The 144,179-nt window shown below is 38.6% G+C and overlaps 3 protein-coding genes across 12 annotated transcripts; 2 read left to right on the top strand and 1 right to left on the bottom strand.

Annotated features, from left to right (window-relative positions):
* The first annotated feature begins 26,592 nt into the window (after positions 1-26,592).
* LOC135450730 (glutamate carboxypeptidase 2-like) lies at positions 26,593-56,296 on the top strand. Of its 4 annotated transcripts, none has more exons than XM_064719160.1 (19): positions 26,593-26,755; positions 28,067-28,175; positions 31,080-31,266; positions 32,056-32,157; positions 33,692-33,817; positions 35,682-35,868; positions 37,017-37,110; positions 38,438-38,536; positions 40,208-40,293; positions 41,294-41,413; positions 42,821-42,903; positions 43,179-43,242; positions 43,763-43,830; positions 45,779-45,870; positions 46,693-46,783; positions 47,558-47,822; positions 48,658-48,739; positions 50,007-50,099; positions 50,798-56,296. In XM_064719160.1, exons 1-19 carry the CDS (start codon positions 26,638-26,640, stop codon positions 50,985-50,987), a joined length of 2,256 nt encoding a protein of 751 aa, XP_064575230.1. In that variant the 5' UTR covers positions 26,593-26,637; the 3' UTR covers positions 50,988-56,296. The 4 variants fall into 4 exon arrangements, 3 of the variants coding, with proteins under 3 accessions (XP_064575230.1, XP_064575231.1, XP_064575238.1); XM_064719161.1 differs by lacking the exon at positions 50,798-56,296 and adding an exon at positions 50,418-50,564; XR_010441142.1 differs by lacking the exon at positions 50,798-56,296 and having other exon boundaries at positions 47,558-47,668.
* An 84-nt stretch (positions 56,297-56,380) lies between these two features.
* Positions 56,381-88,830, top strand: NAALAD2 (N-acetylated alpha-linked acidic dipeptidase 2). Of its 7 annotated transcripts, none has more exons than XM_064719106.1 (19): positions 56,381-56,693; positions 58,158-58,269; positions 61,201-61,387; positions 62,969-63,070; positions 63,872-63,997; positions 64,667-64,853; positions 65,897-65,990; positions 66,320-66,418; positions 68,092-68,177; positions 68,832-68,951; positions 69,361-69,443; positions 72,275-72,338; positions 74,271-74,338; positions 77,314-77,405; positions 78,826-78,916; positions 79,577-79,841; positions 83,050-83,131; positions 84,341-84,433; positions 85,983-88,830. In XM_064719106.1, the coding sequence occupies exons 1-19, from the start codon at positions 56,444-56,446 to the stop codon at positions 86,170-86,172; spliced, it is 2,391 nt and encodes a 796-aa protein (XP_064575176.1). In that variant the 5' UTR covers positions 56,381-56,443; the 3' UTR covers positions 86,173-88,830. The 7 variants fall into 7 exon arrangements, with proteins under 7 accessions (XP_064575176.1, XP_064575197.1, XP_064575187.1 ...); XM_064719127.1 differs by lacking the exons at positions 56,381-56,693; positions 58,158-58,269 and adding exons at positions 60,171-60,258; positions 60,943-61,028; XM_064719117.1 differs by lacking the exons at positions 56,381-56,693; positions 58,158-58,269 and adding exons at positions 60,505-60,586; positions 60,943-61,028.
* An 8,155-nt stretch (positions 88,831-96,985) lies between these two features.
* Positions 96,986-110,152, bottom strand: CHORDC1 (cysteine and histidine rich domain containing 1). Its single transcript, XM_064719093.1, has 11 exons — positions 109,955-110,152; positions 106,532-106,581; positions 104,460-104,516; positions 103,816-103,976; positions 103,147-103,247; positions 102,163-102,221; positions 101,078-101,148; positions 100,696-100,801; positions 99,512-99,631; positions 98,826-98,888; positions 96,986-98,301 (listed from the first exon to the last, which is right to left on the bottom strand). Exons 1-11 carry the CDS (start codon positions 110,016-110,018, stop codon positions 98,158-98,160), a joined length of 996 nt encoding a protein of 331 aa, XP_064575163.1. The 5' UTR covers positions 110,019-110,152; the 3' UTR covers positions 96,986-98,157.
* Between the last annotated feature and the right edge of the window lie 34,027 nt (positions 110,153-144,179).

Raw genomic sequence — 144,179 nt, 5'->3', positions numbered from 1 at the left:
CTCCAGGAATTCATCACTCTGGTTCAATTTCCCTCTCAAAGGAATTTAGACTTTCAATGCTGCAAGTAATTTATATTCCTTCATCAAGACTTGCCCCCCAAATTAACAGCACTTGCACTGACTAACAAGAAAATGCTTTTAAAACACAGGTAGCCCGGAACAGAAACAGTGGGCACAGACCTCAAACCTGAAAATGCTACATAACATGATGTCAGTTGCTGCTGTGATTTGCCTAGTCCACGTGCCGAAGGAAAAACAATAAAGCTGCCAAAAAACCCTCAACCCCCAAAACAACCATGAAAATAGCTAAATGTCCTTGAAAGGAGAGTTGTGGAATTCCAATATTGTAAGCTTATGGAAAGCTGTACACCATGCACCCTTAAAGCTCTTTGTTACCAAAAGTGTCTTCCTTCTTCCTCCTAGCTCCGGACCTAATTGTATTTTTTTGGATTTTTTTGGTTTTTTTTTTTTTTTTTTTTTTTTTTTTTTGTTTTTTTTGTTTTTTTTCCTGTTGTTCCCTGTTCCCAAAAGTCTGACACTTCTAGGATAAATGTCTTGGAGAGCATGGCACATGGATTAGCCTTTCCACTTTTGCTAGTGAAGTACCAGCTTCAGTGATCTCTGCTGGGTTGAGTCAAAGGGCATAAGGGCATTCTACTGTCTTCTGAAGGGCTAGCCATAAAATTGTGAATGCACAGGAGATTAAGTCAGACCTGCCAGTGTTGGTAGATCTGGAAGAGGCCAACATCCCACTGCAGGGTGATCCTACTAAACCTCAGCTGTGACAGGAGTACAGCTCCAAACTGATCCTGAGATTGCTGTTACAACAATTGTCCCATGAATTTGACAATTTCTTATATTTCCTCATGTTCAGTTTTAGCAGTGATGGTCAGACACCAAAATCTGCTACATCTCTCAGGGTATAATCTATTTTTACTGTCAAGAGGTGTTTAAAATTACTTCATTTAATTGTCAGTAGAGTCTGGTTCTTCTCTCCTTTTTTCTTTAACCAGATCTATTGACATTATTGCCAATTTCCTTCATGTTTGAATAGTTCAATAATGGTATGACCTGGGATAAAATCTACTCTTCCCTGGACATAATGCTATTCATGGATCATACATGGATCAGCTTTTACTTTCTGTCCTTCTCATGTTTAGCACCATAGTAAATGATGCCATAGAGTAACAGACTGAGTGAAGTTGGAAGGGACCTCTGGAGATCATCTGGTCCAAGAGATCTGGATACAAACTAAAATATAGGAGGTTCCCTCTGAACATCAGGAACCACAGTTTTACTTTGAGGGGGTCTCAGCACTGAAACAGGTTGCCCACTGAGGTTATGGAGTCTCCTTGGAGGCATTCAAAAACTCTTTGGTCTCAGTCCTGGGTAACCAGGTCTATGTGACCCTGCCAGTTCACTGTCTAGGTGAACTGAGCTAGTCCACTTTCTACTGCATCCCAGGACTTGCATAATTTCTAGACCATTTCTAGACCAATCTAAGAGCAATTTCTTCAGCTTTATTAGGCTTGGATGACTTTCTTTGGTCATTAATATATGCCTTCACACCTTGTCATTTATTTGTGCTACAATTATGAACTAAGAAAATAAGCTGTCCTTATGCATTTTCATGTAAATTGGGATGTTCTGACATCTGGCCAAATGAAAATCTATCTAAGCTTTCTTAATATTACAGAAAATACTTTTGTAGTTGTCCAGGTTTAGAGCAAATTTGGGGAAGAATCCCCCCAAAGGAGCTCCGGTGGGAAAAGCAGATCCAATCGGCCCCTCCCCCCAACTGGTCCGGGAGGAAAGAAAAATACCTCCTTGAAGAAAGGTGGAAAAAAAAACCCTGTTTATTAAACAATAAGACCAAAACAGTATCAAAACAATGAGACCCCTTGCCACTCTAAAAGAGATGACAAACTGAGAAAACCCCGGGTTCAAGCAGCAGCTCACTCAGTCTCTGATCAGTCTCTCAGTGCTGGAATTGTCGCAGGCCAGGGCCGGCCCAGTGGGCCACAGCTGCAGCTGCCGGTGCTCTCCTGGGTGTTCAGTCCAGAGCAGTTCCAAGAGGTCCAAAGAAAAGGGAAAAAAAACAGTCCAGGGAACTTCTTTGCCCCAGCTAGCTAACACTAACTAAAAAGCAAAAGAAGAGCTCTCTGTCCCGCTGTCTGTCCGCAGACAACACAGTCAGGAGCAGGAATGTGGAGGAGTGAGTGCAGTGTCTGAAAACAAACTGCGCGCTTCTTCTCTCTCCCCCTTCACTCTCTGTAACACTCTTAAAGGTACAAAACTTATTATTATTCAACATAAACAGAATGAGACGATTGGGGATAAAAGCATCATATAGTCAACCCAGGACAGTAGTACTGTGTTTCAGCCTGCCCAGACCTTTTGCATTTATTGTTCTAACAAAATAATTCAACTATATGCCATTTCTTTTTACTTCTCTTTATGGTAATAAAAAATACAAGAATATTTGGATTGTATGAAGCTCTTCCACTATTTGTTCTGCATTATAATGGATGGGTACTGGCTCACAGTTTATCTTCTTGATTTTTCACGTTACTATTCTGATCAGAAAGAAAAGCTAAATTGCCTTTTAAAAATCACATAGAATGAAATTTCGAAGAAGCTAGGAGAAAGTATATGTTTGATGCTGCTGATTGTTCATGAGCATCCAAATTACACTAAACATTAGAGAAGAAGACGGCTTCCTGGCCTACAGCAAGCCTCTTTCCAGCAGTCTTCTAACTCGTTCTCCATATTTCTAAATTTAGACTAATTCTATCTTCCAGCCTCAGCTGCAATCTGTCCTTTTCACACACACCAAATATAATTCACAATGATTATGCTAACTACTGAATGCCATTACACCTCCTACTCTTTTGGGCAAAGTATATGGCCAACTTTCTTCCATAGTAATTTTATATGAAAAGCAATTATTTAGTAATGTGTGTCTTAGTCTTATTATCTTATGCACTTCATTGTTCATACAGCAAAACACTAATGCAGAAAATTTAACAGACACAGTCCTAATTCCTTTGTCTTTTCAAATAAGCATTGTTTATTGATTGAATGATATTTCTCAAGCACAAAATATATTATAATCTGAAATCCTTTTTTACCCCATAAACTTACAAGCAAAATGCCAGGTGTTCCCAGGAGGTATCAAATGAAGCTTTCACTTCTCAGCAGAAGCCTATGCCGTTGAAGGAAATCGGTGCTGTACTTCACACAAAATATCAAATATGAGAGAAGAAATGACTGTAAGGAACCCAGTGATAAAATTGGCACATTATCAGTCATTCCACCTAGGGTGTTTGTCTGTTAGAATGACTACTTCAATGAAGCAGCCCAAAGTGCAATAATCCAGTTGATTGATGCTAACAGCCTGCTCAAAAGAAATGACACCTACTTCACACTTCATACCTTCTAAAGCACAGAAGTCTCAGCTTCACAAGGGTGTGGTGCAGCAGAACCTGACTCTGAATAGATTGAATTCATAGTGAGATTGATATATCATCTGAGAGTGTCTGTCAGCTTTATCTGGAGCTTCAGATTTTGATGAAGTTCAGTGACAGTTGGTTTGACTGAGCAAGCTCAGCTTCACCTCTGCCTGCATTTCAGCTTTTCATATGCATGAATCTGGGAACATTCCATTCTTGGAATAAAACCTATCGTCTATCCTCTGTATCTCTTGGAATATACCTCTTTATATATCTGGTATGTATAGTCACTGAATTTTTCACAGGGCAGTCTAGAAGGGATGTGGATTAGATGGAGAAGGTCAGAGAACAGGGCTAGTAAAAGACAATCAACATTTACTAGAAGAAAGAAAAGGATGGAATTGTTTTCTTTAGAGAATGACGACTAGTGAGAAGTTTATTGCTCTTTTCAAATATTTAAGAGGTAGCCATGTGATGATGAAGGAGATAAACACCTTCTGTGCCTATCATGAGTAACAACAATATTAGTGTTTTCAATTATAGCAGTAGAGCTTTGTTACTTCTACTAAGAACATTGTCCAGCATTGGAAAAGAAAAGCTTTCTTGTAACAAGAACAAGGAAGAACAGAAGTGTTGTCAAACAAAGTCAGAACCTTCATCTAAGATTTTAAGCATTTATTGATAGGTACCTTTCAGTAATGAAATCCATTTCATGTACACCTACTTTATGTTTTCATGTACGTATTCATGTATACTGTCCTTGATCTGCGTTCTCTTGCACCATATTTTCTATGATCAAACACTCCCTGTAAGTCAGGTTCTGAGAATTTTTTTCAGGCAGCCCAGTCTACTCCAGAAGGCACTTAGATGTCTGTCTATGACTTTTGATGCACTTCCAACTTTAAAATTTTCAGATAATGCAAAAAAGCATTTCAGTTGAAGATTCATTGTTTGATGTTTAAGTTATGGATTTTTCTATGGCTCTGAAATGCAATTGCTGCCTCTTCAATATATGCCATTTATTCTCTCTCGACATTTCCATTGATTGTGTAGAAAAAGATAGCTTTGGAGTTGCATCTAATGACTCTATTTTGCTACATAGATACAAAATCTAGGAGGGATTATGTGATAAGTGGATTTTAGCACTCTTTCTTGGTATCAGGCCACAGAGTTTTGATTATGCCTGTTTTATTTCTTATCTTCCTTGCCAGATTTTTTGCTGCACAAGATTCAAATATATCTCTACTGAAAGTCTTATGAGAGAGAATACTGATAGAAAATTAAATAACAGTTCATGGACTTTTCTGATATGAAAATCCCAAGCTGCCAAGATTCATTTGAATCAGTTCTGGGAAAAGGGCAAGGCTGCAATAATATAATATTTTTCTAGTTCACTTGATGATTTATCTCATTAACAAAACAATTTGCTCTAGACCCTGGAATGATGATTGCAAAGTACAATCAGCCACTGTCATGGTTTAACACCAGTCAGCAGCTAAGTCCCACTCTGCTCCTTCACCTGCCCCAAGTGAGATGGAGGAGAAAATCCAGAGACACAAAGTGAAAAGACTTATGGGTTGCGATAAAGACAGTTTAACAGGTGAAATAAAAGCACACAAAAGCAAAGCAAAACAAGGATTCATTCCCCACTCCCCACAGGCAGGAGTGTTCAGCCATCTCCAGGACATCAGGGCTCCATCACAGTAACAGTGACTTGGGAAGACAAACACCATCAATCCAAGCATCCCCCTCTTCCTTCTTCTCTCCCCAGCTTTATCTGTGAGCATGACACCTTCTGGTATGGAACATCCATTGGATTAGTTGGAGTCACCTGTCCCAGCTGGCTCCTTGTGCACATCATGTGGGGTGGGCTGAGGAGCAGAAAAGACTTTAAAGTGCTGCTCAGCAAACTAAAACTAAAACACTCTGGTCTCATCAATGCTGTTTGCAGCACAAATCCAAAACACAAGCTCCATACCAACTACTATGAAGAAAATCAACCCTATTCCAAAATCAGCACCAACAGCCAAAATCAGCACAACCACCAGCTCTGTCTCTCTTCACTAATTTAAGTTAAACTGTAATTTTGCTGAAGGGCAGAAGAATGCTCCATTTCAGAAGAGAAAGTTTTCTGCAGCACCTTACATAACTTTTTTAAATCTTTCAGTCTATATACCTTTCAAATTTTTTTCTTATGCTTAGCCTCTTTTTTTACCACCAGAAGCCATGCACAGTTCTCTGCTCTTCATGGAATGGTGGAAGAACAGAGAAATTTTAACCTACTTAACCTCAATTCTTTTCCCACCTCTTCAGAATATTTCAGAAACTTAGAAGACATAAGAAAAGGGCATTAGCACAATTTTTAACACTAAACAGTGAACTTGGAATAGGCATCTAAGACTCCCACATGATAATAAACCCCACACGATACCCAGCTCCAAGTACATAACATTATATGCAAGTAATTTAAGAGTTACATTCTTCTGCTAAAAGAATGCTTAGATTAGCCAAGGATTGATTTTCCAGGGCAAGCAGCTCTACAGGACAGGTTTTCTGAATGTTCAATATATTATTGCTTATTCATTAGGTGATGAACCTTGACTGCTTCATAGAGCATTATCTTCCCTGCTTCCTAATACAGAGAAGGGCCATGAGCAGTGGATATTTGTGACCCAAATGCAATCCGCTGTGGCAATTCCATTATCATATTCTCCCTGGTGGCTGGAATATTCCTGTATGTCACTATCACAAGGGACCGAAAAGATACTTCAGGATATGCTCTTTACTAAGAGCACTCTCTTCTCCCCTTTTCCTTTCACATTTCCCTGACTTCTGACATTGCAATCATGAAGCAGAACTGAAGGGAAAGCTCATGTCTCTACCTAGTAATTTTCTTTCCGCTCAGAAGCTGCATAAAGTTAGGTTGGCTGCCCTTAAAAGCCCACAAAGACGGAGATGATGCTTAGACTGTGAGGAGTCTATTCCTGTTTTTCATGCAAGAGTGAACTAATTAGGATAAGAACAACTATTTTAGGTCAACTCAAAGGTCCTTTTAGTCCAGAATTTTATCTCCAACATCTATAAACACTAGAGTGTAATAACAAGGCAAACACATTGTAGTACTGAAGTACTTCTTTAGACTACACTCACTGGCTGTAAAGAATTTTGGCTCAGGAAATCACTGAGCCAGAGCTGCTTAATGGTTTCGAGGTTTTTTTTGGTAATATACAACCTAAGATTCAGTTGCATGAGTGTAGATTCTGTGCAGAAAACCAAAAGTCTACTGAAGTTATCGAAACAGCCTCAGAGCTAATTCAAGATTCAGTGTTGCAGTTTATATTGTAATGATTATCACTTGAAATGCTTCAAAGGTGTTCAATTAAGGTACAGATTTTGTATCCCATTGCACCTGTTTCCACTACTATCACTTTGCTGCTGTGGCTCTTAATAAACTTTAGTATGCTGTGAATTCAGCTCAGGAAAACATTCAAGTTGTAACTTTTGGGAATTGCTGCCAGGAGTAAATCAAAGATTAATTAAGAGTATTTTAGAGTAGGATTTCCTTCCTTCCACTATTTAAAAAAGCATGCATTCTTCTCTTTTCTAAAATGCTTATCTAAAATTGGTGACTTTGCTTTAGGTACGTTTTCATTTTCAATTGGACAAAAACTATTTTGTAAAAAAAATAAAAATTGGAAAATCATTATTTGAAAAAACAAACTCTTGCAAAAATTATGTGTTCTTTTTCAATCTCTTGGAAGAAAAGCATTTTAAAACATTTTCTTCTTCCTGTCCAGATTTCTTTCACATATATTGCTTTCTAATTCAAACAATATGCAAAGATAAAAAGCCAACATTGTTTTCCATATGTAAGATGACAAGAATTGTTTAGGAAATAATTATACACAAATATAACAGGTGTTAAAAGTAAGAAAAAACATATTATACTTTTTAAAATTACTGCTTGTCTGCTTCTAAAAAATCATTCTTTAATTAAAATTGACCTAACCCCTTCATTTTGCAGATGCATATTTGCCATTTCCTTCTTTATTCTGATTTGCCTGATTAGTCTCTGCCTCATGTAAAAATTAACCACATTAGATGGCTGTGTTCTGCCATGAATAAGAAGCTAGGAATATATCCAATGGATTAGATGATGCAGCAGACTAATACTTTCTGTACCTTCAATATAAAGATTTTGGAGCATCTCTACACTATATTCTGAAGATGTTAAAATGATATCACAGAGTTTTGCTTGTTAGCTACTGGATAGACAGCTGAAGCAACTTAGGGGACATTATCACGGAATAATCTATCTAGTACAATTGGCCTGTTGTTAATGTATTTGACGTATTTCCTTGATGGAAAAAATTTTAGATGCAGTGGAGATAACATCGATATTCATTCATTTTCAGTTATGGATTTAGGATGTCTGAAGACCTCTGAAGGGAGACAATGTTCAGAGAGGTCATTGCATAAATTACCAGTTTACTTAGACTGTCAAAAGACAAATTAAAAAAAAAAAAAAAAGTACTAAAGTTGCCCACTTTGTAAAATATCCAAGTGAATAGAGAACCTGAGTAAATTTTGAAATGCTCTGGGCTGAGAGCTGGTAACCAAGCCAAGCTATGAGGCAGTTTCAGCAGTTATTCTGTGTCTTCTGTTTCTTCCTCTCCTAGCATGGCTTCCCTTGGATGGCTTCAGTTAACAAGCTGTGATTTTAGACTTTCAGGAAAAAAAGATAAAATATCAAAGAATAAGGAAATTTTAATTTTAGTTGCTTGAAAAGGACTGAGATACTATGTTTACCTAGAGCTATAAGGAGCAGCTTTAGAATGCAAATCTTCTTCATTTTGCAGTCCTGGAATACCCAAGAACTTATTTAACTTTAAGGTGGTATGTCAAGAGGAAAAAAAATGTACATTTTTAGGGCACCAGAGAGGAAATAAAAGTCACACGTCTTTGCAAAGCTTCAGCTGTTTTGATTAGAGGAAGGTTTCTTTCTAAGGAAGCTATTAACTACAGGAGTTTAACATTCTATTTTAAGATACAGAAATAAAGCAGTTGCACCTCAGTGAGCTTTGGCACATGGTTTCTGGCTGCTTTTAAAGGGGTGCAGAGGGGTTAATTGGCTTTCTGCAAAGATGCAGAAGGATATGCTGACAAATCCAAGATTTATTTTGAAAACCAGATAAGGAAATACACAGTTTGAACACACACAGTTTGTGGAAGCACTGTCAGCTAAACCAACAAGCATTTAAGTTGTGCATTCACAAGATGCCTAAAACCCTGTGAAAACACCATACAAACCTTAGAGGAGAAAAACACAGTCTAATGACAGTGGTGTGCTCATTTTACGGGTACACTGAGGGGAAAACTGGGATCCTCCTCCAAAGAAAGCTTGGAAGAATATGAAAGGTTTCTAAGAGATTCTAAGAGAAATGTAAATAGAAAAACATCTACTTCATGCATTTTTTACAAGTTTGCCATTTTGCAGCAGATACCTGGGATGAGAACCTGCAAGCCTCAGAGACTGTGGAGCTGTTTGAAGGCTTTGGGTGCAAGAGTGAGGAAATTTGTCAGTGCGGTTTTCAGTTAGGAATCATGTCAGTCCTAGACCAATCATGCAGATGGGGTCCAGTATGAAATAGCCCTAACAGCAGTTGTGAAAATACTTCTGAGGGGACAGTGAATATGCAGCAAGTCTGATGACTTTCTGTGCATGCAAGATTTCTGCACCAGGCTCCAAAAGCACCACTATCCTCCCTGACACTGTTGGCCCCACCACCAGTTTGTCATTGCAGAGGTAGATTCATCCACATATATATGCGCTAAGGATATGATATCTGCTACTTTTGCCACATTGAGAGAAAAAAAGGGACTATGTCAATGGTGGCTTACGTCTCCCCCAAGAAGGTACTGAGACAGCATCCTTGGCATTCCAGCAACAGAAAGAGCACACATGTATCACTCTGACACTCAAGTCCAATAAGCATATCTTTCTGCAGTTTATCTAAGTTCATCACCTGTTCTGCTCTCTGCACTTCTATGAGCTCATCACTTCGTACTGGCACTGTTTTTCTATCCACTCTGTCTGATGCCATCCATCAAACGGACAACAGAGACAAGTCTTTCCTTTACACTCATTTTAAACCCAGCAAGGGACGGCCAGGCCTCAGGATTCTGCTTCAAATTATACAGTTTACTTCAAATAAGCTGGCAGTAAAGTTCTGAACATGCCCTTCAGCGACAGACATTGCTGCAGAAAGGACTGCGCCCATTTCAAACTGTGAGTGAAAACAGATTTCAGATGCTTGGTCTCTCATGAACAAAATCATCATCATTTATAGTCCCCTGGCACAGCTGAGTCAATGTGCATAGCTGAGTGCTAGAGATGCACAAGGACAGATTATGACACTTCATCAGGGTTAGAGAAATGTTACCCAACCATCTAATACCAAGGCAGGCTTAAAAAAGTTGTAACCAGAAAATAATACATTTAATTAGACCACTCAGAATGAAAACCTACAGAGGGAAGATACTGGTGGAAATTCCTAAGATTAAAACACTGAGTCAACACTTCATTTCTATTTAATTTTTATGGAAATTTTGCTGAATGGTGAAATTACTTCAAAGAGGCATATAAAGAAAGGAAAATTACAGAAGAAAGCAGAAATACAGACAACAAGTAAATCCAAAGTCTGGCCCTCTTAGGGAATCTCATGGATATTTTTCACCCTTCTTTTGGCAAGAAAACGTTTCTCTCATTATGCAGAGCAACACTGGCACTCCACTGTCCCTAATTTCTTACCAGTTAGTGTGCCTGACTGCCCAGAGAAGAACACATGTTAATTAAAAAAATTAAGTCAGGGCAATAACAACTTCTTTCTGCTTCTGCTACCCTTTGTAAAGAGAAGGATATACCACATTTTGCAAATTTCACAAAGAACTGGTATCACTACTGTTATTAATTTCAGACAGCTACTATAATGACAAGTACAAATGTCCTGTGAGAAAAGGATGGCATCCCGAATTATTATATTTTAAAATCTTTTTGAAGTTGACCCGGCTTTCAGTTAGTGACAGCTTTAATCATAATGGAGGCTTTGTGACAGGGTCTTCAAACTTTAACTGCTCATGAGACACACACATTAATCCTGGAGAATAAAGGCTATTAGTCCTGCTCTTCAAAAAAGCTTTCAAATTTGACCAAACTCTTATCTATCTTAGAAAAAAGCATCCTAGTGAACCCTAACAATGGGAAGGATAACTCAGACCATGATTTACAAGAAAATGTGAATTTCCTAATGTAGAGTTCTAATCCCACAAAAAATTTCCAGTTTCTCTGTCAAGAGCAGTGATTTCACTCCTATTATGCAATTCTATATTTGAAGCAATATTGCTGTTACAAATGAATTGCTTATTTCTTCCTTAGTGGTTTCACCTTTTGGCCCTCATCCTAACACAGAATTGCAATTTGCAAGTTACATAAAATGCTGTGGGAAGTTTAAATTCTAAATGAAATAATCCACTTTTACTTAAAACTTGTCCAAGAAAATGTATGCATGTCATATACATAACAAAATTTAAAACCTGAATAAACCATCTTAAAATTTCTTCATATCATCTAAGGGATCTTGCAGTTACCTTAAAATAAGTCCTAAACAAAGAGAAGTAGCTTTACCTTCAATACAGTCTGAGATTTGTCAATGACTTTAATAAAAGCAGGACTCAAATCTATAAACAGTATTCAAATATGAGAGAAGGCAGACATCTAACCATGCAGCTGACTCATCTCAAATAAATGGCATATGATTTAGAAAGTAATCATCATCTGTCTTCACACCCTTTCTTGAAAATAATGCAGTTTGAAGGAGTTTTATCCAAATATCACTACTCTAGATATCATAATGAAAAATATTCTGAAAGCATGACATCAGAATACATGTCTGAAAGTCCATAGAAATTTTCTCTGGAAGATACACTGAGCAGCAGGTTTAAGGATAGGCTTAACATTTAATAGCTATTAAACATAAAGGAATACAGACCAGAATGCTAGCAAAATTCCCCAAAATGAAAAAAAAATAATGCAACAATACTACAATATTACTACACATTAACAAGGCAGTGTGCAAAGAATGATTAAATTCATCATTAAATTCAGCAATTGATTTGCAATAGTATTGTGGCCCTGATGGTTCAGTGGGTAGGATACAAAACTGGAAATTCCTGCATGGAGAGAAAATGGAGTTTTGTTGACTCACAAAGGAGTTCACACTATCAGGACAAGGCACGTGAATATACAGAGAATTAAAACCCAAATGTTGTTGAGATTTTTCCTGAATAATTTGAAAAATGAATAAGAATTTTCAAAGCTTTCATAAGTTTTATGACACATATTTTGGCCAGGAAGGAAGTAATTTCTCATCTCCTGATACAGTTTTATGGCAGTGACTTTTACAGGAGCACAGAGCAATCAAAAGCAATTGTCACAACCTAGGCAGATCTGCTGACCTAAAATAGAAAGGGATGTCATTTACAAAATAAAGTGCTGTCTGAGTAGCTGTCAGCAATGTGCAGAGACAACTAAGTCACACTGCTGTGTGTTGCTGAATGATGGCTAGAAGGAGAATAAATAGGGTATAGGTAGGGGGAAGCTTTGTTGCCTGAGGCAGGGATGGAGATGGGATATGGTGGCCCATGGTGCACTAGAAGGAAAAGATGCAATGCCCCAGCATAACAGATGATATTCTGGTTTGGGAACTCTTTGCTTTCCACTTAATTCTCTTTTATTTCATACACAGAGGAATATCTGGGTCATAGTACCCTAGGGTATGTTCAAAAACCCTATAATGTGTAAGTGAGAAGACACATATTCACAACAGCACGACATCCCTAAAGCACTGATCTTTATCTTCATAGTCCCATTCACGCCCTTCAGAGCACTGGTCTGTTTAAGGTTTCTGAGCATCATGAGTATTTAGGTCCATGCCAGGTACTCAACAGGGACATACAGAACGGCACAGAGTCGATTGGTCTGAAACACTGCAATGCTTTGAGTAATCACACAGAGAAAATACTGCAGTCTTTTAACAAAAATACCTTCCGAAGTAATTTGGGGAGAAATTCAAGGCAGTGAATCTGACTACCTAACCTCATGTTGATCTAGGCTGTTCAACAGCTTTCAATTCTTTCAGCTATGCCCATCTCATTTTCTGCCTCTTCCCTTTGTTCTAAGCAGTCTGTTTTTTCCAGCTTGATCACTTTCTCTCTTTGCTTTACTGTCTCCTACATAATAATAGGAGTACAAATGAAGGAAAAACAAGACCTGTTTCACTGGAATATTTTTCATTTAAGGACTGCTTTATATGTTTATGTGAATGAAACTGAAATCTGAATAAGATTGAGTGTGTTCTGTTTATCTTATAGAAAATAAAAATAACAGAAGGGATCATTTTCCAGTTGACATAGCAAGTCAGAGCCAGACATCTCAGGCTCTCAGATGTGAACCTTCACACACCTCAGAAAAAATGATTTTTCAAAAGTAGACTCCAATGCCTGTCTGCAAAATCAAATGAACAACAGCAAGGTAAAGTGATTTGATTTCCCTCAAATTAAAATATTTCAATAAATGGGCATTTTCAAAAGTCTTAACATAGATTTCTATTGCAGTTGTTAAATAACACTCTTCCCCAACATGAATTCCTGTGTGGCATATAAGAAACAGGCAAGGACAAGGGCATATATTGTAATGGATACAGTGGATGGGGCTGAAAAGACACAGGTATTTTCATCCCATCTCAGGAGCAGTACCAACATTGCTCACTGCAATATAAACAGACAACTTCTGTAATAATAATAAAATTTCAAGATGTTTCTATTCTAAAAAAAACAAATATGCAAGATGGAATTTCCTCATGTGTAACATCTGTTAGAAATGATCACCCAGCTCTTCTGTAGCCATGCAGCATGAACTTGTCAAAAAGGTCCAAGAGCTGAGTCTCCTGCACAACCAGTTCCTGAAGCAGCAGGATCAAGACAAGGGCCAACAATCAAACTGAGCTCCACAAACATTTTTGCTGTTAAAAGTGACTGGCTGGAAAAGCACCATAGCATAATTCTTTACTGATGACTCCATTTACAAATGGAGGAAGTATCCCAACATCACAGTAAAATACAGATAAAGAGGTTTGTAAGGGTACTTTATCTAACAAAACAAAACAAAACAAAACAAAACAAAATCTTCCACCCCCAGCCAAAGCAGTTGGCAGCTTCAAGGATTTTTATAATATAAGTATTCCACAGTATTCCATAATTTCAAATATATTTTAAAAAATAACATTAGTCTGGTTTTGCAGCACGAGGACTTACTGGCAAGTAATTTAAAGTTTCTGCAGTGCTCTACAGTCTGTGTTGTTCTTAAGTAATAGGAATATAATGTGTTTGGTTTTTTTCTGTGTATCTGTGTTCTGAAAGTGAAGAAATCTGTAATATAGCAGCTATTAGATATCTATAAATTATACAATATATATTCTAGGATGACAGATTTTGCCATTACTCTAGTCCAATATTAAGTTAAATAAAACCAGTTTTTAATTAAGAATAATTATATTGTTTCACAGCAACAAGTATAAGTTTTATACTTTTAGCGTAATGAAATTGATTTTGTGTTTGTTTGTTGATTTCTTTTTTTTTAAAGGAAGTCTCAAAAGCTCTAAGAGAAATGTACAGTAGCTTAGCTATGCAAGACCCATTACCTGACTTCCAAGACTGGAAACAAAAAGGCACCAACAGGTTGGGGTGTCCCTGCTGGTCTCAAAACACCCTGAAGACAGATGTGTCATCTTTTGTTTTAGTGAAGAACCGGCAGTTAATATCCGAAACAAAAGCTCTAAAAGGCATGTTCTTTCACATCACCTAAACTGAAGGCAAATGATGACCTTGCCTTAGGGCATGAGTAACATTCTTTTTTCCTAAGATGAAAATAAAAATAGTATTACCAGCTTTACTTTCCAGAAGTGGATGATCAGTAGCTGCTGAAAACCTTCCCGGTCTACACATGTGAAATAAAGTAGGTCAGGAAGTAGTCAATGGCAAAGCCTTTCAGAAAAGCTACCAGCAAATGATATGTGTGGGAAGGAAAGAAGGGGGCTTGTGATTTCTCATCCGTTCAGCCTTTCAAATGTGTAGGCTGCCGTTTAACATAGCTATGTTCCTTTTGAAGACCAGGTCTCAGATCAAAACCAAGGATGAGAAAACTGGAATAGCTGCAGTGGCCCTCACTTTGTGCTCCCTCCCAGATACATCAAGGTGTGGCATCACATCTTCCTTCCTGCTCATGGACTGAATGTGTTGGCTGCAGCTGGCTGGCCTGAGCCGCATCCCACCGCCGTGCTGCTCCTCTCTATCAGGTCAACAGAGCAAGAGAAGAGCCTGTGGCATTGCACTTCACCCACAGATTTACAGGCCAACAGGATCCTGTTAAAAAGCACACTGGCCTACTATGAGACATTTTGATCTCAATATTCTAATACACTTTTCTGTTTGAGCTTGTACATGCTTGATTTCCATCAGCCTGGAGTGGCACTAGAGCCTGCTAGGAGCTAGGACCTTGCTGGGGACCAGGATGTGATGCTGGAGAGTGATTAGGTTTTTCTGTGAAAAAGTAATTCTGCAAAAGGGAGGAAGCCTTCCCTTAATTCATCCACATTACTTGGGGACTGAAGAAGCAAAAATTATTTTACTTGGCATCTTACTTCCTCAGCCTACACAAGTACAAGATTCTCCAGTTATTATCACATCCCAACCATGCAAAAAGTTTCATTTTTTTCTTTTCCATAGATATAAGACATACACCTCCCACCCTGCACCATTCTTGATTAAAAGGCAATTTTGGGAAAGTTCTAACATTATTTATTGTCATCCACTCAGCTATGAAATTTTTCCTTTTGGATTTAAGCTTCGTTTGAGGGTTGGCTTCTTTTTTTCTTTTAAGGATAAAAGGTGTTCAAAGATAAATAAAAATACAAAAATCCTCTTAGAAAACAACTGTCAAGGCTGGCCAAAGTCCAATTAGATAGAGAGCCATTTACTGCCCTTCCTTGAATCCAGAGAAACTATACTAATATAGAGAGATTTTCTCTGGAAAGACACACACGTCATTTAGTCACCAGGCCTCATTTTATTTAGTACTCATCTCTGTTCTGTATGATCCCTCCCTGGCTGCTCACTTAAATTATCCAGTGTAGCAGCTTATCCAGTGGAGCAGGAAGAGTATTAAAATTCTGGGGTTTTCTATGTCCCACAAGCCCTGCCAGCTTAGAAAACCTCTCTGCACACAGGCAAAATAAAAACCAAATACAAAGCACGCATCTGTCAGCTCTCAGGAAAAATTAGTTTCCCCTGTTGCTATTCTTGTGTCCTTCTTGGACAGTAGTTTCTAATTAAGTAGCCACTACATAAAATTAAAAACAATTCTAAGAGCTATGGAAAACAATAGGCTTAAGAGATATTGCTCATAGAGAAAATGCTCTAGTGCCAGGGACCCAGAATACCTGGGATCTCTCTGACTAGATCAGCTCTGTGAGCTTGTCTACATGTCCCTACTCATTCTGGTGATAGCTCTTCCACACTATTTAGCCAGCAATCCTTCTAACAAAGTCCCATCCCATGACAAGTTTGCAAAGGGTCCAGTCCAGCAGAGTTACATCTCTGCAAAATGCTGGCAATCATCTCTGAAAAAATTAGACATCTGCTTTCAAAGCACCTAAGTCAGACTTCAACTATTTTGCTCCTGATGATGTGGGAGTGGGAGAACTAAGGTATTTTTTAACAGTGGTATAAAAGAGTGGAAGACTGGGCTGAAACAAGATGAGATCCTAGCAGGTTCCTCACAGGAGGAATACTCCAAGCAAGCTCCAGTGTACTGCCATATCTCCCACACAGCAGGCATGGCAGGGAATGGAAGAAGGCATAAAAAGCAGGAAAGAATGCATGAGTATCAAAAAGTCTGATCAGAGCCTCTCACATTGAATGCATGAGTTTTATCAAGTGTCAGTGCAGTCAGTAGGCTGCATGTCACCAGATGCTGTCAAACTGGGGCTACTGTTTCATGAGCTTAGGCCAGTGTAAATAGATTGAATGTGTATCATTGTCTCTCTTCACAAGCTGAGGACCTGACCTGACCTGACCAAACCAGAAAAACAGCCGTAAAGAGAATGTAACCCTCAAAGAATGAATTTATTCCGTTGATTCAAATGTATTACATAGGCACACTTTTGCACACATGTAAGGCCAGAATCCTCACTTTCCCAAATGGTAAATGCTGTAGCTGCAATTATATAAAGCAAGCATAACTGGAAATCAGAAGAATTCAACTGCTCAATTTAGAGTTGTATTTATTTTTGCTGACTTCCTTGAAAGCAAAGAAGCTCTTGTCAGACTATGGTCTCGGGTCAGTGATGTTACATGAACAGGAGGCAAGTACGCACCAAACAGTGGGCAGTCTGTGGCTGCCATCTGGTGGGTAAATGTAAAAATTACATAAGGAAAATTTAATACTTCCATCTCTCGATCATGCTTTTAAAGAATTTTTCAAGAATATGTGTGTATTATCAGTTTCTTTTATTTAGGGGTTAGTAACATTTAGGGCTTTGTACGAGATTCTCCAAGAGTCATTATTTACATATGCAAGTTGTTAGTACGAGATGCTCCAAGAGTCATTATTTACATATGCAAGTTGTCAGTATTATTATACCTATTATACCCAGGCTTATTATTCTATTACACCTTTTGCTTCCATAAATCATCAATTATTGAGTTCTCCCTCCCTATCCCTTATGTAGCTTAGGCTCTGAAGTCTAGCTCTAAAAAGACTTGCTATAAAATGCCCTAAAATGTAGTTGCATATAGAAGAGCAAGAGATTCTCCTATGGTCTTCATCCTTTGTCTAGCAGAACACCAGCTCACATCCCTAGATACTATAGAATCTAAACAGTATTGCCAGACAATAACAGAAGATGTTGATTGGTTGTGATGCCCAGGAGGCTCAAATTGAGGAGACCAAGAGCACCAGAAGAGGGGAAGACATGCACATTGTGAGGAATGACTGAGGTTTAATATAGGATGCAATTCTGTAAAACTCAGTATGAAATTCTATAAAACTTACGTAGGATAGATTGCTGGCTTTCACTTCCCCATCAAAACCCTTTCAATTTAGGGTTGTTCCATTTATGTTTTCAAAATAGCCTTCATTCTCCCCAGCTTCCCTATTTCTGTGCTGTCTTTTCAATAACTTTGGCTTGTTCCAACAGAAGAATAAGTTGCTATTGGAAACATTTCTTCTTAACCCCCTTCTGTAGGACTGTCTGAAGGATTCACCCTGGGATTCAGCTGTAGAACACAATTTCTCCAAAGAATCAGTGAAATATTGTAAGTCTGATTGTCTTTATTTAAACTCTTCAGGTGAGGGAGAAATGCGTACACATTTTAATAAAACACTTATGTAAAGCCTTCAGTGAAATATGTATGGTTACAGTGCCATATTTCACAGGCATCCCTACATACACATAGCACTGGTCCCTGACGATGCAGGTGTGCCCCTATAACACAAATTAATAACACAGCACATTTCATGTGTTTCATATGTTCCACATAGGAAAACTAATGCAATTTTATTCCAATGATCACATTTATAGAATGGGATGGTAAATGTAGCGAACCTTCACAGCTCCTGCTCAGCATCCAGAAATATTCATTAAGCTCTCATCAACTTGCCATTCACACAGAAAGAAACAAAAAGATAGACATGGCAGGTCTCCACAGAGTCACTGTTTTCATTTACCTCATACTTGCAGGTTTAGAGGTAGATCTAATTTTAACTGAACCACAAAGGTGTAGGAATTATTATGTTATCTCTTAACAGGACAAGAAGAAAAGGTATTTACAACTGAAGTAAGTAATCTTGTAGTGAGTGAGGGATGGAGTGGACCCCATAGAAGCAATTTCATTCACCCTGAATGCTGCCAGAATCTCATTTCAGTCAATTTAGTTTAATGCTTGTTTCAAGCTCTACTGGATGCATTTTCAACATAAGAAGGCTGAGCAGAAGAGGGTTTTCCTTACACTGCTGTGTAGGACTGCCAATCTGACTGAATTCTTAAAGTGAATTTCTTTCTTCAAACAATAACAAATTCACTGACTGAACATGGAAAAACAGATGTTAGCACTTCCTTTTCACATAGAGTTTCAGAGAACTGATGACTTCTCTTTAGAGGTCAGGGCAGGAGAATGCATTTTTCCCCTTACACTGCAGGACTTTCACAAGAGGTTTTTTAAAGAGTTGTTTATTTCTTGCCTTGCATTTCTTCAGCTTCTGTCTTTAATCTGAACTCTGTCCTTTGCTCACATTTTTTTCTAGCTGCATATCCTTTTATTGCTCTCCCAATTGCTTTTTTTATCAGGAGGTTGAGTGCACTTCAATTTGTCCTTTGCATGGTGATCACAAAAAGTTCAGGAGTCTCACTTACTTGAGTATCATTCCAATTTCATGTCAGTGCAGTTTCTTTTTAAAAATACCAGTAAGTAAAACTGCTGTGGTTCATGCCAACACTACAGATTTGTATGCAGTACTGAAAATCATTCAAGTATCTAGGTGTCTGTTTGGGGTACAGTTCCCAGGCCACTGGGATATTCCTCAAGGAAAGACATTGCTTGAAATATGCAGACAAATGGAGGGGAGGAAAGTCCTCCCCAATTTTTACTGACAGTGGAAATTATGATGCAGTAAGTGGAATTTTCTCTGGTAGCATTTAATTTTTCAACATGCACACAGTGAATGACTATCTTTGTCAAAACAATTTGCCTTTGCAATAGCAGCAGTTGCCCATACAAAGAATTAGTTAACTCATCATCTGAAAGAAGAATGTAGACATTAGGAATACTACAGTCTGGATTTGGAATATTTCAGTCTTGTGGCCAGGACACAAGGCTGAGAAATCAGAGAACTTTGTATCTACTACAATGACTTCAGATAAGTCAGAAGACTCTGCACTTCAGGCTCTGTAAGGATTAAAAGAAGTATTGTGCATAAAGTTTTTCAAACAATCCAGGAAAAATGGTACTAAGGCAAAGAATCCTAATTTCTCTGTATAATAAAAGGAATAAAAAGAAATAAAGGAGCATGAAACCTTAAACCACAGAATTATCCCAAATAGGACAAAAATTGAAATAGACTCTGTAAACTTCTTGAGCAAGTACTTATTTCTTACATCTGGCCACAAAAATCCCACTGAGAATTATTAGCCTCTCATTTCTGAGAAAATAAAATTCACAACAGGAAACTGTTAAAAAAATAAGCTTCATATTTTGCATTACGATGTAATCACACAACAAACACAAATGTCCATAACAGCAGTGCCTATTTTTAACTTGTTTTTAAAAGTTGAAGTCACCATGACTTGTTCACCAACAAAACTGAAATGGTTTCCTGCTTCTGTCTACATATAGTAAATCTCTTCCAGCTGCAATAGAAAATCTTAAAGAATAAGCAGCTAGAAGCAGACAGCCAAAATGCATACAACAGTTATTATGACAGCAACAAAACTATTCTGTAAAATTCCAAAAATACATGCTGGCTAATCATGGCTCACCATAAGTAAGGAGGGTTATTTAATAGGCACTACAATTTAAATCTGTGCAAATAAGCAGAAAAAAAAAAAAAAGCAACAGTAAAAAGCCCTCTTTTCTTTTGCTCCTGTATCATGAAAAAGCTGGAGTCTTTGTAGGCTTCAGAGCATCCCAGTGAAGTTTTGAGGAAAGTAAAAATGGTCAGGATGCTTATCCTAAGGCAGCTGCAACATGACTAAACTGCAGTTTATTGATTTCTCAGAGAGGTACATATTTTGATTTTAACTATGCTCTAAGAGAATTTCCATACATACATTATTCTGCTTCATCCTCCTTGTTTTCCACATTGGCACCCCAGTCTTCAGCACAAGAACAACAAGAAAATGTACTTGCCATTCTTCCAATATGGGAAAGATCAGTGTCCTGGGAAGGCAAAAACTGAACACAGACACAGAATTTCTGTATATTTCTGTAAAAACTTGTTCTGCATCTGTAAAATGATTCAAGGCAATTCAGCCATGGTGGAGTCAACTCTGCAGTAACAACAGGCCATTTCTGTTCTCTTTATGCCATTAACACAGGGCTCCTTGAGCTGATTTAACATTCTGATGCCAGAAAAGGGGCAGATACTCCCTGCTTCACATTTGGTCACACATGAAAGTTGTCTGACAACAGCAAAATCCAGCAGTAAAGTGAAGTTGATAGCAATAAATATTCTTCTGTGCCATAGTGTTGAAACCTAAAGAATTCATTCCAAAGCAGTCTAGTGAGTACAACAATTGGAAGAGAACTGAGTTGTGAAGCCAAGAGCAGTAGTAACAGCAAAAGCTCTCCATTCGATATGAAAAGCTTTTAAATCAGCACAGCACCTTCCCTTAGCTTTATATCCCTGCATCTTGCAGCACTGGGGTTCTTCTTACAACTGGTTACAATTGTGAATTTCCTCCTCTCTTTCCATGCATGGCACAGATCCTTATGGGCCTTTACTCTAGCTCACAGTACCTTCGTCATCCTCCTTTTACAGTGTTCTACCTCAAAATGTTGTACTATTTGAAAAAACAGACTCCCTTCGGGATATTCATTTCTATGACCTCTGTAGAATTTAGTATTCCAGCATTTCATTAGGAAGCCCCAGAAGATGGAGCACAATTATTTCAGACACGGTAACAAGTATCACCATTCAAGACAGAAGGGAGTCAATAAAAGAGTGCACCTGGACGGGTAGTTACTATGTCGAATTCATTACCATTTCCCTTAGGTTGTACAAACTGATTCCCTTGGAGACCTTTAGGAGTTGGGAGAGGAGGAAAAAGGATACAAAAGGAATCCAGAAGAGGAAAGGAGGACAAAATCAGTGTGCCATTACAGCAGAAAAGCAGCCCTGCTCTGCTGCTTTTTTTGACAATCACCAGAGTGACTGCAGAAGGAATCTTATCACAGTAAATACTCCACAGATCTCCAAGCTCATGGCATAGGGTCAAGGTACAAATCCAACACATCAGGTAATAAAGGTGACTACTACTACTTGAATTCAAAACAAGGAGTTGAGAGAAATAAGGACAGACTTTTTAGTAGGGTCTGTTTTGATAGGACAAAAGGAAATTATTTTAAACTAAATGAGGGAAGATTCAGACTAGATATAAGGAAGAATTTCCTTATGATGAGGATGGTAAAACAGTGGAAGAGGTTGCTTAAGAAACATTGTGGATCTCCCATGCCTGAATAGATAAAAGACAGGTTGGAAAGTGCTCTGAGCAACCTGGTCCAGTTGAAGATGTCACTGCCCATGGCAGAGGGGGGTTGGATGAGGTGGACTTCAAAGGTCTCCTCCAGTCCAAGTACCTATGTACCTATGTACATATGTACATAGTACATATATATATAATATATATATATACATATATATATATAAAATATATATAGATATACAATACATACTGTGGTACATATGTACCTATGATTCTAGGATTACTTCGTGCTTTAAGTAGGCACAGAAGCAGCATTCTGACCTCTTTATACAAGGACCTGTAGGGAGAAAAATACTACACAAGCTTACATTTTCTTTCTAGTACATAGCCATATGTGGCACCTTGCAGAATGGGATGTTTCAGAAGCACTGTAGTGACTTGTGAAAATCAAAAGCAGCATGGTTTCTAGGGACCTTCAAAGTTTTATCTATGTACTTTCTAATGCAACTACAATGAGAAGAGTATATAGTATTGGAAAGGAAAACATGAGTTATAAACCTACTTATTATTTGCATGCCCTATGTGAATAAAAAGTGTGAAACTAATATTTCGAATTGTTTGAAAATATGAAGCTAGAATAAAGTTTAAGAAAAGGTTTCTATGTGAAAAGTCTTCTAGGTTTCATTTCAGCTCTTCTATTGACATTTTAGAACAATATATGCAATTTATTTCACTCATGAAATATGTAACAATAACTTCTATCCAAACCACTTGAAATTTAATTATTGATTGTTCCTATAGAGACTTGAAACTCATTAATTCATGCTTTTTGCTTTTCTTTCTTTTTTTTTTTAAGGAAATTATTTAATCCTATAGAACCCCTGCGAAAGAGGCAAGTGTTTTACTATCTGTTCCTCAAATTTTTAACAGAGAAACAAACAGAGGAACACAGAATTTAACATTTACAAAGCAGACCACATATTAATTTACAAGCAACTCTCTATTAGAATTACAGAGTCATAGGAAAATATTAGAAGGGACCCCAGAAGGTCAATTCAGACCAACTCCTGGTCAAAACAGAGCTATGATCCAAGTTAGATCAGGTGGCACAGGGCTTTGTTCAGGTGTTTGGAGAAGTTCCAAGATTTTTTCATGCCACATTTTTGGGCAGCCTGTTTGAGAGCTCCCATGCTGAAGGCCCTGTAATCATGAAAATTCTTCTAGCTGTTTAAAAAAGGCTTGACCCATTTCTCAGCTTTACAGAGCAGTCAGTAGCAGGTGACCCCCATAACGTCTCCTTGCTGGCCTCCTCTTGAGCCCCAACATAATTCCACAGAAGTACTCCATGCATTTAAGCATCTTCTTCTCATCCACTCTCTCACAGTTAAAACTGTAACAATGACTGGCAGCTACAAGAAAACACACCTTTATTTGGCAAGTTATAAAGGCTGGCCTCAGACACCATGGTAGTGTTACCACCACACTAAACTGGCTCTTTCTTCAGTGGGTTGTAAATGACACTGCCACTTCCACCTTTTTTGTTTTCTGCCCTAAACAAAAGAATTCGGAACCTCCTAACTCAATCATCTGTCAAAATATTTTTGTGACTCAAAGTAATGAAAGGCTACTGCAAAAACCATCACTGGGACAACTTGTCCCCACCCTTTCCTATGTCCCAAATCTGAGTAAATTCAGAGCATATATTTAGTAGGTGTATGAAGAACCCTCCCCACAAATATTTCCAAGTGTTTTGTGCAGTAAATTACTGTGACAACATTTTCACATGCTGAAGGGCTAGCAAAGAACAGTTATTTGGTAGGAATATAAAAGGAGAGTAACACAAAAGTTGAACTTACTGTATCTGTGTTTGAACAACACCTCTCATTCAAGTAGGCTCCTCAACACCTTCAAGTAAAGATTCTACCACTGGTTGCAACTGGTCCTAAAGAAAACTGTGTCAATATAAAAAGGTGGATAATTCTAGCCAAAACATTGCTTAAAATTTGCATCACAAAACCCAGTTTGTTTCTTTGGGCAGATGTATTGAAACACAAAAATTTTCACACATTCCTTGAATCTCAGAGATAAGAAAAATTATTTCTAGTACTTTCATTAGTATAAGATTTTTCACAGAAACAGAAGAAACATTAACTTTTCCTAATTTTGGTTTAGTGAAATCTCTTTGCCTAAAAAGGGACCTATATGATCTTATAGAACAAGTATAAGATTTATCACAATTGCCATTTACTCTTGAATAATTTTTTCTATGACCTTTGGCTGCTGCTATTGTCTATTCAAAGTCCATAATGTGCTGCCCAAGCTGCAGGCACACTGAAAAGACTATATATAAAACATGTCAAAGCAGTAATTCAGAACTTCTAAGTGGTGTGGGCAGGTCAGTTATTTTCAAAGTACTAAACAACACCAAACTTTCAACAATATTCTCATGTCAAATTTCCTCACTGCTTCTTTCCATCTTGTTTCACTTGAAAAAGTGTGGCCATAAACCACTGGGATTGATCAAATCCCTCTAGAATATTAATCAAGAGTTAAGGTATGTTTTTGTTCAGTGCCTAGTCCCATGGTGCTTCATTAACCTAATTTTCAAGTGCTTCAAAAACCAATTAACTGATCCAAGGGCTCTCCCAAACATGCCTTATGCCCAAAGGTGCCTTGGCCAAATTAATCTTTCTAAGAATACCAGAAGACATGTTCATTCTTCAGCCTAATTAACACTGCCTTGGTTTCATCATCCACAGGTGACCGGTGGAGGAGTAACAAATACAGGCACAATGCACAGGTCCAGGATGAGGAAGGGAAGTAAATTGCAGGGCAGAAGTAAAACCTCCCACCCTGAGCAATTCCAAATTTATGTTCCCTATATACTATAGAGGAAAACTGGGGATTCCAGAATGGTTTATACAACTGTCACTAAGCTGATGGCAACTTGTCGTAAATCTGAGTTTGACTTGACAATGCGATGAAGTCACAATGCTCAGAGTATCATAAGCAGGGCTTCTGCACAGCAGGGTCAGACTGCATACAGTAATATAAAGTAGGAGACAGGACAAATATCACAAATACAGGCTTTTTAATTTTTTTGTCTTCTGGCTGGTAATTTTCAGGGTTTTTTTGTATCTTAGAAAGTGTCAAAGTTGTATTATTGGTGTATTGCTTTTTGAAGGCAACACTTCTCCTTTCCACACTAGCCCTCTAGTGTTCTTGTATCAAGATTTCCTGGCAGGATAGGTTCTACAGATGAGGCAAGAGAAAGTTCAAAGTCTGGAATTCATCCTAGGTTCAGGTTTTAGCTGCATCAGCAAGTAGCATGGCTCAATAGGAGCAGTCCTGTTGAATGCACAGTCCTTGTGCTGCTGCTGAGTACAGACTGCTTGAACTGTATGTGGACATGGGTGCAACACAACTTCAGACTTCTTGTGTTAAACATCAGCTGTGTCCCCAGCAGGCACACGAGTAAGGGTGCTGAGGATGAAAATCCATGCAGAGCTGGTGAGGTCACCTCTGCAGGCAAAGTTCTACTCTGTTCACAGCCCTAAATGTACAGTCTGATCCCAAATGTGATGACTGAACTGAATAAAGAGGTTTTTCCAAAATCATACCGTGGTAATTTTAAGAGGTGAAAGAAAAGACACCAGCAAAATCAAAAGTAGACAAAGTTTCAGCCCTGTCCTCAAAGTGGCAGCTGGGTGCACCCACTCTCTTTGGGGCTGTGCCTCACTAAAATGGAAGGAAACATAGGGCGTGGAGATACATGGTAATCAACCCACCTTCACAGGGGCACGCATCTCTCTGAAGAGTCTTTATAGCCTGTCAGAGTGTGTTAGGTATTGGAGTAAAATGTTTCTTAAAGTGTATCTTTTAAAACATTGGCTTTTACATTTCTTCCCCCTCAGCTTTGCCCTGCTGGTGTTGCCAGCTCTGGTGTGTGGGTTGTGGAGGATGGCATGGCATGGCACAGTGTGAGAAATCCATGGCAAACTGAGTGTGGAAGCCATTGCTCTGTGTTCTCACTGCCCTTTGTAGTATATTAAAAGAACTGTGTGTCCAGGTGGCTAAAAAAACCAATGGCATCCTGGCCTGCATCAGTAATAGCGTGGCCAGCAGGAAAGGGAAGTGATCACCTCTCTGTACTCAAACCTTGAATCCTGTGTCCACTTCTGTGCCACTCAATACAAGAAGGACATTCCAGTATCCAGAGCAGGGCAATGAAGTTGGTGAAGGCTCTGGAGTGCATGTCCTATGAGGAACAGCTGAGGGAGCTGGGTGTTCAGCCTGGAGAAAAGGAGGCTCAGGGGTGACCTTATCACTCTCTACAACTCCCTGAAAGGAGGCTGAAGCCAGGTGGGGATCAGTATCTTCTCCCAGGCTACCAAGAACAGAACAAGAGGACATAACTTCAAGCTGTGTCTGAGGAGATTCAGTGAGGACATTTAAAAAAAGGTTCTTTACACAAAGGGTGATTAGACACTGGAATGATTCCAAGGAGGTGGTGCAGTCACCGTCCTTGGAGGTGTTAAAGGAAGGACTGGATGCGGCACTTGGTGCCATGGTCTTGTTGATGTGTTGGTCTTTGATGGTAGGTTGGACTCGATGACCTCAGAGGTGTTTTCCAGCCTATTTGATTCTGTGGTTCTGTGATACACGGGGCGGCAGGATGCCCGGCAGAGGGGCGGTGGGCAGCCCGGAGCTGCCGCCAGCGCTCAGGCACAGCTCACCCAGCGGGCCGGGCCTGCCGGCGGGAGGGCCTCACCCCGGGCGGGACGGGGCGGAACGGGGCGGGGAGAGCGGGGCCGGGCCGGCCGGGCTCCGGCCTGGGCACTGCGGGCGGCGAGGCGGCCGGGCCGGCAGCCATGTGGACGTCGCTCGGTGCCCGCTCGGAGTCGGCCGGCCCCAGGGCAGCCAGCGGCCGCTTCTGGGCCGTCGTCCTGGGAGCCGCGGCGGGTTTCTTCCTCCTCGGGTTCCTCATCGGTACAGTGCGGACTAACCCTCCTTCGCATCGGGGGCTCGTCCAGCCGGCGAACGCGGCTCGGAGCCGGGGTGGGGGGGGGAGCGGGCGGGAGTTTGTGCCGAGGGTGGCCGAGGTGAGTCCGTGCTCAGCCGGGCGATGCCACCTGCCCTTCACAGCGGGCCGGTGCTGTCACTGAGCCTCTCTGGGATGTCCAGCCTCTCCGCAGGAGAAGGGAGTTTGTGTCTTTGGCTTGTTTTTCTATTCACTTTTTGTTCAAGTAAATAGGAGTAAAATAGTGGGCAAGAAAAAGGGGCGCTGGGTTTGTGAGGAGGGGACAAAAGACGCACCCCTCGACCCTGCTGCTTTGAAACAGCACCAGCTGCAGGCAGAGAGGCAGGAAGGTAAACAGGGGTCTGGAGGGGCACGGATAGGAAGGGAAAAATAGTCTCAGTGTCTCACCTGCTCCTGGTCCCAAGCAGGCAGGACTGAGGGTTGCTGCTGCAAGAGATTCCCCATCCCTACCTTGCTTTTGGTTCACATCTGAATCATGATGAGCTTACAAAAGGAAAGAAAACAAAGGGGCCACTTGTATTTTGCAATGCCATTTGGTATGTACTTGGGATTGCTGCCATTGGGAAGCCCCGACTGAATTCCTCTCTCATGTGGAGCCCTTCACTGTGCCAGTAACCAGTGCCTCACTGGTGCCAGCTTGTTACCCTCTTGAACCCACAGGTTTGTCATTCACAGTACCCGTGTGCTGCTGCTGCACATATACTGAATGTGTCCAGTATGACTTTAAAACAGATGTCAGGAACACTTTCTAGCCAGCTGTTCCTCTCATCACTTACTCTGGTAGTGCTTGCTCAGAAAAGGAAGGATTCCAGAAAGAAGCCAGACAGACCAGAGAGTGAGAAAGGAGTTACAAGACATCTGTTCCTTACAAAGTATGCCTGTGTTTTTGTGCATTTTATGTAAAGCTGCTGCCTTATTATTGAGGTAACTGTATGACTGACAGCATGACGTTCTGGTGCTCAAGGATGATAGATAAATCTCCTTAGCATCTACAGGAGAATAACTGATGAATAAATGTAAGGTAGTATTTTATATCACTCAACATCTACCCAGATAAATCTTCTCTTACCATTTATGGGACTAACACCACCATCACTTTGCAGCCTGCATTAGGTTGTAGCTACTTGTATGTGCTGAAAGGAAAACAGTTCTGAAATGTAAAACAGTGAAAATCTTGTGGTGACACCAAAGAGAAGCGGTGTGTGTCATGAGAATATTGCTCTGATGTTTTTACTTTGGTATTTTCATGTGTTGTACAGGCTGGTTTGCAAAACCTACAGATCAGAAGACATCTCTGAGTAATCATGAGGACATGAGGACAGCATTTATGGCTGAAATGAAAGCGGAAAACATCAAGCAGTTTCTTTAGTAAGCAGTGTGTAGACTAATCAGTTCAGACAAGAAAAAAAAAATTAAGTGGGAGCCAGCCCAGTGACTACAGAATCATAGAATTGGTTGGAAGGGACATTAAAGCTCCTCTGGTTCTAAACACCTTTCACTAGACCAGGTTGCTCAGAGCTCTGTCCAACCTGGCATTGAGCACTTCCAGGGATGGGGCATCCACAGCTTCTCTGGACAACCTGTGTCAGTGCCTCATCACTCTCAAAGTAAAGAATTACTTTCTAATATCCAATCTTAAGCTGACCTCTTTCAGTTTAAAGCCATTGTCCTTTCTTATGTCACTACATGCCCTTGAAAAAGGTCCTTCTCCAGCCTTCTTGTAAGCCCCCCTTCAGATACTGGAAAATGCTATAGGGTCTCAGAACCTGCTCCAGGCTGAATGGCCCTAAATCTCAGCATTTCTTCTCAGGAGAGATGCTCCAGCCCTCTGATCATTTTCATGGCCTCCTCTGGGACTTATTCCATCAAGTTCTTGTCCTTCATGTGTTGAGTCTCAGAGCTGAGAACAGCACTGCAGCTGGGGTCTCATGAAGCAGAGTAGAGGGACAGAATCACCTCTCTGACTTGTTGGTCATGCTTAAAACAATTCAAAAAATGGAACATTACAATATCGATACTTTAAAGTTACTAAAATTTAATCTATGTAATAAATATTTCTGTTTTAGTAACTTAGAAGCTTTAACTAATGGATTATTTTTCTCTTTGGAGTGTAGTGTTTTTTAAAATTTTATATTTATTCCAGTCAATAATAGGCCACAAGTCATAGTTTATTGATGGGAATTTACTTTCAGTGTAAAGAAAGAGCATCAGCTATTGTAGGAATAATCAACAAATTTGGATTTGCCTCATACTCCCAGTCTGATTACATAACATGGAGTTGTGCAAAACTAAATTACTAAAACACTATTTTCAGTTTATAGGATTGTAGCAATCCCACTGCTTCCATTTTAGGTGTATTTGCCATGAACAAATAATTGTACATAAATTAGCTCAAAAGTATGGCCTCTACTAGCTCATGTACTGGGATATAATATACACATTCAAAACCAAAGGTTTAGGAGTTTTTAGAGTCTTAACCTGTGTTTTGGCGTTTGCAAAGTCAGCTGTTGTTAAACAGCTCTGTGAAAGGACCTTCCTGCCCTTTGAACTACCTGTCTCCATGTAAGCAGAAAGCATTGTACCTCATTTGCTGTCATGTGGCCAGTCCTGCAGTGAAATACAGCAGATGCTTAGTCACTGCTCAGAACTACCAGTACAGGCAGTCAGCTGAGAAGAGAAAAATGAAGAAAATCACAATGTTCAGTTAAATGGGAGTGTAATACAGGAAAATGTTATTGCATAAATCAACTTCTAATGAAAATGTGATACTTAAACACTTGTAACTCCTTTAGAAAACAACCATTCTCACAAATAGCATGTAAGTGTGCTCTTGGTTCAGTATATGTCATCCAGAAGATGATAGTGTCACTGTAACAGTGACTTTTAGTACAGTATTAGATTTAAGCATGATCAGAGGAACATGGTTTTATCCACCAGCATTTGGCTGCTAAGGATTTTGTCTAGTTTGGAGAAAAGGAGGTTGAGGGGCAGCCTCATTGCTTCCTACAGCTTCCTAAGGAGGGGACGTGGCAAAAGAGGTGAGCATATTTTCTCCCTAGTATCCAGTGATAGGATGCATAGGAATAGTTCAAAGCTGCACCAGAGAAAGTTCAGACTGGACATGATGAAGAATTTTTTTACCAAGAGGATGTTCAGACTTGAAACAGACATTCTAGAGAGGTGGTCAGTGACCCAAGTTTGTCAGTGTTCAAGAGACATTTGGACAATGCCCTTAATAACATGCTTTAACTTGGTCAGCCCTGAATTGGTCAGGCAGTGGGGCTAGATGATTGTTGTACATCCCTTACAAGAAAACATTTCTATTTCTATTTCTGTTTCTGTTTCTATTCTATATATATAGTTCTTTCAAAGTAGATTTCTTTGTTGGATTTGGTCTTATTTGAACTCCGGAATTTAAGTTTTTCCTAATCTCACACCCCTTCATAATCAAAGATACAATTTCCTTCATTAACATCAGCTGGTGCCACACATGTTTCTTTGGCACGTTAATGGCATGGTCATATGATAGAATGAGGACATCATGATGACAGCCTCATTCAACTGAGGGTTTTTTCAGCTGGCTTCACAACTGGGCTTTCACAATGGTCTGGACTGGAGAATTTTTTTTTTTTCCCAGACAATGGGCTGTTCATTTTTTATGCTCTCTTTCACTGTTTGTTATTCATGCTGGCATGACTTTTAAGTCACAAATTGTTGAATTTTTCTGTTCCTTGTTTATACAGTACTCAAAACTCACTTTTACTTGCCAACAAGACACACTAGGAGTGAACTTTCAGATAAACCAGTATTCGTGCCGAAATTAATTAAAATTGTGTGATTCAAGGAGAACATCTAGTTAATTACAAGTAAGGACCAGAGAAATTATGCATGTTTCTAAATTGAATACACAAAAATAATTGTACTCAGTTCTTTTATCACTTCACAATGATAAAGTCTTACTGTGCATAGGAGTGCATGGACCTACCATAGCTTAGAAGACAAGGATTAAAGAAAGGACAAGACCCCATAGCTGGTGTCATCACACCATTCTTGCAAAGCCATGCTGCAAGCTGTGCTAAATCAGGACAGGCTGAAACCCTTAATCTCAGTTATGTGTACAACATAACAATACATAGACGCAGAGAAGTCTTGGTCCTAATTTAGCCTGAGTATATCTGATTATCCCTATGAGGCTGATTTCCAGCTAGGCTAAGAGGAGTTCCGATTATGACCTTCAGTGCCTGACCCTGCTTATTTCTCCCTTTTCTCTAGCAATTTTACACGGCTTCCTCACCTAGCAGGAACAAAGGAAAATATGCATCTGGCACAGCAAATCCAAGCTGAGTGGAAGAAATTTGGTTTGGATTCGGTTCAGTTGGTTCATTATGATGTCTTACTCTCTTACCCCGATGACACTAAGCCCAACTACATCTCAATAATTGATGAGCACGGCAATGAGGTACCTGAACAACCAGTTTTTCCAACCAGGGAACAAAATCACTTTCATACACCTGGGAAGGCTTTGAGGGAAAACTGTCCTCTGTACTTAATGGTACTGGGCCTGGTAGCCCATGGAAAGTAGGGATTCCAGTTTGCTTTTATATTTTGCATCTTTGTTTCATAATAAGTGAATTTCATGTGTTAGGAATACTAATATTTCCCCTGATTCATACAGCATCCTGACATATGGATTAAAAAACAATTAGGTAAGAGAATTACTTGATGTTAGTCAGTAGTTTGAAAATTACTGTATTATTTAAAAAGAGGAAAGAAATCCTGGTCAGCACCATTCTTTGCATTGATTCATTATATAGTACCAATGATTCAGCTAAATTCAGTTTCTAGAAGATTAGAATTTAGGTCTCAAGATGTGCTATCACAAAAGAAATGTGTTCATTCTCTGTGTGATAGCACATAGAAGCTTCAGAGATGATCAGAATGCAAGCATTTTTACCACTGTGATCTAACCTGTTCTCATCTGCTGTACCCAGACCACTTCAGGGAACCCTGTATTCATTTATGCCGGATTCTCTGTGAAGAGTGGAGATGGGATTTGTAAATTCACACCTTGAGCATGCCTACTTTAAAGGATGCCGAGTGCCTGCTAAAATTTTGGCCACTTCTTAGGTAGAATTCTGAAACCAGAGTCTTCTAGATTGCAGATGCTTGTGAAATGTTCTTGTGAATAGAAAGTATTCCTTTTTCACATTGCCTTGTTTACCTTATTCCTTTTTTCTTTTCCTATTAGGTTTTCAACACATCATTGTCTGAGCCTCCTCCTCCGGGATATGAGGCTGTTGCAGATGTGGTGCCACCCTACAATGCCTTTTCAGCCCAAGGAGTGCCTGAGGTAAGATAGTCGAATGCTACATAGTAAAAGAAATAGAGGTCGGAACAGAAGCAGAGACAGAAATAGAAATAATAGAAATTGAAAAGATGGAATACCACAGTGTACTGTACCATAGCAGAGAATATCAGAGAGCAATACAGAATAATTTGAACTTCCTTAGACTTTAGTTCAAAACCCACTTTATCACTAGTAGGAAAGATGACCTAGCTCCAATGTTCTTGGGATCATTGTAATGAAGCAGCGTTCAAATTGAGCAGTCATATATGTGTTTAATATTTTCCTCTAGTTTGTCTGAGCTGGATTTTTTTTTCTTTTCCTTAAAAACTGTGGTAATAAATCTTTAACATCAGCTGCTGCTGTAAACCCCCCCAGACATTTCTGTAACTATGCACCGTTGTTTCCCATCTTGGTGAACAAATAGACTGTTACATTTACCCGGCCAAATGAACAATCTCACTTTTGAAAATGCTGCTTGTCCAAGGCTCACACTGACAGGTATAGCTGCACACTGTTGAGTATGCTTGAAAAGCTTTTACTGACATTTCTAGCTGGTGATAGAGGTGTTGCTGTGATCTGAATTTAACAGTAATTCTTCCTGTCTTGTTATACAGATGGTATCAGCTGATGGGCTTTCTTTGATAAAGCTGGCCTGTGTAGCCGGAGTTTTCTGTTCTGTGATCATTAGGGTTTCAGTTAATAGTTTGTAAGATTAGAATTTCTTGGTGTTGTTCTCAATATTTTTCTTTTCTATATGTAGAATAATTTAGGTTGACAGAACCCTGGTCCAGGGTGTGCTTTAAAGTTCCATCTAGAAAGATGCTAATGCTTTTACTCACACAGCTCAGTATTATATCAGTCAGGTACTTTGTGATGTTTGTTAATAAGCTGTTCAAATCCAGAAAACAAAAGGAATACTGTGTGTATTTGCCTCAGACACTCAAAGAAAGCTGGAGAACCAGGCAGATAATCTGTACCCTAGGACATAAGAGCTTTGAGTGTTCCAAGAATTGCAGTGGGAATTTTGGAACATAGTGTAAGATAAAATTAATGGGTTTTGACCTTTTATCATAGCATATCACCCAAGAAAGATAGAACATCACTGCTTTGTTTGGTTTGATGAGATGTGAAGAAATGATGAAATGTTTAAAAAGCTTCTTCTTCCTTCTTTAGGAAATTGTTTTATTTTAATTAAATATAAAAACTTTGTTTCCAATGAAAACAATACCTAAAGACAAGATTGTCATTTCAAAATCTGATGCTTATTTTCACCTTATAACATAAGAGTTTGACAACACCTCTAGTGCTTTTAGCAGTAGCATTCTCCAGCGAGCTGTCTGCATCAGTACTGCAAAAAGCCCAGGAAGGAAGTGTGTATAAATCTCCTCAGTGGGAATACTCAGTAGGGCCAAAGCTCTTCTGAGTTCTTGATGGCCAAGAATTCTATGTTAAAAGCCATTATTATCTTATTAGATCACATACTCCTTTCAGCGTGCTCTTTGACATTATTGTTTCAAATCCTGCCTCTTTCTCTCAGGGTGAGTTGGTGTATGTGAATTATGGCCGCACCGAGGACTTCTTTACATTAGAACGTGACATGGGAATTAACTGCACAGGAAAGATTGTTATTGCCAGATATGGGAAGATCTTCAGAGGAAATAAGGTAATCCCTGTGAATAAAAGCATTGCTGCCCTTCTCAGTGTTACTCCTACTTCAACTCTTCTGCTCTTCAGTATTTTCAAGAGACTGAAACACTTCCCCAAGGTGTTCTGGAGATTTATAGTAACAGAGTTTCCATAGACCTGTGCTCAAAGATGAATCTTTAGTATTTCTAGGATAAAAGTAAATCAGTTGGAAAATGTTCCATATTTTAATAAATTGTTCCAAAATATCACTAATAGAGTGTCATGCACTCTAATTCTGAACTAGATTGTTCTTCCCTGTTGGATCAGTTGTTCTTTACTATGTGTATATTGTGTTTCTTTTTAATGGTTTCTGTACACCAGAGAGAGTCTATAGCTATATGAAAGTTATTTTAAATTCTGTATTTGGTTATTCAACATCTCTGTCATATCTATCATTTAAATTTATATTTAAACTACAGTTTTCACAGGCTTCCACAACATAACAAGAAAGGACATAATCCTGTACATACTTCAGGCATACACTCAAGTTATTTTCTTAAAAGAGATGTAAGAGCATTTGGTTCTTGTTCAACAACTATTTTGACCCTAATCTGAGCAGGACTATAATTTGTATTTGTCAGTTTCCTAAGGGTGTTAGGCACTGAATTCACTGGATGCCAGTTTTTATTATATGCTGTTGATTAATCTTGTGTGAAGCTTTTAAATAGATAACTCACTGGTTTACATACATATAATATTCACCAGTGAGAAGTGGTATATAACTTATATTCTGGGTCAGACAATATTTTCACTAAATTGTTTACCGCTCCTCAAGATACTATCTGAATGGAAAAAACTTAAAAATTGAAGAAAGTATTACTGTCTGTGGATCTTTCCTTAGAATGAAACACAAATATCTTAGAGCTACTAATATCTAGAGAGGCAGTTTTCCTGTGGTTTGGAAATTATATGCCCTCCCCTCATTTACACAAAGGGATATGCTCAGTCTTGCAATATTATTTCTAATGACTGCTTACATACTGAAGAATTTGGTAGCCTATATAAAATCTGGAGAACTGTACTGAAACTTTTTAAACTTCCTAATGGTGTGCAAAAATAGGGTAGAAGATGAAGGGAGGTACTGTAGTTCCTAAAAAAAAAAAAAAGAAATGGAAAAAAAAGCTATGATATTTCTGAGTTAAAATGCCCAAATTTGAAACTGTTGAGGATTAGTTGTCACTCTGTCACTATCCATCACTGTCATATCTAGTAGCAAACCAGATTGGGATGTCAGAATGATATATATTATGCAATAATAAAGTCACACAAGAACACTTTTAAAACAGCATGCGGGTCAGTCCTTCTGCCGTAATGAGCCTAAAATGTGGGCTCCCTGGAGTTAGTGTTGTTCACAGCCAAAGGCAGTTTCAAGCTCTCCAATTATAATTTTCCTGTATAGACCAGACCCTGAGATCCATTCAGAGATCATTTAGGTAAATAAGGTAAGTACAGGACTACCTGAAAGATACTGTTGCATTAATGTGATACAGTTTTTCTGTTCATGCTATGTACATTTCAATAGTCAGCTGATTGTTCTGATCTGGATGACAGAATGAAAACTCAGGTTATGTAGCAGTAATGTAGAGAATGTTTTCCATGTTACTGGTGTTATCTGCTAACAAAAAGTCCAAGCAAGAGCAAACTTTTTACTTGCATATAAAACCTGATATCTGTATATATATGTTTCAGAAAATTAGGAGACAGTTATGGGCCCTTGACTTATCCCAAGCACTGTAAAGGATCCTGAGGAAAAATCGCTGTAATTTATACTTTGTTTTGCCCCTTGAACTCTGGAGTCAAGCTATAAAGGACTGGATAGGGACTGGAGATGTGCTTTACAGGTGAAGAATGCTGAATTGGCGGGTGCCAAGGGAATTATTCTGTACTCTGACCCTGCTGACTACTGTGCACCTGGAGTAGATCCTTATCCAAACGGCTGGGACCTTCCAGGTGGAGGAGCCCAGCGTGGGAATGTATTAAACCTGAATGGAGCAGGGGATCCTCTGACTCCAGGTTATCCTGCAAAAGGTGAGTGACTCTAGAGAAGGCATTCTCTGAGGGTCTGGTACCAAGAAAGGGCAGAGGATGTTTTCTCCCTTATAACAGCACACTTCCTTTCTTAGTCTTTGTTGCTAAAAGGCAGCTTTGGGTTTCACTGCAGTAGGCCATTTGTGTAAATGGCGCATGAGAGAAAGTGAGAGGATATTAGGGGAGCCCTAGAGTACTGATGTGTATTAATCACCTTCACCTTATGCTTCTTCAGCTGCTTGAGTTGTGCCTGTTTCATTTAGCACTAAACCAGATCATTTTGATGGAAACTCATTAAGAATTATTTATGCCAGCACTTGGGCCAGCATATCTGAGAGAGGTAATCACCTCAAGAAAGGCAGTCCCTAAGTGATGGGCAGTGTTGTCTCTAGGCAGCAGAACTTGAGCTGGAAGGGGATACATGTTCAAAACAGCAGCATGGCAGAGCAGACCAGGAAGAAAATTTCTGGTTCCTCATGCCTAGAGTCAGTGATCACACAGATGAATCCCTGGCTCCCTCAATCACAAAGGGTTCCTGTGAATATTGTATTAAGGAGGAAACTATTGCGTATATGCTTTTGTCCATGAAGATTAAGATTTGCACAAAAAAAAAATATTTGTATTTGAGCTTTGTCAGAACAAAACCTGGAGTTTGATTTGTACACATAAACAGCAATCCAGAATATTCAATAGTCCAGTGTATAAGCTTTTATCTGCATCTCTTTATCAACTGGCAAAGTTTTTTAGTTCCCAGCTGAATGTTCCAAGCATGACACTGTGGGCTCCTTCTTTGCTGTTGTTCTTCATGTGTAGCTTAGTCTGAACTTCTTTCCCATGAAGAGAAATATTTCTATGTAAAAGTATTTCAACTCAAAAAAAGTTAAAAAAAAAAAGAACAAATAATTTTAAAATTTCCAGCCATCTTCGTATGCATGCCTGCAGACACTATGGGGGGAACCTTGATTAGTGTCTCTGAAAGTATGTTGGTAAAACACAAAGAATGAAATTACTGGGAATATGTCAGCTCAGCTTCTGGGAAAGTGAAATGATTATTCCTGACTCCAGTGTTAAGACTATGCTAAGAATTGTACAGCTTCATTCTGAGACTTGTAAATATGAAAATATCTGTGTCTGTCTTTTGCTTTCAGAATACATGTACCGATTAGACAAAAGCAGTGGTGTAGGTCTCCCAAAAATTCCAGTTCATCCTATTGGCTATCATGATGCAGAATCATTACTGCGGTAAGTGCATGGGAGACATGAGGTATTTTTAGCAGATTGTTTTTTGGAAGTTATGAGAGCATTTGAAAAGAGAGTCAAATGACTTTTGCACTCTGCTTCTCCTGTAGCTGTTGAATTAATATGTTTGTTTCTTATTAGGACCTCTGTAGGAGGTAAGTGTGGTATCTGTTTTTACATATGAGGTATGTGCAGAGTTGTCTGGAAATGGTCATTTGTAATATGGACTAATATGTCTCCAGGTTTTCTTTTCTTTTAAACTTTATAGTTATCTCTGTTATCAGAATTACTGCTCATAATTATAAAAATATAGATAAAAAAAACTCTTTTATCCACTGCCAACTAGTAGTGATAGAGCAGATTACTGTGTATAAATTTGATGTAGCCAGATATTTCTGTTCAATAAGTATTAAATAATACTAGAACTTGGTTTTGATAATTATGAATAAAACCTAAATCCTTTAAAAATACTGGGTCCTTGTTTTCACTTTTGTCTTGAGAAGTCATAGCATCTAGTTATTCCTGCTATCATATTTTTATATGATTTACAATTTACTCAGCGCCCGAACACGTGTTGAAGTTGTTCTGTGGACTGAAGTATGTATTTACAGTAAAAGACATGCTTGCATTTACAAGAAATATATTTTGCTCCCCAAGAACCAGAACATTCGGCATACTTTCTTTGTATCTCAGAAGTTCATGTCAAAAATAAAAGTCCTTCAAGGGAATCAGTCTGGGTGATTGTGATCCACTGAATTACTGTATTTCCAGTTGTGTTAAGAGGAGAAGCATGACACTTCTGACAATGGAACAAGAATGGGTGACTTGGACTGATCATATTTCTCTACTTTAGCCATCTTTGACATGCATCAACTGCCTATGCTATAAGATTAAGCAGTGTGCAGGGACATGCACCATAAAACTACTGCCTGTGCAGTTAAGGAATGGCCCAAGTTGCATTTTGCTAATTCAAATGCAAATGCAGTTCAAGGTATGAGAATGTTCCAGGGACTATTTACAAGAGGCAGTTTATATGCAAAGCCTTTTGGCCAACACTTCCTTCCAGGATAGCTGTAGACCATTCCAAGCTGATCTCTATGCTGAGGACTATTGTTCTATATTAATTTACTAGTATTAGTGTAGCTGTAGCTAAAACTCCAGATTGTTCTCCTGCCAAAGCTTGTGGTATAAATTGTCCAAAACAATGACCAACACTGGCTTACATGCATACGGGACCTAGCATAGTGTGGTTTCTGGGTCCTCATTTGTTTGGTGCTGTTGTAAGAGCTCTGTAACTGATAATGATTTTTTTTTTTTTTTTCCATAACAGTAATATGGGAGGACCTGCACCACCTCACAGTAGCTGGAAAGGAAATTTGAATGTATCTTACAACGTTGGTCCTGGATTTACAGAAGATCATTCTTCAAGGTCAGTTTTGTTTCCTAAGGAGAGTGTTCTTGGGATCAGGGGAAAAAAACAGGTAGAGCAATAGAGTTTGACCAAAGATAGAGTAGCTGGGTTTATTTATATAATTCCTTTGATTTTGGCTGTTTCCATGGCTGAAATGTGCTCAGTGCAAAGCATTAGTACATTATGTCTTGATTGGATGGATATGACTACCTTGCTTTAGTTTCCAGCTAGTCCTGAACCAGTTTCATTTGAAAAGCATCTAGTCTTTGATAAACTATTTGTTGAGAGGTTTTGGGTTTTTTTTTTGGAGGTTTTTTTTTGTTTTTTTTTTTTCCCCGAGTACTTTTGTTTCCTTTTAAGTTCCTGTGAGTCCAGCTTCTGGTCTTAGCTTTTTACTTATATAAAGCAGTAATTAACTGCTTCTTATAAGCAGTTTTTCTACTCAGCTTTTCCAGAAAAACTCTCATATCAATCAATTTTATTACTTCAGATGGTTTTTAGCTGAATTAGTAATTACAGTTTAGGACTTAAGTCTATGTGCTTTAATGTTGTCAGAGTACAATGTATTGACTTCATATGAGCTGTTTAACATGGGGCTGAGTTGTTGCACCTTCAGCTGTGGTACAGATAAACAACTCTTGATGTTATAGAAAAAAAATCTCTTGATGCAACTCAGGTTGTCTTGTTTTCTGCAGCCTGAGATGCTGCAGTAATATGGACTGTGCTGGAATGTTCTTGTTTTGGCTAGGGTAGAGTTCATTTTCTTCACAGTGGCTGGTATGAGGCTGTTTTTCATTTCTCATGAACACAGGGTCGATAATATAGAGATGTTTTTGTTATTGCTGAGCAGGGCTCACACAGAGCCAAGGCCTTTTCTGCTTTTCATGCTGCCACACTGGTGAGAGAGTGGGGGATACATGGGAGGCTGGGAGGAGGCACAACCAGGACAGGTGAGCCCAGCTGAGCGAAGGGGTGCTCCAGACCATGTGGCATCAAGTTCAGTACATAAAGGGGGGGATGAAGGAGAAAAAGGGAGACATCTGGAGTGATGGTGTTTGTTTTCCTAAGTCACCATTACTTGTGATAGGGCTCTGCTCTTTTGGAGATGGTTGAACAGTTTTGCTTTGCTTGTTTCCATGGATTTTGCTTTGTGTATAAAATTTTCTTTATCTCAGCCCATGAGTTTTCTACCTTTCACCCTATAGATTCTCTCGCTGCTAGTGGGGGAATGAGTGAGTGGCTGTGTGGGGCATGGTTGCTGGCTGGGATTAAACTGTGATGTGGAGTCAGTTCTGATTTGTACCAAACTGCAGAACATTAGAACTATTTACCTTTTGAACATTAGATGCTTTCTATTTTTCTTTCAATATTTCAAATTAAAAAACTAGCTGCTAGCAATAGGTCTTTGGAGTTCTGATCCCACTATCTGTATAAATCTTATTGACATCAGAAATATTACATAGTTGTCAAGGGCTAAATGCTGTTCTCATTTGTGCAAGTATGAATCCAGAAAAAAATACACTGTAATATTTTCAGATTTACTTTGGTTTAATAGGAGATAAATTTGATCAAAATTCTTTTTCTGTCATTTATATTTATATTTATATTGTACACTTTTGAAAGGTGTCAAGATGTTTGGTTATCTAATCGGGTGGATTTTCTCTTTGTGTTTTCTTCCTAAAACACAAGAAAGGTGAAAATGCACATTCATAGCAACAATGAAGTAAGAAGGATTTACAATGTAATTGGTACCATCAGAGGCACAGTGGAACCAGGTAAAATCATTGTCTTCAGCAGAATCTGAAAGAGCAGTGACCTCTACATGTACTTGATGGTTACAAGGGGGAGATGAGGAATATACTTTTCTCTGAAATATTGTATTGCATTATCTTTGAAATGGTGTTTGCACTGGTTTTCATATGGTTCAGGGTATGTCAGCACTTTCACTGTAAATGCTGATTTTCAAGGGGGAGTCATAACCAGGATGGAAATACTTGTCTTCAGGCAAGTAACTTTGCAATTGAAAGAATATTTTGAAGTGGATATTCTCCCCTAAGAAACATGGGAATGGATTTTGCGTTCCATTGGAAGACACTATATCAACCATTATTGACTTTTTGTCTATCCTAGAGTCTCTTGTAACCAGCGTGGTTTAATAATCTAAAAAAAACAGATATATAGACATTCCTAGAATGATGATAACATAATTTATCTTCTGACTGCAGCGCTTTCCTCTTGCCTAAAACACAACTGTTAACCATATTATAGTAGCACAGAGACCTAGTCTGAATTTTATCTCAGTAATCATATCTCTGTCATGATTTGGACAACCCTTTTTATGATTAATTATATATATCCAGAAAAATGCTGCATTCAGCACAGGAATTCACAATGCTGTGAATTTCTGTGCTCTACAGATAAAACTGTACAGCATCTTCACCATGAAGCACACTATTGTGAAGTATGGAAAAACGCTTCTATCTTTAGAGGAAACCTGTAGTATATTCAGTAATAAAACTAATAACATGAAGTTTGAAGTTTTTAAGTCTTGTGGATCCAGTTACTGGGTTTGACAAATTCTTCAAGACTGACTGAAAATACAGAAAAATGTCTTCAGAAATTTAAAACACTTTTTTCCTTTCTATCATGTATATTATAAACTATTAATCTCTATTGCTTGATACGTACGTGGAAAATTAGAAATTACTTCAAGTTAATGTCTCTATGTCAGGAAGAAAATATTCCTAAGTAAACCTCCAAAATTAATTTCTCTAGACAGATATGTCATCCTGGGAGGCCACCGTGACTCATGGGTGTTTGGTGGCATTGATCCTCAGAGTGGGGCAGCTGTGGTTCACGAGATTGTGAGGAGCTTTGGAAAATTGAGAAATGAAGGTAAATGTAATAAAAGAATAAGGCACATCAAAGTAGCTACTCTCAGCAGTGCCCATTGATTTCGGTGAGATTTAAACATATGCTTGAAATTAAAAACCTGTATCTCTGATGCAAGAGATGTTGATTCAAGATGTTTATTCAAGACTGATGTCTTGAATAAACACGCTGTTGTTGAATAAACACCTTGGTGTATGTGAAGTACTCTGCTCAAGAGAAAGTACACCTAGAGGGAAACAAAACAAAATGGGGGATGGTGAAATAAACACAACATTTAGGTACAATTGACTACTCTGTATTTGAGGTAGGTCAGACTGGATATATCAGTGGTGTTATAATACTGACACAGTGCTGAACTCATAAAGGCTTCTTCAGGGCCACACTGAGAGCCCTCTCAGCACTTGACTGTGTCCTGGAGGCATATTCAAGAATAAGTGAAGGATGTCAGTGTAATGCTGAGAATGAGCTGTGCAAGCATAGTAGGAGGTAATGGTTAAAAATACCTCATGCCTACTTGCATTAGAATAGGAACAAATGTCAGCTGCACCAGGTTTCTGTTGCTGTCAGAGCAAATGCTGTCTCCCTGTCTGACATCCCATGGAGAGAAGCTGTGACATAAATACCGTGCTAGAGAAGTGTTCTTTGCCTGCTATTACACATAAAACCTATTGACATTTAGTTTTATTTCCATTTCTTCCCAGTAACTGAATATCAGGGGAAGCTGTCTCTGGAATGCGAATGGGGAAAAATTAAGTTAAAAAAAAAAAGGGAGTAAAAGATGAAAAGGTTCCAGTAGCTTCACAGAAAACTTTGAACTGAGGTACAGCATCAGAGCAATAGATCCTGCTCTATTTAGCATGCTTTTAAATTGAATGGAGCACTTCAAGTGAAAGATTTTTCTTTTGAAGGTGATTTGTCAAAGTTACAGGGAATTGCTTAAGTTTTGAAATCTTTCCAATGATTTCAAAGGTCAAAGAAGTTCTGTAATAGATATGAAAATATGTCTCTTTTCTGTCAGGGTAGACACTGATATACAATGTATACTAGACTGAACAGAGCAAGAGGATTAGAAAAGCTTTCTTGCTTTCTTGCTTTCTTTCAAGACTTTGTGCACAGCACATTTATTTCCTTAATCAGAGTTTTAGATTCTAGAAAATTTTCTTGCATTTAAAGGTGAGAGACGAAATACATTATTTGGCCCGATATTGAAGTAGAGGACAGACTGCTACAATAGCAAATCATTATTAGATAAGGTTACCGAAATTGGTGTTAAAGTTCCTTATGGATATCTCTTTCCCCACAGATCATGGTAAAAGATCAGCCCCCAAAAAAATGCCATATGTTTTCACATTAGTCATGTAACAACCAGCTTTTATTTTTGTAATAAATTTTCATTGTCTTTCATTTTAGGATGGAGACCAAGGAGAACAGTGATATTTGCAAGCTGGGATGCAGAGGAATTTGGCTTGTTAGGATCAACAGAGTGGGCTGAGGTAAACTAAGAGTGTTCAAAAAGAGATTTGCATGGTGGCTGCTCTTTGAGAAATCTGCACTAGAAAGAAGCACTTCTTCCCTCCCCCCGCTCTTTTTCTTACACACACAATCTCTCTCTCCCTTGAGTTTCCTTTTGAACTACCAAGAATCTCTAGCTCCTTGCATTTTATGATATCCTTCTATGAAACAGCTGTTTCTTTTGTGAATGGGAAGATAGTTCTGAGGGACAAAAAGTTTATCAGTATTTTGTTCCTTTTTTTTTTCTTTCTCAAAGGAAAATGCCAAAGTATTGCAAGCACGGGGAGTGGCTTATATCAATGCAGATTCTTCTGTTGAAGGTACATGGATATGACTTGTGTTTTGCAGGAATAGTGGTGGTATGACTGAGAGGGATTTTGTCTTGATGATCCATGAGACCTTCAATGTGATAATTTTTGTTGTATTAATTCAGAAATCAATATGGGGAGAAACTGTGGCTTAGAATCATAAAGTATCCTTCAGATATTCATGCTTTTTCAGGGAAAAAGTCCTTTACAGTAGTGACCCACTGTTTAGGAGGTCATAAGAGAGACAAGAAGTGTTGTGCCCTGCATTCTGTGGCAACTCTTTAGAGTCAGCTTCTTCTTATAATGTGCATATTAATCATGGGGGCATAAGAGAAGCTTTTAAGACTTGCTTCAAGAGCTGGGCTCTAATTCAACCTAACCAATAAAGTGCACTGGGAAAATCATAGGAAAACTCTTCTCAGCTTGCTCCTCTTAAAGAGTGTAGCTCCCTAGTCTCTTTCCTAATAAGTAACAGCATGAAATTTCAACTGAGGGAACTTCCTTCTTTAAATAGTTTGTCATGTTTTTTCAGGAAACTACACACTGCGAGTGGATTGCACACCGCTGATGTACAGCCTGGTTTACAGTCTGACTAAAAAGGTAATACCACTTGAAATTTTTAGCTGGTATGTTCAGTGCTCACTTACTTGATGGGGCTCTGTAAAAATATGGTGTCATATCTTTCTTTTCTGATTGCAGTACCCCTTCTAGGTCAATAGCTAAGGAACTGGAGTTTTTCCCAGGACAGATAAGGGGATTCCAAGCTCATACCATTAAATTAGTAACTATTTGGAATTAGGAGATTTTTTTCCACTCCTCCTGTGAAAGTATTCCTTCTAAGAACAAAAGCATAAAATCATGCTGTGAACCAGAGGACAGAAACAAGCATATGCTTGGCTGCGCAGATCAACTTCTAGAATGCCCATGGTAGTAGGAGACTCTGATCCCTCTAGGCAGGGGTAGAAATTAGGGTGGCTACCATGTTTTTTTGTGTGATGTGACAGGTTTGGTCAATGTGCTCAGCTTCTGTGTACCCTGTTAGTTATTCTTTGTCTCTGACCATGATGCTGTCACACATTTGTGTGGCACACAAAACTGAGAGATAGGGACCTTTCTCAGGAAATAGCCACACCATCTTGAATGTAAGATGTTCCTTGCTTTGGGAAGTGGTCTCTCTGTGAACATCTAATCTGTGAACATCTAATTAGTTTTTGTATATATTTTAGATGCTGATCTGATATACATTCAACTACTGTGTATATTCTGTGAATTTACTTTATCTGCCTTTATCTGCTTTATGTATTCAGTCATTTGATAGTTTATTATCTCTTGGAAGCTGGCATCAGACTGGTGCAAAAGTAAAGGAAAAGTAGTAAATCAGTATAATAATTTTCTGGCAATTAAAAGACAGCAAATAAAATGTAGCTCTGTTAAAAGTGGGTACCCAGATAAAGAGACTTCTGTCCCAAATTCAGGAAGGGTTGATCACCTGCAGTTCCCATGGTAACTTGTGCTAAGTGAAAGTGTTCAGAACTGTCAGGAAATCAGGTCAGCAGAGTCTCAGTTTGGACACCAAGAGCCATCATTAAAATCTTGACCTAAATACCAGTAAAAATACTTGTGTAACTGTTCCTCAAGTTCAGAAGCAAAGGCTGATGAATGCATGTAACCACGGCTTGTTGGTAGCTGATGTCTGAAGAGAATGCTGATGAGGATGCATGTCCCATGTGATCCCATCCGTAGTTAATCTGTGGTAAAAAGTTTCCATGCTGATAGTTCTGTTCTATGGGCAATTTCCTTCACAGACAAAACCCCAAATAAATTAGTTTTAATTTGATTCCTGTTGTGGAGTAATTCTTATAGATAGAAGATAGTTAGATTAATAATAGAATATATATTAATAATCTTTAATGGATTCAAAATTATAAAACCTCAGCAGTCCACCAATATAAAGGAAAGATGAAGAAACATCCACAGTGTTTAAGCTGCTCAGGTACCTTCAAATTAGTCAGTAGTAGGAGTGAACTTTAGAATGATTGTAATTTGTATCCCTCTCTAGCAGCTATGATCACATAAGCACCAGGTACTGTTCACTTTTCCCTTCTAAGGTTTCTTCTGCATCCATAAACATATTTTTTGTGAACTGAAAGAAGGTAGAAACAGTTTTAAATTAAACTAAGAAGAAATTTAAATTTTCTGCCAAAGTAAAGCGAAATATATTGGTTTTGTGAGGGATTTATCTTTTGAATATTTAAATTAAATGGCTGAAAATTTCATAAAGAAATATCATAATTAAAATATTGGCTTGAAGTGTTTTGCTTTCTTTGTTTTTTCTTCCATCTAAATTTAACTACTTTTTTGCAAATAAACTATTATTCTGGAAAATGCTATGCATTTGAAGTGTTAAAATGGAAATGCAAAAAAGTTGAGGGACTTAAGATGACTCACTCATAACCCTAAGCCATAGGCTTGGTGTGATGACAGGTTGTTGACTTGTTGTTTGGTAACATTTAAACATTTAAAATTGTACCCTTTGTCTTTTTTCTAGATACCAAGTCCTGATGAGGGGTTCGAAGGAAAATCTCTTTATGAGAGCTGGTATAAAAAAAATCCATCAAGTGAATATAAAGAGGTCCCCAGGTCAGTGACAAAAGAAAGTTAATTATATACCAAACATTACATCACAAACACAAACTTGTAGAGAGTGGGTTTTAAAGAAATACTCATGAAAAGCTGAGTCCTGAAGAGAAATGGTATGATTCGCAGCTGATATAAATTCCAGAATTTTAATGATTGCAGCTGAAGCACTACTGTGCAACAGGTTTGTGAACCTGTCTTTGTAGATAAGCAATATATTAAACATGTTCTTTTAGCTTATAGAGGTTTAGGCAAATAAGGATAGTGGTAAGCCAGTGGTAATTAGACAAGATGTTAACTCAACAGCTTTCCCTTGGATTTTTTCCAGTCTTTTGGAAGCCCCTGAGTTTGGGTGGCTGCAGAGCACACCAGGAAGGATTTTACAACATTGTCCTACTGGGGGATTTCTACAGGATCTCAAAAACTGATTTTATTCCATGAAGCCATGTACTTCATGTACTACTGTGATTTCTTCTCTGAGTTGAGAGCTTGGGGTAGTGGAAGTTCATTGGAAGGAGTAAGGTCCCTGGTTCTTGTCAGTGATAAAAAGACAGTGAGGTACATTGTCTTCTTGAGAACTGGATACCTCTCACCCTAAAAAGGGTGACTTTGATCCTCAGAGAATGGAATTTATGAGGTGCAGGTAATTCAGGGGTCAGAGGCAGTTCATGGTATGTTGACAAAGAGCACACTGGGGAAAGACTATGTGGTGTGTAGTGACTGACTGCTGAATAAATAAATACCTGCCATGGTATACTTGGAAGCAAACTAAAATTATACCTTAAGTATTGTCACTCAAGGCATTTCCCTCTTTCTTGTTTAAAGAATAAATAAACTGGGTTCTGGCAATGACTTTGAAGCATTTTTTCAACGTCTTGGCATTGCTTCAGGCAGAGCACGTTACAGTAAAAATTGGGTAAGTCTATTTAGTTTGGTCTTGCTTGTAAGTGCCTGAATAACATCATGTATAAAGGAGCCATTTAGACTTCCAGCTTTTTAGAATAGTACAGTTCAATCTGTCAGAGTGGTGTCTAATTCCTACAGCTCTATGTGCTCCCTCAAAACAAATACGTAATAAATAAGAATTATCAACTTGTCACTTAGACAGAAGGACTTTTGCTCAGGGTAAATGGATGTGCTCAAAATTACCTATGGCTGATGAGGGCTTCTGAGTAGCTTATGGTGACTTTCAAATTATTTTTAACACTTTATGAAGCTTTGAATTCAAAATGGTTTGTGTTTTATTGAAAGTATGGATTGGGCTCTGGAGTATACTGTGAGAGAAGATGAACTGAGAAATGTTCAAGGAGCAAACTATTCAATGTGGTCATTTCCTCTGAAAAGGAAGGAATATCCAAGGACACAAACAAATGATTATTGTATCCAAGCAAGAGAAGAAGTCCAATCTCACCTGGATTTAGCCAACTGAAAGTTATGTGTCTGTGCTTAGGTACCTTCTTTGGGCTGTGTACATGGTCAGTGGAGAGAGATTTCTCCAAATGACCATTCATCTCAGCATAGGTTAAGGGCTCTCTTTAAGAGAGCCACTACTGACCAGTTCTTCTCCTTAGACTGTGTATAGTGGCTGCATAGGATTAGTATGACCCGAACACTTTAACTTTACCAAGCCACGCCGATATAGACATTGCTGAATAATGCTTTTGTTTTGGATTGGTTTCCTTTGTTTCAGAATGTGGAAAAATACAGCAGCTATCCAGTTTACCACAGTGTCTATGAAACCTATGAAATTGTGGAACAGTTTTATGATCCCACTTTCAAGAATCATCTGACAGTAGCTCAGGTACGGGGAGGGCTGGTGTTCGAGTTGGCCAACTCTGTTGTGCTTCCCTTTGACTGTAGAGATTATGCATCAGCTGTGAGCAACTATGCTCACATCATCTATAATTTGTCAAGGAATCATGAAGAGGAGCTGGCAACATACAGTGTATCCTTTGGTACGTACAGTCTTCACATTCCTCCTCTGTTAATGCTAACAGTGCCTTAGATTAATGGATGTCTTAGTCATGAGCTGGTATCTACCTTGTGCTGTATGAACAGTACATAAAACAAGAGCAATGCCCTCCTTTATTTGAAATGGGAATATTTTGTCCCTAGCATGCTTGTGTGGGGACTACGCCACTTCCAAATAGAGTTAACACTTACAGTTGCATTGCTTTGACCTGTGTATGATTCACCAGTATTGACAACAATGTATCATTGTCTTGTTTCCTTAAAAAAAATCACATGGTTTTGCAGCTTACTGTGTTGGATAATGCTGTGCCTCAGAAACTTTTTTTAATTAGCAACATTATAGAATATTCAGTTTAGGATTTGGCTTTTAATGGCCAGTATCAGGTACACATGTATGTGTGTACACACACAGACACACACACACACACACACACAGACATTGTCAGTCTTTCTCAAAACTCTGTGTGGAGTGACATAACAGTAAAATGCAGGTTGCTGGGATTTATAAAATCTCAGACATACCTGAACAGTCTGATTCTGGTTCCATGATCCAGTTTTTGATATTTCTGTACATTCTTCAAGCAACAAATACTAAACAATATTCACAACAATACTTACTGCTATTGTGTCTAAGAGAGGTTTGCACACAGAATTACATACTTTTTAATGTAGGAATATGGGGTCATCTTCCTTCTGTGAGACTTTTAACAATTCAGGATCATGATCACAGTGGAAGATAAAGCTTTAATTGAAGAATTTGATTTGGTAAATGACATCTGCAGAATTTGAAGTTAAATAATTTGCTCCTGCTCCCTCCAGATGCTCTGTTTTCAGCTGTGAAGAATTTTACAGAAGTTGCTGCTAGCTTTCATGAGAGACTGCAACAAATAGATCTCAATAAGTAAGTTCAACACTTTTTTACTTCCTGTCCAAGTACTCCATGTAGTCCTCTGAGCTCAAGAGGACTTAGTCTTCATTTGCTACCACTTAATGGAAAAAAGTAAATAAATAAGATGTATTTGTGGTGTGATTTATGAAGAACTTTCAAGAAATTCTATGCACCACCTATGCCAAAAGGCCTAGGTTGCACTTGACTTAATTCTTAATTTATTCTTTGTAGGCCATGCCCAGAATGACAAGCCAAACTTTGTTTTGTATATACATGTATGTATGTTCCATTTCTTGGGAAGAATCTAATTTAGCCATATGCTTACCCTTATGGAACACTAACTGAGAATAAAAGCCATATTTTTAATGGCAGCAAATTTCAGATAAAGGAGCTAACAGTAATCTCTTATGCAAAAGATGACATTTATGACATATGACATGTATGTGACATTTTCTAAATGGCTTTATTGATGGATGGCCCAAATCTATGCTTTATCTCAACTAACCAGTTTCAGTTTCTGTTTACAAAACTGTAAAATTGAAAAAAAAATTCCTTAACGGTAGTAGAGTTACTCCAGTTTTACTGTGATATAAATTTTAACATTTTTATTGGTGAATTGCCTTTGAAGGTCTACAAGTTACTTTGGATGTAAACCACCAAACCCTCATATATTCTGTATAACCTCATCACAGTTCTTTTATTTATTAAGCATCAATAGTATGTGCAGGGCTATTAAAAGCACACAGACACAGATGGTCTCTGCTGTAGGGAATTAAAAATCTACCATCAGAAATTCTCAGAAGGCTTAAAAGAGGATTTTAACATCACAGGGTTCCTTTTTCTGATATGTTGTGATTTTACATAAAAACAAATGCAATTTTATCAAAGTAATTTGTCTGCTTTCTGGAAAAGAGGGTCCTTAGAAAACCTTTGTACAAAAAAAGAAAATGGTCTAAGCATCCTCATGAAAAGGAAATACAGGAATGAGAGAAAATGTGAGAGAAAGCACCTGAAACACTGTATTTTGATGTTATCATTTGGACTTTAAAAACAGCTTTAAGAGACTTTCCAGTTATGAACCAGACTCTGTCACAGCACAGATCAGCATAATTCTGTTATGCAGGTTAGCTGATAGCACGGGCTATCTTTTGTGTCCTACACTTAAACTTCAACATCCCAGATTTACTGCCCTTTATAAATCCAGATTTGTGCTGAGTTAAAAGTAGGTCAAATACACTGCTAACATATTTAACATATTCCCTTTTTGTTTTTTCTTTAGTCTGCTTGCTGTCAGATCACTAAATGATCAGCTTATGTTTCTAGAAAGGGCTTTCATCGACCCTCTTGGATTACCTGGCAGGCCATTCTATAGGTGAGAAAGGCTTACTTTTCACTTTCCTCATGGAGTACCTATGAAAATTCCTTTAAGATTTACAAGTCTCTAAATGGAGTTATAATGATTTTATTCAACACAGCAAAAGTACTTGGGACAGGAAGAATAAGATTAAAAGGAGAAACGACATTGGGGAAAACTTCAGTGTGATACACTATACAGAATGAGGAAGATTCTTGTTGGAAGCCTAAGATTCTTGTTGGAAGCCTATTCAGATAATTTCTCTTGGTTTGATTTGGCTTCTAAACAGATGTAAAAGTTTAGCCCTGGAGTAATTTTAAATAATTTTAATTGTAGGAAATTCAGGAAGCTGTTCCTATTAGTGGAAAGTGAAATAGTGTGAAGAACCTACAATTTGATCGATTTTAAGAGCACAGCCATGCAGGCAAATGTAGTGTGGAGGGCAGTACTGAAACAGCAGGGACGGAATTCAGTGGTCCTCTCATGCAGGTAAAGAAGTAAATCTTACTTAAGAGGCAGTGAATCAAGTCTAGTCTAGTTTTATAATGTAGCTTATGTTATTTTCTTGCTTCATGGACTTTGGCTACTATTGCTGCAATATTCTTATTTATTTACATCTTCAATGTCAAGTGATTACAACTGGTCTATAAAACACAAAAAGTATGTTTTATTTTCCTAATGAGTAATAGTTATTTTTTCCCTCAACTTCCCTACAGACATGTTATCTTTGCTCCAAGCAGCCACAACAAATATGCAGGAGAATCCTTCCCAGGAATCTATGATGCCATGTTTGATATTGAAAGCAAAGCTGATCAACAAGAAGCCTGGGAAGAAGTGAAGAGGCAGATTTCCATTGCAGCCTTCACTGTGCAGGCAGCAGCAGACACACTGAAGGAAGTAGCATAAATATGAGCAATACAGTCGTCAGTAAAGACTAAACGTGACAGTTTGCAGAATCCTTAAAAATGGAGCACTTGAAAACACTAGGACAATTATGATAAAGAACAAAAAATCAAAAAAAATCTTGGTCTTTGCAAATAATATAACCAAGTTGAATGCATTTAGTAATGTTAACAAGATAATGTACTCTATTCCGAGAGGTCAGGATTTAGATGTCTTCTGAACTGAGACTGATAATGTTTCAGGTTTTCTCCCAGCTTTGTATTGTAAGAATTGCTAACCACTCGATTTATTTTCAGAGTTTTGAATTTTTCTAGCTTGATTATTATAGTGATCTCCATAGTTCTTCAGGAAAACAGAATTCATTTCATGTTTCTATCAGTTACTAATTTTGTTGTTGCCTTTTTGTTACTTACTCTGGGATTGCATAATTATACCTCAAGACAGACCTCTCAGCCCTCCTTTTCCACAAAGATTGAGATGGACATGGAGATGGGAAAGCTGTCACATACCATGTGCAGGATCTATAATAATCATAAGAAGTTTTGGGCAGCCAGCCCAGAATACTCATCCATGACATTCTTTTCCTCACATGCTGAACCTTGCAGCTGTTTGCAAATAAATTTAAGCAAGAAGATTTTAGTTACTTGAATAAAAACAAGGCAGTACATCTTGTCAGACATGTAGTCATTTCACAAAATGTCTTTCAAGATGAAAACCCTATTGTTATTCTTTTAACCAAAATCTACCCTTGCTATGCCTTGTCTCCATAGAGGTGTTTTTAATATGAAGACAGAATCAAAGAAAACTCATCATGTCCTTAGTTTGAAAGGATACCAAATTATTACCATTTTTGTAGAGTCTGTATATCTGATGATCATGTGCTGCTTACTCTTATGACAGACCACGAGATGACCACGATCAGACAGAGAAGACTCAGAAAATCAGATCCCTTCATCTGAAATTTTGCCACTGGACTTTTACTAACCTCTTACACAGCTAATACTTTGTGTGATTTATGTGTCATATTAGCTGAGACCTCTACCATGTCTAAAACTACTGGCCTGTGATCTGATGGTTTTCAGTACTATGGCGTATTGATTTCTTTTCCATGAGGCTTCATTTAATCATAAATATTTCTGCACTTCACATTAAAACTTTTTAGACAATTTACTGTAATTAAGTCATTATTTTGCTTAACTGTTGGTCTTTCTGATAAAATAATCTCGTTTATCAGATAATGGGAAATGCTCTTATACCCATAGTTATTGCCCAGTTATTTTCACATTTTTTATGAAACTGATTGGAATAAAATGATGAACATGTCTTCCCACAATCAGTGCTGATGGGAGACATTGCTGACTCTGTTTTTTTCACTTCTGGCTGCTCCACTGCCCCACTTTTACCAGTGGAGAATTCATTATGACTGTCTATAATCCACCTCTGAAAAAAATTAGCCAGGTTAGTTTAGTTATCTTACCCTAGATGATTTTGTCTGCAGCAGTCAGGACAATGATAAGCCAAATCCACCATGTAGAGAGGAGCAGGAATAAACAGCTCCTGTTGACCAGGTGATGCAGTAACAGTATTTTTCTATTGCAGAGGAGGATGAAGTGCCAAACTCCAAAATTGTGGAGATCTTTCCCCATGTGACCTGTATGCTGCTTCAGCAACTTCTTCTTTCAGTCCAGAAGACATAATTTTTTCATCTCTGGCCATAGCATTATTTCATTTAAGTTTAATTACAGCCCTTTTTAGAAATAGTTAGCAAATAATATATAATGTCCTGGCCCCGTATCACACAAAATACAGAAGTAGTTACACTCTTTAACTACAGCAACATCCATTAAAAAAAAATCTGTTGCCTGTTCTCTAATCACTGCAGGGAACAGGATACAGGAAAAAAAAATTTCTCTCTCCTAATGACTAGAAGCTGAAGACATAGGCTTCTGTGATGAAGTTCAACGGGGCTGAGTGCCAGGTGCTGCCCCCGGGTCAGGGAAATTGCAAGCACAAATCCAGGCTGGGCAGAGAATAGATGGAGACTAGCCCTAAGGAGAAAGACTTGGAGGTGTTTGTGGATGAGAAGCTCATTGTGACCTGGCAAAGAGCACTTGTGGTCCAGAAAGCCAGCTGCATCCTGGCTTCAGCAAGAGAAGTGTGGCCATCAGGTTGAGGGAGGGGATTCTGGTCTGCCCCACCTGCAGTGTTGTGTCCAGCTCTGGGCCCCAGTGTAAGGAAGGCCTCTGTAAGGAATCTAGAGAAGGACAACTAAATCCAGGCCTGGAGCACCTCTGCTGTGGAGACAGGCTGAGAGAGCTAGGGCTGTTCAGCCTGGAGAAAAGAAAGCTCCATGGAGACTTCACAGCACCTTCCAGTACCTAAAGGACCTAAAGAAGGCTGGAGGGGGACTTCTTATAAAGACATGTGCAACAGGACAAGGAGGAATGGCCTTAAGGAGAAGTGTACAGTCCTTGTGTTCAGTGCACAATCCTTTACACTCTCAGCTTCACTGGGTACATTCTGTTGTGGAAGAAAGGGTCAAAGTTTGCAAGCTGCACTTGTCAGCTGCCAGAAATGCAAGCTTTTATTTGGAATCTGATAATGGTCCCCTGAAGCTCCAGATAAGAAAGACTCAGACTCAAAGAATCAACATCTACTATGGTTGTAATCTGACAGAAAGACTGCAGAGGCCGTGAGAGAGTTCAGGGGACTGTGCAACTGGCAGAGTCAGAAGGAAACTACTGATGTGAAGTTTCAGTTGAGCATTCCCCTGTTGCCATTTTTCCTGCCAGAGCTGCCTTTCCCACAGATCAGGGTCCCTCGATCTCTCAAGCCACAAGTTCAACCTTTAGCCAGGCAGTAGGTCAAACAAAACAACAGCAGTGTATCTTTGTTGCTGCAGATACTAACCTTTAGAGCCCAGTTACTGAGCAGCTACAACTTACAGTTTACAAGCCTTGGCATTCATTCTGTGTTTCATGTACCATGACTGGCTTTACTAATTGGCTGAATAGCAGAATTATGCATTCAATATACAAATGCGTGCTAGTTTTGCATTTGGCATGTGTGTACTTGCCAAATATTTTTGAGCTTTTTTGTTTACCAGGGATTTATGTGTTTTAAGTGAGTGGAGTCTGTGTAGCTACCTGCAAGTGGTCCTAGCTTCAGCTGAACCTCACTCTTGTTTTCACTGTCAGAATGAGCAATTCTCACTACTCCTGAACTCAGCATGAGGCATATGCAGTAACTAATAATTTTCATGATAATTCTAAAAGTGATACTAATAAAAGAAGTACTGTGTGTTCAGGAGTTTATGGTTTGGACCCTTTTCCTCACTTGCGCTAAGAAAATTAGTTCTTTTACCTTGTAATCTTTTCACAGTTTGTTTTGCATAATTTCTCTGACTACTTTGGGTTGGTCTTATCTCCTTTTAGCCTCAAACTTTTGATTAAACTTAGACTGAAGTGGGTGTTTTCAAATCAGCTATTATCAGCAATGCACTTGTAGAGGTATCTCACACTAGTAATATCTTAGTTCTAGCTGGAGAAGCCCCATGTAAAATAACAGGGTGATGAATGTGGCTTTGATATTGCCAGGAAAGGACTCAAAGGAAGATGAGTATTTTGGGCTGCTGATCATCTCAAGAGCTCTAGGGTCTCTCCTTGGGTATGAAATGAGATGATCAGTAACAAGTAAGAGTGAGGTGGTTGCAATGTGGGAGGTATTTTAAGTTTTGGCTTTGTTTTTCACTAGCCAAGTCTCTTTTAATTTGTAATACATTTCTTTTCCCTGAGTGGAATGTGTTTTGGTAATGATGTTAATCAGCAAGTGATTTGCGTTCATTTCAACCCATGAGCTTTTTAATCTTATTTCCTGCCTCAGTCTTGTTGAGGAGGGCATGTGATTGAAGGCAGATTTACACTGGATGTTATGCTTGCATTTAGTTGTAACATAATATACTCCACCTGTGGCTAATCCATGGCATGTAAGAACATGTCACAACTAATAACTAATAGCAATGGGGCTGTATTTTAAGTGGTAGAAGCCATTTGGCTGCTGCTTGTTGTTCAACCTCAGCATTGCTAATGCCCTTGTCACTTTAAAAAGACGCTCACATAGAAATAAATGCATTTCATACATTCTCACTGTTGCTATTCTTGCCTTCTTCCTCCACTGATGTTATTATCATGTGAGGTCTAATTTTGATGGCAATCTCCAAAAGCCCTTGTCACTTTACTGTCTATTATGTGCCAGTCCTACACCTGTGGTGCTATATAAATGCTAATAATACATCAATACGCTCATTCTTTGTGAGTTCTGTAGGTGGAGTTCCATCTGGTTTGTATATGTCAATTCAGATGCTGGTGTGAAATGTCATTGCTGTTCAGAATTTGTGATGGTTTATGAGCAGTTGGGAAATGACAGGAAAAAAGTCACAGGACTGGACCTCCTTATGATTGGAAGACATCCAGCCCTGTGCTTAAGACAGTGGCTGTGACTGGTGTGGAATACCCAAGTGGAGTAATTTTCCTCTGAAAAGCCCTAGTTTAAGTAATTGGGACATTAACCAGCCTTTCCTGCGTTTTCTGAATATTTTCAGCTCATCATAATGTATTTACGAAAGTTTTGGTACTCAGAGTACTGACATTTCTTTCACAAACAGTACTTACTTTGGGTTTTGGGAGTGTGTGGTAGGAATTTGGAGCATGCCCAGGCTCCCAAAAAAGCTTTCCTGCCTTCAGCCATACAACTGGTCTCAAATGGGCAGGTCCTCAGCTCCAGAAAGATCAGTCTTAGCTTCCATGTAGCCATGAAGGAACTCGGCAGCAGGGAGTGATGCAAGGTCAGAGTAAGTTTATGCAAAATGTGATGATTCTGTGAACATCTTTTGACTATTCCCTGGGCTGCAGTTGTTTCCTTCCCCATGAGATACTGATGGATTTGACTAAATTAGATGAGGAAAACTTGATCTTAAGAACTTTGTAATCTTAAGTGCAAGTAGCTGGAGAATAGAGGAAAGAAATTTGCGACCTTTCCTAGTTGCAAATCGAATGATGTCTGGCCAATCTAAATTATATTCTCAGGTGCTCTAAGTATACATTTCTTGCTAAGGATTTATGTTACCATGGATTAAAAAGGGAAGCAATTCAACGTTTTGTTGGTAAAGAGGAAATAAGTTTTCCCTTAATTTCATCTCTTGGCCACTTCCACTGGAACAGGTTGTGAACAAACAAAAATCAGGAACTTTCAAAACCAGAAAGTCCTGATAATTAGTAGAAATTAGGATCTTAAATACTGCATTGCTTGGCGCACAGCCGGGATACATATTTGTTACAGAGATACACACCCAGCTGCACCGGAGCTGTCTGGTGGGGTGAGACTAAGAAATGGAAGAGTTTACTTGCATTTGGAAAACCATTTCATCGCCATCACCCAGGGATTAAGGCTGCTTAGGCTGCATGAGAACAGAGAAGCAAAGAAGGCAGGGACAGCCCTGGGGCTGCGGGTGGAAGGAAGAGGAGGAGGAGAGGAGAAGGAGGAGGAGGAGGAGAGGAGGAGGAGGAGGAAGGCAGCTGCTTGCCAGCCCCCAGAGCCTGCCAAGTGCCGGCCAGTGTGACAGCATGGCCGGGAGCCGGAGCAAGGCCTCCCTCCGTGTGTGGCTGGTGTGCCCTGCGCTGCTCGGCTGTTTTCTGCTGGGCCTTCTTACAGGTGAGTGCAGAGAGCCGGGGCTGAGCCCCAGCTTCCCTCCCCTGCAGCCCCGGTGTGATTAACTCACCGGCAGGGAGCTTACGCTGCTCTTCAGAGGCGTGATAAAGTATTTGTCCCACTGCTTTTCTAAGTTTTTCTGTCCAGCAGTTTCAGTTTTCAGGGAGTGAGGAACAGAACAACTCTGTGCTTCAGCTCAGGACAAGCCCTGGTGAGCTGACAGCTTCCCAAAAGAGGCAGCCAGGCATTCAAAGAGAAGAAATTAGTACAAGAGTTTGAGACTTCAGCGATTGCAAAATCCCCCAAATTTTTTTTAATTTTTATTTCCTGTTTTTTACTGAAGATATTTTAAATGCTCCTATTCCGTTGCTGTTTTAGAAATTAAGAGTGGAATGTAGGGGAGGAGTTTGACTGACAGCCAAGTTACTGAAGTTTTCATTATGCACAATGAACTTTACTAGAGATTCTTCTCTGAAGTCACTTGCAGCATTGGATTTCAAATTAAAATTGCATGGCCTTTTTAAACTTGTGTTGTAACACAAACCTAACTCTAAAGCATGAAAGAAAAATCCATGAGGGCTATTAAATATATAAAATATTATTTTAATTTTGGAGATCCCTGAGCTGCTAATTTCTGGCACTTGTGCAATGCTTATACATTTCCCTGAACAACATCTTTTGCCCCAGCTCCAAAACTGGATACTGGGCAAGGTGGACTTTTAGTCTGATCAAGCATCACTGTTCAGTTCAGAGTATTACTACAATTGTATTTAAGTGTAACAGGTCGCATATACTGTGCATGTGACAGCACATATATTTATCTTCCTTATGAAAATTTTTCCACTTCGGGGTTGTCTACCTGCAATAATAAAATTATATTTTTTGTTGTTGTTGTTTTTTTTCTTAAGACAAACTCATACATTTATATACCTCTCCTCCTACTATTTATGGCTACTGAATAAACATTTTAAAACTGGCTTGGGTGACAATTAACTTTATTCTTTCAATTATTAAATGGAATAACCCAAGTCTGTAACTATTACAATGCTGGCAGGGTGGCTGTTGAGTTCTAGACCTTCACTTTAAATATACTTACACATCTATTTCAACATACATGCATAAACTAAATAAAGTAATTTCATCATGAGTATCAGGAGTTCGAACCTCACACTACAAACAGTTAACTGAGAATTTCAACTATATTTTAAAATTAATGAGAGATGAGTCTACCTTGAAAAGGGGATTTACCAGGGATTTAGGGTTTGCTCTTTTCATTATGTCACTTTTAGGTATTTCAGTCAATGAAATATATTTTACTTTTCTGCTTGAGCCCTCAGACACTGGCAGAGGGTGCTCTAAGCCCTGTTCATCCTTGTTGTTTTAACTGATTCATACCACAGGTTGCACCTGTGCTCAAACATGTGAGGAAATTCTTGCTAAGTGGGAAACTTTTCAAATGTGTTTCAGGATGGTTTACAAAACTGACTGAGAAAAACCCCAACTCTTCAGATGTGCATCAAAATGTGAGACACAAACTTGTGGCTGAAATGAAAGCAGAGAACATCAGGAAATTTCTTCGGTAAGCCTTGTGCATTGTTTTTTGAACAATTTTATCAGTCAAAAATGCCAGAAAGTGATAACATCAGCTCCAAGGAAGGGCATCTGAAAGCAGAGCTTTTAAGATGTTTTAGAATTGTTTAGTTTATACAAAATGTCTGAGGGAAGAAGGAAAAGGCTTACAGATCTTCTGTTCCCCCCTCCCCATTTTTGAAGTTGCCTTTTTGAAGTGGTTGAGCAGTCAAGTGTCCTTCCCTCAGCTGCATTACTGCCAGTGCTTACCAGTCTTCATGATTTTCTATCTTTGTGATTTAATGAAGCCTTTTTTTTCCTTCACAAGTATCTGAAGCCCTAACCTCAGATAACTGTTTTCTTTCAGACAGAGATGATTTTACTCTGTTTGGGATAAAATGATTGACATGAATTACATCTGACTGATCATCTGTTCAGTGTCTCTTTAAACTTTCAGTTTGAGTAGCTAGTCTAAGTAAAAAAATTAATCTATTAAAAACTAATTCTTCAAATTTGCATGGCACTGAGTTGCATGTATACTCACAATTTATAATTCCTTTAGTGTGGCCATACTGGATAATGTGCTGTTAATTGGGAGCTCTGACATCCCATTATACCCTCTCTTCTGTTTCAGAGATAAAGGGCTCTGTCCATGGTCAGTTGCATTGATGGTTTGTTAAGGCTTGCATGATGTTAGCAAATACACTTTTTTGCATTGTAGTGCATCCATGAAGTTCTTTAAAAACATCTAAAGTACTGGGGATATAAAAATACCCTTTTTTTTTCTTCATTCCACAAAAATTTTAAAAACCCACATTATTTGATATATTTGTATTTTCTGTAGAGGAACTAATATATTCACGTGAAATATAAATAAATACTCACTCTGGCTAGTAAAATGTTTGTATTCAGCGTGTAAGTCAGCAGCTGCATCAAGAATATCAAAGAATTACAAGCAAATTTGATTTCTAAATTTCTAAACCCAAAAGGTTTTTACCTAACATCAATAAGCTTTTCAAGTCTACAGGCCCAATCTTATTCTGTATTCCTTGCTTTCAGTAGATTGGAGAGTTCCTTAAAATTATTTTTGAGTGAGAATCTAGGCAACATAGCATGGCATAGCTCTATATTATGCCAAAGTCTCTTGGCTGTGGGGTATTAATGGTTTCTCATTTGTCTGCTTGCTTTGGTGATGGGCCAAATGCTTCATGCTGGTTGGGGATTTTTTTTTTTTTTGCCTGAATTCAAATAAAAATCAGGAAATGCAGAGAAGTTGTATTAATAAACTATCCAAAAAGTTTGTCAAAAACATAAGAAAATATGAACTTGAGAATTTTGATCCATATTCTTCATTTTTCAGACTACTATATCTGCTTTTATCACCTGGGGAAAAAAAACTATGAGACTCAGAAAATGCAGATGCTTGGGTCTTAGCATTGTATCAGAGCTCTGGAAAGGATTAAACTGTTTAGAATTTGAAAAAAAAAATCATGTGTTTTTCCTGATGGCATATATTTAGTACACTTAAAGAATTAAAAGTACTTAAAATACTAGTGGGAATTAAAGTGCAAGAAGCAAACAAGCAACAGGGTTTGGCAAAGGTTGCTGCCAGACTTTGGTACATACCTTCACAGTTTAAAGAGAGGGACTGACAACAGCAGAGAGCAAAAGGTTGTGGTCTACTTAAAGAATCTGGATGCATTCCAATCCTGGGGCCAGGTGGGTCTCCTGTGAAAGACCTTTATGTTATGATTGCAGTGTTGCTGTAGATGAGAAATTCTGATGATTGCAAGAGGCCTCAGGTGGCTGAAAAAGGCTGATAATGTGCCCATCTTAATAAGGACAACGTGGAGGACTCTGAGCTGGTCAGCTTCAGGTCTGGAGGGGTGACAAAACGTCCTTCTGCAATCTGTTTTCAAACACATGAAGGACAGAAATACAGTTTGGAGGAGTCAGCATTTATTTACTATTTGTTTGTATGGTCAGCATACTGCCTCCTGTAAGGAAATGACTGGCTACATGCATGAGGGGAGACATTATAGTGGCTGTAACAACCTTGACTTTAAAAAGGCTTTGGACATCATTCTCCTTTGGAAGCTGAGGGAGTGCACACTGCAGAACAAGGGTTGAAAACAGTCTGAAGTGACAGGCTGAAGTGATATTAATCATGGTATTTGCTACCACTAATTAATGGTAAATGCTGATATCTGCCATCTGTGGGGCAGCCATTGATAAGTAGCCTGCTGGGAATTGGAAGCTGATGCAAAGTACCTGGCTGACTGATGAGCTTTCACCATTCCTTACTTGTTCACTGGGCCAAACAAATTGTACACAGATTGCTGTAGGGCGGCCCAGAGGGATTGATTCTGTTTGTTTGTGACTATTTATCAACGTTGTGTGTTGTAACTGACATGGAAGTAAATGTTGTTAAGAAGGTTTTGTTACTCAGACCTTTGATATGGAAAAAAAAGCAAGCCTGTGCAGATAATTTAATGTAATGATTTTCAATTTAAACTTATTAGGACACGCTGTGACAGCAGTACAAATCCATGATCAGATACCAGAATTATCTGGAAGACTCCTTTCTGAATACATAGCTTTCCCATATTTATTCCTGCTTTTTGCATACTGCTAATATTCTTTTGCTGAATCTTTGACATTGATTTTCATTGCTTGTGTGTAGATGTGGCTATTCCTGTTATGCAAAGAAGAAATTCAGTTGACTTATCTTAAGGCCTCAAGAAAGATCGTCTGCTCTGAGTATATTTTGTACGTGTCCTGATGCAGACTCTGATAAGCAATCATGTTTTACAGCTCACACTTTAAAACCTTACTGTCCATGCAATATGTCTTGAAGATTAGCTTTATAAATACTGATCCTATTTCACTTTTGTGTATCTCTGCATTTGCTGCTTACCAGTGGTTTTCTGTTTTGTTCTAGTTCATTTACCAAGTTGCCTCACCTCGCAGGAACTGAACAGAATCTTCTTCTTGCCAAAAAAATTCAAGGCCGGTGGAAGGAATTTGGATTGGATTCAGCAGAACTTGTTAATTATGATGTGCTTCTTTCATACCCAAATGAAGACCAGCCAAACTACATTTCACTAATTGATGATCAAGGGAATGAGGTGATCTTTTCAATGACAAAACTTTGTTAATGTAAAACCTAAAAAACCTCCAGTGATTTCCTGTTAAAAAAGTGTCATCCTCTGCATTCTCACATACTCAGCTCAGCATGTGCTTCATATTATTAAAAAATAATCCAGTGCAAAGGGAGTTCATATTTAGAAATGGTTTTCCAGGCTATGCAGAAAACACAGCAAGGGGCCTGAGATCTCAGTGCCTCACATGGAAGAGTGAGGATGTGTGGAGAAGCTGCAGTTAACACCTGTAGACCATAAGGTGTTAGAAGGGTTCAGCTTGAGGATACATCTAGGCTAATATCCTGTTTCCATAAACAGCTTTAAGTGGATGCACAGGGATGTTTAAGAACAAAGAAATGTATTTCAGGCATGCAGTGCTTCCAGTGTCTAGCTGTTTTCAGCTCAGGGCTTCTCCAAATGTGCTGAAATTAGTCTCTTGAAAAATTCTCATTAGACCTTTTCCAAGTATTTATCCAGTCAGTGACCCTCATTACATCTCTCTCCCAAGTACCTATCCAAACCCTGCTTGAACATCTGTGCAATATTTGCTTCCACTGCATGCTGAGGTAAGGAATTGTGGAGATACTATCAATTTTATGTAATATTGCCTTGTTTCCTTTGCTCTGAACCTGATCTCACTGGCTTCCTGTGGTGTCTCCTAAGTTAGTGTTGGAAGTCCTAATGAACTAGTCAGCCTAGAGACATCTCTCTTTTGAAAACCTGGGGAAACGAAGAAGTATATGTAAATTCTGACAAGGATCCTGAGCAAGGAGAGAAGGTGGGACTGCTAGAGAAGCATCATAGCACATAAATAGGGATGAAGAGCCAGGGTAGAAAGTAAGGAATGCGTGCTCAGGGATAACATGAGCTTAGAGGTGAAAGAAGGAAGAAGTTCTTCCAGAAACCCTGTAACAGTGTCTCAGCTACAGTCTCACAAGGTGACAGAAGGTGGAGGTGCACCTTAAAGCAACATGAGTGTTACAATGCGTAGTGATGAAAGGCAGCCCTGGAGTTTAACTGGAGCATCACTAGATAAGAGATAAAGAGAACAATAATGCAGGTGGGAGAAACCACAGAAAGACACCTGGGATGGCATGGATGAACCAGATGTTTTCCTGTCAACACCTCTTGGCAATTTTAAGCTACTTCTTTCCTTAAGTTCAGGGAGTGGCTGATGAGCATCTTCTGATCCATGATCTGTCTCTTTGTATTCATATCTGCATTCTGTTACAAAATTTCTCCTCTGGATCCCTGCCTGTGTTTTTGTTTGAACTTATGTGTACTAGTTAGAACTGTATTTTTTGCTATCAATTCATGGAAACTATAATTTAAACTGCTGACAAAGCTAACTAACTTGGCAAAAGCCAGGGCTTTTGATACTTTTCATCCGTAGGACTGCAGTATTTTGAAATAGTAATTATTTGACAAGGAGCCTGTTGCACAGAAACTGAATAACTGTCTTCTGACTTTATAGTTTATAGTTTAAACTATAATTAATTTTTTTTTTAGTGTGTGAATTTGTGCCTAGAATGTTTGACCAAAAACTATTGTCATTTTATTTTATAGGTTTTCAATACATCATTGTTTGAACCACCTCCACAGGGGTATGAAAATGTTACTGATATACTACCACCATATAATGCTTTTTCAGCACAAGGAGTGCCAGAGGTAAGAAAAGAAATTATGTTATGGTACTATTACCTATGTTTTGAAACAGCTTTTGGGACAGATTGCTCCAACTTCTCAAAATATTTGTTGCAGTAGTTTTAGTTACCATTTGTCTTAATTAAAGAACACTTAGGCACAGATAGACATATTATACAAAGGTTGAGCTTTCTCAAATTGTTCAAACTCTGAATCACATAATAAGTGAAAAATTTTTGTCTTGATGGAAAATTTTGGATACATCTCAGATTGTTCCATATTATTCAGTCATATGTAGAGGACTTGCTTAAGGCACAGGTAGAAGTAGCATTTAGTAGAATAACACTAGAATATTTATATCAAGTTGGAAGACATTTTAGATTAAATGAATGCCTTCAAAGGCCACAAAAGGTCCTCACTTAATCTGCTAATTTATTATGGAACAGGTCAGGGACAACATTGCATTGCATAAATGAATCAAATTTTATAATAGTGAGTGTTTGTGTATGTAACTCATACCACTGCTTTGTCACAGTCAGAGAAGTTTGTCAGTTTACCAAAGTACTCTGGTTTATTTTCCAGCCTGTTTTTAAGTCTGTTAAGTGCAGGATAATAGCCAATCAGAATTTTGAGCCAAAACTTCCTATAGGATATTGTGGATATCTTTTGCTATTGTTTTTATGGGCCCTGGATCTCAGTTGTAGAAATGAAAAAATAGTTAAAAATTATCTGTCATACATAGTGAATGAAACTTTATTTCTGATAATGAGTATTTTGTTTGTTGACTGACCAGTGGCCACAGCACTGCTTTTCTTTTCTGCCCAGGCAGATCTGGTGTATGTGAATTATGGCCGTACAGAAGATTTTTTTAAGCTGGAGCGTGAAATGGGAATTAACTGTACAGGAAAGATTGTCATTGCGAGATATGGGAAGATCTTCAGAGGAAACAAAGTAAGGGTTGAGTTTTAATTTTGCTTCTGTGGGTCAGACACTGTTGATGGTAGAGCTTGAGGGAATTAATAAGGGCTGTTCATTGGAACATACAAGCAGAAGGAAGCCTGCAATGTATCCATTGTGACTGCAGTCTAAGAAAAACTTCCAAAACAATAAAACCAGATGAATGTATTAAAGTCCTGAGACAGAGATGACTGCAAACTCCCCAGGCAGTTCTTGCAAGAGAATAATTCAGGGAACTGAGTAGTTTGTAGAGCCAAGTCTATTGATACATGCCATCCGTAGAACTGCAGTACTTTGAAATAATAGCACTTTGACAAGGAGTCTGATGCACAGAAACTGAGTAACTATCTCTTCTGGTTTTAGACAAGAAATCTGGCAAAACTGGTGATAGTGGGGCAGTGGGCATGGTAGTCAGGTTTTGTGCCTCATTTTTATGTCCTGTTCTTCATTTCATAGCCTTGAGCAATGAAAAAAGGTTCGACACAAATAATGAACATACTGCGTTTCACTATGCTTGGTTCTTATTCTAAATCTGGGGTAATTTTCAACTCTTTCACATACTTGTCTTCTAAAAACATGCCTGCATGGAAGCAAATCTCAACGTTCAGATTTATTGCTGCATAAAAAAAAAAAGCTGCATCTTAAAGCCAAATAATTTCACAGGTTAAAAATGCCATATTGGCAGGAGCCCAAGGGATCATACTTTACTCAGACCCCGCTGACTACTGTGCACCTGGAGTAGATCCTTATCCAAATGGATGGAACCTGCCAGGTGGAGGAGTCCAGCGTGGGAATGTTTTAAATCTGAATGGAGCAGGAGATCCTCTAACACCAGGTTATCCTGCAAAAGGTGAGTGCAAGTTCTGTAGCATGGACCATCAAGTGCTTCATAAACTGCTGCTGAATGTGTGGCACTATAAGTTAATTAATTTTCAGTACAGATGCACAGAAGAAAGCTGCTTGAAATTCTTATTGACAATAGTTAATCTTCTATTGCACACTAAATTCTGTCTCTGTGATTCTGACTGCTTTCAGTTAGGCAGTGGAATAAAGTTTCTAGGAAACTCTTTATATGGTCCCACCCTTGTGACACTTAAAAAAGCAGGATGTGTAAGTTTACAGACTGAAGCAGCAGAAAGTGACTGAGAATTTATAGCCATTTTAAAATATCTGTGTTTCTCAAGAGGACCACTTTAGGTTATACTTTGCCATCAAAGAGGAGTAATAGCTTTACTTGGAGGTATGTTTCCTTGCTAATCATAAGTTCCAGGAAAAAAACGGTTTAAAATCCTTTTTAAGGGGAATAAAATTTCCTGTAGCAAAAATAAGAGCAGTCTGGAGTCTTTCAACAGTTGGCACCATGTGCTTCACTTGTCCTTGTTGGCATCCTAAACTTGGTCTGAGCTAAGATGCCTGCCAGTGCTGGGTGCTGGTGGCATGGCTGTACAGGGATGCTTCTGGAAAGCTCATGGGCTTGTGTGGCCCCTGCTGGGGACATGGGACAACCTAAACCAGGAGAGGTTGTGTGTGCCAGGCCCAGCAGACTCATCTGGGGCTGTCTTCGACCCAGGTAAATGCATCTGTGCGTGTCCTCTGCAGCTTGTCAAGCAGCTGTACAGGTGCCATTTTCACCTCACATGCCAGCTTGGAGGAAATGTTATAACATGGTTGGACAGCAAATCTAGCCTTGCATCAAGCATGGGGACATCTTTTGCACTGCTGTGCAGATGGTTCTGTCATTACAGTTTGGTTTTCTAGAAGCAGTGTGTGAGAAATGATGTAAGAATTAAAAAGAATCATGCACGCTGGTGGCTGCTCCGCTCAAAAGTGTTTCCAGTTTGGTTAAAGTTGCTAAGAATGCCATAAACTTTACATTTTCTTCTGTTTTCTCAGAGTACACTTTCAGGTACAAGGTTAATGAAGGTGTAGGGATTCCCAAAATCCCAGTCCATCCTATTGGATATCATGATGCAGAAGTGTTACTGCGGTGAGTATACATCAGCCCTCCTCTCCAGAAGTCAGGGTTGACAAATGTGCAGGCAAATTTTTCATATTAAGATGGCAAAGTCTATGTTGTTACTTGCATTTGCTACTCTTTTGTAGTAATGGAAGTAATTCAGAAGTAATAATGTAGTAATTAATGTAGTAGTAATGTAGTTATTCCAGAAAATGTGGAAAATTCAAAGCATTCTGTTTTTGCAATAATGCTTTTAAGAATTTTGTAAAACCACCTAGGTTTTGCTGCAATAATAAGTAAGAGAATTTAAGGTTTCAGCCTAATGGTCAACTGCATTTTTCTTGCTTTTCACTTCGCAGTGCAATGGGAGGACCTGCAGCTCCAGACAGCAGCTGGAGAGGAAGTCTCAATGTGCCTTATAATATAGGGCCAGGATTCACAGGCAACTCTTCCGCAAGGTCTGTTTTAATACTTTTCTGTTCATACAATTTTGCAAAAAAAAAAAAAAAGAAATCTCTCTGAGGAAAAGGCTCTGAATCAACACATCTAAAGATACTCTGGAGATATTTACTTCCTTCTGCTAGGGAACATTTGGAGATAATTATTAGAATTTGAAAATAAATTCCATTACAAAAAGATAATAAATTAGCAGATCAAGCCACATGACATTTGTCAATAAATTGCAATAAAGCTAAAGCTCACTTTTCTCTGACTTTTCCACATAAATATAGTTTCAGTTTACAGAAGGTATTATTCAATGAGGACTGTTAGTGGACAGTGTGTAAAAATGGTGTATCATTATCACTACTCTGTCTCCTGGATAACAAGAGTATGTCTGAATATATATAGATATAATTTTACAAAGACTTCATTTATCATTATTCTTTTCTGCTCTGCTTTAACACTAGCTAGCTGAAAATGAATAAAGTAGGAATAACTACATAAGAAAGCATATTTGACATAATTACAGTACAGTTTGGAGTATCTGGAAGAGCAGCAGTGAGAAAACAATATGATTCATCCACAAAAGTTGTATTTTTGAGTAGAATTTTCAACATCTTCCTACTTGATAGAGTAACATTTTTGTTGTAAATACGGATTAATTCTACACATCTTTCTCAGAGCAGTTCCATATCAAAATGAACCTTTTGATTCTAGGTAGAAAGTCACTTGCACATGGGAAGTGTGCACATACATGCACGTTCAAGGCCCTGGTGTCTGTTACTTTCTGGGCAAAGATCCAGTGGCTGTCCTGAAGTAAGTTTTGATTTTGACAGCTATGCAGATTTGCTGCTGAAAAGATAACTTCAAATGTGGATCTCCTGAGGTTTTGCCAGACACACAACCCCCCATTGTTTGGTGCTTTGTTTCTTCCACAGCTTAAGGGGGCCGAACATGTGTTAGTTTTATCTCTCCAAATACCTGGATTCCCTTGGCTGTTATAAAATTTCATAAGTGAATTTTACTGGTGGGGGACAGGGAAGAAAAAACTGTGCTTCTAGCAGAAGGTTTTGTGTCTCTAATGGAGGATTCCCTGCCCATGACAGGGAGGTTGGAACTGGATGACCTTTAAGGTCACTGTCAACCCAAGCCATTATGTGATTCTGTTACTGACAAATCTTAATCACTTAGATCCACTGTCATAAACACACATTTCAGTTTATTCCTGGATGAATATTCCTAATCATCGGTTCTTCAAGTTCTGTATTGTTGTATGGGCCTATGCTGGGAAACCAAAGTGTATTCCTTATAAACATCTGCATATCCACAATTATAATTTTAGTCAAAATGTAGATTTTTTTTTATTACTGCGCATGTTTTTCAGTTTATTCGTCTAGTACACAATTATCTGATTGGTTCCCATTAAAAAAAGTTCTATAAATTCTATAAATCTTTGCAAATGTATAGACTAGCCCAGCACATAGGCTTTTTTCTAAGGCATCAGCAGCAGGCTTAACTGAAATAAAAAATGGGTCTCTGAGACAGCATGACAGTGCTGAACACACATTGGATCAGTGCTGAAAACTCAAAGCAGGACAGAAGCACAAACTCTCTGGTTAATATGTTATTAGCATTGGCTTTTTATTGTCTAATATCAGAAATGGTTACTCCACACTCCCTTTCATTTCAGAAAAGTCAGAATGCATGTTCATACAAGCAATAAAATCACACGAATTTACAACGTTGTTGGCATCCTCAGAGGAGCTCTGGAACCGGGTGAGCATCAGATGCTTGATGATTTTAATTCCTTCTTTTGTATTTGTGTTGTACTTGTTTTGTATTTCTATTGTACTTGTGTTGTAAGAAAATTAAAGTGTTTTAGATAACCATACAATACAGAGTCTTAAGAAATTCTTAGTAGTAGTAGTTTTTCTGTCCTTCCCATCACACTATTTGTCATTGGCATTCCCAAGAGTAGCTTTCCCTTTAAAATAGAGTGATAGACATCAGAGAATGTTTTTTTATTATGCCTATCACTTTACAGTAGGCTTCACCTTACATCAGTCATACATTTTGCCTTTGCAAAAATTAACATAATTCAAATTACAGAAACCTAGTGATGATTTGGAACATTAACATTATACTATTGATACTATTGATATAATATATATTGATACATTATACTATTGTAGCAGGTCATACAGAACAAAGACTTTTAGATGGAAAAATATTTATTAAATATTTATGGTCTTTAGTTGCAGACCTTAGTAGAATAAGTGAATGATTGCCGATTCCCTTAAGAAATAAACTTGTAGCACTGGTATTGAACTTCATATTTGATTTCATACAAGTAATGATACAATCAAAGGAAATCACAGGTAATCCTAGTGCATTTTTAATTATTAATTGATACTGTATGTTTGTTTCCAGACAGATATATTATTTTAGGTGGTCATAGAGACTCTTGGGTGTTTGGTGGTATTGATCCAACCACTGGTGCTGCAGTTCTGCAAGAAATTGTACGGAGTTTTGGTAAAATGAAGATGGAAGGTAACTTACTTACTGCAGATGTAAAATGATGGATATGGAAAACAGCGGCTTTGAGGATCAGTGCTTCCATAAGCTGTTGTATTGATTTAACTTTTCACCTCTACAGAAGGTGTTATTTCTCATTATGAAAGTTGTAGATTAATTGAAGAGATACATATGTGGCATTGCCTGGTAGTTGGCTGAATTTATCCCCTCGTGAGTGTAATGGTACCCTCTTAGCTATCAGAGTGAAAATATTGCATTAAGAAGAAATGCCTCTGCAGTAATATGTTCCTCTAAGGATTTTAGAGAGGAATATTTTTTACTGTTATATCAGTTAAGTGCTGTTTTTAAAGCAATTGCAATTAACTGTGGTCAGTAGACTTTTAAAGTATAAGTTGAAAATTCAAGTTTAATGATGTAATTGCAGGTTGGAGACCTAGACGAACTATTATTTTTGCTAGCTGGGATGCAGAAGAATTTGGATTATTGGGTTCCACAGAGTGGGCTGAGGTAAATAAAAAAACCTGTGTAAAGTAAAGCAAAACTTGAAAGTGTGTTGCAGGTGACTGCAGTACCCAGGATCTATTCCTAAACTGCAATCAAAAACTCTGTGGTAAAATTGGAGTACAACAGACTCCTTCAGGTGTTGTGGGGCACTCATGGTATTTATATAAATTACCTACCTACCTAGCTTCTTACAACATAAGTGCACTAACTCTTCTAAGATTCAAAAATCTACTTTGATTCAAAGCTAATATCCCACAGTGGTCTCTAGTGGAAATCTATCTCATAATTTAACAGAATTATAACATTTTATTTAATCCAGATTGGTCTAACTTTCTATTTGAGAAATTCCTTAGTTTCTATAAATTCAAGTCCAGATCCTGAACCTCTGATCTGTAAGCATGCCAAGCCTTTGGTACAAAAATCAATCCTACTGTGCAAATGAAAGAATAGATAATTTATGAGTGAATAGAGTCAAAATTCCTGTGAATTCCATCATTGTAGAGTCTCGGGGGCAGGACGGTCAATTAATTCTATAGGAGGATCTCTGACTATATACCTGCCAAGAAGAATGTTGGCAAATTCAGAAATGAGGTTCTGGGTATTTTTATCTTCCTTTTCCTATTGGACATGCTATTTTTATCTTCCTTTTCCTGCCTGCGGGAGGAATGTTGGGAAATTCAGAAGTGAGGTTCTGAATACTTATATCTTCCTTTTCCTATTGGGCATATTCAGTTCTTATTAGATTTGTTCAACCCCAATAAGAAATATAGGTCTTACAAGAGTTTTCATTGCTTTTTCTGTAAAATCCAAATTAGAAATAGAGCAGGAAGAAAACTGCCTGATAAAACACATTTCTGCTGAACTATGTCAATTTATTAGTACTGAATAGTTTAACAGAAATGTGTTGTCTTATTCTTCTATTAGAATTTTATTTACAAGTTAATATTTAGCTGTGTGTATAGAGCTTTCAGAACCTATAAAATAAAAAATCTTTTAGTTTAGATTATTGGCATGTATTTCAGCAAATCACAAAATTACATAGCAAAATGGCACATGTCAGAGGAGATAACAAACCCAGAAAAATGCTTCCAAACACCAAGGGGATTCCATCACTCTTCTGTTAACAAAGCTGAGATTTCTATTCCTTCAGATTTGCATTATTTTTTTCACTCATAAACTGTTAGGCTTCCAGCTTTAACAATGTCTTCATCTTACTGCTGGTTTATGAAACATGAAGAAAAAGTAATTTAAATTATTTTAAATAATTTACTGAGATATTTTAAATAGTTGGCATTAAATTTTCATCCCACCTGAGCTCCTGAACTCCACTGGTGGCAAAAATATCTGTATGTAAAACTTTATTTGTGATTTCTTTGTCTGTGTACCATTGCATACATATAGGTGCTGTCAAGAAAAAAGCCACACAATTGTTTTCATTATGAGGAATATGAAACAATGATGCTTAAGAAACCAATTTCTCTTGAACAAGGCATTAATAAATTAGGGAGTTTTCTCATGTTCTATTTGTTAAATATAGCTACTCCTGTTCTGTAATGGGTTTTGTGTAATAATTTGGTATCTAGTAATCATTAATTATTTCATGAAATAGCAGCTGTAAAAGGTTAGAAAACTGTAGGCACAGTTCATATTTGAATGTGTCTTTTAATTTTATTTTTCCTTACTTCATCTTGGTGGTGTGCATTACTACTTTTTTAGACCTAAATTAGATTCAGTTTCTCTAGAGACATTCCTCACAGCTTACATTCCTCTTCTCTGCAGCTGTCACGTATTAAATCTCGAGGAAAATTAACCCATGATGTTCACCATCTTCTGTGTAACAGAAAGAATTCAGCTGTGGCAACACTCTTTTCATACACAGATGATCTCCATAGCTTATAAACAAAGATACTTATTTATACTGCAAATATGATTTTGCATATATGCAAGGCCCCATATAGGCAAGCACAGTCTTGCTCCCTCCCATCACATTCTTTTTATGATCTCCTCTCCTTGTTTTTCTTTTTTTTCTTTTTTTTTTAACATTATGTAGTTATTAATTAACAATTAAATTTTTAGTTCATGTGACTTACGAATTATTAGTTGGATTATAAATTGAATTACTCAAGTAACAATTGCTAACCTAATTAAAATATCTGTCACAAAGCCAAAATCTCATGAAATACCACTTGTTAATTAGAATATAAATTTCAAACATAATAAGAGTTTGAAAAAAAAATAAACAAGATGTCGGTATATATTTAGCATGAAAGCAATGCTTAGTGAACTCAAAATAGTCAGTCAACTGCATTTAAGAAGAAAATTTCAGTGCTTTGACTTTCCCTTTTGAAAAGGAAGATTGTAGATGTGTCAGGAGTGCTTGGTTTATCAGTGTTAAAACTGAGTTCAGTGCTGGGAGCACATATGGAAAATGATGGGATGAAAAGCATGGAGGAATTCTGGCTGAGCTCACAGTCACATGTTGCATGTTCAGAAAGTCCAGAAGTGCAGAGCTAAAATGCATGTAATAACCTAATTTTACTGTGCTACAATTCTATCCAGTAATTTTTCTGCTCCATTTTGCTCTTGTGTGATGCAGCAGGCAGCACCTACACTTTGTGGATGTTTTCCACAACAAATTAAGTCCCAGAAAGGAGTAATGAATTTCATATGCCCAGAACATTTACCCATCGTCAAACAATATAATTAGTAAGGTACACAGTAGGAATTATCCTGACTGAGATCTGAATGGTAATGCTCTAAAAAGCAATGCACTTGACCTGCTCTTGACTAAATGCCACTAATTGGAAGTAAGAATTATACATTTACAACCCTAGGAAAATGCCAAAGTCCTTCAGGAACGGGCAGTCGCTTACATCAACGCAGATTCTTCTATAGAAGGTGGGTCTTTTCTTTTGAACTTTACCTGCCTTTACAGCTGTAATTTTTATTAGTTCTCTGTCAGTTATTTACTGCATGAGATAGCTATTGTGGTGTGCAGAATAAGTGTAGCAAATATGGAGTTAAGAGGAGAGAGAGGACAATTTAGGTTTTCACATTGCTTTCTTTTGCAAGTAGTGTCATCCATGAGCTGCAGTCCACGTTTCTGAGCCCAGAATATCTCCTCTGGAGGAGTTTATTATTCTGTGCTGATGAACTGAGAATTCTGTATGTTAAACTGTCTCTTAGCTGCATTAACTTTAATTTACAATTGCAGTTTTAATATATGACAATCTGCTCCTTGTTCTGGTCACAGCTCCAGCTCCTTTCCCTCTGGAATTATAATATTTTGAGACAATAAATTATTATGATGGTAAGACCTCAGGCTTACACTTTGTGGGGGTGGAAGATGCTTTGGTGCTTTGAGCCAGTGCACTAACTTTTGTTGATTACCAGGAGCAGGGGGTTATATATTTATTACAGCAGGACTTTTTTTAAAAAATAGACCCTGAAAACTGTTTCACAAATAAAACCTTATCCACCATTATCCAATTTACTGTGTCCCTCAGATTATGAGAAGAATATGCCATTCAGGAATGCTGCTTAGAAACTGGGCTTTGTTTTTTTGAGAGGGCCCAACACTATGATCTATATTGTAAAAGCCTTCTGAAATTGTGCTGGACTTTATTACAGAAAGACCTTTTTTACTGTTTTCTGTGCTGAAATAATAGTCAGAAGGGTCCTGTGAAGCTGCTCTGCATCATAACATCTGTTACTTAGGGCATTACTCTTCCCATGTCAAATCCAACTTATTTGGGCTTCCTGTGTGTGAATAAAATTGATATCTACAGGCATATTTAGGAACTCTTTTTATTCCTGTCAGCTAAAAATTTTGTCTATCACAAGAGGATTGGAAAGAAAGAAAAGCCAAACCCAGTTTCTAAATGCTCAGTTGGAGCTGGGAAATAAGGAGGGTTAGAGCTGTTCCTTCATTTATGCAGCCTAGATGCTGTGTTAAAAGTAGACCAGAATTTCACACCTAGGAAATCTCACAAATGAAATAATAGTTTACAACTGCTTCATATTCTCACCATGGATTGTAACGCATATTTTTTAGCTGGTTTGCAGCCAACATGCTGCTGCCTTAACAATTTTCTTCTAAATCTTGATTGTTCAAACATGTCTCTTGCTTTATGCATTAAAGGAAATGCGAAAGCAAAACAACTGGAAAAGAAGTGTGTAATAAGGAAAAGAACACCATGTTCAGTGCACTCGCTTAAATACCTTGGGCATCTCTCACCTGAGCAGTAAAATCCCCTGTGGACTCATAGCACTAATATACTCTGAAAATTATTTTGTTTATCATCATATGTTGTCCACAACACTTCTTATACCACTTTTTGGACAGTGAATTATTTCTATTTATTGTCCTATAGCAATAAAAAGAAGCAAAGCGAGTCATTGTTTTAAGCACTTTTGTGGCTTGAATTTCCAGTTTTCACATACAGACTCTCCTTGGAAACATCAATAACATTATCTGGTATTTTTTCCATCATCTCACTGTCTGCCTTCTGTTCAACAAAAGCTTTGGGAAGTGTATGAGTGACAAGGGCTTGTAGCTAATGAGGGATAATTAGGCATACTTTAGAGCTGTGGGAAGGTTTAATTACATTACTGTGGATGTACTATAACCAATACTTTATTGCCTTGTAGTGGCAGTAGCTTACAAAGTGAGACCATGCAGTCTATTGCTGTATATATCTGAGGCAAGATCGAAATTTTTGCCTTAGTCAAAAAGTTTTTCTAAGAAAGGACTGCAGGGTTTAGTCCATTAAGAAGATAAAGCCACTAGTACATGAAGGGAAAATTTCCATGTTTTTGTTTCATTTTCAGGTAACTACACATTAAGAGTTGACTGTACCCCTCTTCTCTACAAACTGGTGTATAATCTGACAAAAGAGGTATAGAATCAATCTACTTTTCTGCCTTTTTAACAATAAGTAAGACTCTAAGTTTATTTGATAAAATTGGACTATCATACCAGAGTCTTTTTATTGCTGTGCTAGAAGAGTCCACCAAAATCAATAGCAAAACATCCCATCAGCAGTACACAGTCCATGCTCACAGTTCCTCAGTATTCTTAAAAGGATGGAAATGTGTCACTGACATAAGTGGAATCTTATTTGCAGTATACAGTAAAAATAATAATAATAAAAGCAAAATGCTTGAGCAAGACCAATTCTGTAAAGTTATAAACATTGAAGGGAAATATTTTTGACATTGGCTGGCTACCATTTTCTCTCTGTCTATTCCCCTGAATCTCCTCCATATCTCACTCAGCCTCTGAAATATGTGATAAATATTGAAGGATTAAGAAGGTGTTTTAGCAGGTCTGATGTGTGGATTTGCTTTGTTTTAAGTGGTCAAACCATGACTCCTTTACTTTCACCTCTCGGGATATGTTATCATAATGCTGAAAGGTTGTGATTCATTAAAGCGTGGAATTTTATTTTCCATATGAGTTAACCAGATTAGACTTCTGAGCTATTGCCACGACCCTCAGATGTGGATTCATCTCAGCTAACAAAAGACAGAACAACAGCAACACAGGCTCCCTGTAAAGGCATTGGGTAGAAATTGGTGCCTTTAGGATGAGATTTGTTTGACCAAATGTGGTTGCCTACCTTTGTATGCACTGAACTCAAACTATTCCCCCCCTAATCTTAAGGGAGCTCAGGTCACTTGGTCCAGTGTTAAAATCTGCCCTGCAATGGCACTTAGTAGGATGACTCCAGCTACCAATCTCCCATCGTGCTAGATGCATTCATCCCAAGTTATTTTCAAACACAGCACACTTCTACCACCTGAAATGCCATGGTTCAGATCTGGGAAAGTTTATCTGTGCTATTCCCATGATTTTCTTTTCTTTTCTATGTTTTATTTTCCTGTCAATTCTGTCTTAATCTTTCATCCTTGCAGAGGGAAGAAGCTGTGCTGTTCAAATATTAGCTCTGACACTTGGCACACTGAAGAGCATTCTCTTTTGTCTAAAAAAATTTTCGTGTCCTTAGTGCTGCAGGGCCCTTGATAAAATAATTTACTTTCTGTCTGCACTAAGCCACTAACTCAGGAAGACATTTCACTGTAAAAGATAAACAAAGTTATAAAAAAGTGCTCAATGCTAAAATTAGCACCTAGATCTAATCTTAAGTCAACTATTCAGCTATTGCTGGTTTGAGTAGAAAACTTCCATTAAAGTACCATGCAAAGTACTTCAGACTGACTTGTAAAAATAAATGTCACATTCGCTGTTATTTTAGCTTTTAACAGTAGAAGTATGATGTTAACAATAGAAAACCTGGAAGCCTGATTGTGCTTGTCCAAAGAAAAGTTATTTCTGTTCATATTAAGGTGTCCAACATCCAGTTATCCAACATCCAATGATCTCTTTGCTCTTCTTGTTTTTTTTTTCTCACCAGAAAGAAGTCTAGTGTACACATGAAGTGTTTTCTTTCAGGGAGTTCTGCATTTAATTGTGGTCTAGCTACAGATGGGACATTGAGCTGTTGACTGTCTTCTGGGCCCTGCTTTACTGCCAGGGTTTAGACATTTGGTCACCACCAAATGGTGTCTGCAGTAGTTCAGCTCCAATCCTCCTGTGATTATCACTGCTTCTTTTGAATTTATACTTAGAGAACTCTTCATCTTCTCTTGAGTTAGCAGGAAGCTTATGCTGATCCTAGATTTGGATCTAAGTCAGGGCAAATATGTTTTACTGTGCTCTCAGTGTTGTATGAAAAAGCTGACTGATGTTTTTACATGACCAAAGCTGTTAGAATAACATCTTTGCCAGAGCATAGAGTGCTTTTCCTCCCACATGTCAGAGTTCAGCTTGCTCTTATTAATGTGCAGTTTTCACTTTAGCCCTAGGACTTGACCAGAATACCCAGAAAATGACAGCAGCCAAGCAGTTATTTCACAAAGTTTTATTTTCCTGCTAGCTGCTGACAGAATCTCAGAGGTCAGAACTCTTTGCTATTTCAATTTGGAGTCTGAATGTTTTTCAAGGTTGAATTTAAGTCTCAACAACATGGTGGGACCATGTAAGTGTCCATGAACATTTATGCTTTGTATTTTGGAAAAAAAAATTCCAATCCTCTGCACATAATAGCCAATCTTACACTTAAAGGACCATGTCTATTAAAGGTTGTTTAAGTGTAGGTGGAGACCAGGGTTGGAGTCTTGACTTATTTCTACTCTGCCACAGATTTTCTGAGAGCTTTTGTCAACTTATTTTATACTCTTTCATAGTTCTGCTGGCAGCATGATGACAACACTAATACTTACCTTTTCCATCCTGGTTACAGAGTTTTTGGGGTTTTTTTTGAGGTGCAGGTGTGAGACCTACATTTGTACATACAGTGTCTTGCACAATGATTCTCCAGGCTTGGTTGAGTTCCCTTGGAACTGCTATAATTATTTTGTACCTTTCCTGCAGAACAAGCAGTGGAATTTTAGGTTTAGCCTTGTTGAGAGAATATTGCTGCTGTGCAGGGGAAACCTCAGGACAAACAGGCTTGTGATTTTCATCTCCCCATGCCTGCTGAAAGGAAAACAGGTTCCAGTATACTGAGGAGTCCCACACTATTACATTTGCTGTTGTGTGTGTCCATGCACATTTCCCCTGTAGTAGATGAGCTCCAGGTAGCATCCTTTTAACCTGTCCTTTCCTACTGTCTGTGGTTGGTTCCAAGTGCCTGTGAGATGCTTTCCTTGTTTGGGAATGCATAAATGTGAGTAACAAATGTCAATATTCGCTTCCCTGCAAGCAGCAGCACTGCTGGGTAAGAATGAAGCTGGGAGCTGCAAAGATCTCCTTTGATAATGAATCGAGTTAGAGGTATTTCCAATGAGATTATCATATTTCCCTCTCCAGATTTTAAGCCCTGATGAGGGTTATGAAAATAAATCTCTTTATGAGAGCTGGCTGGAGAAAGATCCCTCATCTGAAAATAATAACTTTCCCAGGTAAGTTAATATGTTTCGGGGTTTATTACCCCAATATTTTAATCATATCATGGCATGGCTACTCACTAGAATTTTTTGAGATGTGCTATTTATGGCAGAAATAAAAAACCTTTTAGTGCAAGGTGACCCTCTAGCAATAATATTTTTAATAGTAAAATAAAATAGTATTATTTTTATTTAATGATGGTGACATTATTCCTGTGATGAAATGAAGCCTCACACTTCTAAAGTCCTTTATATTAGTAGAAAAGCAATTTGAAAAGCATTCAAAAGAAAGCAGGGTGGGGAAAGGGTTCAAAACATAGTTTAGTCACCTACTAGATAAGACAAAATCAAAATTGTTAGGATAAGCAAACAGCTGAAAGAAGCTGCCTAGAGCAGTAATTAAAAAGCAGTAATTAAAAATCTTGAGATAATTATTTCTTGTTTATTCAATGAATGTAAATGTATTACATTACAAATCTATATATGAGTGTAGTAGCATTTCATATTTCAAGGTGTTGCAACTCCAAAACACTCTTTCCACCTGTGACTGAGAAAGGCTCAATCTTATTCCCAGTGTGGCGTTACTGACATAAGGCACACAGATCTGCTCCCTTTTGTGATTTGACAAAAATCTTCTGCGTGTTTCTGGCTCTGCTAAGATGAGTTTCTGGATTCATTAGACCCACTGAGATTTCTTCCTTTTGAAAAAGCAGTCACATTTGATCTTTCTTAGTTGATGCACATCATTCCTTATGTACACTAACTTCAGCAGGAAACAGAAGAAACATTTTTTTTTTTTTTGCTGATAAACACTAATTATTCATCCGGCCAGACACATAAACCTGAAACTTAACTTCAAATGTAAATATTTGAAAATACTTGGGGTGCTGTGTCTGCCTTGTGCCGCCTGCTCGCCCCTGCCACGCCGCAGCTCCCCATCAGATGGCAGCGGCGGCCCACGGGTGCCGGGTGCGGGAATGCCGAATTTCCAGTGGGAATTATTTATCGGCCTCGGGTTCTGCTGCGGAATGTGCCAAGCACACAAACACATCTGTCTTTACACATACTGCTGCCCAATTCGTATTAGTTTGGAAATAGATGATTGATGTTTTAAGACGGCAGAGACGTGGCTGATACAGTTTTATGGCTCCTGTGCATAAATTGTTTGCATTTTTAATGTCAGCGCTGCCATAATTAGGATTGCTGCAATTAAAAGATCTTCGTAGCAATATTGGATACTGAATCAGAGTGCTGGAATAAAATCAGTTAAGTAATTAAGCTTGCCATTCATCTAGCCTTTGATTTTGCTAGTGTCCCTGATGTGCCCTTCAGAAGAACTGACCTCAATTTCTCTGAAAAATCTGCATTTTGCATAAATTACTACCACACTGTTCAGCAAGTGCCCTTACTAAGATGTTGTCTTTTCTGCTTGCAGAATAAATAAACTGGGGTCAGGCAGTGATTTTGAAGCTTACTTCCAGCGACTGGGAATTGCATCAGGCAGAGCTCGTTACACCAAGAACAAGGTAAGTTTGACAGACTGTGTGAACAAGTTTGATAGTGCTGAGCAGTCATCCTGTTAAAAGCATTTATTCATAATTAATAAAAAAGCTTCAAAGCATCTTTGACTGGTTTGTATACAGTGATGTTTCTTAATTTAGCAAGAAACCTAAATGTTTGGAGAATAAAACATGTTAACAGTGGCGTGTATATTCTATAGGATGTCAAGTTCACAGAGAGGTATTTATAGAGTCTGATTGAAGGTGGACAGTTTGTTCCACCATGCTATTAATAGTCCCCTTAATATACAAATCTTCCATAGCTGTGTTCAGAAACAGCTACAGAAGGTAAAAAGGGGCTGTGATTGAAGACTTTTGCTATCCAAACTCCAAACTGTTTTCACTCTGGGAGAAGGCAACCTCCATGCAGTGGAACTGAAGGCAGGTCTGTGTGGGTAGAGAGAAGGAAGCCTGCTCACTTAATCCTGTGCAGCAGTCCATGAAGTCAGATTGGTTTAATTTTTTAATACAAACACACACAAATGAAGGATATTAAATTCTGTTTTGTAACAGATAGCTTTTTTTATTTGGAAACCAAACAAAGCATCAGAGTCATAAAGGGATCAATACATGTTTTAACTCCAGTCAGAATACAGGGCATTGACAAATTTGCTTGCTCTTTTCCAGAAAGCAGACAAATTCAGCAATTATCCTGTTTATCACACTGTGTATGAGACATTTGAGCTAGTGGAAAAATTTTATGACCCCACCTTCAAGAAACAGCTAACAATTGCCCAGTTACGAGGAAAACTGGTTTATGACCTAGCAGATTCCCAGGTCATTCCATTTGACTCTAGAGACTATGGAGAAGCCTTAAAAGGATACAGCAACAGAATTTATAAATTAGCCAAGAAGCATGAGGAACAGCTGAAACTTTACAAAGTATCATTTGGTGAGTAACAGCCACAGGTCTGGGCATTAATTAGAATCGTGCAGGGACATGTTACATCTGTCATAGCTCTGCAAATTAATTCCTTTCTTTCCTGTTTGAAATTTGCCCTCATGGTAAAGAGCCTCAATTTTTTTTTTTTTTTCCTAAACACAACACAGGTTTAGCTCATTATTGTCTTGATAAGAGGGTGTGGTGGATTCAGTGCTGGTCACTTGCTAAGGGTTATAAGAATTTTGATGCATATTATTAATTACAGGCCTTATTACAGAGCTGACAGGCAGTCAAGGACCTCGAATGTAGGACAAAGAGGTATCTCAGCCTAGTCCTCACTGCCTTGCTTAAAAAAGAAGTCAAGTGTTTATGGCAACTGCTTGAAATTGAGGGACATAGGTGTCCATTCCTCTTCATCCAAAACTTCATCTGACCCTGGGGAGCTCCACCATCTCCCTCAGTGCCTGGCTGCCATTTTTAAGCCACAGGAGCACCTTTCCAGCTCTCCTGCATGAATACATCTGTTTGCTGAGCACCTGAGCACATTGTTCTGGAGCCCATAAAACAGGTCTAAAGCAGCACAGTGCTCAGGATCCCAGGCTGGGATAGCTTCCACAGTCATTTTCAGTCTCCTCTTTTTTTCTTCTTTTTTCCTTCTTGCCTTGATCACTCCTTGTGTTTCTGCACCAAGGAGATATTTCAGTCAGTCCTGATTCACTTGCTATCTGATGAACCCATGATTTAGAGACACAAATCACCTTTTGGAGATGCAGTCCTCGTTTGGGGCATGTGAAACATTGTAAGAAACTCAAATTGAACCCACATTTGGGGGAAATTAAAAATTATGCTTGAAATGTCATTAATGGTTTAGGTGAAAAATTGACTGTTTTGAGAAGACACCCTTTTTTGTAAAAAGGCCTCTTGAGACAGAGGAAGCATCTTGTTTGATGGATCATCTGGTCTGAGATTCTGTAAAACACCAAGAGTTCCTTCAATATGTTCTAATGTTCACTGCAGCATGTCTTGTAAGATCAAATATTTTTTTTTTTTTTTGCAGTAGTAGAGCATCTATCAAAATATCTGCGAAATCATTTATTTTCATTGTTTTTTTATCTATTTTCAGATTAAAAGTTGCACAAACTACCTCCTGACCAATGCATCTATTCTCATTCCTAGAATTTAGAAGCAATCTTCTACTTTTAGCTTTTTTTTTTCGCCCAAATAACACTGAGACCTCTCCTTAATAACTTTATAAATCTGTTATTTTGACTGTTTTTTACAAGGCATGTTTTTCAGTCTCATCATTGTTTTCATGGTTCTTCTCTGATGCCTGATAAATTTTAAATTATTTCTTGAATGAAGCTAAATTTTCTAATTTTTTATTTATTGTATTTCACCAGAGTATATTAAATAACATAGGTAAGTTTTACAATACTGTGAAAATTAAAGTTTGTTTCACTCAGCATTTTCATAGATTTGCTTATTGTCAGCACTGAATGTCAGAAAATTGTTGATTAGGCCTAACTAAATCATATAATTGTCCTTTAAAATAATAGATTAAGGTTCTTATTTGCATTTGGATTCACATTTTAGCTATTCATCTGCAACAATGAAGGCTGGAATGTTTTTTTTATAAAATTTGTGCATGTAGTCATATGCTATCAGGAAATAATATTTTCAAGTGGGGAAAAAAGAAATGTGATGTTTTCTAAAATAACCAACATTGACAACACTGAAGAGCTAGTGAACATGAACACCAAGTTTCTTACATTATTTTTCAGATGGTCTTTTTTTTTTTTTTTCTCTTAAATCCCCTCCTACTGCTTCTGAAATATAATCTGTTGTTGTGATATGGCCATGATGTCAGCAGGGCAGGACTCTGCCCCTGGCAAACTGAGAGCTCTTGCCACAGGGCTGTGGACAAGTGTGAATTCTCACCCTCACAAGGTGACATGTCCCTCTGGGCTGCAGTCTGTAAACATCTCGCATACATAAAATCTGTGCCTCCAATTGCACCAACTAAACAACAGCAATAAGACGAAAATGAAGCGAGTGTAGGCTTGTGATGAATAAATAAGTTTGCTAGAAATAGGAGAGCAAATGAGTCTGAGGAACAGCTTTCAATAGCAGCCCTGGGAACAGAAAGCCTGTCACGTGAAATTGGATGATAAAGCTATAAACAGTGAAGGGATAATTGTTGCCAGCAGAGGACTGGATTTAGGGGATGATCTAATCCTATGTCCCATCTTCCTGCACAGTTGAAGAGACGATACTCTGGTTTAGCCAAAGTCTTCTGAAACTTGTGGGCAAAATTTACAAGCTTTAAAATGTCTTCCTTTCTAGTCGAGTTGAGTGTTGATGGGGCCAGAATTTGGTGTCATAACCTCCACCTGTGATTTATTCTGATAACTTGCATAAATCAATACTTTTTCCAGGTCTGTATTAAATAGAGCCTTCCACATCACAGTTGCCACTGCCATTAAAAGGAAGGTCTGCTGCTTCTCTAAGTTATTCCACATGTGTTGGATGTACAGGGCAGGGAAAAGCAGCAGCCGTTCCTGCCCACCTGCCTGCACACAGCCAGGCAATCCCCTGGGGGCTGAGTGGCGCTGCTGGGGGACAGCATGGGGGAACCTGGCACAGGCACCTCCTGTGCTGCGATTCCAGCATGCAGCCAGCACAGGACTTGTAGCCTGCTGTGCCTGTCCCTGTGTGCCACGACAGCTGTGCCTCCTGTGCCTCACCTCGCCCTGCCCAGAGCTCGTATCGCGCTCTCCTGTGGTGCTGTGAATGGCACATCGTTCTCCTCAGCAACATCCTGCTGTTCTCCCACAGCCTTCTGGAACAGCTGGGGTTTCTGACGGAAGTCAGGCTTTTATACCTGAACACTGCAGTGCATTTGTTTAACAGGAAACTGCAGAGCTCTCAGTTTGCAACGACAGCCAGTTTTTTGCTTGCAGGGCAAAGGGAAGATGTATGGTTGTGAAAGCTTTCCCAAGCACTCTGCTTTCCTGCTGGTCTCATTGCAAAAGGTATTTGCTAGTAGTGCAGCTCTTTAAAGTCTGCACTAGGGAAAGTAATCAATTATGTAGAAATTACAAAATTAATGCTATTATATCAGCAAGACAAATGTAGTTCTTCTCCCACTGGGCAACTGAAAGGTATATTTGGCTTAGTGAATACTATGAAGTTGTTCATGTAGTCCTTCCATTCCTAGATCCACTTTTTTCTGCTGTGGTGAACTTCTCAAAGGCTGCTTCTGAATTTCACGGGAGACTTGAACAAGTTGACAAGAAAGAGTAAGTCAGAAAAAAAATTATTTGTATATATGTATATATGAATATATTTATGTCCTGGTTTGCCTTAGGTAGCCAGAGTGGCAGCTCTTTATTTCTTCTGCTACACAAGGATTCTCTCTGATGAGTGTAGAACAGAGCTCTGAGCCCTGAGACAGGCACTATCTTTTAAGATGAAATAGCAGATATAGGAATGTTTCCTGATTGATACTATGAGCTGTAGAGCTTATTACTAGTATCAGGTTGTCATTAAAATTACTGTAATATGTGGAAAGGCAGGTAGCAATGAAAGTTAGAGTTGGACTGAGATCTGTTTAGACTATACATGAGGGCTGTAGGCGATGCCATTTGAAGGGATAGAATGTAAGAGAATAGTGCAGAAGGTGGTCTCACCCCTGAGGAGTTGCAGCTGTAATAATCACCCAAGATTAGGAACAGGCCTGCCCTTAATAGGCCACAGCTGTGTCCAGTAAGAAGAAGAGTGCTACAAAAGAGTGGGGTAGCTGGGTGAGGAGAGAGCTGCAGTTTGTTGTCTGTGTTGTGAAGGAGGAGTCAGTGCTGCAAGGAGTTGCCCTTGAGAAATCACTGAGAATGTATGGGACTTTTGCAATATGATGACAACAATGCCAGAATTTTTCCTTTCAGCGTGCTTCAAAGATAGAGGATGATGGCTCAGAATATCTGAGATATCCATATGATGCTTGACAGCCTAAGGCCCCTTGCAGGACTCCTATGCCCTCTGAATGCAGTCACTGCAAGCCACATATGATACCAGTTGTGTTTAGGCAGCTGAATCCCATCCTTACTATGTGACTGTATAGGTTGGAACAGGACTATGGACATTTGGCTTATGAGTGGACAGTAAACTTTAGCTATCTTCATCTGTGTAAATCTTGGTCTTCTCCATTCCCTTAAGTGGCATCTTTCCAGTGCCATTTAATACTAAGCAAGTATCTGACACTCTCAGAAAGTTTTCCATTTTATTTTGCATAGTGTGAAATGTTTTCTGTTGTTTTCTAACACAGAAACATCAATTCATTAATATAACATGGATTCAGAATCTCCATTTGCAAAACCTCATCTTTTTTTGTAAACTGTAAACCACACTTGTCTTTTTTTCTTTTTCTGTTAAAAAAAAAAAAGTGTTTTAAATGAAACTGGAAGGTTGTGTTTCCCTGCTGTGTGACATTTCTCTGTCTCCCTCTCCTGCAGTTCGGTTGCAGTGCGCATCATGAATGATCAGCTGATGTTGGTAGAAAGAGCTTTCACTGATCCTCTGGGCTTGCCAGGGAGGAAGTTTTACAGGTGAGGCTGAAAGTTTCTTGACCTGCTGTCTAAGGCACCCTATTTTTGCAGCAGACTGGCCAGTTGAATTGCTGTATGGTCTCACAGCAATTACAGTTCAACACATTGCTTTAGTACAATTCAGCAAGTAGTGGACTTTGTTTATAATCCTTAAGGAGAACTCCTTGGCTGCATCAGTCTTTTATCTATTTATCAGGCATGGTTAAACCACAACAGCATTATACTCTTTTACTTGTAGGTGTGCAGTACTACTGCTGTTACAACTTGCTCATGTGATTGTCTGCAAAGTGAGGATTGAGTGAAGAAAGAATGAACTGTTTAGAAAAAAAATAAAGTGAAAAGAGGGTAGAGTAAACGAGAACAGATGTGTAATGAGGGTCAGTTGAAGAGAGAAGCCAAGAAAGAAGAGCTTGGAGGGTTTGGAGAGGGAGGGACCCTTCAGCACAGGATAAAGGCCTGTGAGCTGTGCTGCACAGCCCCATCTGTCCCAGTTTTGGCTGCTTCTGTAGGTGCTCCAAAAGGTTAAACCACTAACTACTATATCCTTTCTAGAAACCCAGGGGTTTTGTTAGGAATACCTGACAAGATGCCAGCTTTCAGTGTCAGGGGTGCAAGTACCTCACTTTGCTTTCAGTATCCCCCTTTTCCTAACAACTGGGTATGACTAACTCACTGATGGATGGCTTTCATGCCATGCCAGAAGTCTTTCAGGCAGGTAGAACTGGAATCACACTTCCATCCTCCTAGGATAACCTGTTATTCACACTTTGAGAAGAATTAAGTAATTTCTTTCTAGAAATTTTCTTTTGGGTGTTGGGTATCATTTGGAGCTGTATGGGTTTTTTTTTTATTCTTAGTTCTTACTTGCTTGCATTTATTAATGACATTTTAATGTTTCTTTTCATTTGGGAGGACTTTTTCGCATGGTGTAAATGTGCTTTGATACTTCATAGTTATAATAAATTTAATTGCAAATCTACGGCTATTCATTATTTAGGAAAAAAAACTATACCAAAAAATAAGATTGATATTTTGTGTAGTTCTGATCCATTATGATCACATCTCTTCTCAATAATTCATGCTTTTCTCAAGAATTCGCCCACAGATTTTTTTTCTCCCTCCTTTTAAATTCCTTTCCCAGGTAAGTAATCTGCTGACCATCATGCAGCTACTTAGCTGTTTTTGAGTTTTCTACTCCATTTCTCACAACACATCTGTAACTAGTTTTACTCCCTGTTCTCGACTGGCAAATTACTTAGGTTTGTTGAGCTCCCATTTTCAAAAAGTGTAACGTGGTTTTGTTCCTAATTAGACAAATGCGTCATCTCTTCCCAAGGAAAACGTCACCTGACCTAAATCTGCGCCCTTTCCAACAGATTTTAAACTTGAGATTGTTCCTGTCCTTTTAAAGATCAATTTCCTGTGTGTTTAGTGAGTTCTGATCTTCCTGGGATTCATAGCTGTTTATATAGTACACATACAATGAACACACACCCCATTAATAGTTTCTTTTATGCAGGATAATTGCCTTTTTCTTCTTTTCCCACAGACATGTTATCTTTGCTCCAAGCAGCCACAACAAATACGCAGGAGAATCCTTCCCAGGAATCTATGATGCCATGTTTGATATTGAAAGCAAAGCTGATCAACATGAAGCCTGGGAAGAAGTGAAGAGGCAGATTTCCATTGCAGCCTTCACTGTGCAGGCAGCAGCAGACACACTGAAGGAAGTAGCATAGGATGAGGGCTTTGAAAACTCCCACAGCAGAGTGTGGCACACAGAGCTGTCAGGCTGCTGCAGTGTCCCAGTGTCCCTGTCTGCCCTGCCTGAGTCTCCAGCCTCCCAAACCACATGGCAGGTGAGCAGAGCTCTGTGTGCCAGAGAGCTCCTGTGCTCGGAATTGCTGCATCTCTGCTAGTGACAGAATGGTAGCTTCATGAACAACCCTGGGTAGAAGGAAATTTGGCTTTGGGGAGAAGTGGGAAGAGGGAGAAGCAGGAACAATCAGTTTCTGATTAGAATTTTCTGAGAGATCTACCAGCATTGAGGACCCAATATTTTGGATGTATAGTTATGAAAACAATTATTTGCCAAGCTACCTGAAAATTTTGTCCACAGCAGTGATCGACATCACACATTTTGATGAAAAAAATGCAATACTCACCCTGTACATTTTTCTTGTTCTGATAATTACTTTTATAACAGAAGACACCAAAGCTATCTCTGCCTTTCAGAATCTATTCTGCAGGACTGGTGAATGCTCTTTACACTGATTTGCTTTCTTTTCCTCGAAAAAAATAAGCGACTCTCCTACTGGTTGCCAAAGCAGTACTGGCCATTCTTGATAATCAAGGAAAGCATCTGCTTATGTGCAGAAATTCAAAAGCATGCTTTCAGTGGACTGCACATCCATCCCTCTGAAAGTCTCCATGCATCTCCCTCCTTTGAAAAAGTGCAAATCTCTCTCCCTGCTCTTTTTGGCACCTTCTCTAGTTCTGAACCCATGGCAGCTTTTGTTCCTATTTTCTCCCAGGCAATCTCTTTCATATTTTTTCATCTGAAGGAGCTGGAGGACACTTACTATCAGCATGGAGCTTGAGATAATTCTGTCTTCAAGTAAGACCTGAACGACATTTCCCAGTAGGAGCTGATTTTACATTCAAAGAGGAACTGAAATGCTTGAAAAGGCCAGTTGTGCAAAACTGTTTAGTTTGTATAAAAAGAAAAAAAAAATTAAAATTTCTTGCTTCATTTGCCCTTAGGTGTAATTCTCATCTATATGCTTTAAAACTAATAAAATTGCTAGAATTTTACTGAATCATATTCCAGCTTGTGGAAACTGACATTAGCCAATTTCATCTCTTATGTAAAATATACTACACTTTTTCTCACTACCATAAATTGCACCACGTTGTAGGAATAAAATCTTAGTTTTATGGGGAATAGAACAGATGTGGCCCTAAAAAGGAGAGAATTAGAAAAGCAGGACAGAGTTGCTGTTCTCATCTCAGATGCCTTGAATTCAAACACAGGAACCAGAAATAATTTGTGGGAAGCTGTTTTGGGGGATATATGCCAGCAAGAAGAGAGGCTTTCACTGGTATTGCCTCCAATACACTTCCATGAAAGATGAAGGATTATGTGCTTCTTGTGGATGTTTTTCTCATACCTTACTGCTCAATTGCTTTTTGCAGATCAAACCTTAGGCACATGAGGAAATTACACTTCTACAGTCCATGCTTTACCTCTTCTGTTGGGAAATGGAGTGCAAAACTGACCTTGCTAGCACACACATAAGAGACAGGAGTAGCTGATGCTGGGGCACAGAACAGGTGATTCTTTCCCTCTGCTCTGGCAAGGCTCCACCTGGAGTGCTGCTTCCAGCCCTGAGGCCCCAGCATAACAGCTGTGTGGGCCTTGTTGGAGCAAGTCCAGAGGAAGCTATGAAGATGATCAAAGGGCTGGAGAATCTCTCTCATGAGCACAAGACTGAGATGGCTACAGTTGTTCAGCCTAGGAAAGAGCAGGCTCTGGAAAGACATTATTTACAGCCTTTGAGTAGCTAAAGAAGGCTGAAGAGGGATTATTTACAGGTGTGTAGTGATAGGATAAGGGGGGATGGCTTCAAACTGGAAGAAGGAGGGTTTAGAGTAGAAGAAATTCTTTACTGTGAGGGTGATGAGGCACTGGGACAGGTTGCCCAAAGAAGTTGATGCCCCATCCCTGGAGGTGTTCAAGACCAGGCTGGAAGGAGCTCTGAGCAACCTGAGGTCTAGTGGAAGACATCCCTGCCCATGGCTGGAACTAGAGGATATTTAGGGTCCCTTCCAACCTAAACCATTCTATGATCCTATGAACAGTGGATACATTTTTGTTGTTCTCTTTACTTTTACCTAACTAACTCACAGTTTTCATCTCATCTGTGGCTGAACTTAGTGCTTACGAATTTCTTGCTAAGATGTGACTGGTACATAACTGCACTGGGTTTTTCTTCCCTTTCTCTGAATCTTGTGCCATTCCTGCTCCATCATAACTTTACATTAACTGCACTGGGCATTACTGAATGTGCCACCAAGGGAGTTTTAGGATATCTAGATGGTGGGAAAAAGCCATGAGTGCCTGTTCCTCATGAGCAGCAGCCAACTTTGGATCTGCCAGTGGTTGCTGCTGAAGGATCATCAGAGTATAAGGCAAACAAGGAGCTTCCACATTGTAAGGAAATATTTGTTGAAATTTTCTTCTTCCTTCGTTTACAGAAATGTATAAACCAATGAACAAATGTTTCACCAGTAAATTCGACTCTTTCAGTGGCAGGTAGCCTTAGAGGTTCTGTACTATTACCTTACTGCTGCAAAAGAGCACACAATCTCTCCTTGCTTCCCTGTGCAGTTTGAAGCTGTAAGAATAAATTACAGCTCACAGCAGGCTGAATGCACAGCTGGCATTGATTGCTTTGTTCCTCTTGTCAACTTAATTGATAACTCTGTGAATGTGAGATTCATCATGACCAGCTACATCCTGAGAAGTACACAAAATATATTAAATCTATTTCCATTCCTGTCTATAAAGTTCTACTGAGGCAGAGTGATATCCAAACCCTTATAAATAAGGAAACCAAACCACTTATAAATTGCTTATACTAAATTCCACAAAATCCCTTATTCTTCGTATTTTAAGGATCAGTTACTCAGACCTCTAATTGTCTTTCCTTCCTCAATGAGTAGAATCTTAAGTTTTATAGATAAACAAACAAGACTCTTATCTTGTTGCTCTCCCCCAGTGCAAACTGTAGCTCTGCCTTCCCATAATTTTAAAGTATGGGAAGGGAATTTTTCATAATAATCTTTACAGATGGGTAACATTGTGCTTCCCCAATTCCAGTTGCCCAGTTACTTCACTCAGCCTGGCTGAAACAATCAGTGAATCCTTACAAAGGGGAGAAACTGACCCTTCATCCTAGTAGACTGGAGCTGCGAAACAATCTGGCAAAATTAAACTTGGATATCTGGGTTGTCAATTGCCTCTTTAGAAAATCAGTTCCAAAGGGACAGTGCCTGGAAGTTTATTTCAGCTTGGAAACAAACTTTTTAGTAGAACCTGTTGCATTAGTACATAAGGTAATAGTTTTGAACAGGAGAAGGGTCAATTTAGATTGGATACAAGTAGGATTTTTACAATGCAGGTGAGGAAACACCAGAACAAGTTGCCCAGATTGATGGTAGACACCCCATCCCTGGAAACATCCAGGATCAGAGCTCTGAATAACCTGATCTAGCTGAAAATGGCAATGGGATTGGACTGGATAGCCTTTAAAGATCCCTTTCAACCCAAACCTTTGATGCGATGATTGAGATTCTCTTATGGTTGAAATACCTTTGCCTTGACTTTGGAAAGAAATCTGTAACATTAGGTGCTGGAATCTCCAGGTGACACTCTGTCAGACTCACCTGGGGACGTCTCTTGGCAGCTGGTAGAAATTGGACATGCATAACCTGTTTTCTCCTAAATTCCCCTAGTTTTATTAATAGGATTTCAGTGTACAGTTAACAGTGCTACTGAAAAAGCTGACTGATGGTGAACATCAGGAACTTCCCTATGGCAGAGCAGAGAAGACAACACTAATTAAATGAAATACAGAAATCTTGCTTCTGCTCCTCAGAGCAGAACCAAAGTGTTCTGTTCCTCAAAGACTAGCACCTGCTCATATAAAGTGTCCTTAGAGAAACCAGCAGGAGCTGAATTTAGCAAGCAGTCTTTGTTAAGGTAAAAGATTGTTCCCATTACACCACTGAGACTTGTGCCAGTTAGAATCTATAAGGTCAAGGATGCTTCTGTCAGCATCAACAGCGTTTCTCCTGATGGATGCTGCACCCTTAAACATCTTCAGCTCGGGGAATCTAGGAGGAGGATAAGAGTGCTTTGCTAGGCACCTCATGCAGGAGGGGCTGGACCTGGTTCAATTAAACTCCAAACATGTTCCAACCTTTCATTAAGGGAAAGAACAGGAGAGGCAATAATAGAAAAACATTTCACAGCAGGGATCGGATAAGAATAGACTTGCTAAGTTTACATGGCACCTTCCCCAGATGTGCTTTGCTAGCCTGCTGACAGTGCAGCTGACATGTTCCTGATGCTGCCATCCACACTACTTCCAAACTTGGCTGTACTTTTAGAAGGAAACTCAAGTCACAGTTGCTGGACACAGTGACGGTTGTGACAATGCACCCTTATGTAGCAGGAGTCCAGGCGGAGGAAACATGGCCAGCTGTGAACACAGAGCACTGAAAGATTTAGATCTGAGGTCGCTCATCCCTTCAGATATTTCTGCAACCACCCCCCCCCCCCCTACTGAAGCATTGCTTTTGTTTTCTCAGCTCTGTCTCCTAAGCCATATTTCCATACTCTCCACCAGAACCTGCATGCCTGGACACCACCTGCCTGCACTAAAACTCTCCTCAGTCTGCAGCACACACGGTATTATCCCAGCACAACCCTTACAGGAGTGTGGGTACTGACAGCAGTGACAGTGCTGTCCACTGCCACGGCAGAGGAGTCACATATAAGCATCCTGCCCAGTCTTATTACAGGCAGAAAAAAAATACACTTTGTAACTAAAGACAGGTTCATTGTTGGAATGCTCAAAATCTTAACTGTGTGATTGAAGAATGATTAGTCTCTACTATTAAAGAAAAAAAGAGAAGAAATTATAGTACAAACCTTTCAATGGAAAAGCAGTTATAATATTTATGAACTGTTTCTCTTCCTGGGATCTCTGTTATCCAGCAATGCCCCTTCTCCAATCGTCCCATAGTAGTCCTCTACACCACATCCCATGCCTCAGTTTTCAAGGCCCTTGCACGTATCCCTCTGCAACAGGGCACTAGAATCAGCAGTACGTTGCTCTACATAGTAAACCTGCTTTAGTTTTAGTAGTTATGTAAAAAAATACTTCTATAACAAGCAACCACAGAATGAGAAACAAGGTAACCCAAGTAAGACAAGAGCCACCCGGACCTGGGAAAACTTTTAACAGCCAAACAAGCCAGAACAAAGCCACAGGCAAGTTAAAAGAACAGACAAAGCAAGCCTGGCAGGTTCTGGGACCCTGCAGAGCAAGAATGAAGCTTCTGCCACACTACCAGCCACAGGAATCCTGTGTTCATTGGACTGTCAGCAGAGATTGGCATCTGGGTACTACATGGGGGAGGGTCCCAAGTTTTCTGAAGAAAAATCATTAAGCACAGCTATTTATCCATAGTCATATGCAAAATTAAAGTGTCCAGTCCTGGTAACCTGAGAAATGGATGAAATTAACCCAGCTTTTCTTTCTGTATTTTCAAACCACCTCTGCTCACCCAATTCAGCCAGACAGGATTTTGGTTTTGCAAACACCATTCTTGTCATCTGCATTCTGATAAAAGACAACCAGCCTGAGGACCAGATATTTGTACAGGACTCAGAATGTGACTGCAGGACTTGGCACTTGCCTCTCAGGCAGCATTACACTGTTTTGTACTAAAACACAATTACCAGAATATGGAGAACCTCTGGCAAAATCTATCAGCTCTGTAACAGCTACTGCTCAGTCTGCACAAAACTATACTTCAAACTTCAGTGAAGAACACCTGCAGTGCATGGAGGAAAAGGGAGGACGTACAATGCCACAGGTTGCAATACACTCCTGAATAGTTATGCTTACTGAAATACACTTATGGGGCAGTTTAAGGTAAAACATATGTGCATTATATAATGCAATTGTGAAAAGCAAAAACTCATTAAAATTACACATGGTTTAGCTTAAGAATTATGTGCTCAGCATTTGGGTATTATCACTAAACCACACTGAACTTTTGGCCACTTTTCACTGTACAAGTCCCAACTGTACTCAAGTGTTCAGGCAATGTGAGTCAATACAGCTGTTTAATTATAAATGCACATGTTGAGCTTGTTATTGAGCTAAACAAGCACTGACTCTGTGCTCACACAGCAAGGAGGTGAACCCTTACAAAGGTATGTGAGAAAAGTATAAAACACTGTTAAATTCAGCTGTTGGGAGTTTTCATTTGCATCACCCTTAGCACATCTTCTCTGAATTATTTTTCAACAACAAACATGTGACAATCTTTTTCTTAAAAGCTTATTTTCAACTACATTTCACTGTCCTCCATTCATCTTACCAACCTTCTCTTCTTTACAGCTGTTAATTGCTCATGGAAAGCACAAGCATCCCACTTAAGTTATCCAGTAAAGTAAAACTCTGGTAACAGAAGAGCCAACAAGCTTCCAGTTCACAAAGCTGCAGTTAAAGAACTTAAACTACCTCTTTACTGTAGGTTTCAAACATGAGTTTACACTCCAAATGTTAACTGCTTTCACTATGAGCAGAACGTTTAAAATTTGGGTTGTTTATATACATAATGATATAACCTGATTACAAGGCATTCCCTAAAAAAACCCCTAAATTAAGTCCCTTGGGGTATAGAAGCACACTGCATCAACTCTGCCTTGTTATACACAAGCCTGATTTCCAATTATGGAGGAACAAATTAGGTTAAGCACATTAGCCTAGAAGTATATTAGGTTAGTTTTTTTCCCAATCATGGAATTCGGCAATAATATTGCAGTATCAGTATTTATCATAGGTTTAAATCACATTGCTGAGAACAAGGTTTCTGGACTAAAAATATTTCACAGATCATTGTAATGTAAAAGATCTGCCTCTAGGTAGCTTTAAATGAATTTTGTTGCAATGCAGCTTTAAAATTTAACAAGGAACTAATTCTTCAAATACTTGTTTCTAGCAGGTAACAAAAATATTTTATTCAAAAGGATGCTTCCTTTTCTGCTTAACACTCATTTCACTGTGGATTAGTTTGCAATGTCTGTGACAATACATTGGTTACCCTCTGGTCAAAACATCTACACAAACTGTGGGAAAAGCCCAAGTATTTATTAATAATACCCTTCTGACCTTTCAAGAAATCAAGGTCTGGAAGATGAAAACAAAAAAATTAAAGCAACAGCACCATCAGCAACTTTAGAAACAGCCACTGTATCTGGAATTATTCCACTTCTGTTCCGTTAAGTTTGTGACAGCTCAAAAGTCTTGGACTGAACTATTCCTGTGAATGAGACAGGCCTCCATCTCAGTAACCACACTCAGATTTCTGCAAAACTCATATCCTGACTGGGCTGTAGCTTTAGAAAGCAACAAGCAAAGAAAGGAACAACAGGTGGGAAAAACCCCTTGGCGATGCAGTTTCACTCCCATATTGACCTACATGTGGAAAATGTCCACTGACATTTTACTTCAACAACCATGCTGCAAACTAACAGGGAAGTTCACACTTATAACAAAAGGAGTCAAACACAAACCCCAAATGCAACCAGCATGTAACAAGAATTTTATTGGATACGTTTAGAAAAAAACTAGAGCATGAAGACACGAGATTAATTTCTGCGTGTAAGTTTTGTGAATGTGCAGAATCAAATAGCCATGCGAAAAGTCATCTCCTCTTCAACTGTAATTCAAGACTCTTATAATGGCAAAATTATTACCACCCTTAAACAGTGTTCCAGACACATAACTCATTACTTTAAAAAGGATCTCCTTCCTGAACAGAAGTAAAAAAAATTTAGTAGCAAATTGGGAAAGACCAATCATTAACAGATACAGTATTTAATCAATACTCATGCCATGTTTAAAGAATGCAAGCCAAAAATGCATCATTATGAAGAATAGGTATATTTTTTTCCCAAGGCAAAATTCCTAGTAAAACTAATTCCTAAACTACTGAAATGGTGACTTGATAATGTACACAATCCAGAATATACCATCCAATGGAAGATTACTCTGTCAAGTTGTATCAGCACCTTAGAGTCAATATAGCTGATCAGCCCTGTGCTTAGCAATGTATTAACATTTCACATAAATTCCAATTCCTCCAAGAAATGTTCTTACAGATACAAGAACACAGAATTGTTAAGACTGGAAAAGCCTCTAAGGTCACCAGCCACCAAGGCAGCAGCACCACCATGTTCACCATTAACCCATATCCTCAAGTGCCATACCCGTATTTTTTTTAAACACCTCCAGGCACGGTGACTGCACTCTCCCCTGGGCAGCTTGTTCTAATCCCTGACAACCCCTTCCATAAAAACTGTTTTTCCTAACAATCTAAACCTCCCCTGGTGCAACTTGAGGCCGTTTCCTCTCATCCTCTATCACTTTTTACCTGAGATGTAATGTTAGGTATGAAATCTGTTAGATAGGAAAATGGGCTTATACATGAGGGAAAATATTAAGATTTCTGTCATAAACTTGTATACCCATGCAATTTTTTGTATTATAAAGGGATCATGAAGGTGAAGTTTTATATGCACCTGGACAGTCAGCTCTAACTCATGTGACATGCTTGTCTACATGTGTAACACATAAATCCATACTGAAACACACTACAGCTCTTAAACACTCATTTATAAAAATATAGTCAGACTGTATCAACTTATTTTGATAAGTACAGCACAAGATCTGAGAGCATGAAAAAAGAATGAATTCAACACTGAATACTCCTGCTCATACTGGTTTGCAATATAGTGTCATATTATTAGACAGGTGAATGCCTGTGATCAAATATCACTTTGCTTCCTTGACAAATCTTGCTTTTGGGAAAGTAGCCATCATGATTGGTTTAGTACACCACAGTTGGCCTCCCTTCTCTCCATACTTACTAATAAAAGTTGCAGCCAAGCCAATATTCCATCAAAGTGTTTGCTACCACTATGTATGTCAGGATGTCATTGCATGAAACACCAGGAACAACCCTTGGTGTATTGAAGCCTGTTGTGAGCAACTGCTCAAAACACACAAATTCAATGACTGATACAGCTCTTGGAGTTTCAGGATAGATGCAGACATATGGTTATAAATAACTGCTAAGAATAGCTTCAGTTAAACAGACAGCTTATGGCAGTCAAGGCCATCTGAAGGGTTACACTTTTATTTTGAAAAGCATCCCAGGCCACAGAAACTATGCTGTTATTGTACACTCTATACTTTCTTGCCTGACCAAAGCTGGTGGGGTTTTCATGGGTTCTTTAATTTGTTTGCCTGCTTTTTTAAACAGGTAAGCTTTAAAAGTGGTTGTTTTGCTAGGGATGGGGGGAGTCATTATAGAACACCTGAAGTATCTTTAGCTTTGTTCTGAAAGTATGAACAGGAGGGCAGGAGGAATAAAAAAAAGCAAAAGCAAAACTGGGGACTGTGTTCACAGAAGCTTTCTCCCACTTATGGCCAAGGTGACTAAGCTACCAGCAGAACACAGTTTGGAAGAGTGCAACAAGTAGTTACAGGATCCCAAAGCCTGCAGCATTCACATGAGACGGCCCATTCATCCACATTTCTCTCCATTTGTTAGTGCACTAAGGCAGAATATGACTTACTGAAAAACAGAAAATGTTTTCCCAAGGAATTCCATTTTCCATGTAGTTCTTTAAAATAGGTTTTACATTACATAAACCTAATGCACATGAGGATGCAAATTAAGAGAAAATATGTTTTCCATATTTTTTAACATATTTAGGATATTTATATATCCATACGGACAGACACATTTGAACATGCTTGTTAAACAAGAACTTTATCCTGGCATTTAAGCACTACTAATTTTACTGTCCAAGTTCAGAGTTCTGCACCCACCAACACAGATGGCATGCTAGTAGCTACAGCTATCTAGAATTTTTCATCCACTGATGTTTCTCAGTGTCACACTAACTAATAAGCACTCCACTTGTTGGTTCAGAACATATCAAGGAACATCTGTTCAATTTTCAGAGGACCACCTGGCAGGCACATATTTTATAAGCTTGTACCCTATCACTTTGCAGTACCTGACATTTTCAGATTTAAAAAAAAAGAGGAAAAAAAGGCATTATTAGAGGTTAACAGAATCTATACAGCAGAACTCAGAGCTGAAATTTTTTAAAAGGGCCCAAAGGAGCATACAACCATGCTCAAACTAAGTAGCTGAAGACAAAGGATCTTGAGATTAAGGTAGAGAAGCACCAAAACAATTTTACACATGTGTACATATATATTTGTATCACCAGTGTTACCTTCTTGGTGTTCAGGGATAGTTTCTTTGGTAATGTATTTCCTACTACTTTAAGCATGAAGTAGGATTTCAAGTACTGTTAGAGACAGAAATCTGAGTCAAATCATACCTACTGGAAAAAAGCAAGATTCTCAGAAATCTGCATTTCACTTCAGAATACCTTTACTACACCCTGTGTTTCTCCTGACACTATTCCAGGTCTGCCAAAGCTGATAGATGAGCATCCATGCATTTAACAATCCACAAACCCTCTTGTTATGTATACAGGATTAGGCACAATAAATAGTGTGCATTTTTTATTACTTTAATAGGAAAACATCTTTATTTCAGCTGCAAGCCAAATTTAAGAAACTATTCCAACCAGAAATAGAAAGTAATGTTACTGTGTGTGTTGCTGCCTGAATTAAAAAAAAAAAAAAATCGCATCTTTACAGCTATCCTGTTTTCAGCCACACACCTTTACTGATGAACTGAAAACAAAACTAAGGTCTTGATTTCTAATTACAGTCTGCTCAAAAGATACAGTATTCTTTTGAAGTGTTGAGTCAAAGGTACAATTACAATATGAGACAGATTGTAAAGCATGTTGTTTCTCCTAAGTTTTGCCCTTTATATAACTGCAGTTCTTAGATGACCATCCTCAGAGTCAAGAGATACACATATCTATATGGAAATTGTTTTACCGAGACACCTACAGCGTGTCCTGGCTTCTCCTACTATACATATCCATCTACTTTGAGAAGAATCTTGAGATTTTCAATGCTGTAAAATAGGACAGACTATACATTCTAAAGGCTGCCAAATATATACAGCACTTTGGTAATTTTACAATAGTTTTCTGTTTGCATACTCTTCACAGCTGAAATGCTAAGTTATACAGCCATTTCACTGTCCATTTGCTTTTATATTTAACTACTGAAATAGCAAATGTAAAAGAGTAAAAATAATCCCTTCTTGCCACCTTTTTTAAAATTTTAACCTGATCTGCTTTGATACATGAAAGACAGCAGGAGTCAGCAGTACTGAAATCCTTGGAATAACACCATTCATTTCATTCCTACATAAGCCAACAGGTATTGAAAGAAAACTTCGTTTCAGAACACGAAAGTCTACAAGTGTACAACTTCCTATTTCTGTTTATGTAACCTTTTACTCTAGATGTAGAATTACATGCCAATCAGTTCAGTCTCAGATTTTTGTATCTGCATTACTGTAAGCTTCATAACAGTGTTCAATTTAACACAGGCTACCAAATGCATTCAGTCTAAACAGAACAGCTGAAAAACAAAGACACTCACTGTGAACAGAGAGCACATCTACTGGGATAGTCAGTGCATGGAAGGGAAGGTTGCAAGCAAAGGGCAATAGCTGTTTCACTCTAAATTCCCATGGAGACATCGCATCTAGCATAAACATACCCATGGGAGCAAGAGCAGAAATAACTGTTACCCTTTCAAGTTTACACCCCCATTTGCTGTGCGTCAAATTTCTTTCTAGAAGGGAACAGATGAACTAGCATTAAAAAAAAGACATCCATATAAAAGTTAAATATTTGATTACAGTAGCAAGTCACCACTTCATTATGGGAAATAACTCGTCTCTTGGAATTGTTATTGATCCGAACTCTCCTGTTTTGGTTGTGTGTTGGAGACTGGTAACTCCAGACTTGCCCATAGCAGGGGCTCTGCTTTTCTCATAGTGAGCTCAATCTTTGTAGCGGTCATGTTCACGTAACTCCTCTTTACATCGATCACCTAGAACAGTAAAGGTGTTTCATGCTTTAATTTAACAGACACTGGGGATTTAAGTTAGGGAGTACCTCATCACTAAATTTCAGTAGATGTTTAGGTAGATGAAGAACCCTCTACTATCTTGAAAAATCAAGACTTTTTCCCATTCCCGAGCTATGGAATGCTTATGGCATAAACATATGCCAATGCATATCTAACATACATTGGCTAACATGCATAACCAAGGGTTTTCTGCAATACCACTACCATGGTGTTGGGATCAGAAAGGACCTTGGAAGGCCGCCTTCTGTACAAAGCAGTGCCCATTCTGATGTAACACTGGATCTCCAGGGTCATTTTATTCAGATTTAAATGTAATTACTCAATGTCATGCAACAGAAATTCTTTCAAAAAACAGAGTAATGAGGAAAACCATACCATTTTGAAAGAGAAGAAGCTAATGTCTTATGCTTCAGTTTCCTTCTGGGGTTTTTTGTTAGATTTTTTGTTTGTTTCTATTTTAATAGAAAACATATTTTTATACTTACTCCCCATAACTTCACAGTACGATGAAACTCCTTTTCTCCTTCAAATACAATATGGATATTTACCTTAACAGGAAAAAAATCCAAAAAAATAGAAAAGTTTATCATGTTAATAAAACATCTGACACCCTGAGCATGTTTAAACAGAATAGGACTTTAGGACTTGGATCCTACAATGACCAAAGTGATAAAATTATCCCTCTGAAATAGAGATGAGTATCTATTTTAATAGATTATGATACAGTTGCAATCAACAGTGACCACTGTTATCTTATCATTTTAGATTAAGAAATAAGAGAGGCATTTTAACACCTGTTTAATATTAGTAGCTGTGAAACAGCATACAATAAAGAATGGTATCAAATTACATTAAGTCAAATACAAGTAAATGATGACTCAATAATTATATAGACACATGGTGATACAAACCCATAATGCTTGAGTTTTAATTATGGAAGTCAAATCAAAGATTTTTTTTGCATACTTTTATTGCAGCTTTAAAAAACCCCCACACATTAAAGTGCAGATGTCCAAACAGAAGGGAGAAAAAAGCTATACATGCTTGAACAAACACAAATGTCAAGAAAAATCAGTTACTCAAAAAAGAGTCTTATGCTATCTCTGCCTTGTAAATAAAACTGAGCAGATTTTCCTAGGATCAAGTTGCTGAACTTAAGGTAGAGGCTCACCATTGTGCTATTAGCTTCCACGTAGCTCAGATCAGGGACAGAGTTTTTAGCATATACAGAAACAGTCACTTCTCCTCCAGTCTGGTGCCAATCATGCCTGCATGGAACTACTTTAGTACCCTATATAAGGAAAAAAGTATACAGGAAGGAAAAAAGACTTAGAATTACATTTGAATATTTTTTTACAAGATTAACAGCATAAACGCCCAGGTCTTTTTTTAATAGCTAATTAGCATCGCTAATAAAGGACTGTATTTCATCTTCACAGAAGACTCAAGACTCCACTTGCAATTCTTTTTACTAAGAATTTCAGTATCTCCCTCTCAAACAAACTACAACCAAAAAAATGTTGTACTTGGTAGATCAACTTCCTTTCCAAGACTACAGTTAGCCAGCAGGTTATAAAAAGGAACTGAACACAGAGAAAGAATGCCATGACTCCAAGAATGCTTCATAGTCCTGCAAAAAAAAGTATTACTCTCTGTTCTCTGATGCAGAAAAAGTAAGTAAACTGTGAAAAAAACCCTCAAAATAAAAGCAAAAAGCTAAGGTAAAAAAACCCCTTGCTGGATAGAAGCCGATTATCTCAATACACATACAATTAATATACTCATGGTTTCTTTAGATGTGGATAAATTCTTTAGTCTTTTTCTACACTCTCCTGCGTTACCCTCACCACTTCAACTTTTTTTAAATCCCTACTTTTTGCACTTGCAAATAATTCTTGAACAAAAATATACATATTCAAAGCAACCAGCAATTATAAGATTTAAAAGAAGTAAAGGATTTATGAAGTAATTGCTCTGGAATTAAGTAATGAAACTACACTTTTTATAACATATCTTTATTTTCTTTTGTTAAACATTCCTGATGTTTGCAGTGTCAAACCCTTTTTGCCTCAGCAACAGACAACACATTCATAACAAGAACTTTTTGTTCACCTGTATCCATCGTGTGACCAAATACAATATTCTTAAAGAATCAGTTACTCCTGTACCACAGACTACTTCACACTCCATTTCTCAGTTTTCCTGCTATGTACATTATATACCCACCACATTATGTCAAAGGTGGTGATCTGTAATGGCTCAGCTACAATAATAACTCAATCCAGCTACAAACTACATTTCAGTATTCAAAATTCAGAATAGCCAGTTACAGAATGCAATCTTAATGCTACTTACTGCATCCTTTTTAGTCCATACGTGTGTTCCTCTTGTGCAGCCTTCTTGAGCTAAAAATGTATTGAAGTCAGAAGTTTTTCTTTTACAACAGCTCCAGTACTTCATCCTTGAAAGTTTGCAAAGTAATTAACAAACAATATTTAGGACACTGTTTACAGTGAACATTTAAGCTCTTTCCTTTATGCAGTATTACTGTTACTTCCATATACTCTTTTCAAGCATTGTAATTTTTTGACAGAAGAGGGAATAGGGAATAAATCAAGGCAACATTTATGAAGAAAGCAAGAATACACAATAAACTAGGTATAAAAACCTGAAGTTAACTGAATACTAACCCTTCACAGAACAGAGGTACAAAAATGGAAGTTAGCTGAATACTAACCCTTCATGGAAAATAGGTACACCAGAATGGTATATACATACTTCTTCTGTGCTGTGCGGTCCTTCGTATGTCTGGTGGGACAAAGCATTTACAGAGTATTACTGCTACAGGATTTGGAGCAAGGAATAAAATAAAACACAACAAAACCCAGAAATAATTACCAAAGTACGACAAAGCTTTTGGGTAAATACTCTAGATTTAATGGCTTGTTCTAGCTTTTCAAAGTAAGTGTTCAACCTTCCTTCACAGAAGGTTCTCTGGCACTGCTAAGAAGCTGTACTTTATATTAGTTCAATGGCACACATCAATGGTGACACCACCTATGCTCATAAAGGTAACTGCAGATCCCCATAGAGATTTTTGTCTTTAAAATACTCTGAGCATTCAGAGAAAACAAGAACTTAACTTGAAAATAAATTAAATCTGTCACTCATAAAACACATAGGTTCTCTACAGAAAGTAAAATAAACAATATACAACTTAGCCACTGAGTATCAGGTCAGTTCTTCCCAACACAAAGACTGTCAAAGTTCTCCTCCCACCAGAGCTTCAGTAGATAATGCAAAATCTGCCAGGTAAAATAGCTATTAAAATTTTACTGTCCCCTTTTACACAAAACAAGCCTGTCAGTGTAATTTTCACTTAAAATGACTACGTAATATAATGACTAATTTTGGTACTAGATGTGTTAAAACACTGACTTTTTAATTCTTCTTGCAGGAAGCATTAACTGCTAAGATCTGTAGATACTTCTGATCTATACATATTATCAAGAGCAACTCAAGTGTTATCAGTAAGCCACCTCTCACCAACACTGTATTTCATATGTTAAGTTGAAACACCTCAGTACCATGGATTTGACAAGCTTACTAATTAGAAGTTCATGACAGGTTTACAAAAAAAAAAATCTTCAACTTTCTGCGAACAACTCACATTTGTTCATACTAAAGCATGTAATCAAATAAGCATTTGTTAAACCCAATGGACTTTGTGCCTTTTCCAAATTAACTTGTAGCACACAAAAAACCAAAACTGCTCACTTAATAGCTGAGCAGCTGCATTTAGAGTACAACTAAACCACTTACTTTTGAACAGCCTGCATTTTTACATGCCGTCCCAATCTTGATTTCATCACTATCTTCCTCTGTAAACAGATTATTACAGAAAATAGCAAATTAATTATATAATCGACTGAACACTTTGCTTTATTAACAACTAAAATGAGCCGAGGAGGAGATTAGAAAAACCTTCCTCTTCAAGATTCTATTTTCTGCCTGACAGCGAAATCTGCCAGAGAGGTAGAGAGAAACATTCCAAAAGCTGTATTATCTATGCATCAAATTCTAGGCTCTGTATTTTTACACATTTTAAGTGGGGTAAAAAAAAAAAGATTAAGAAGATCATTACAATCACAGGGGAAGTGAACAGTCATTCACCTAGTTCAGTTTTGTAAAACTAAGAATGTAAAAGGCTTCAACTGCTGTCTATAAATGCACACAGGGAAATAATTTGGATACCATGGAGAAAGAAGAGCTAAATTAGCTTGGCACAAGAACAAAAGAGCATAAAATAGCCACAAGCGTAGGTTGAAATTACAAAGTTACTTAAGGAGCAGTGTAGTTCTGGAACCAAATTCCAAATAAAATGTGGGAAGAAGAAAGAGGAAAAACAGACAAGGGAGAACTGACTAGTCTTCCAAGGAATTCCACCAATTTATGAAGGCTTTATATGATTATACTGTCTCTGCAATAATAGGGAGTAAAGCTCATTTCTTGGTAACTCTGTCAGTCACATATTCAGAAATGGATGTTCCCATTACAGCCATTCTAAACAAAATCTTAGAAAAGACACAGTTCAATTAATGCTAATGACAATGAACTGCTCCTGACAACCAAGTCTCCACGTTACCCACATCTGAACTTCAACCATCATTTCCTGGACTGGAAGGTATTTCAGATTATTAAGAAAAAGAACGTAATTACAGGAAACTATCACTTCAGAAATTACAAGATCAGCATTTCATTTATTACTTAGCATCCCATACCTACTTAATCTCCCTGTCTCCTTACCTTTTCTCCCTTCATTTTCTGATGACAGTTTCAGTTTATCGAGAGCTTGTTTCAAGGAAGCTGACACTTTCAGCTGCAAATTTGTCATTGGCTCATCTGGGCTAAAAAAATCCATATATTAGTGTCAACTTATTTCACGAGAAAGAATTTATAGAAGACAAAGTAGTAACTTTTAATCTTCCTACAAGGCTCTTCCTTTCAAACCTCCCTTCAACAAACAGACTACAGTTGTAAATGCCAATCTGTACTGTTCATGAAAAAACAGACTAGAAACTTAGAAGGCAGTCAATTGGAAATCCTAAATATTCTACAAAATTAAAAATAAATCAGAGATACTAAGGAATCTAAATAGAAGCATCCCAAAATTATTTTTATTACTGTTTAAAACACTCAACACAGTTTCTAGTAGCATTTTAAGCTATGAGGTTATACACTTCAATTTTCACTTCTTGAGTTGAAAGATCAAGTACTTCTTTGTCATAACCAGAATTCTTTTCTCGTATTTTGAAGCTCAACATAACAACATCACTTCTACCAAAACCAAGGTCTTCTAAGGTTAATTTTAGAATTTCTAGACCTCATGAAATGTGCAACACTGAATAACCAAGCAAGCTCTAACTTGGCCAACTGACTACAACTTTGGAAAACCTTAAGTTGCATATACCATACCTTGGTCTCTTAATTGTTTCCAATGGTTTTGGTGCCTGAATTATGTGTTCTTGAAATTTGGGTTTCAGTTCAGCTAGCTCCTTTCGCTCAGAGGTAGTTTTGACTTCTGGTTTAACAGGCTCAGGAGGTTTCTCGCTGTTATGGAAACCCTTTGTACAGCCCTATTGTGGAAAGCATATGTTTTTATTTATGTATAAATGCAGTGTAGTTCATATGCATTAAAAATTAACAAAAACTGCAACAAGTCTTCTTGATTCATTTCTTCAGCTCCATCATTTCCTGTAGCCCACCCTTAACACTGGCTGCAAAGGAAACCCTACCACTAAAGTGGAAAATATTCTCATTTTCGATATAAATTAAAACGTATACTTTCTGTAGTCAAGAAAGAGGCAATAGATGCTCTCCATCCTTTATTAGCAGATGCTGACCATCCTTTATTAGCAATCCAAACCTATTTTGATAATTCTAACAAAGCTTGAAAATGAGCTATGACTTCAGCATTATATGAAAAAATAGAGCATATAAGAATTAAGACAGTTTCAACAGAATTAGGCTAATTTAAAACATGTAAGCCCATGCACCATTAAATATTAATCACTGTCACTTGACAAGTATAGAAATTGTAAAGAATCATGAGTACATACCACAATGCTTAAGAAGTCAGAAAAGTCTGTTGTTCTCCTCTTACAACATGACCAACCCTACAAACATTTTGGAAGAGAAACAACATAGGCATGACCACTGAACTTGACAACAGCTTTAAAAATGCAAAATATTTATTATTTTTCTTTAAAAGATGTGGCATATCAAAATTAGCAATTGTTTTCTTCCCTACTGTGGACAATAGCATCATCTGCATTTTTAAAAGTCAGAGAAGTCTTATAGTTTGCTGGTGCTGCCTTAATCAAAAAGTTCAGTAAATGTGAGGCAATACTTTCATGACAAGTTAGGTGCCAACTCTCTGCAACAGAGAACAGAAATGTTACTTCATCTGACTGAGTAACATGTAAGCAAAACAAAGACTACACCTGAGACCAGGCTCATCTCCGGCTCAATGCTCAAGGCCCTCTTCCAAAAATTAGAGGGATTTTTTTTCCTTTTCTTGAGCACCACTCAGATCTTTCAATTTCTTATTTCCCACCAACAGAGTTGGATATGTGCATTGCACAGCTATCCAACTACATAAATCAAGAGCACTTTTTATTATATAAACCAGAAATTCAACTTTAGAGCAAATTGCCTTGCCACTGTGAATAATATATCTTAGAACTCAAAGAAGCTTATTAGAGGCAACAGACTGACTAATGCACCACTGCTTTGAAAGCTTAAGTGGTGCAACACAATAGGTTTTAGGTGGGTGGTTCAAAAATACCCTCAAAATATAAACTATTTCCACAATAGAGGAGACAAAAGGTTCATCCTGCCCACCTAGATTATCTAGAACTCATCGCATGAAGAAAACCGCACATTTGCAATTATGATAAATTTTTAATTAAGAGGCAAGAGGCAGGATAAGGAGAAAGAGGAAAGTGGTACTTGTTTGTAAACAGTGAGTATGTAAGAGAAAAAGGGAGTAAACATAAGTTTTTGAGCTAACTGAACAATTTCTTTCTTTATAATTATGTAGAAGATTTTTGTACTGTGCTCCGAGTACAGCTGTAATTTTGTACAAAAAATTTACCACTGTCTAAGCAACTGTACACAGTATTTCATCTAAGAGTATTTGCCCCAATTTGCCAGTGAAACATGATGGCTGATTCCAGAGTCAGGTACTGCAATATAAGCAACAGCTCAGAGCAAACACACGGCCCAGCACAAATGCAGAAGCTTTCACAAGGCCAAAAGACCATTGTTGAGAGGAGATGCACTTCCAGTAGAAGTAGTTCCTAAGTACCAAGAAAAAAAAAAAGCCACTCACTCTCTCAAAGCTCAGCTAAACAGCAGTTTAGTGTTCTAAGAAAAGCCACTTAGGCTACATCAGTATTAATAAAGTGCCAGGCTCCATTTTTGGACACCAGATTTTTGACTACACACAAATAAATTATTAGAATGATTTCCAGCACTGTTTCAGCAGTTATGTCTGAAATGATCCCCTGTAAGCACTCTGTATGCATCCAGTAGATCCTTGAAGAGGGAAAACAGTTCAGCAGAACACCAAGGAAGAGCTGTGCAGTTGGGCTAAGCACTGGAGACCCATCACAGGTACATTTAATTCTTCACTGAAGATGGAGCCCAAGAATCCTGGACAGCTGCATAAGAGGCATGGGTGACCAGTCCCAATTTAACCAACATTCTCATTTGGCTGATTAATGAACGTGACTGTGTTTTACAGCAGACAAATGTCACACACACATCAGTGCCCTGGCCACATTAGACCAAAAGCAGCTGCTCTGAATTCCAAGCAGGTTAATTAATTTAAAGAGTATGAAACCTCTCAATGGCTCCACAGTCCTATTTAGAGGACCTAATTACACTGCTGAGAGACCTAAAGTCAGTTAATCAACAGGAAACAGTCATCTAGACTTGCATGGCATTTAGACCATGAGTGGAGTTTTAAATTTCTTTTTCAGGAATTAGTAACTGTGCTTTTCTAATTTCATGGGGTTGTTCATGATAGGCTGAACATCAGTTTCTCAACATTGAAAGATCTAAAATTAAAAAGATGAAAAACCAAGCAGATAATAGATAATACTTAAAAGGACAGTTGCATACTTACTTTGAGAGCATCATGAAAAACGGGCACACCTGGATGGTATGTGCATGAACCTAGAAGACAATGACTATTATTAATATTGTGGCACACCAAGAATATTTATTCATATGATTACAAACCCAGCAAAAATGCCACATTCACAATTAATGTATGCCATGAGCTGCCCCACTTCCCTGAGGGCACATCATTACTCAGAAAAATCCAGATTCCTCCAAAAAAGCTATCTGAGCGCATATATTAAACATAAATAATGAGGTCTTCTTTCTTCTTAAGGATTACACAACACAAACTTGAAAGCAGGTATCTAAGACAAACTACTACGTCCACGTGGAAAAAGGAAACTCTCTATGGATCATCCCTGCCTCCATCAGTAATCAGGCCTTACTGGTAATTTTGCAGAAGTAAGAAAGTGACCCTATGGCTACCTGACAGACAGAAAACACTGATTTATGGCTTCAAATACATCTTTTTGAACCTGATCAGAGCTTTGTCGAGAAGTATTCTGTTAAAAAAGTCTCTTGATGCAATTCATGAGCTCATGATTGAATAGTAACTACTTTGTTTTCTTTCAATGTTTGTAGTATCCTAAGCCACCTAAGGATTTGAACCCAAGGGTTAGTCTTCCACATGCAGGCAATTTTGATGTATCAATACTATTTATTACTAATAGATTCTGTACAAACACTACACTGTTTTTATGTGTATAATGTACAATCTCCATTAATGAAAGTGTTTGTATTCACAAATGTTTATCATTACACAGCTGTTCTCCTTTACTTGTATTCCTTTAACATGTAATAAAACTGCTCTGATTATATAACTTGTCACTGACAGTTACTGCATGGACAGTATTTTACTGGCTTCACTCTAAGCACTATCTTTTAGCCTTTAAAGCAAAATTAGAAACACTTAAAAGTGACACAAACAGTTACAAAGCACATAATAGGAAGCAAAAGAAAAAAAGTGATAAATAACTTCATTAGCAATCTGCCTACAGATATTTAATAGGAAAAAACCCAACCCAAATGATTTTATCTTTTTTATAAATATGTAGACTTTTAAAGAAACCTAATTTTGTACAATTTCCTTTGATTTTATATTCAGTGCCTGTGTTTAAAGCACTAATACAGTCTGAGGGATATCAGTTCCCACCTAAACTCAAAATGCACATATTTTAGGACATTAGTCCTCCAGCAAGACTTACAAATATATCCATAAACCTCTACCAATTCCTTCAGTTTCAGCATGAAAAGTTAACACTAGCAAACCTCACAGGAAAATCAAAAAGGAAAAAGGTGGTTATTTTGCATAATGACCAGGACTTCATTGTTAAATCAAATAAAAATAAAAGCAGAGGTTATTGTTTTACAAAAGTATGAAAGTATGTCATTGTAAGTACCATGAGAGTAAAAATAAACTCTGTTTTGTAGCAAAGATTATTTCTGAGTCAGAAGACTTAAATGAATATTTCTAATTATTCACTAGAGAGATGCTGTTAATAACAGCTACCGTTTTAGAGACCAGAACCATCACAAAATCAACTAACTCAGGGGTGGCTATGCTCCAGCTCAAGGCAGACACAGACAAGGGCCTGGTGGTCCATCTGGCCAAGTGCAATCCATTCTCCTCACTCTGCCCTGCAGTAGGTACCAGGTGGAGCAAATGACAGCCTGCTTGGCTGCTGCCTCCTGAGGGCCCTGCGTGCTCCAGGAGAGAAGGTGCCAGGCCAGGAGCTCTGCAGAGCCTCAGCAGAGCCAGCGGGATCCGACCACTGAGCACTCTGACCACTGAGCCTGCTAGAGAGGACAGTAAAGCACCAGCCCATCTGTGCTCACACCGAGCCCAACAGAAAATTAGGATACAAGCAGATAAAAGCTTATCCTAGTTCTGATTTGCATGAGATCAGATTGCTGCAGCTTTTGGTTGCTATTCTACATTTTTCACTGAAAAAAAAAAACCCAAACAAACAAACTAAACAAGTTACCTCTCCACTGCTGTTAATACCTTTCCTTTACCAGGAAGACCAAAGTATTTCCAAGCCATTTTCTCTAACCCTCAGATAATTTTTGGAGATACAAGTACCATAATTTATCAGGTTTTTGTTTGTTTGGAGCTTTTTTTATGTCAACTTCATAGTCAAACTGATCCTACCATGCACACACTACTATCACCTTACTGCTGCCATCCTTAAAGCACTTTATTAGTCCTTTCATTAAATATCAAAGTAGAAATTTGCAAGGGTCACCCATATGCAAAACCTGGTTGTCTGTAGAGATCCATAAATAATTGCATTTACCTTCAGAAATGCTTAGTCTAGGACACAGTGATTCCACTACACGTTCCAGCCACTTACTGAAACAAACTGCATGCCATGAAAGTTTCCCCAACCCAAGCATCACAGAGCTAGCATATGGCCATGCCAACCTGACCTAGTTTACTACAGCTTGATCACCAACTGTAAAGAAGCGTTACTTTTATAAGGAGCACAGGTCACAAAGTCCTAACAGGATTTGATTTTTTTCCTTTTTTTTAAACAATAAATACCTGGTTTGCCTTTTGGGGCAAAGGGGTGTAGGGGATGGTGGTGGAATAGATCCCTAAATGTAAGCATTCCACAACTGTGCCCCTTCTGCTGTTACTAACATTAGCAAATGCTACTCAATATGTTGCCCCTCTGTATGCAAAACCACGTAGCTCAGAAAAAAATAAACACTCTTTACTGCCACGGTTCTAAACCACGAAAAATGTACAAGCTAGAACATGTTAGCCTACTTCTAGCCCTGGGGGTCACTAAAACTTAAATTACTGCAAAGAGAGCATTCTAGAAATCCAACCAACACAGTTAACTTTATAAACCAGGTGAGGACGAGCCTTCTGAAAGAAAACTCAACTCACCCTTCTGCACCTCTGCGGAATTATAAAACCCCAAACGACAGGGCTTTAAATACGCTTCACCAGCATTCCCAGCAAACACAGAAGCACTGCAAGCGCTCAAGGCACTTGGAAGAGCAGGCACACGTGTGTGATTAAGGCACATTTAATTACCTGCTGTAAATCCACACACTTAAACTAAAAAAAAAAAAACATAACAAAACCCAAACCAACCAGCCTACCAAACTAAAAACCAAAAACCCGCTGGTGACTGCGGTGAATGCAACGCCCACAGAGGCCCTCAGCAGAGAAGCCCACGCTGGCCTTGAGAGCCTTTGGCACACATGACAGCGCCGCGCAGCGCCGGGCCCGCTCCGGCCCCACACGCGTGTCCCCGGGCAGCCGCACCCGGGGCCGCCTGAGAGCCCCACAGCGCCGCGGGGCCCGGGCCCGGCCGGGACGGGCTCACACCGCCCCGCAGAGCCCCAGGGCCGCCCCCGCTCCCCGCGCTGCAGCCAGGGAGGCACCGCGCCCCGGCCCCTCCGCCGTCCTCACCCTCCGTGTTGTTCTCGGGGTCGAAGCGCTGCCCGCAGCCCCGGTTGTAGCAGAGCAGCGACATGGCCACGGCACCTCCTGCCCCGCCGCCCGGGAGAGCCGAGCCCGCTGGAACACGGCGGAAGGAAGAGGGGAGGAAGGAAGGAAGCCGGGCAGCAGCCCTGGGGGCGGGGCAGCTCCGGCGGCGGAAAGAGCCGGCCGGAGCCTTCCGGAATCTTCACGAAGCTTCGGGGGCCGGCCAGAGCGGGCGGGCGGCCGCGCAGGCGCTGCTGCGGGGCCGCGAACGGCCGGGCGCTGGGCCCCGCAGTGAGTGGGACCGCGGTTGTGGGCGAATGCTCGGCCTCCGGAGAACTTCTGCCGCTTTTAATTTTGATTTGAAATAAATGTTTATGTGTACGTATTAAAAGGCTGTCTCATCTGCGCAGAAGCACAGATGCCAGCGGCAGAAACCTATTATGAAAAACACTAATTTATGTTCTGTTAGTTCACTGAAAGTTTGCCCGGCTGCTCCTGACAGCTGGCCAACTTACATATGCTCTGTGTAGTGTGCATTATAGAGGTTGTATTTGAAATCATAGAATAGTTGGCAGTGGAAGGGATCTTCGAGATTATCTAATTCCAACTCCACCACGATAGGGAAGGACACTTCACTAGACCACGGTGCTCCAAGCTCCATCCAACCTGACCTGGAACACCAGGGATCAGGCATCCACTGTCCCACTGCCTCAGCACCTTCAAAATAAATGTTTTCCTACTACTAAGTCTAAAATTTTCAGTTTGAAGCCATTCCTTGTTTTGTCACTACATGCTGTTCTAAATACATAACTACAGACATCTACATTACTGTGAGCAATTACAAACTGATTCCTCCTAGTTAAACACCTACAGCACAGCTTTTAAAATAGAATTTCCCAGGTCTTTGTACAGCCTATGAGAAATCCTGCATGCCTGCACAGAATGAACAAAAAAAGGTGCCTCTTATAAAGGAGTTTCAGGATGCAAAAGGATCATCAGGAGACTGCTTCTGATGAAGCCCTGGTCTTCTGCAAACTTGTGAGTTGATGCCTGATGTCTGCTGGCATCTTTTTATGTGTGTGTCACATAAAGATACACATTTGTTTGAGCCATTGAATACCGAGTGCTTCTCTCTGATCTGCATTTCCTACTGAGGCATCTTGTAGTTTAAAGAAAAAAACTCCATTCTCTTGCTATTTACCAGAAGCATTTTAGTGTATAAATGCAGGTGGTAATAAGAGTTTGGAAAGAAAGGGGATACATAAGAATGCTTCTCTTTCTATATAAAAACATTATTTCTTTTTTGTTAGATGCCTTGTAAAATGAGTAGAAGGTGGACAAAAATGTTGCATATGGGTGTATGTGCATCATTACATCATTATGTTATCAATTCTTCGTAAGGTGAAAAATTGATCTTAAAACATAAAATTCATGTTTCCTTGTCAGTGAAAGTGCCACATGAAAATAAAATGGGATTTATATCCATAAAATAAGTTTTGTGGTATTTCTGTGACCATGGTTGCATTTCAGCCATAGCGTGCAAGCATACATCCATTTTAGAAGGAGCCAACATTTTGCAAAAATGCAAAAAAGTTATGCATCTGCAGAGGCAGCTTCAATTTCTGTTCAAAGAATATTTTTTAAAAATTCAGGAGGAGTTATTTTAGCAGTGTGGTATTTACTGGATTAAACAGTAGCATTCCTATGACATTAGTAATGGAGTTTGCTTCTAACACTTAGAGGAGACTTGTGAAAAGAAAAATACAATCCATGTGTTCCCAAAAAGTATCATGTATAGATTCCCCACCTAATTGCTGTCTCACTGATACGGAGACCTGCCTTTATATCTTCCAGACAGAAATCAAAAAAGAATGCATTTGCTTCATAATTCAAAATTCTACAGTGTATGGCATTAAAGAAAATTCACCTGAAGACTCAGTTTGTTGTTAATTTTAACACACACACAGACAGATCTCTGAAAGTCACCGAGCTGTATCCATCGCCTTTGTATACGACACTAAATAGAATGAAGTGTTTTGTTTCCCAGAATACTATAGAAGCAAATAATGGTTTGTAATAAGCTCTTGAAATCGTGTGTATTTGGCACAAAACAATACTAATTGACAGTACGTAATCCTCATCTCACAGAAGTCTGCACAGCTTCAAATTTTTTGTGCTTGATAGGAAGGCATGAGAGGCTTTCAACGCAGTTTTGGAAAGGTAGAAAGGTAGAAAGGAACTTGTTCAAATAAGATTTAGATTATCATCTTGTGGGCATGACACACTTAAATTTAATTTATTCCTATTTATTTTTCTGTAGAATCTTTTCATTTGAGATTCAGAGTTATAAGGAATAATAGTGTAGTGGATGATCACTGGATTTTGGTTCCGTAGAACTTAAAATATGAAAAGTACGTAGATAATTTTTGTGTTTTGCCCTTTTTTTTCAGTTTCAAAGTCTGCCAAAGTGTTGGATTCCAGAGTGTTAGACAAGCTTTTATGGTGCCTTTAGTGATTGGATCTTGTATTAGGTGTTATAAGATATCTTATCTGAGAAATAGTGAAAGATTTTTGAGTGAATGCTTTTTATTTTAAATACATCTGCTCTATTTTTCTCATGTCAGAAATGTTACAGTTAAAAAATTTTGAGAACAGTGTTTTACCTTGAACAGACATATATATAACAGACATAACGCAGGAGAATATACACTCTAGATTTTAGGTTTGTATGATAGCAGAGGTATTAATATTCCCCCAACCCCCTTTTCTTCCCTTTATTTTTTTTTTTTTATTTTTCATTGAGCTACATTCTGTGCAAAGATTTCTCTGAAAAAAGCCACCTTGAATTTCTACCAGTTAAAATTCATTCCATCTCATCCATGGTTAATGGGACTTAGGTGTATTTCCAATGCATTGGAAATGGCATAGCTTCCATGTAGAACTGGAATCTGTAAAGAAACAGAATGTTTCAGCTCACTTCTCAAAATGCATAATCTTTGTAAATCGAATTTCCTTTCCAGTTTGTTGAGTGAGGAGTCTTTCATCCTGGAGTCTTCAAATCAGGAAATGTCCTGATTTTGTGCAGAACTGCTGAATATGGGATTGCAAAAAAGCCTCAAACTAAACCAGTTTTCAGTAAATCTGAAGGAGGGAGAGAAGGTTTTCAATACTCAAGCTTCAGGTGAGATCTGTGTTGCATCATACCAGAATATTTTTGTTTCTAATCAGAGACAGAGGGCATTTTGGGCTCCTTCAATTTCCTTGGAACAGAGGGTAAGTCCTTGAAATTTAAATGGATTCTAAGGACTCATTTAAAATCAAGGCAGGTAGCTCTGTTTCAGATCTGAAAATATCAAAATGTGAAATAATTAAACAAATCCTTTCTTTAGGAAGCTTAGCAGACATTTAAAATACAAATGTAAATCCTTGTCAAGCTAAAAGCCAAAAGCCTGCAGAGTTTGCAAGAAACTGTCCTGTTCATCTGAATATGTTCAGATTTGATGGGCAGAACATCTTAAAATGTCACGTTTCATGGCGAGGCAGAACAACTGACTTTTTGGGAGAGAACACTTTTCTCCCCCTTCTGTAATTTTTTAAATGCCAGGTTTTCCCAGGAGGTAAGAGAGATTAAGCAGCATCCGCTTCTAATAATCCCCCAGAGTGCTTGCTGTTAAAGCACGACCTGAATTTAAGTAGATGCTTCATTAAGGCTCACCACCTCCTTTTATATATCAGACTTTAGCACAGGCTTGCTATGCAATTGTTGGAATTCATTTAAGGGAGAATTTTCAAAGGTAATTTTCCAAGTAGCTTTGGTTCCTGCAATATCTAGAAAACACTATCATGTTTTAGGCAGTTTTCAGAAGTCTCCTGTCAGGTGCTGCTAAGGAGACTGAAAATTTCATTACTGAGTTCAGCAGGATATGGGATAATATGTTGATGCTTCCCTATTTAAATTTTTCTAAGCCTTTGACTTTGCTGCAGAAAGTAAAACCCGTTTGATGCAATATGTACAGCCATTCTCCACAGTGCTGCTTTGTCATAACTTGTAGCAATGCATGTATTATAATGACCTTTTTCATCCTTCCTGCAGGAAGGTTGAAAACAAGATTGAAATGCTCCTGAAACAAGATTGAAATGCTACACAATCTGTGAATTATTAAACATAAATGCTATGTTGAAATTTAAAGAATTCAACTCCTTAGAAGACAGAAAATAGTGAGATAATTCGTGTAGCTACATACAGCACACTAATGCTGTGACCCAAAGCAGTTCAAACACAAAGTTGATGGATTACAGGAACACTGGTGGGAGAAGAACTGAAACTAAATATGCCATCCAGAGGGACTTTAGCAGACTTGAGAGGTGAGCCTGCATAAACCTTAGGAAGTTCAACAAGGCCAAGTGCAAGGTCCTGCACATGGAACAATGCAATCCCAAGCACAGGTCCAGGCTGGACCGAGAATGGAATAAGAGCAGCCCTGAGGACTGGGGTGTGTTGGTGGCTAAGCTCAACACAGCCTGGCACTCACAGCTCAGAAAGCCTGCCATGTCCTGGGCTGAATCAAATCAGTGAGGCCAGCAGGGCGAAGAAGAGGATTCTGTCCCACTGTTCGACTCTGATGAGATCTCACCTGCTGTGTTCAGCTCTGAGGCCCTCAGCACAAGAAAGATGTTGCCCTGTTGGAGCAAGTCCAGAGGAGAGCCATGAAGATGCCAGAGGGCTGGAACACCTCTCTTTTGAAGAAAGGCTGAAAGAGCTGGGGTTGTTCAGCCTGGAGAAGAGAAAGCTGCAGGGAGACCTTAGAGCATCTTTCCAGTACACAAGCAGGGCTGCAAGAGAGCTGGAGAGGGACTTTCTACACAGACACGTAGTGATGGGACAAGGGATAATGGCTTTAAAGAGGAAGAGGTCAGGTTTAGATTAGGTATTAGGGAGTTCTTTTCTGTGAGGGTGGTGAGGCGCTGGAACAGGTTGCTCTGAGAATGGAAGTGTGAGAGGCCAGGTTGGATGGGGCTTTTAGCAGCTTTATCTAGTGGGTAGCATCGCTTCCCATGGCAGGGGACTGGGTGATGTTTGGGGTTCCTCATCCAACTTAATGGTTCTATGAGTCTCTTGATCAGATATTTAGAAGTTACAGTATAGTAACATGTTCACTTTAACTTGGTGAATATTTTCATGGAGTGTTTGAGTTTCTATCTCCAGCTTTTTGTCCTTTTTTCTTCTTTTCCCTTGGAGGTGGTTGAAATCTGGTTGAAGTTCTGAGCACCAGTTTCAGCAACAGAAATGGCTTACATTAGAAGTGACCTGGCCTTAGTTCTGGTAAATAATGATGATCTTTACTTTGCTCTTCTACGCTTTCCTCATGAGTACTCTCACTTGGTCAGTATTACCAAACTCATTCAAGGTGCTCTCTTGGACAGTTCCCCACATCTGCTGTTGTTTTCAAAAGAAGGGTATTTTAAATGCCTAAATACACAGTGTAAATTTGTTTGTCATAAGGATTCTGAAACTTGAGTCTGACAGGTTCAGGCTTTTCTGGAGCTAATGTCTGGCTACTTACTGAAGAGCAAAAGAAAAAAAAGGCTGATTTTGTTTGAGAGCTACAGAAGTTTTAAGAATAAATTGTGGCAACGGTAGAAAAGATCTAACAGCTAAGGAGGCTATGATCTGATTATGCTCTTTTTTTTTTTCATTCATTTTACTGCAAACAAGTATATTCAAGTAAAAATAGCTATCTGGCATACTGATTACATTTTTTTCTGATGCTGTGAAGTTAGTGGGACTAATTGAACATGCAGTGGGAGAAGTGTGCAAAAGAATTTACAAGACCACTTTGTGTGAAGTATTTTTCATAGTAGTGTTAACAATGGATTTCCCTGTTCATTGATAATGAAGTAAATTGGATTGAATCACAACACTTTTTTGAGAGGGATCAGACGTGGAAAATGCCCACTTAGTTTTATGCCAAGAAATTTAATTTTGGTTATGAAAAATACAAAACAGAAGGGTTTGCAAAATGACAGTTTGAGTTTTTGTGTGTAACTCCTATTTATGTATTAAAGAAGATGGGGCAGTAACATGTGAAGAGTGCAGACTGAAAAACAGCAAACGCATTATGAACTCAGTGTGTGCTGGTTAAATAAGTGCTAAGAATTTCTGTCAGCCAGAAGGTGGTAGCAGAATTCTCCTGTAACAGCTCTGGATTGTGTTCCAGAAGGCATTCTCAATACAAAATGATTTTGAAATGCAGTTCAGAAAACATATTTTTTTTAGTAGTAGGAACAAATAGCACTGACATTTTTTTTCATTTGGCAGCATCTTTGAGTAGAAAAGTGTCTGCACTTATGCCTGAGATGTCATGCATTGGGAATGCATGTAGGATCTGTTACTTGAGTTTTCTCTCTGTTTTTTTTGCAATTGTAATTATGGCTTTTACAGACTTTTTAATGCCAAAGGGAGCCATTTATGGGCTGGAATGACAAGAGATTTATTTTCCTCATAGTATCACAAGACTAGAAGATGTCAGTATCATGAGAAGCCCAGATAACACATTATTTCCATCCAGAGGAACTCTGTCATTCTTTCACAGATGTAAACACAAATGCAAAGAGTGATATCCGTCGGCTGGGACTGATGCAACACCCCAGTCATACTCTTACCAAGGGTAACAACTTGAAGATGCAAAGGGATAAGTTTTTATTACTCTGTTTTATTGTTTTGTGATGGACTTTTGTCCATCACAATGGCTCTGTGCACATAGCCATTCCTATTTCAACAGAGACACTCTTCATCACTGCAAGAAACTTGTGAGAAATTCAGGCTCTGGAACACAGCCTGTCCCTCATTTTTTCTTAACCATTGTGTCACAGCTCTGATGATACACAGTACTCCTCAGCAGACTTCTTTAAGAAATTGTTCTGTACCTAAGAGATAGTTTCTATGGTAACTATGATTTTTGTGGTTTCTTGGGGTTTTTGATTTTTTTATTTTTTTTTAAACTTACTGGATAGTTTGGAAATAGAGGGAGCAAGGCTTTAGTGTGACATTGGGAAGAGTCAGCGCAATAAAATAACCCAGAAAAATAAATCATTCTGTGCTTGATCTAGCTACCAGTAACCTGAAACAGCAGTTCAAAAGAGCATCAGTCTCTTACTTATAAGCTGCCTGGCTTATAAACAAGCAGGCTGGAGCTGCTGTAGCTGTGCAGGAAAAAAAAAAACAAAAAGGAGGAAGCCCAGAGCAAGCAGCAAGTTCTGCCACTCTTACAATTTTGCACCTGATGGTCTTTTTAAAATTGGCTTTTTACAGTGACTGCAGCAGTCTCCTCTTACTGAAGTTTTGATTTAGAAAAACATTCACCTAGAAGATTACTACAGACTATTTTATCATATGTGCTTCTGTCCCCTTCCGCTGTTCTTACAGTATAAATATGAAGTTGTTTGGGACACTCTGTGCAGAATTTCTAGTGGAGGCTCAACAATGACAGTGATGAGAATATGAAATGAACTGGTTTAAAATACAGGAAAAGATATCAGGAAATAAAAATTATAAGTAGGCATGGATATCAATAGATATATAAATATTAGAATACAGATATACGAAACATGGCAAAAACCAGGGACATACTGTGTGAAGAAAATGCCAAGATACTGAGATCATCACATCAATTCAAACATCCATTTTGCACATATGCTGAGAAAGCATATTCGTAGGAAAGGTCTCTTTTAGGCAAACATGTAGTAAAGATGCCAGAGGTAAGATTGTAAATTACATTTCAACAGCTGGGCATTTGAAAAACCCAAGTTTTGCCAACACCCCTGTTTTCTCTTTAGGCAAAAGCCAGGAGAGGGTTAACTCAAAATGAACTTATCCAATGAAAATTCAAATGTTTATGTAATAAATTTCCTAAAATTGTATTTAGAGATCATTGCTGTAATGCTTACCAGTTCTTTGTCTGTATTTAACTGTTTCATCTCAAGAAAAAAGGAGACAAAATGTTTATTTTGTGGAACAAAAATAGTGACATGAAATCAAAGGGAGCTGATGAAGAAGAAGATGCTTTTAGTGGAGACCTTTGATATTTTGTCAGTACTGTTTAAAAAAAAAGCATTATCCTTCTGTTTTGTTGAAAAATGGGGGGAAAAGGACCACATTATTCAGAAATTATTTGCAGATACGGAGTTCAGTTCAGCACAGTTCTGAAGTGCACAGTGACTGCAGTTTCAAATGTGCAGGGTAAAAAAAGTGTAATTTCTAGATAGGCACAAGTGAATCTTTTAGAAATAATATATGATTTTTTAATCTCAAAGTCTGAGAAGCTTTAATGAAACCCAAAGATGTTCCCATTTACTTTAAATTGGTATTTGGCATCTCCTTTGAGATTATTGAATGTTATTTTATCTTCATATAATGCTGAATGACTATCTGCTGAAAAATTGAGGTTCTTTTAAGGTGCCTTAGGTTGGACACTAAATTAATTGGGTTATCTGAACTCTATTAGTCATCTGAAACAACTTGGTCTCCATTTCCTGCTCCTAGTGACTTATTAATGTGGCTGTGACATGAGAGGAAAAGAGCAAAGGAGAAAATGTCAGTGCAGTTATTTGTGGGTAATGCTTCCATCTGGAGAGCGATTGCCTCCACAGTTCTTGCAAAGAGCCTGAATTCTACAAAACTTCCGGAGAGTCACTTTCCTAGAACTGAAATTAAAACCCTATAGCAGTAAAAAGAGGAAAAGCTCACATTCTGTAGGGTGTCCTATGTTGACCCCTTTGAAATTTTCCATTGAGACCAAGTGAGGAATAAGGACACCCAACTGCCACATGTTCTTCACACAGCTTGTATTTCCCTTTATCCTATTGCAATGATGTAAGTGAAGCCTGCAGCCTGTCTATTAGGCTGTAAATAAATGGACCTGTCAGTCAGTGAGAAATTTTAAAAATAGGAAAGCTGTGCATTTCATCATATATAACCACTAGGAGAAACTTAAGCGCTGAAACTGCTGACACTGATCATGTTCTCAGGAATGAGTAATTAGAAGTAGGACCAGCAAAACCAGAGTATGCATTTGTCACTTCAGCTGCTGGGCTGGTCTCAGAACTTTCCAAAGTAGCATGTAAATAGTCATGTGACCAGCTATTTTAGCCTAAATCCATGATAAAACTAAGTTATTTCAAAAGATATGTGAGCAGGCACTTACTTACTAGAGGTCTTGACAAAAAAATCCATATTAGTTGTGCAAGGGAAGCTGGAAGTCTTTGTATCCAGACTTCTGTGGCTGTAGACTAGATCCCAGTGGATGCAAGTGCTTTGCATGCTGAACTTGTGCTGGCAGTGGAAGAGCACAGAGTCTTTGGAGCAGCTCTTCTGAGAGGATGCTCAGCTGCAGAACAAGTGATGTGATGGCCAGGTCTGCCTTAGATCAGAATCTCCACAGGAACAGTGCCTTGCAGTAATACCTAGTGGCAGATAAGTGTATGGGCAATGGGAATATGTAAACTACACAATGTGGTTTCAGCTCAACAGCACCTGCCAGAGAATGGGTTCTTGTTCTAGAAAGGCTGACACTCTCCATGAAAAAAGTATGACATTATGTGATACTAGACTGACCACAGATTTTACTAATTTTGAGCTAATTTGATGATATTGTCTGCTTTGGTTTTTTTGTTGGGTTCCCCCCTGCCAAGTTGTTGCTCAGATCTCTACAGTTGATAGCAGTTTCCGTTCTATGTAATTTTGCCTTTATTACAGGTGCCATAATCTTTGCTTAACATCTCCACAGAAAACTGCTATTAGCAAGCAAAATATTTATCTGCACACTAGAGCCTGTTTCAGAGCTTTAGGTGATGAGATGGGTATTTTCCTTATGATCTTCCAGGTATTTGCATTGCTGTTCCACGTTGGAAAAAACAATCTCATCAGTAAGAACTGTGAGATTTCCCTGTTTTCACAGTTACGTGAATGCCACCCTTCCTCAAGTAATAATCACTCACTAACCTTGCATTTGTTGCTCTTTCAGATTTCACAGCCAGAGCTGACACTGCCGACAGCTTGATAAACTGTTTGCTACTTACGATGGCTTTGCCTCTTCCAGGAACATTCTTTCCTGTGTATATTCACTTTGAAGAACCACCCCAATTTTTATCTGAAGCCTCTGCACAAATTAGGCAGGGTAAAAAATTGAGTTGTGGCTCAAGGAAACAGTGCCTATAATAAAAGAACAGGTTCATGTGGAAGAAGAATTCTGTGGCACTAATAATGCAGATACCCCTTGATGTGGATCCTAGTTGCACATGGATCTTGGCAGTAAGGATGATACAGTTGAAGATAAAGTTTGCAGTTTATATCTTGCAATTCATTTCATGATCTGCTTTGGTAATTTTCTATTTGCTTTTTAGGTAATTTGCATTTAGCAAATTTGGTGACAAATTTACCGATAGGTGGTGCTGCCGCTCTAAATCCTCTCTGTTCAGTCTTGTCTTGAGAAAGGAATGCTGGCACTTGTGTTTCAACATTCCAGTGATTTCTCAGGCTCTGAAGAAAAATACTATGAAATATTACTCAGGTATAATCTTTCCTATGTATTCCTGGGAAGATAATTGCAATAATGAATCAGGCTCTTTTATTGTAACCATGTTATTGTGCTTGTATATAACATCTCTCAAAACAATTAGACTCATCCCACATGTGCAAGATCTTGGGTTGTCTGACTCTGCTTGCCATAGTGTCAAGTAATATGCAATGAACATTTTCTTAATACACACTGAAGTAATTATTTTCATACATAATGCTTGGGAGCATAGAGAGAGATATTAAGAATGACTTGTCTGAGTCATGTGGGAAGTCTTTATCATGACAAGGAATAAAACCCAGGTAACTTGTGTCGTACCTAATTTACTTGCTGTTGGTCAGCTTCTCCTTCCTTAAGAAATAATTTGAGAAAGGATGTCTTTCTTGTCTGGCACTGACAAAAAAGTCACTGTAACATCAGAACAAGCAGGAATGTGGGTATGCTACATCTCTTTTCTAGAAGCAATGAGACATAGCTATTTTATTACGTTTGTTGTCATTAGTCAGGGCTACTGCTTATTTGTCTGAGGCTACCAATAAACACAGTGTGATTCATGTAGAACTGCTTGAGGGATGGCTTGACTCCAAAAGCACAGTTTAGCCTTTATTTGTCAGTTGTTTGCTTAATGCAGAAAAATGTGTTTGAAAGCTATGAAAAATGAATCTGTGCTTTAACACCCAGCTTGTAAAATCCACTTGATTTATCCTGCAGAAGATATTGCAATATAAAGGAATAATGAATACAATGCCTGCCTTCATTTTCTCTTATTTTTTGGTTATGCTGTCATCTTCAATATTATTGCAATGGATTCAGGCCTATATGGAGTCATCATGACTAATAAAATGTCTTTAAAATCAAAGATGATCTGTGATGCTGAGCTTTAAAAGGGCATTTTTTAAATCTAATTGTAACATATGTGGAATTTTCCTTCCCTTGTATGATTAGTCTGATTTAATCATGAACTGTAAGGGAGAGATGCAGTGGAACAGAGCAGTAGAGCATTTGAAGAGGCATTGTTGCCTCTCCAGAAGTAGGTCATCCTCCGTAAGTTCTGTGTTACTGTTGTAGGCTGATTATTGCCTCTGTCCTTTCCTCTGTAAAACAATGTTTTCCCTCTTGTGGCCTTTGAATATCTGGAAATCTTTGGGCCACTTCCTTTGGGTCCTTGATCTTAGAGAAGGTGTGAGAAAAACAAAGCATATTTCTTAAATGTGATCCACAGGGACTGCCATTTCCAACGAGAAAAATAAATATATCAGGGACAAAGCAGGAAAAAGACAAAGTAGGAGACTTTGATGTCATCAATAAAAATGATGGTCCCTGCAGAAACTAGGCACTTGAGGGTGGGGAATGCAAAAGCAGAAATGCAGAAACAAAAGAGATTTGTGCTGGGAATAAAGCCCAGGTTTTTCCACACCCAGGTGAAGAGGGCTAAGAAAGCAATTGCCTGGAAACTCTGAGTAGTTGGATTAATCTCCATTAGCATTTAAATTTGGATCAAGAGTGGACTTTTGAATTGAAATCCCACCATCCACATTTTCTCTGCTTTCACTCAGAGTGGTCTCAGAGCACCTAAACTAGAAACATCCCAGGTGAAATCAGTATGGAAGAGGGATTCCAGGAGCACACCTGGTCCATTTTAGTTGTTGGCAATGAGCGTGCAGGAGACAGGAATAGACTAGATGTAGTCTAGTCCATTAATCTGAAAGAAACCTCCTGAAATTGTGTAGTGCAGGCATCATATGATAAGGCTCATATGAAAGCCCTTGATGGCAGGGCCTTTGTTCTGCTGGTGCTGGTCACTGCTGAGTGCTAAGGACAGTGCAGCTTCGTGGGTGATGTGCAATGGGGCTCCACCAGTGCCCACCACAGTGAGGCTGTGGGCCAGGCTTCACATGGAGATGCTTTACAGTCTTCATGCTTTCAAAGCAGCCTTCTCTGGCTGGCCAAGGTGATTTTTGTGAGTGCAAAGAGGGGACCGCTCTCTGGGCCAGAGGGCCTACCTGGCTGACCAGCAAGGGAGCAAAGGTTTTAAGAAACTTGAAAAATGTGGCAGTCTCCCAGCTGGAGTCCTCATTATGCAGTACTGTTCCCCTGAAATGTTCATATTGTCTTGATGAAATAGTTTGTTTGTTTTTTTTTTTTTTTTTTTAATTTGCAGGTCCTGTTAAACACAAATTGGTTTAGCTCTACTACACAGTGTGAATAACTCTCTACATTCCTTGATATTGCTTCCTTCAGGGTATTTAAACTGTGTTATCATCTCCCTTCAGGCTCCTTTTATCTGACAATATATATTAGATTCCTGTTTTCTCTAATTTTTACATCACAGTCTCAAATCTTGTCTTCATTTATTTGCCTGTTTCTGTCCTTAATATGGTGGATAAGCTAGCATACTGAATCGAAAATTTCTTATAATTGTAGTTAGATCATTACTGCATTATACAAAGCTTCTCAGGATTTGACTTAGACTTTTAAATATATCTACTGTTTGAGCTTCTTTTATATACATAAATAAAGAATGTTAAACTATATCTAACAGAAGGGATTTTAGGGGGTTGATTACACTTTATTGTTGTTGGGGGGTTTTGTTGTGGTTTTTCTTGTTTGTTTGTTTTATTGTTTTGTTGTTGATGATTTTGGTGTTTGGGTTTAGTTTTGCTTAGCAAATGAGATCTACAGTAAATGTGTTTGTTTAAAAGACAACTTGAAATTCTGTGAAAAATTTTTTTAACATGATATTTGTTCTCCTTTGCTTGCATAGGAGAGTCTGCAGTCCTGCCCCAGGAATGGATGCCTTTGCACTTGGGCATTATCTTATTAGTATCACCAGGACTTTCTACAGGCAGTAAGGTACACCAGTATAAATCCAGTTTAGGGATTAAAACATAGTTATGACAACACACAAACCAAAAGAAAAGCCTTAGCTAAGGAAGTGATGCATGGTTGGAGGATAAGGGACAGTGGGAATACATGGATACAGCAGATTCACAACCTGCACAGAGGCTCTGTGCAGCTTGTGTCTCTGGAGGTTTCCAGGAGCAGACAGGATAAAGCTGGATGCAATGCAGGGTGATCTCAGATGTGGCCCTTCTTTGGGCAGAAGATTGGACTACAGACCTCCAAAGTTCCTTCCAACCTGAATGATCCTATGGAAAAGAATGATGATGTATGAGAAAATATTAACAACCCACAGGAGTAAATCAGTGTTTACTGATCTTCCTTCCATAGTTCTTACTATATTAGATTTGAACAACCTCAAGAAAGAACATATTTTCATTTCTTTAACAGGGATCAGCCAATTGCTCCCAAAATACACACTATAGAATATTTTCTGGTCAGATCTTCAAGGTGGCAGAATCAAGTTTATAAACATCTGTAGATGTTTATGTTTGACAATAGAGCCTGATTTTGGAACCACAGTATATTTTATAAGCAGTTTGCTGAAGCAAATAGCCTTTTATGTGGCCATTTTAATCAATCATGATTTGTCACTGTGAAAGGGTCAGGACCTTAAAATTTAACAGTATATAGACTCCCTATTAAAGAATCTTCCAATCTGCTTTAAAGTCTTATAACCTTTTATAATCTATATGTATAGATTATATCTTATGTAAGCTATAACCTTTTATAGCATCTTTCTGTAAATGTTCAGAATGCCTACTCACAGAACCTTGTGTTCTGAACTACCAAAATGGGGATTTTTTTAATTATTATTTTTTGTAGATATATTCTTCAGAAGGTTTTACATAAAAGTATAAATTTAGTCCAAGGTTGCTTGGCATATGAAGTCAGAGGAGATCATGACACTAGACAGCACAGGGCAGGTTTGTGACATAATTCTAAATGTGCTTTAAATTAAGGAGAGGTCAAGTATTTACCCACATTGGGTATTACACCATGGCTGGATGAGATGAAGGATATTGGTGTATTTAGTATGAAGCTGCTGGAAAAAATAAACATGTTAAATAAACACAAATAAGGCATATTTATCATAGAAAAAAATGTAGATATAAAGATGCTTGTTTTGCACTAGTGCTTCCACAGAGATCTGACTGAAGAAAACACCTCATGACTTGTTCTTTGACCTCAAGAATTCACTCAGCATATCTCAATGTAATCACATGTTGATTTCTGTAGCCATGGGGTAGCTGCCCATTTTCCTCCCTTCCTCCCTCTCTTGCCTGCTTCTGCCTCTCAATTTTCTTCTACTTCATTCCTGCTTTTTCTCTCTCTGTTCCCCTTCCTTTCCCCACGTCTCACGCATCTGGAGGCTTACAGCCTATAGACATTTTCCTAAATATCCAGTATGTTACTACTAAAATAATACAGAAGGAAAGGGAATGAACCATAAAATCATTGGCAGATCAAGAAAAAACCTGGTCTGTATCACATGGGAGCACAGGACTCAGAATAATGTGGGGGTTTTTATTTCTAAGGAAGAAATGTAATGATATGTAAATTAAAGGCAGAAGAATGGAGGCCCAGACTTCTGCATGAATAATACTTCTGTAGTTCTGAACAATGAGGAGAAGAGTTTTTCAGATGGCTCATACAGTCACCTTTACACTGGTTACATAGAAAACCACATCCAGTTTTGTCCAGACATTTAAAGTGTCCATTTGGGGATTTCTGTTCAGGAGGTGTTCCTGATGACCTAACTCCTTGGTAGAAGGAAAAACAGAAAACTGAACACAAGCAACATTGTTGAGTCCACCAAAATGAGTGTGGGACATGTAGCTACTCACTTTTCAAGACAAGTCAACTGTGAACATCAAGTCTAATGTTCTTCAAATTATGAAAAGAATTATTAATTGTCTTATGGCTAAAGAAAATTTATTGGCATATTCAGTGGCAGGGCTTTTTGTTTTCTTTTTATGTGTAGTGTTAAAATAATTGAGGAGTGAAAAATTCTTTTTAGGACTGTAATAATTAATCAAAATTGAGCACATTATAAAATATGTCTTGGATGTTCATCTGATGCAAATAAGCTCTTGTTTGAAATCAATATTGAGCTGTGGCAGTTTATGCCAGCAAAGGGCTTGGCTCTTTTTCTTTTGAATGAATAATATACCTAAGCAATAATTTTTCTTTCTTATAGTTAAGTGCCAGATATCAACCTGTTCATTCACAAAGCTGTGGAACATAATCAGTTGTAAACTACCCTGTCTCCCATAATTCAGTGCTTTTGGGGACAGGGTTTGTCACTGTACATTTTTCTCTTTAGTGTCAGCCAGGTGAAATAATGTAATTGCGAGTTTAGTCATGCTTCTAGTCTGAAATTAAAAGTTGAACAGGACTGTAATTTCTTCTTAACTGTGCCTCCAAAAATCTGGTGTAATACTCGTGAAGTTGTCAGTGTTACAGTAGTGTCAAATATTTCCTGCCCTTGGATATTTATTGACAGGAAAGAAAACAGTGGGTCTAGGCTGATGAGGAGCTGTTTTTTGACAGAGATGCAGAGGTACTTTGTCAGAGACAATGCTGCAGCATTGTAGCAACAGCATAGGAGATCTCAGCAGGAGATTTTAGAGAGGCAAGAGCGATTAAATTTTGAAACGGAGCTGATTTAATTCATTAATTCACACATTTTCACAAGCACGCACAGCACCAAATCATATATATGTTCAATTATTCTGTCTTCCCTTGCAGCACCATGTGCAGACAGGCAGACTGAGATTGCCAGTGGTGCCACAGGGACAGAGTTGTATATCACTCCCTCAGGTAATAGACAAAAGGACAAACAGAAATGGGCTCAAGTTGTGCTAGGGGAGATTTAGATTCAACATTAGGAAAAATTCCTTCACTGAAATGGTGGTCAAGCATTGCAAAAGGCTGCCCAGGGAAGTTCTGGAGTCACAGTCTCTAAAAGTATTCAACAAAAGATGTAGATGTGGTTCTTATAGATATGGTTTATTGGTGGACTCAGCAGTGCTGGGTTAATGGTTAGACTCATTGATCTTAGAGGTCTTTTCCAACCTTAATGATTCTATAATTCTATGATACAGAGGATGAGAGAAATAGGCTCGGTTCTCTTCAAGTCTTTTGGATTCGGCTTAGGTTGATGATTTTGGATATGACTTTCTTGTTCCACATAAAAAGTGGGGATTACTCTGCATCCTGTTCCACCTGTGGCCCCTCACAATTTTTACATGGTCTTTTCTTTCCCAGTTTGGGTATCCTGAGAAGAAACATGGAAATGTGCTGGGACCTTGATGACCTCCTCATCTAAGGGCCATCATTCTTCTAGCCCTCCCCCAGCCACATGATCCTTCGTGGTGCTCCACACCTGTACATTTTTGTCTATTCCAGTTTAAACACCTCTGCTCCAATTCTCTACGCAAGACAGATGCTGTTATCCTAATATTTAATGTAGAAATTCATGATGAACTGTGATGCTGAAAAATATTTTAAGAGGTGCATTACAGAACTGATAGTGAAATCTTGTCATATTAAATAGCAGTGTATCATCACTGGTGTATTACTTCCCACTAGAAAGAAGGTTGCAGTAGCAGGAGTATTATGGGCTTTAAAGCAAAGGAACATTAAACTTGTTTTTCATTTAATCCAAAGCTGAGTATACTTCATAATACAGGTAATTGCTGTTAAGAGTTGTAACATAATCTGAATATTTTATTCTTGGAACTGAATTAATCTCATCTAACTATCTGCAGTGCTGACATTTGCTTCTGAGATACCTAAGTTCTGGGTTACTGGTGAAGAGAAATGTACACTTCTAACTAAGATGCAGTTTTTAAAATCTATTTTAGATACCTACTTTAGCATAACAAAAATAACAGCTACATATGCTTATTTTCCCCTCTCTTCCCAATTTTGAAGGAAGCCTATAGAGGGTAGTTCAAATATAGAAATCTGGATTTAGTTAGTAAATACCACCCCAGATGTCTACTTTCTGTAATAATGGCCCCTTAACTATTATTGTGACCAAATGTGGACAAAATAAAATTTGCCTGCTGCCCCCTAAACAATCAAATCAGTGATGGAAATACTTCTGGAATATAAAGAATTTGAATTAAAATATCTTTTCCATGTGTATAGAATGGAGGGATTGACTTCTTTTGTGATGTAATTGAATGTATTTTCATTTATTGAGTGGGTACAAAATCTGTTTTTATACAAGGGGAAAATCTGATCCAGAATCACAGTTTTTCACCTGGCACATGATAAGAGTCAATCAAATGCCTCCTGCACATGACAGCATTTTGTATTCCATTTTCTTCTTACTGATAATTGAGTTGATAACCTATTTAGCTCCTCTGGTAGGTAAAGATCAGCACCCAACACAACCATCCAAGGCAACTGCCTTCAAGCTGCTGTATCTTTAATATTTTGGGTTTCAGTGGTTTTGACCTACTGCTGCTCTTGCTAGTTTAAAGCCTCAGATTTCAACTTTTCCACATGTCCAATGACTCTCTGTTATCACTTCTGGTAAGTTGCAATGTCAGTGCAACTCCTGTTCTACCATTATAGTCAAGGGTTACAAATGTGGCTACTAATTTTCAGCACTCCCTCAGGAATACTTGAATCCAGCCAGAGTGGCATGGGTCTTCCTGATGACATGGCTGACAGCTCCATACTGATGTTTGAATATCCCAGTGGATCCAAATATGCTATATGCTTAGGTTTAGGCATTTGAACCCTGCTCCATCTGGTTTTGAAATTCTTGGACTAAAATGCTGGACAGGGGGTTTTTGAGCCACATTTCAGTAAGGTAAAGTAAAAAGTAAATAATTTGTCCTGAATGGGATTCCCTTTGAATGACTCAAGGCTCGTTCGTCTACTGAAAGCCACCTTTCCTGCCCTCTCAAAGCCCCAAACCCCAAGCTCTTTTCAACATGTGTAATTGCTATTAAATCTGATCCAGATGTTAAGAAATAAAAAACTGCTATTAAAAGCTAGTGGAAACATTTCCATAATGGAAGATGATCACAAATGTGAAGTGTCCAACACTGCATTGCAAGTGCTGAAGCTATTTTCAGTTTCTGACTGCAGCTCACATTAGCAAACCAAGCCTGATTCTTTCTTTTTTTTATTTCTTATATTTTTAATGTTAATTTCTTTGTACAAAAGACCTTAGGAAGTCATGCACTTGTGATGTTCAAGGAGCTTTCATACAGGGAAGACTTGAGTTCTTTGAAAAAGCATGGAGGATCAGGAACATTGGCTATATTTACTGGCTTTCAACTGTAGATAATAGTAATATAGTAATAGTAAAATAATAACAGTCTAAGCTAAATAATAATCAGTCGCACAGCAACATGAAAATCAGAGTATTTCACAGAACTACAATAAGTCCTTGAGCCTTTCCTCTGTTCTAACAGGTCCTGTCAAAGCAGATAAATAAGAGACAGGTTCAGAAACAAGTGCTCTTTTAAAATAAGAGTTGACAGCAAAAGGAGTGACTGTACCGTGGAAATGGATTTTGCTAGTGGAAATGGAGAGAAAACATGTAAGAAGAGTTAAGATTATCCCTAAGACAAAGCTGCTGGAAGCAGGCTCAGTCACAGAACTCTGCTGCAGAATCCACCCCTATGAAGTGACAATGGACAACAGAACAGATGTTCAAGTGCAATGCCCTTAGTTGGTGGCAGTGTGAACAGTGTATTTGAAAGGGAAGCCCAGCAAGGACTACTCAGTTACTGGGGAAAGCTGTTTATAGGAAGAGCTACTGATGCCACTGCCTCACAGAGGTTTGATGATGGCTTACAGCCTTTCTGTAAAAGGATGAGAATATGCTGTGGCTCTGCTCCTCTTATGACCCAGCATTCCAAATGAGTAACACATCTCTGTGTGTAGATGAAAACACGTGGTTTAACTTTCTTGTCAGGAAGGCCTACTGGTACTCTTCACTCATCTCTCTTTACAGCAAAAAAAATTGCTTTATCTGCTGAGCGAAAGCCTTGACAAAACATGGGAAACAAGAATGGGGAAGAAGGAATATTCTCAATAATGCTTTCCATCATGTTGAGTCTCTTCTTCTAATTTGAACTAAAATTGATGGACTTTTTTTTCTTTTTGTGCTGCTTTAGGCCTCTGTTCAGCATGATTACAAAGTTGAAAACTACAGCTTTAACTGCACTGGAGAGTGCTGATTGCAGGCTCTGTTACATTATGTCAATACTCTCATGTCGTTAGTGCTGTGCTTCATATTGCTTATTGTAATGATCCCCCTCCTGTAGTCTGTGCTGAAACTTTGCACACAGATGATCAGGCCTTGCTCTCCTTATGTACACAGTGCTTTAGAGCCAATGGGTCAATAGCAGCTGGCTGAAAGATCAAGCCCTGAATTTTGAAATAACCTTTGCCAAATCTGTAGCCTATGAAATCAACATTATTATTCTTAAAATACCTTCCATCTATAACCAAAACTCTGAAGTGCACCTTTGGGATAGTGCAATACTTAATGAAGTAATTTTATATGTGATGGATACTGTCCCAGAATGAAGGAGGAAGAACTTATTCAGTATTTTTAAGCAGAACATGTCATTGCTACCAAACACAAACCTTCCTTGACTTCAAGATTTATTTTGTAGAAGTTGTATGATAATATCCTTTCCAAAAACCTAACGTTCTTGACTGGATTACAGTGAATATTGATAGAGAATGGAATGCATATCCACATGGTAGTTCTTTCCTAGGACCTTTCTGGATCTCTGCCTTCATTATTTTTTTAGTTTTGCATGGTGAAATATATAGAAAGAAAATTCTTAGTTGCTGTTGTGCTGCAGGTTTCATGTCAGAAATGTTGGGAAAATATGCAGGGGTTGAGGAGGGGAAATTCTTTTTTCTGCAAATAGCCAATATAAGCTACCACCATGACTTAAGTAACTGAAGGTCGTCTCCTATCTGTCTTCATAAAGTAACAAATTTTACCAGCATTGTTAAAGTGAGTGTTTTAAAGTATGAATAGGCATTTAAAAGATGGCAGTGGAGTTCTTACTCTGCAGTTTTTCACAAACCCCTGAATCTGTAGAAGTAATTGAATGGTAGGGGTGGAAATGGGGTAATTCCCTTGTCCTAACTCAAGCAGCTATGAAGACCAAATCCGAATGAATCATTGCAGGCTCTTTGTGCAGCTCTTTGTGTAGCTCATCTCATGCTAGCACAGAGACTTATAAACTTACCTCCCAGGACTCAAAGTTTCCAAATTCACCTGTTTGCAACATTCAGCTCTGCATATTTATAGTAGCCTATTATTACATCCATTAAGAGGTTTTTAACAAATTCTTTTGAGTGCTTGAAGATAGCTATTCCATAATGTTAATGAGCAGACATTCTCTGCTTACAGATGAGGTATGATTCAAAGTTATTGTCAAGACTTCTGAAAGCTCAAGATAGTAGACACTTGAAGAAAAGGTATATATATATATATTAACTAACACAAATGAGTAACTTACAGAAAGGCATTAGAGGATATAAGAAGGAAGCAGTCTAAGTCCAATGATGCTCTTTCATTCAAATCAGTGATTTTGCACCTCTTACAACTTGGTGTCAATAGCAAGAGCCAGGGCCCTTGTTTACCACACACTTCATCTTTCATAGAGATTTTCAGTGGTGATTACAACAATTTTTTATTGCCAAATATCAGAAAGGTGTCTAAGGGCTGTACTTTGCCTCTTTCCTGCTTTCCTAAGCAACATGCTGCAAGTTAAGTCTTGCATTGGGTGCTTTGCCTCAAAGGCTCTTTTCTGTCATCACTGTGTATGGAGCCAGGATCTGCATACTGTGGAAAATAGCATAGATTAACTCCCTGTTAGGGTGCCACCTAATTTTTTCTGAGCTCAGCTACCTCCGTAGTTAAGGTTATGAAGTTCAGCACCACCGTTAGGTGGGTTTAAAGCAGTCTGCAGTGCTTTTTTGCTTGAAAATCAGTTGACAAAAGTAGAACCCAAAAGTAGAACTTCCTCTTAATATTAAACTCTCTTGCTTTAGAAAACTGGTTTAATGGTTTAGTTAGTAATTATTACTCTTTTTTCCTTGTAATGGGGTTTAGCTTGGTATTTCTTTTCACAGTACCAAAGTGAGCGAAAGCTGTTGTGCAACAAAGCCTTCCCATACAATAACAGTACCACCAACTGCTTTTTTGGGGGAACAAATAACTGAGAAAAGTTTACACAATAAATAAACAAGCATCAGAGCTATATATTATTTCTGGTAAACAGAGACCTAGAACCTCATAACACTATAAGTTGGTTTCTTAATAGTAAATAAGCCAATTTCTCCCTTTGTGAGTCAGCAATGCAGTCTAGTATTCTCTGCACTCCAACTCTGATAATTTTGTTCGTTATATATCTCAAAGGCTGTTTCCATGCTGATCTTACAAGCATTAATATCAATCAATCTACTTGGTAAATATCTCTGAGATCCTTTATTGCTTAGCATCCTGGTAGTCTCATTTACTTATGTGCTAACATTGGCCACTTTTCACTTTCTCCTGACAGAGTAAGTCATGGAAAGTCTCTTTCTCAAACAGGGGCATGCTGTTTTCATTTAGTTTCTTTTGGAGAGAAATTTGATGCCCAGAAGTGGTGGTTTTGGAAGCAAAGGGGATGCCCTGGCTGGTAGCAGCCAGTATGATAGCCCAGAGCTTGGGGAACAGGGATGGGCTGCTGGGCTGTACTCCCAGCCTTACTCTCAGTTCAACTCAGGGCTGGTGGCAGCAACTGTCAGGAAAAGAAAACTGCTCCCTCCCATCTTCTCATTTCATGCTCTCCTTGCTAAGATCATCCACAGAAAAGAAAAAAAAAAAAAAAAAAAAAAAAATTTCTCAGTCTACAGTTTGAAAAATAGGGTTTGCAGAGTGAATCCTCATTCCAGAGTACATTTCCCAAGGCATTAGGGAAATGCCCTCCACCTCCCGCACATTGGCTTTGCTGAATGGAAAAATGCTCTGTGTCAACAGAAGGGAAAACTATGCCAAGGTGTCATGGCAGGTTAGGAGGAAGACAGAAACCTAATCTAAAGGCAGATGGAGGCTTATGCATAGAAGAAGGATAGAAAATGTCTGATTAAGGCTGGATGACTAAACCAATGCTGACACATTCCTTATATGAGGGGAGAAAGGAAACAAAAAATGCCTCTTTGAACTATCATAAAGTGAATTTTTATAGCAATAGAAAAGGGAAACCTTGGCCTCAGTGAGGCCTGAACTAAAACTCTAATCTGTGCTAAGGACCATTTCTATAGGGACACAGAGGGAAAGACCCTTAATATCAGAGCACATGTCTTTGCTTTGGACCCCTCTGTGATGAGGGGAAGAGATCAACATCATTCCATTTGCTGCGGGCTGTCATTCCTTTAGTTCTGCTTTTGTGAAATAATTGCCTTTAAGCAAAAGTATATGGATTATAATAATTGCTGTTATATCCATAATCCAAATAGCGCTACTGTGAATGAAATTGAAAACTGCCATGTAAACCTCTCAAGTGGTGGATGGAGAGAACAACACCCAGCTGGTATGTGGTGACATGCACCTGAGGTAGCATCATCCATTAAGCAGCTTGTCTGCTCTTGGCTTTGAGAGTCAATGAAATTTAGCGATTTGCCACAAAATACCTACTCCATGGTGGAAAGGCTGGTAGAGGGGAGAGCTGACTAAAACCATGGGAGATTTGTGTTTGGTCTCTGTCTCTCTTCTCTCATGTTGTTTTTGTGCTTCCTTCCTGATCCTTTTCTCTGATGTAACCTCTCCTCTTCTGGCCTATCAGGAAATGTCTTTATGCCTTCGAATCCTTAAATTAATTTTCTTTTTCCACTTCCTTTCTCTGAGTTTTTCTGTAAAAATGGTAATCTCTTGTGTCTTCCCAAGATATCTAAAATTCCTCTGCTAAAATGAGCTATTATAAACAAGACCTGTGCTTTTTGATTTTTTATAATTTGTTTTCCAGATCTAGGATATGGCTTGTAAGACCTCTATGAACAATAGCAGAATACAAAGACAATCCCTGATACCTATTGACTGTATTCAAAACTGGCCTGACTGGAGAATTCACGTGTATTATTTAGGGGAGAAAAAGAGGGAAATCTATTTTTTTCTAAATAGGTAATTTAATTTGCTGTAGGCATGTGGTAGACAGCATCTAACATGTTTAAGCAAGTGCTATATATAGAAACTGAGTACCTCTAGATTTTTAGAAATCTGGGCCTTGAGTTGTATTTGACCAGGGTATTTTTACTCATGGAATTTCTTGGTCACACCAATAGATGGCAATCTGTCTTCATGTCCCTTCATGTCTTCAAAAGTGAGCTAAAAGGTGGGGAGGAAAGAGAGAAAACAGTTTTCCTCAAATGCTTTTTTTCCCTTTTATGTGTCAGAGTTTCAAAGCTAAATGTTCAAATGCCCTGGAAATGAGAAATTATCTGAAAACTAGTACACTGCATGCTACCACAGCACAAATTACCCCATGCTGTCCTGTCAGATTTAATCTGCCTGAATCATTTTTGGAAGTGATGATATGGGATTTAGTTTCCATGTGAGCTAGTAAATTCAGATTAACATTGTTCTTGATACTATTGCATATTTTAATCTAAAATTCAATTTATTGCCCAAGTTCTACATTGTGAAATCTTCAATAGATATCAAAAAGATAGGAAAAAATAAAAAAAATAAGATAAATAAATCTCAAGTCATATGGAAGGTACTTGATCTTCCAATCTGATTGGGTTTTGTGCTGCAGCACTGTAATTCAGAAATAACTGCAAATGAAATATCTCAGTGTCAGATTAGCAAATGTAATGGTAAAATTAAAACCGAGTCTTATTTGCTCTGCTGCCATTGTGGGTGTATTTGAGGACTTCAGAGATAGCTTTTCCAGAAAAACTCTTTTGATTAGAGAATCTGATTGTTGAATTAATTTAACCTTTTTACTCCCTTTATTTACTCATATACTACCACTATTGCCACAGAGCCCATGGGCATATGAGATAGTTTTAGGAGATATTTCATTTCCTACAAAAACTGATTTAATTGTTGCCAATTTGTTTAAAAACTGAAAAACACAAGGAAATGAATGCCTTTGCCTTGGCTATGCAGTTCTCTGCACCCAGGAGTGCTCTGGGACCGGCAAGTTCATGTTATTTGGCAAATACTTATTTCAGCTGCATTGTCTTTTTGATCCAGGGTGTACCTGGATAAGGCTTTATGTGGAAAGTGGCTAAGCAGTTGCTCCCTCCAGCCTGATAGCTGGGACAAAGCTCCCTGGGTCCCAGGAGGCACTGGGATAAATAATATCCCACTGGATAAGCAGAGCAGCATCACGGGGAGCCCTGCAGCCCTGCCAGAGCCACAGAGGCCTGGGGCTGCAGCGGCAGAGCTCAATGCTCACTCCCTGCCCTGCACCAAAGGCTGCCCTGAGCTCTGCACCCGCTGCCCTGTGCTTCACCCCAGCCCTTGTCCTGGCCTCCCGTGGCACTGCATGCCCTGCCTCCCTCCTGCAGCGCTCGCACCAGGCTTTGGGGAGATGTCTGTGCGATCTCTCATTCTGCCTGGCACCGTCTGAAAGCCCCACGCTGTTTGCGAAGAAACAGCGTGCTTCTGCAGTACAGACTTCTCCCTGAGTTCTTGGCATCCTGTAATTTATTCTGTCCTTTCTTGCGTTAGCAAAGAAAACACTGCAAGTCAGTAAACAGGCCTTAATCTAGAGTTATTGTTAACTAAAGAATGCAGGTAGTGCTGAAAATAAATTGCATCTGCTAACAGTGCACATTATGAAACCGGGCATTTCTTATGGGATCCTCCCCTTTACCAAAATTAGTGCCTTGCATATAAAGAATAACTCTCTTCTTTTTATTGGGTGTGCTCATGGCTGATGAATAGAGCTGAGGCTCAAGAGGTTGTTGTGGATGCTAAGGACAGCAATAGGGCAGCTAGAGCAGCAAGCTAAAAGAAAATGAAGTTTTACTCATTAATTATCCATTCTTCTGGTTTCCAACTGTAAACATGCTGTGCTTTCACAAGCCTACAAGAACAGAAAAGGGCATAAAGTGCCTTGCACTGTTCTCACCTTTCAGAACATTTCTGCCCTGATTGTATGCTCACATTTTATGTAGGCATTTTATGTATTTTATGCGCTTCGGAGGTTGGGCTTTTTTGTAACAGGACATCCATTTACTTCCAGAGGGAGTATTATTCTGCCTCTTTGTATTTTATGAAGGCTTTTCCTTTAAAAAAAGAAAAAAAGATGCCCCAGACACAGTGTGGGATTATGTGAAATGGGTAGAGAATACACAAACCCCAGCCTTCAGCCTCAGGGATGAATCTCCATAATCTGAAGCCAACACCAGATGAACTGCTGAAGGGTTGCTGTTTAAGCCTTGATACCATTACCTCTCCTCTTTGACCTGAAGGGATTGATTGTCTGCTCCTGGAGTATTAATGAGTTTGCTGAGCTTCTCTGCAGCAAACCTGTGGGCATGAACTTTCTCTTGCCTGAAGGAATGGAGGATAAATCTCTGAGCTTGTTTTCATGGCCTCAGTTTAATTGCTGATACAGAGGATTTTGTCATTTCTTCAATGAGCAGCATCAGGATCTATGAATTTTATATTTCCTCAAAAAAAGAAAAAGAAATGCAGGGGAGTCAGGTAAATGTAAGGAAGGAATGGGAAAGAGGGGAAAACACACTAGCATTACTTTTCTGGTCTCAGAAATGTGTTTACTAACACAGTGAATAAATTTTAACAAGGCACAAGCCTCTGGGCAGCCCTGGCCAGTTCCCCAGTAGATCCAGAGCACTCCGATCTTAGTGAAAGGGTGTCAACTTCATTAATGGCAGCATTCTCCAGATACACACAAATTAATCAAGCATGTATGAGAAGTTAATGAGTGCAAAATTAATGAGGTATTTTTGATGCCTTTTGTAGATATTTCTAAGTAAACAAGGATGCTTATTTCCAGAGCTAGAGAGCAAAATTAGAAAGCCACTAAGTCAATAGTTTTTTAATTCATTTTCAGTGAGCTTCTGAGCAGCATCTGGTAGTATAAGCACTGCAGAAAGATGAGACCCTGGGTACAGCACCAGGCTAAAAGTTACAACACTCTGCTTTAAAAGGTAAGGGTGTTAATCTACTGCAACTTTATACGTCACTTTACTCTTCATGCCTCAGTTTCCCTCCAAAAGCTGCTGTTTTTCTTCAGGGTGGAATTTACTCTTCTTGTTGAACCCCAGTTGTGGGAAGGACATGGACTTTCTGGGAGATCACTGTGGTACAGTAATATAGAATATCTGATCTGTAATCACAGGATAGGAAATTCCTGGGCATCAATAGAAGCCCAGGGGGCACTGCTGACATCCATGTGCTCTGTTCTGTGTCAGTGGAGGCCTTTGGCATTTCCTCTGTTTGGGTTCTGGATCCTTTCTGAGCATGAATTGTCAATTTCACCAAACAAGGGCAAAAGGACTAAATACAAGCAATTTTCAAAATAAATGCTGAACATATCAGTTCACGCTACATTAAGTTCACTATTATGTGGATGTTCTTTCAGCCACTCTGTGTGTCCTGTTTATTTCACAGCATGCTTGCACATTTAATGTATGAGTTTGAAAGGGAGAAGGAATGTAATTTCACCTGTCACCTGGGGAAAGTTACCTTGTTAATTTTCTGTTGTTTGGCATTCTGAGCTCTTGAGGAAAAGCATCACGAGGTTTATCCCTGCCAAAGGATATGACCTTTAGTGAGCTGAGAAACACAGCATGCAGTCTCTGTCTCAAACCAACTGTTGCATTGCTTTTCATATTTATTTAAATGTCCTCCAGCATAACGCGAGAAACCAGGAAGGATCACATGAAAACTCACCAGGATTATGTTGGTTCATTCCCTAAAGAAATACATACTTTCACACAAGCACAGCTTTTCTCATAATGGAAAAATAGGAGGAACCCTTGTACGCTATTGGAAAGACTGTTAAATGGAAGCTACATCTTCCACTGACAGGAGCGATGGGGCCATGTTTGGCCCCACAAGTAGAAGCTGGATTTATTCTGAGCCATCACTCCTTTTGAAACATTTCTGTTTAGCCAAGGACCTGTATATGGGAACAGGAATGATAGATAGTCATATTAATTCTATCTTTAGTCTAAGCTGAGACCACCAGCATTAAAATGCCACAGCATTTTTTCTGTAGCATTTCCCTAGGCTAAGTTTCTGCACAAGCCCTAAATGTAGATTTCCATAATATAGTGTATTGTGATGTCTTTAGCATGTTGCCTTGGCACTGATCACTGAATTTTCTGGGTTTATTATGTTGCTGGGCTTAAGGAAAAAGTCCCCTTAAGGAAGAAAACTCTGTAAAGAAAAGTAAAATAATGATTCCTTAAGAACCAAAAGGGCAATACAGGCTCCATTACAATCCCTAGAAAGAGATTATGCAAATCAAGGGAAGGAGAAAGGGAGCATTGCAAGAGAGATGGCAAAATAACTTATGAGAAAGGAAAATTAATTCTATCATACCAAGACCAATCACCTTTCCTTCATACTATCCCCTCAATGCTTTTTCCAGCTTCCTTCCTTATTGCTCTTGTGTCAGCAATAGGTCAAAATTTATGGAGGATTTGGATACAGTAAGTATCCCTTCATTTTCCCTAGTGTTTTCATGATTCAGTATAGTACATTCTTCCCCCTCAGCCTTTAAATTCTGTTCCCCTTCAGGAAAACCTCTGCTGCTTTCAGAGAATCTCTGGAGGGTTTTCCCAGTCTTCTTTGGCTGTTTTTCTCAAAAAGACTGTCTCTTGCATGAATATCTCTGTCCCCAAGCTCCAGTGAGCAAACTTAAGGTGGCAATTTATGTCCAAATGATTTTAGTAATGGGTCTTATTTATTTTAACTTCTTCTGCGTAAGCATCAGGACTTTAAGGCATCCAGCAAGGGTGGAAATTTTTCAGTAATGGGGATGTGACCCACTATTTGTTGTTGTTGCATGTTTTTATTCTGCTAAGAATATCTTATACTTTCATTAATAAGACTTTTCCTGGCTGTTTGGGCATAGGGTGCGCAGAGTACCAGGCATGACAATAGTGAGTCCCTCCTGAACTCTTTCTAGTGGCCTTGTACCTTAGCAGCCTCCAGCTTCCAGCAGACCTGGATTGTGATATGGAGAATGAACAGAGAGGGAGCAGAATTACTGAACCTGGGCAAAGAAACTACAGAGAATGAGTGAAAATATGACCTGAACTATGTGGATTGGAATTAGGGCAAGGAGCAGGTCAGTGGTGTACTGAAGGTGAGATGGGCATGTCTTAGGCAAGAATCCAAGCTGGGAGAGAGCTGGGACTGACTGGGCAAGGAGTCTGGTGCAGGAGAAAGAGCAGGGAGTTGAGAACTGAATGTGCTTGATGTCTGATGGCTGGGATTGGGGTGAGAAACTTGGCTGGAAACTGGTGTAGCAAGGATTAGGAGAAGCAGTGATGATGAGCCATGTAGAGTAGGAGGGAGAGCAAGAGGAGAGCAGGGTGATGTTGGAGTGAATCCAGCTGGGGTAGTGAAGGGAAGGGCAGACACTTCATTCACTCACTGCTTGCCTTCCCGCACCAGGCTGGGGTTCCCATACCACGTTTCCTTGCTCTCTGCACATGTGAAAGCTTCCATCTCCCCTATGAGACAAACATATTCCCCACCCTCCATGCTGATTCACATCAAAGATGACAATCAGCACTTGCTTTCAATTACTTCATTAGTTTGAACTAGTTGAAAGCTATTTTTGCATCCTTCAGGGATTCAGCCTGGCCTGAGCTCTATGACTGACACCACATAATAAAAAAGCTTCTGCCTTTTTCTGTTTTGCAGTTTGTCTGCATATTGCAGCAAGAAATACTTTCCCCAAATTCCACTCTCTTTTGCACATTTCAAATTAATCTCCTGGCCATTCTTACAAGCTGAGTCTGGTCTCTTTATTTAGCTGGATAAATGTCTGATATAAAATCTCATTAGCCCAACAATTACCTTTGACACCATAGATGAATAAAGTCTCTTTGCCATGTAAATTAGGAAATCATACTAAGTCCCTTCCAGCTCTGAGAAGGCACACTTTTGAAAGACATTCAAAATACAGAAAATCAGTTAGAGTTATTAATATTTCTGCGGTGGGTACAGTTCATATCAGACATCCTAGATACCACCAGACACGGGATTTTATTATTATTCCTCATGATAAAGCTGTCCCTCTGCATCATATGCAGACCAAAAGCCTAGTTGCCGCATTAATCATTCCACTGGATGATTCTGTCAGTTCTTCCTGTGTGGCATTTCTTTGGACAATTGCAAAAAGAATGAGACAAGAACAGGTCTACAAAGGAAAGCAAAATCAGAAGGTGAGTCCATTCTTTGCAGCCCTTATATTATCAATAATAACTTTAATAGCTAGTATTGAGCACTATTAACGCAAAAATTTATTTACAATATTAATGCAAAAATATTTAAAGTGCAGGAAATTTGGATTTCTGTTTGATTTTCTCCTCCATTTCTCAGGTATTCTCGCTGATGTGGTGAAAAGACTCTCAGTGAATGTGGAAGATGCTCAAGATTTGGGTAGTGAGGGAGCTGGCAGAATTGCTCACTGAGCCATTTCCATCGTTAGATTCAATATTAGGAAAAATTTATTCATGGAAAGGATTGTCAAGGATTGGAAAAAGCTCCCCAGGGAAGTGGTTGGGTCACCTTCCCTGGAAGGATTTAAAAGAAATGTAGATATGGCACAAGGGGGCATGGTTTGGTGGTAACTTGGCAATACTGGGTTAACTGGTGGACTCAATATTAAAAATCTTTTCCAACCTAAATTTGATTCTAGGATTCTATTATTTCAAAGAAGCCCAAATCCCATTCAAAGGCAATGCCTTTCAAGTGGCTGTGAGACTTTCAGAAATTTAGTTGAAATACTTCTGAAGTGACAGGCACTGGAATCTTCATTGTTTGCTTTCCCAGTCCCTCAGGTCCTTTTACAAATATTATCCAAGCAGAGTTCTGCTTGGAAATGGGAGCTTATAATGGGCTATATTTGTTCAGAGAACCTGTAAAAATGAACATGAAAGTGTGTGTGCACAGAACAAAAAGATCTTTGTATGAAGTTTTCCATTCATGTAGCTGTGTTGTGTCATTCTTTCATAATAAATGGAGCTGTGTAGGTTTTGCTACATGGTAGAAAAATAATTGGATTTCAAGTAGACATGCTAGACCCTTGTTTACTCAGATGTCATTCCTTTATGGTACAGCACCTCTAATTCTGTAGGGCTGTTGTGGCCATCCAGGTCACCAGCAGCCTCATTATTGTGTACAGGTGTGGTATGCCCAGAGTGAAAAGTGACTGGCAAAAAGAACACAATGTAATTAACCCTAGCATGGTTCTCAACCTAGGATGATGGTTTTTAATATTGAAATTACATTTAACCACTCCAGTAGAGATGAGCAGAAAAGCAGGAGATGTAGAAATAAGCAAAATAATGAAGTGATTAATATTCACAGTATAAAGAATTCACTCTTCCCATCTGTTAGAGATCACTATGCATTCCACTTATCTGTCTGTAAATTAAAAGCAGACTGGTGATTTAAAAAAAATAGTCATTTTTTCAGAGAACTGCACCTCTCTTGATGAGAGGTTTTAGCTGGTTGCCCGTTATCTGGATTTTACAAATGTGGTTAATTGTCCATAAATATACTGAATTTTTTGTGAATGTATTTTCGTGTTTGGTCAAAAAGTGTTGTGCAAGATTATCCTAATTATTATAGTAGAGCTTGACTGTTAGGTGCACCTCTAATTTCTGCTGAAGACAGTGGGATTTACAGCAATGAGCTTTAAAGAGGGTTCTCCTGCTTGGCCTGGATCACTTGCTTAAGCTCTACAAGCTATATGGCATTTACTAGAGTAATTTCTTTGATCACTAACCCCTGGCCTAAGCCATTACTATTTGGGAACTGGCCAGGTTAATGGTTCCATTAAGAGGAGAAATTGATGACAGAAATCAGACAGGTTTTTTTGGAACTGTCCTGCTTATTTACAATGAATATTCACAAAGTTATGCTTCCCTGAACCTCAGAAATCCCTAGAGGCACATCCTGAACACAGTTTGAAAATCTAATGCCTCAAATACCTTTAACTTTGTCCCCTTTTCAGGGCTGCCAGTGCAAAAGTGTTTTTCTTTTGATTCACCACTTTCTTTTGTCTTGCTCCTCTGTGTTTCATGTTCCACCTGAGCAGGTGAGTACTGTGCAGATGACTGCGCACTGGAACAGACTGCCCAGAGAAGCTGTGGAGTCTCCTTTCCTGGAGATACTGCAGGAAAAAGCCATTTGGACTCAAATCTGAGTAACCTGCTCTAGGGGATCCTGCTTGAGCAGGGAGGTAGGACAAGATTACCTCCAGTGGTCCCTTCCAGCCTTACCCATTCTGTGATTCCATGATTCTGTCCTTGCAAACCCTGCCTTGCTGCCTTTGGGGCCAGACACTCAGCCTACATGTGCAGGTTGAGCCAAGGTCCACTCTGGCTCATCTTGACCATCAGCTACCATGGCCAGTAGGTACCATCTTCCATAAAAGAATGTAATTTCTTATCCTGTGGGTGAAAGATTAGTATTTAACCAATGCTGTAGTAAATGGCAGCTGCTGAGACCTTTTTTCCACATAATACAAATTTTCTATCACTCACCCAAAGTTATTATATGTATAAAAACTGGTGGGAAAGGAAAACAAAGCCGTGAATCAAGACTGATGATCTTTTAGAATTTTCAGAAAATGGGGATTGCAATTTTTTTTAGATGAAAAATGCTGTTTATATAATGTCAAAATACTATGCCTTTTCTTTTTAAAATCTGTTTAAATTCTCTTTCCTTAGCAACAGTATAGTAGGATTGCTTTAGTTTGGGTTGGTTCAGTGCAGTTAAAATTGTTTTATTCTGTTGAATGGCCTCAGAAGTTTTGGCTTTCTCTGTTTAGTAAATTTTTATACTGCATTTCCAGTTCATGCATGAGATGGCAGTTTGAGATGTTATCACTCCTGATGCTCTGGAGGCCTCCAAAGAATGGTTTCCTTCTTTCACAAGACAAAATGGATTTCTTTCCAAGTGTGCTCTATGTTTCAAGGTAGAAATCATCTGACTCCAGTGCATAATAGCTGCCAAAATAATCGAACTTTTTAGAGGAAGTATGGTCATCACTCTCCTGAGGTAGAAGGCCTGTGCAGTGAGGTGGTACAATGAAAAAGCCCTATGGGTTTATTAAGCTAGTTCCAACCAGATCATGTGAGACCATATCAGTAAGTCAATAGCGAAACTGTTAAACTGAACTTTGTCAAAGTATTTTATTCCAGATAACAATGTCAAAAAACCCACCTGATTTTTATTAAAATATTCTCACTTTTTTTTGGTCAGGCTGCAACACTGAAGACCACTGGCATGCCTGCTTTTTTTCCTTCAAGATGAATTTCAAACTTTATTAACATCTGAGTGTAATCCCTTGTTTGCAGATATAACCCCAGTGACTGTCTATATTGTAGTTTATTTTTATAATAAATGTTGATGTGAGGTGTCAGTAAAATATAGGTTTCAGATAAATCTCTGAGCTGTTACCTTTTTTTTTCTTAGCCTTTGAGCTTGCTGTTCCTTGTGGGTCCCTTCCAGCTCAGGATATTCTGTGATTCTATGATTCTCAGATTGGAAGTCATCTTTCAGAAAATGTGTATTTACACTAGATTTTCTCTAAGGCTTTTGGATATTAACAATTTTATAACTTATATTATCAGCCATTCTGTCTCTCTTTCAAATGCCTTTCCACTCCTGTGGCTTTCAAATTCTTTCAATTTCAAACTCTTACAAGTTTTTTTGTGGAAGTAGACCTCTGTATACCATATTCTAGCCTACTGACAAAAGCCTTTTATTTCATAGTTATCATTTTCAGATTCCTTAGAAATTTTCTGTGGGCTGCCAGACTGGAAAACCACAGATCTGCTGTCAACCCACATCAGCTGGACTGTCCTTTTCCTTTTCCCTACTACATATGCATGCTTTTACTTGGAGTAGATATATTCTTGGCAAATGCACAATTTGTCTCTGGCCAAGGGATTCCAAAAGAAAAGCCTTTACCACGATTACCCTTTTCAGCTTGTATTGATTTTGAGTCTTGAGAGATTTCCTGCTGAAGACTACTGAGGTCCTGTGCTAGCTTGAAAAAGAAAGAAAGAAAGAAAGCTTTTTAAAAAAAAAGTCGAAAGAAAAACCAAACTTGAAACAGTCAAACATCAGTATTTTCAAGGCACTCTTGGCACCAGGAGACTTGACATTGCTCAGAACCAGTAGATTCAGTTTTCAATTCTTTACACTATAGTCTTCAGCCCAACTACTGCTGTGCTACCACAGTTGTTTTCTACATCATTGCAAGGTCTTGTATGCTTTCATAAATATTAACACGGATTCTCAGATTCTGAAAATCTGTGTCTTACTGTGAGCACCCTGCCTAGACACCTGTCTGAATCAAGGCTGCATTGAAAAAATATTGACATCTCTTTTGTGCCCAGTTCAGGTGTGTCATCAGTAATATTGACATTTCCTTTGTGCCCAGTTCAGGTGTGTCATCAATAATACTGACGCCTCCTTTGTGCCCATTTCAGGAGTGTCATCAGTAATATTGGCATCTCTT

Source organism: Zonotrichia leucophrys, chromosome 1, assembly GCF_028769735.1.
Source record: "Zonotrichia leucophrys gambelii isolate GWCS_2022_RI chromosome 1, RI_Zleu_2.0, whole genome shotgun sequence".
Taxonomy (NCBI): Eukaryota; Metazoa; Chordata; class Aves; order Passeriformes; family Passerellidae; genus Zonotrichia; species Zonotrichia leucophrys.
Note: the sequence above shows the minus strand (reverse complement) of the source record. Positions and strands in the feature narration are given on the sequence as shown.

Coding starts and splice junctions, on each gene's coding strand:
- LOC135450730 (XM_064719160.1), top strand. CDS start 26,638: ATGTGGACGTCGCTCGGTGCCCGCTCGGAGTCGGCCGGCCCCAGGGCA. Junction 37,111..38,437: donor GATGCAGAATCATTACTGCG/GTAAGTGCATGG, acceptor TTTCCATAACAG/TAATATGGGAGGACCTGCAC. Junction 38,537..40,207: donor ACAGAAGATCATTCTTCAAG/GTCAGTTTTGTT, acceptor CTAAAACACAAG/AAAGGTGAAAATGCACATTC.
- NAALAD2 (XM_064719106.1), top strand. CDS start 56,444: ATGAGAACAGAGAAGCAAAGAAGGCAGGGACAGCCCTGGGGCTGCGGG. Junction 64,854..65,896: donor ACCAGGTTATCCTGCAAAAG/GTGAGTGCAAGT, acceptor CTGTTTTCTCAG/AGTACACTTTCAGGTACAAG. Junction 78,917..79,576: donor CTCGTTACACCAAGAACAAG/GTAAGTTTGACA, acceptor GCTCTTTTCCAG/AAAGCAGACAAATTCAGCAA.
- CHORDC1 (XM_064719093.1), bottom strand. CDS start 110,018: ATGTCGCTGCTCTGCTACAACCGGGGCTGCGGGCAGCGCTTCGACCCC. Junction 103,977..104,459: donor CTGACTTCTTAAGCATTGTG/GTATGTACTCAT, acceptor TTTCCACAATAG/GGCTGTACAAAGGGTTTCCA. Junction 102,222..103,146: donor AGAAAATGAAGGGAGAAAAG/GTAAGGAGACAG, acceptor ATCTGTTTACAG/AGGAAGATAGTGATGAAATC.